This window comes from Rattus norvegicus, chromosome 5 (assembly GCF_021556685.1).
Source record: "Rattus norvegicus strain SHRSP/BbbUtx chromosome 5, alternate assembly SHRSP_T2T, whole genome shotgun sequence".
Taxonomy (NCBI): domain Eukaryota; kingdom Metazoa; phylum Chordata; class Mammalia; order Rodentia; family Muridae; genus Rattus; species Rattus norvegicus.
In genome coordinates, this window is record NC_141538.1 from 53,948,354 (window position 1) to 54,092,532 (window position 144,179).

Sequence of the window (144,179 nt, forward strand, 5' to 3'; positions counted from 1 at the left end):
TCCCTAAGGTCTGCCAGCCAGCTAGACTTGCCTAATGGCAAATTTAAGTACAATGAGAGATGTGGCCTCAGAAAACAAGATGGATAATAATTAAACTCTTGGCTCATCCTGTTATCTGAACTTGCACTGTCATTCACATGAACACACACACACACACACACACACACACGCACACACACACACACATCCAATATCTACATATGCATTCACAATAATATCCCATGTGCCCACACACATACACACAGGCCCCCATCCACACTCACATTTATATATACATCCACACAACCATGTCTATATGTATACATCCATATTCTGCCCCATGCATTTCCACACATACACACATGACCACTTCTAAACATGTAAAAACACACATGCAAGCACATATCTACACATGTCCACACACATACATGCCCATGTATGAACTTCCACACATGCACAAATACCTTTATCAATACACATGAATACATAAATGACTATGCATTCATAGTTTGCTATCATTCATATGGTTTGCTATCATTACCATATTGTTACCATAGCATATCAGTCTAAGTTCTTTCTGGTAACATTAGTTTGGGTGGGTATTGATGTTTGGTTTCCCCGATTTTTCATTAGATTTCATTAAATATTTCGAAGAGTTTTGTTGCTATTTAAAAAAAGTTTACATGCATGTGTGTTTCTCACTTCAGTGCCTGGTTCTTGCAGAGGTTAGAAGAGGGTATGAGCTGTTGCAGAACTAGAATTAGTTGCAGATGAATGTGAGATGACATGTAGAAGGTGGTAATTTAACCGGTGTCCTCTAGACAAGCTGCCTACCCTCTTAATTATTAAGCCGTCTTTCTAGCCTACTCTGAATGTATACATATCATACGGACGATTGTCTCTATATGAGCTGTCATGAGAGTTTGATAGTAGGATAAAGATTAACAGGAAAGGGTCTTGATATGGAAGTTTGGTGGTGGTAGGTCTTCAATGTTTTCTGTCTGATAAGGAAGAGGTACAGGTGAAGCTCCTAAGTCAAAGCCTTCTTATCTTCTGATGTCTCCAGTCTCGGTTGTGATAAAGATCAAACTTGAATCAGATCAAAAAACAGCAAAGGATTAATAAGTAACATCTCTCTGTATAACTGTGACATTGTGTCTTGATATAACTAAATTCTGATGATCCTGACCCAGTGAGTGGCTTGAACTACCAGGGAACTAAAACATTGAATGCATTCCTGAGAGGAGGTAGAACTGTGTGTTCTAGTAAGTAGATTCCTGGGGGTTGTTCTTTAGGAATACATCCTGCCATGCACACACCAAAGATATATGCATGCAAAATCTGAATAAATAGAAGATAACAAAATTATTAAAAGTAATATAATCAGAGTTTATTGTAAAATACTATGATCCACTGAAGCGAGAAAACCAGACTAATGAATGCACATTACAAAGAAATTTCGTGATTGCCTTATGTGTTGTAGTCTAGGTAACTAAACAATGACTATCTGTGTGTAGGTAATGGTGAGAATCCTGTAGCTACACAGTCTATTAGACTAGATTCCTCAATAGAATTGTGAAGGCTAGATTTTATTCCAACTTGACACAAGCTAGGATCGTCTGAGAAGGGAACCCCAACTGAGGAAATGCCACCATAATAACTGGCTGCAGGTTGTTTTCTTAATTCGTTCATTGTAGCTGGTGCTATCCCTAGGCTGTTGGCCCTGGATCTATAGGAAAGCAGGCTGAGCAAGTCATAAAGAGCAAGTCAGTAAGCAACACATCTCTATGGTCTCTGCATGAGCTTCTGCCTTCCGGTATCTTCTCTGTTTAAATTTCTGTTCTGCCTTCCATCAACCATGAATTATGATGTGGAATTATAAGAGAAATACACCCTTCATTTTCTTACTTGAAAAATAGTTTAACTCTCTGCAAACAGGTAAGGATTGGGTGTTATTGCAAGAATCAGCAGTAGCATGCAGTCTCTCAAGAAAAATCTAGCCATGGAAATCATATGGAGTAGAAATAGTCTCTTTGAAATAAAAATGCAACTCTTTAATACTATGATAGAATAAAACAGTGATAAATGAAGAAAATCCTCGTTGTTTAGAGTTCAGACTCATAGTTTTGTTATTAGGAGGAAATTCTCAGTGATAGACTTGGACTTGAATGAAAGAACACGGACACTGGCTTATGGACATGAACCATCGCAAACCAGCTTTATTACCTGTGTGTTAGTCAGATCCTCATTACTCTAACAAAGTCCTAGAGGTGTCCTTGGCATGTGGTTCTTTAGGTTTAGTCCAAGATCAAGTGACCTCATTGCTTTGGCCATCTGGAGAAAGTGGTAATCAAAACGGAACCCCATAGTAGAGTAAACTACCCACCTTATGAACAAGGACTGAGTAACAGTAAGAGAGGATAGGCTGGGATCCCACAAACTACTTCAGGGTCTCTCAAAGGCCACACCACCTTAAGATCTACCCCATCTTCCAGAAGGATCAACACAGGGACCAAGGCTTTTATAATTTATTTATTTATTTATTTATTTATTTATTTATTTATTTATATCCCAAATACTGCCTCCTTTCAGTCCTCTTTGCAGAGTTCTTTTCCCCTACCTACCATCCTCCCTTAATTCACCTCCAAGAGGGTAAACCCCCTTAATCATCCTCCCCGCCTCCCCTGAGCATCAAGTCTCTACAGGAATAGGCACATGCTCTCCCATTGAGACCAGACAAGGCAGTCCTCTGCTATATGTTTGCCTCCTCTGCTACATGTGTGTCAGCAGCCTCAGACCAGCCCATGTATGCTCTTTGGTTGGTGGCTCAGTCTCTGGGAGCTCCCCAGGATGCAGGTTAGTTGACACTCTTAGTCTTCCTATTCCTTCAGCTCCTTCAATTCTTCCTCTAACTCTTTCACAGGGGTTCTTACCTCCATCCAATGCCTCATTGTGGTTATCTGTATCAATCTCAGTCAGCTGTAGGGCAGACCCTCTCAGAGGACAGTCATGCTAGGATCATGTCTGCAGGTACAACATAGCATCAGTAATAGTGTCAAGGATTGGTGCCCGCCCATGGCATGAATCTCAAGTATCCAAAAACATACAGTGGAGAAAAGAAAGCATCTTCGAAAATGGTGCTGGTCTAATTGGCAATCTGCATGTAGAAGACTGCAAATCAATCCATATTTATCACCTTGTACAAATGGATCGAGGACCTCTACATAAAACTGGGTACACTAAGTGTAATGGAAGAGGAAGTGGGAACTAGACTTGAACGCATTGGCACAGGAGAAAATTTCCTGATTCAGACCAAGGCTTATTACTCATGAACCTATGAATAACACTTTCTCTTTTTATACTTGGGGAACTAATTTTCACAAAAATGTCTCCTGTGTTTGCATGTTTTCAGTTTTACTTCCATTTGGTTAAGAAAACGCACCCCTTCATCAGGTCCTCTGCATATATATTATAGCGTTTAGCTTAGTATATTTTGGGACTCCGGAATGTAAGAATGAGTGTCTGAGATTCTGGTGCCTGCTCTTGGGATGTTTTTCTTGGGTTGGGTTGCCTTGTCCAATTTTGATACAGTAGATTTTTTCTTTATCTTGTGATATTTTATGTTTTCATGCTAGGTTGCCATTTCTTAGAAGCCTGTTATTTTCTAAGGAGAGAAAGAAAGAGTGGATTTAGAGAAAAGAGACATAGAGAAAAACTGAGAGGAGCAAAAGAAAGGGAAACTATAATTGGGGTATATTGCATGAGAAAATAATCTATTCTTCAATGAGAGGGGTGAAATGAATAAAATCAAAAGGAAAAAATGCATACTGTAAAGTTCTGGCATGTACTTCGATAATCTCCAAACCATCACAGAAGTCAAACCCAGACAAGCCAAGCTCCATAACGCTCCTACTGTGTGACAGCCTGGAGAGTAAATGTGTAGGATGAATCTGAAGTCTGCTCCACAGATTCCAACGTAAACAAGACAGCATTTTTATAAAACCCTCCTTCTACTTTAAAGACCAATTTTAAGGAGGGTTCCCTCATTAGAACCTTCCCCACCCTCAGCTCATGTGAACCTTGTCCCCTAAGGTGTCATTCTGTTCCAACAGACGTTGTAGGGTCTCTGCGTCATGAGGGGACAACAGTGTTTTGATGCTCACCTCCTGTCATAGCCAGACAGACAATGGTATCATATCCATCAGGACTGTACACGGTCTGCACACACCCAGCTTTACCTCAAAACACATTAAAAGGTATGGATAAAGAATAGGACTGCAGTCATACAAAAGCAATTGTCAGACATAGAAACTGTACAGGAGGTCGAGTGAGCTGGCTCCGTAGGTAAGAGCCTTTGCCACACAAGCCTCAGATTCGACCTCTGGAACCCAAGGAAAGAGGACAGAACCTGCTCCTAAAAGTCTCTTCAGACCTCTGTGAATGGGCAACATTTTATTATAATAATAAAAATAAACAAAACATTTTTTGATGTTTTGAAAACATCAAAATTTGAATGCTTCAAATTTCGAATGCTACCCCTTTCCAGGCTATTGATACGTAATACCATCAGGGTCACCCAGTACCAGGCAGCAACCTACCAGCCGCAGCTCCTATCCGTCACAGGATGACAAGCATAGACGACCAGGACAACTCCGTGCATGGACCATAACCATCATCAGTGAGAGAGCATCTGTAAGGAATACTGCAGAAGGAACATTTTTTAAATAGAAATGCAAATATAAAGTTTATTCTCCAAGAATAGCAATAACATTTATAAAACTCTCACCAGAGTCATCAGGAAAACAATAACACACAAATTACTTATGCCATTTGAGAAAGGTGATATTACTATGACTACTATGAGTATTTTTAAAAAACTAAGAAAATATTATGCACACATTTATTCATAATAAATCAATAGTTTCCCACAATCTCTCAGAGCAAGCCTAACAAGAAATTCATATCTAAATAGCTCTCTATTGAAAAGATTGGGTTTTGTAGTTTATAAAAAGTTTCTGAAGAAAAATTTTAGGATAAGATGGAAATTTTATTCATTGGCAAATTCTGCTAAACTTTTAAGGAAGAAACAAAAATATCCACAACCATTCCAAGAAAATAAAAGCAGAAAGACATAGCAAAATAAGTTTGTGAGATTAGCATTATTCCTTTTTTTTTTAGATCCAATTGATAAGATATAGTTGTCCACTTAAACATACAAAGCCCGGTACCATCCATCCCTTAAGAACATTGATAACAACCTGTAAATACACAGAGCTGAATCTTAACATCACCTGCCATGGCTTCTCACCTTCTCCTCTCTCCTGTCTCCTCCTTTCTCTCTAGTAGTCTCCTCCTCTTCCTTCAAACTTCTCTCCCGCCCATCCTTCCTTCTCCTCCAATGACAGGCCTCCTTCTATCCTGCACCTGCAGAAAACTACTAACCAGTATCTCTTAAAACTTTGCATGACAAAAGTTTAAACTTTAGCAAATCAACCAACAATATATAGCAAGAATAATGTGTCATGGCTCACCATGCTATATATCAGGAATACAAAGCTGGTTTATTATTAAAAGCAGATTAAACACTAAGGATGTCGTTTATTCATAGAATATTTACCCAATCTTGTGCTAAGCCTTGTGCCTGATCCCCAGCACAACCCACGCGCACGCACACTCGCATGCACGCACGCACGCGCACACGCGCGCGCATTCCAGGAATTTTCTTTATTGGACCATTTCAGGTGGGGTGACCCTTGCTAAATCTGGAAGCACCCACATGAAAAGACGTGGGCACAGGAAGCTTCTGCTTTTTTGCCTGCTTGCCTTTGGTCTGCCTGGCAAATTCATCTACCCTGAGGCATTGCATTCCTGATAGTAGTATCTGCATTTTTAGGATTCCAATATAGGCTGAAGACCAGCAGCTCCCCAGAAATTGTCTGAGACTTCAGAACCAGATTGAGACGCTGAGACATTCAGCCTTGTGGACTGAACAACAGCAGATTCTTGGCTTTTCCCTCAGGAGACTTCCATTGTTGGACTAGCCATACCGCAGTGTGTGTGTGTGTGTGTGTGTGTGTGTGTGTGTGTGTGTGTGTGTGTTTCTTTAGAAAACCCTAATACATTGTTAGAACTAAAAAGTGAAAAGGTTGAAATTCTGTTATTTACCAAAATGTAGATGGAACTGGAGAGCATTCTTAGTGAGACAAAGAAAGCACAGAAAGACTACTCTCTTGTGTGCACACACGAGTTATCCTAAGAGTTATCCTTCTAGAAGATGGCCCTGGTGGTCACCTGAGAACAGCGAAGCAGAGGTCAAAGGGGGATGAGAAAGGTGGAGCACGGGATCCTAGGTTATGGTTAGAGAAATATGTCCTGGTGTGCTGTTTGTCTGTAAAGCAACAGACTGTAGCAGTGTCACTCTGTGTGTCTGAAGGTAAGAGCAAGGATTTTCAAATGTTTTTTCCCCACAAAGAAGTGATAAATATTTTTAAAAGATGGCATCTTTATTCTAAGTTGAACATTACACTATGTATAGCATACCTCATAAAATACAAATAATTTTATGTTTAAATGTTTTAAATAAAAAATCTTTTAATTAAAAAATCCTATAACAGTATGGTTAGCTACTATGGATTTTAAAAATATTCTTTAAAGATTTATTTTTATTCATATGTCTGATTGTCTTACCTGCACATATGTATATGCAAAACATATGTGTCTAGTACCTGCAGTGCCGGAAGAGAAGGTCAGATCGCCTGGAACTGGGGTTACAGATAATCGATTGTGAGCTACCATGTGAGTGCTGGGAACTGAACCCAGGTCCTCTGAAAGAGCAATAATTGCTTTTAAGCGTGGTATCATCTCTCCAGCCCTAGGTATTATTTTCTTAGACAAACATATTATTAACCCTAACTTTTGACCTAGATATTTGATATTTGTCAACTAATATCCATTGTTTGATTTTTTGCTCTTTCCAGGTTCTTTTTCAATGTAGAAAACATTATTTTTCATTGGCTCCCTCCATTTAATTTTTGTTAGATATCTTGACTGGCTTTAATTGATATTTTAGTTTAAACTTTTCTGGCTCTGATTGATATTTTTAAAGTGTTTTTACTGTTACTTAGTAATCCAATAATTAATTATATTTTATATAACTTATATATTAATATAAGACATATAATAAATCCAATTACTACCAAGTATCATATATATAATATATATATATATATATATATCTTTATTCCATTAGAGAAAATAAGCACTCGTGTTAGAGGCTAATTATTTCAAATTTGTGGGTCTATTCACTAAAACTAAATCTCCCACTGATTCAAAGACCTCAGGGAAATTCAGCAGAGACATAGCCTTCAGTACACAGGTGAAATAGCACAGAGCAATTTTATGAATGCACAGCAGAAGGATGAAAAATTAGAAGCAAATTAAAATAAATTTACAAAGAGGAAAATCAATACAACCATTTCTTAAAATGTGTGTGTGTGTGTGAGAGAGAGAGAGAGAGAGAGAGAGAGAGGGAGGGAGAGAGAGACTGTTGACAGTCACTCCTGAACAACAGCAAAAACAGTCTCCATATATAAGCCAATTATCTTAACCTGATGAAGGGTTAATTAACATCTTCCATAACAATAAAAGACTAAATGACTAAACGACTTCCTTTAAGATCAGCATCAAGGCATTATGCATCAAAAGAAAGAATTGATGCACGGGGTTTCATTAAAATTAATAACTTCTGCTCTTCAAAGGATGATTTTTTCAAAGAATGAAAACACAGATTGAGAAAAACATTGCTAACACACAAGCAATAAACGATACGTTGAATGAGCTCCCGATATTCAATTAAAGAAATGTATCAGGAAAAACACCTAACCCAACATTTCGCCATCAAGAAGTGTACTAATGACAAGGAAACGTACAAAGGGCCACTCATCACCACTGATCACTGGGGAGATGCAAATGGAAGCTGTAATGAGATGACACTTCAAACTATCAGGTCTGCAATTAAATCCGACCATAGTCAGCACAGCAAGGATATGAGACAGCAGTGCTCGCATAAACCCTGCTTAGAAATCTAATCTCAGGATGAATCATATATACATATATATACATATATATAATATTACATTATGTATTTGTTACACTTATGTGCATGTGTGTGCACACATGGGCATGTGAACACCAGAGATGGATGTCAGGCATCTTCTTCTTATCACTCTCCACCTTATTTTCCAGACAGGGTCTCTCACTGAACCTGAAGTTCATCAATATGGCAAGGGTAGCTGTCCAGTGAGTTCCAGAAATGTGCATGTCTCTGCCTCCCCAGCTGTAGGCTTGCAGGCACATGCCACCACTCCTGGTGTCCTATGCAGGTGATGGGGATGGGAGCTCAGGTCCTCATGTACTTGGAGCAAGCACTGAGACTTCTCCCTAGCTCCTGATAGACTCTTAGTGGGTTATGAATTGGTGTTGTTTAAAGAAACTGCTTGGCATTTGTTGCTGTTGTTGCTATTGTTGTTGTTGTTGTTGTTTTGGTTTGGGTGGGTTGGGTTGGCTTGGGTTATTTTTTGTGTTTTGTTGTGGTGTATTTCTCTTAGCGTTTTCAGGTTCAACTGTATATTTGGCAAACAATAAAACTGACAAATGTGTGTACAAACACAATGGAAATAGTCCACAAAATCGAACCAAGAGAGTAGAATTACTGTCATCCTAGGCTAATTGTGATGAGGTCTTGAAATAGCTTTGTCTCTGGGCTGTTGTCTGCTATCCAAATTGCTTTTAAAATTACCTAAAATTTATAATATTCTTATCCATGACCACGTTTGGCATTTGTTTTTAAAAAGTGCCGTGCACTAACTCTGTGACTTTGTGTTCATAAGAGAAATTAAAGACTTGCACTCAAATATTCATCTCTGTTGCCGTGGTAAAATACTCTGACAAAGCAACAGGAAGGAAAAATGATTGTTCCAGAGGAATCCTGTCCATCATGGTGGGGAAGACATGGCAGAAAAGGCACGCTGTTGGGAGTAGCAGGCTGTCCGGTCACACCGTGTCCACGCTCAAGTAGCGGGGCAAGCACAGGGCACACAGGCTGACTTTAGAACCTCAAGGACATCCCCAGCAACACGCTCTCTCCACTGCCTTCTAAAGGTTCCACAACCTTTCCAAATAGTATAACCAGCTAGTAACCAAGTGTTCAAACAGACGAGCCTACGTGGGACATTTCAAATACAAATGGAACAGACACTTTGTACTGTTATTGTCGTAGCATGAAATACTATTCAGCAATTCAAAAGCATGAACTACTGATATAGTATCCTGGATGGATCTCAAAATAATCATGAAGAGGGGAAGAAGCCAAAGAGATCAAATATAATTTGATTTTAGTCACATAAAATCTATAAGTATGTAAGATGTCGTTAGTGAAAAAATATAGCTAAGAGCTACCTAGGAAAACAAAGCAGGCTAAAGGGTTGCAGGATGGAATGCGAAGGGCCTTGGGCAACTTTGGGTGCCCATGTTTAGTGTCTTAATTGTGCTGGCATTTCTTAGGCAAATACATAAGCACAAATCTATAACTGTCCTGGTCTGCTTTCTGTTGTGATAAACACTATGACCAAATGCAGCTTGGAGAGAAAACGGTTTAAATAGGCTTATACCTTCCAGCGCACTGTGTAGAAGAGGGTCAGAAACTCAAGCATCAACACTGAGGAGGAACCTGGAGGTGGGGTTCCTCCTGCCTGAAGCAAAGCCATGGTGGAACACTGCTTCCTGACCTTCTCCCCTTGGCTGGCTTGCTTTTTGCTTTCCTGTAGAACCTAGAGCCACATGCCCAGGAGCGTTCACATCAATCCTTAAGCAAGAAAATCCCCTGTAGACTTATCTCCGTGCCAATCTGATGGAGGTCCCCTCAAGTGAGGTTCTCTCCTCCCAGATGACCCTAGCTTGTGCCAAGCTGGGGAGCAGGGAAGAAACAATACAGCGCAGTGATGTGTGTTTTATGCATCGTTCATACTGCATCAACAAAGCTCTTTTCAACACCTTGACTCTGGACTTGTTTTCTCCTTCTTTCGCTTCATCAGCTCCTCAAGGCAGTGGGTTTCACCAAATGAGTGGTGCTAGCTCCTGAGAAAGCATTCACAGGAAGGCAAAGCCAAATGATGCCCCCTTTGAACATCTCAGCACCTAATTCTCTATGCCACTCTCTTTCCTCTTAGATCTCCACTTCAGTAAAGACCCTACAAAGATTCTCTTAGCCCACTCACTGGGATAAGTATTCTGGAAGATGTCTGGTAGGTCACAAAATAAGTTTAGGCCAATGAAGACATTAGTAACTCAGTACAAATCACTCTGCATGAAATGATGTTTAAAAGCATCAAGGAGCCAGGTTTCTTAGGTCAAATCCCAGTTCTATTGCCTATTAGCTGTGTGACCTTAAACACGTCAGCCACGCAGAACCTCACTAGTTTAGTCTGAAAATAAACTAATTTATAAACCTGCTTTATAAATTAGTTATGAGAATGAAATGAGTTAATATCTATAAAGGACTTACAGCAGTGCCTTAGATGGGTTTTACTGCTGTGAACGGACATCATGACCAAGACATCTCTCATAAGGACATTTAATTGGGGCTGACTCACAAGTTCACAGGTTCAGTCCATTATAATAAAAGCAGAAGCATGGCAGGGTCCAGACAGGCATGGTGCAGGAGGAGCTGAGAGTTCTCCATCTTTATCTGAAGGTCACTAGGAGAAGACTCATTCCTTCGTGGTTAAGAGGAGGGTCTCATTGCGCACTTCCTCCGACAGGGCCACACCTCCTAATAGTGCTATTCCCTGGACCGAGCATATTTAAACCACCACAGGCAGTATTGGACACATAACCCAAACATACTTCTGTGAAACTTCAATCCTATTACCCAAGGACTATTTTTACAAAATGACAGTGAGCATCTGCTCCAAGAAAACTAATTCTTAACAATCTATCAGAGAACAGTTAAAAACACCTCTCTGGTTCATCTCATAACCCTTACCTCGATACCTGCCATCTTCTTTCTCTACATCCATGCTAAATAGAGTATTCAACAACCAACTAGAAACACATGGATAAGTAGCACTACTCTTCCTGACTGGGTCCTTCTGCCAGTGCTGTGATGTTCACAAACCTCTGGGACTCCTGATCTGGTGCTAGCTTTATGCTAGACACATGAGGACACTACTATAGACCCCAGTAGGAGCAAGTGCCTTTACCAATGCAGCTACAGAGCCCATAAGTAAGGCTTTAGCTCTCTTAAGGATGTGTAAACTCCGACTAAAGCACTGATTTAAAACATTCAGAGTTCATCGCTGAGGCTTTAAAAGGCAGAGGAGTTTGGAGATGCAGGGAAGGGAACCCAAACATTCCCTGAGTCTTATTTATTCTCATAGGGTCTAACCACTACCACCACCACCCTTGAAAAAGGAACTAATTGGAAGGATTAGATGATTTCTTCAAAACTCTACTAACCCAGTGTCCTACTTAGTTTTTGTTGCCATGACAAAACATCATGACCAAAATAAAATTGGGGAGGACAGGGTATGTTTCAGCTTATAGCTTATAGTTCATCATGAAAGGAAGACCAAGGAAATCAAGGCAGGGACTTGGAGACAGGAACTGAAGAAGCCATGGGATAACAAGGCACACTGGGTTTCTCTCCAGCCTTACATTCAGCTGCCAAGTTTATAAAGGCAGTGCCAAGGACCACTTGGCCAAGGGTGGTACCACTTTCAGTGGGTTGCACCCTCGCACATCCATCAAGAAAATGCCTCAGGCATTGGCCTACATGCCAATCTGATAGAGGTGTTTTCTCAGTTGAGGTTTTCTATTTCCAGACAACTCACCTTGTGTCAAGTTGAGAAAAGAAAAAAAGAAGAAAGCAAAACCCTAACCAACACACTCAGCATGACAATATGACACCAACACTACTACAAGGGTCATTAGGAGAGCCTCCAGACGCTCCGCTAGTGGTCCGTTATTACACATGGAGGCAGTAAGCTTGGTTTACATGAGTCAATGTCCATCTAGAGTCTGGGTCCACAGGGATATCTTCACTCAGCGTCCTCCACAGTCCTCTGTGAGCTTCTGGCATGACACTAAAAAGGGTCTGATGACATTTACAGCATGATCTCTGTTCATATAGTCTAGTCACCATGTTCAGAGGTAACTTCTCATTCTTAAAACTTTGATTAGGGGAAGTCCCACACCCGCGGATCCCGGCCCGCAGCAGCTCTCTGCTCCCAGACCCGGTGAGAGAGAGACCCAACCGCCTGGTCAGGTGGGCACTCCTGAGGCTGCAGAGCGGAAGAGACCACCAACACTGCTCACCCCTGCCCACATCCCTGGCCCAAGAGGAAACTGTATAAGGCCTCTGGGCTCCCGTGGGGGAGGGCCCAGGAGCGGCAGGACTTCTGCGCCTGAGACACCGCCGGAACCTGAAAGAAACAGACCGGATAAACAGTTCTCTGCACCCAAATCCCGTGGGAGGGAGAGCTAAACCTTCAGAGAGGCAGACAAGCCTGGGAAACCAGAAGAGACTGCTCCCTGCACACACATCTCGGACGCCAGAGGAAAAAGCCAAAGACCATCTGGAACCCTGGTGCACTGAAGCTCCCGGAAGGGGCGGCACAGGTCTTCCTGGTTGCTGCCGCTGCAGAGAGCCCCTGGGCAGCACCCCACGAGCGAACCTGAGCCTCGGGACCACAGGTAAGACCAAATTTTCTGCTGCAAGAAAGCTGCCTGGTGAACTCAAGACACAGGCCCACAGGAACAGCTGAAGACCTGTAGAGAGGAAAAACTACACGCCCGAAAGCAGAACACACTGTCCCCATAACTGACTGAAAGAGAGGAAAACAGGTCTACAGCACTCCTGACACACAGGCTTATAGGTCAGTCTAGCCACTGTCAGAAATAGCAGAACAAAGTAACACTAGAGATAATCTGATGGCGAGAGGCAAGCGCAGGAACCCAAGCAACAGAAACCAAGACTGCATGCCATCATCGGAGCCCAATTCTCCCACCAAAACAAACATGGAATATCCAAACACACCAGAAAAGCAAGATCTAGTTTCAAAATCATATTTGATCATGATGCTGGAGGACTTCAAGAAAGACATGAACACACTTAGGGAAACACAGGAAATCATTAATAAACAAGTAGAGGCCTACAGAGAGGAATGGCAAAAATCCCTGAAAGAATTCCAGGAAAACACAATCAAACAGATGAAGGAATTAAAAATGGAAATAGAAGCAATCAAGAAAGAACACATGGAAACAACCCTGGATATAGAAAACCAAAAGAAGAGACAAGGAGCTGTAGATACAAGCTTCACCAACAGAATACAAGAGATGGAAGAGAGAATCTCAGGAGCAGAAGATTCCATAGAAATCATTGACTCAACTGTCAAAGATAATGTAAAGCGGAAAAAGCTACTGGTCCAAAACATACAGGAAATCCAGGACTCAATGAGAAGATCAAACCTAAGGATAATAGGTATAGAAGAGAGTGAAGACTCCCAGCTCAAAGGACCAGTAAATATCTTCAACAAAATCATAGAAGAAAACTTCCCTAACCTAAAAAAAGAGATACCCATAGGCATACAAGAAGCCTACAGAACTCCAAATAGATTGGACCAGAAAAGAAACACCTCCCGTCACATAATTGTCAAAACACCAAACGCACAAAATAAAGAAAGAATATTAAAAGCAGTAAGGGAAAAAGGTCAAGTAACATATAAAGGGAGACCCATCAGTATCACACCAGACTTCTCGCCAGAAACTATGAAGGCCAGAAGATCCTGGACTGATGTCATACAGACCATAAGAGAACACAAATGCCAGCCCAGGTTACTGTATCCAGCAAAACTCTCAATTAACATTGATGGAGAAACCAAGATATTCCATGACAAAACCAAATTTACACAATATCTTTCTACAAATCCAGCACTACAAAGGATAATAAATGGTAAAGCCCAACATAAGGAGGCAAGCTATACCCTAGAAGAAGCAAGAAACTAATCGTCTTGGCAACAAAACAAAGAGAATGAAAGCACACAAACATAACCTCACATCCAAATATGAATATAAAGGGAAACAATAATCACTATTCCTTAATATCTCTCAATATCAATGGCCTCAACTCCCCAATAAAAAGACATAGATTAACAAACTGGATACGCAACGAGGACCCTGCATTCTGCTGCCTACAGGAAACACACCTCAGAGACAAAGACAGACACTACCTCAGAGTGAAAGGCTGGAAAACAACTTTCCAAGCAAATGGTCAGAAGAAGCAAGCTGGAGTAGCCATTCTAATATCAAATAAAATCAATTTCCAACTAAAAGTCATCAAAAAAGATAAGGAAGGACACTTCATATTCATCAAAGGAAAAATCCACCAAGATGAACTCTCAATCCTAAATATCTATGCCCCAAATACAAGGGCACCTACATACGTAAAAGAAACCTTACTAAAGCTCAAAACACACATTGCACCTCACACAATAATAGTGGGAGATTTCAACACCCCACTCTCATCAATGGACAGATCATGGAAACAGAAATTAAACAGTGATGTCGACAGACTAAGAGAAGTCATGAGCCAAATGGACTTAACGGATATTTATAGAACATTCTATCCTAAAGCAAAAGGATATACCTTCTTCTCAGCTCCTCATGGTACTTTCTCCAAAATTGACCATATAATTGGTCAAAAAACGGGACTCAACAGGTACAGAAAGATAGAAATAATCCCATGCGTGCTATCGGACCACCACGGCCTAAAACTGGTCTTCAATAACAATAAGGGAAGAATGCCCACATATACGTGGAAATTGAACAATGCTCTACTCAATGATAACCTGGTCAAGGAAGAAATAAAGAAAGAAATTAAAAACTTTTTAGAATTTAATGAAAATGAAGATACAACATACTCAAACTTATGGGACACAATGAAAGCTGTGCTAAGAGGAAAACTCATAGCGCTGAGTGCCTGCAGAAAGAAACAGGAAAGAGCATATGTCAGCAGCTTGACAGCACACCTAAAAGCTCTAGAACAAAAAGAAGAAAATACACCCAGGAGGAGTAGAAGGCAGGAAATAATCAAACTCAGAGCTGAAATCAACCAAGTAGAAACAAAAAGGACCATAGAAAGAATCAACAGAACCAAAAGTTGGTTCTTTGAGAAAATCAACAAGATAGATAAACCCTTAGCCAGACTAACGAGAGGACACAGAGAGTGCGTCCAAATTAACAAAATCAGAAATGAAAAGGGAGACATAACTACAGATTCAGAGGAAATTCAAAAAATCATCAGATCTTACTATAAAAACCTATATTCAACAAAATTTGAAAATCTTCAGGAAATGGACAATTTCCTAGACAGATACCAGGTATCAAAGTTAAATCAGGAACAGATAAACCAGTTAAACAACCCCATAACTCCTAAGGAAATAGAAGCAGTCGTTAAAGGTCTCCCAACCAAAAAGAGCCCAGGTCCAGATGGGTTTAGTGCAGAATTCTATCAAACCTTCATAGAAGACCTCATACCAATATTATCCAAACTATTCCACAAAATTGAAACAGATGGAGCCCTACCGAATTCCTTCTACGAATCTACAATTACTCTTATACCTAAACCACACAAAGACACAACAAAGAAAGAGAACTTCAGACCAATTTCCCTTATGAATATCGACGCAAAAATACTCAATAAAATTCTGGCAAACCGAATTCAAGAGCACATCAAAACAATCATCCACCATGATCAAGTAGGCTTCATCCCAGGCATGCAGGGATGGTTTAATATACGGAAAACCATCAACGTGATCCATTATATAAACAAACTGAAAGAACAGAACCACATGATCATTTCATTAGATGCTGAGAAAGCATTTGACAAAATTCAACACCCCTTCATGATAAAAGTCCTGGAAAGAATAGGAATTCAAGGCCCATACCTAAACATAGTAAAAGCCATATACAGCAAACCAGTTGCTAACATTAAACTAAATGGAGAGAAACTTGAAGCAATCCCACTAAAATCAGGGACTAGACAAGGCTGCCCACTCTCTCCCTACTTATTCAATATAGTTCTTGAAGTTCTAGCCAGAGCAATCAGACAACAAAAGGAGATCAAAGGGATACAGATCGGAAAAGAAGAGGTCAAAATATCACTATTTGCAGATGATATGATAGTATATTTAAGTGATCCCAAAAGTTCCACCAGAGAACTACTAAAGCTGATAAACAACTTCAGCAAAGTGGCTGGGTATAAAATTAACTCAAATAAATCAGTTGCCTTCCTCTATACAAAAGAGAAACAAGCCGAGAAAGAAATTAGGGAAACGACACCCTTCATAATAGACCCAAATAATATAAAGTACCTCGGTGTGACTTTAACCAAGCAAGTAAAAGATCTGTACAATAAGAACTTCAAGACACTGAAGAAAGAAATTGAAGAAGACCTCAGAAGATGGAAAGATCTCCCATGCTCATGGATTGGCAGGATTAATATAGTAAAAATGGCCATTTACCAAAAGCAATCTACAGATTCAATGCAATCCCCATCAAAATACCAATCCAATTCTTCAAAGAGTTAGACAGAACAATTTGCAAATTCATCTGGAATAACAAAAAGCCCAGGATAGCTAAAGCTATCCTCAACAATAAAAGGACTTCAGGGGGAATCACTATCCCTGAACTCAAGCAGTATTACAGAGCAATAGTGATAAAAACTGCATGGTATTGGTACAGAGACAGACAGATAGACCAATGGAATAGAATTGAAGACCCAGAAATGAACCCACACACCTATGGTCACTTGATTTTTGACAAAGGAGCCAAAACCATCCAATGGAAAAAAGATAGCATTTTCAGCAAATGGTGCTGGTTCAACTGGAGGGCAACATGTAGAAGAATGCAGATCGATCCATGCTTATCACCCTGTACAAAGCTTAAGTCGAAGTGGATCAAGGACCTCCACATCAAACCAGACACACTCAAACTAATAGAAGAAAAACTAGGGAAGCATCTGGAACACATGGGCACTGGAAAAAATTTCCTGAACAAAACACCAATGGCTTATGCTCTAAGATCAAGAATTGACAAATGGGATCTCATAAAACTGCAAAGCTTCTGTAAGGCAAAGGACACTGTGGTTAGGACAAAACGGCAACCAACAGATTGGGAAAAGATCTTTACCAACCCTACAACAGATAGAGGCCTTATATCCAAAATATACAAAGAACTCAAGAAGTTAGACCGCAGGGAAACAAATAACCCTATTAAAAAATGGGGTTCAGAGCTAAACAAAGAATTCACAGCTGAGGAATGCCGAATGGCTGAGAAACACCTAAAGAAATGTTCAACATCTTTAGTCATAAGGGAAATGCAAATCAAAACAACCCTGAGATTTCACCTCACACCAGTGCGATTGGCTAAGATCAAAAACTCAGGTGACAGCAGATGCTGGCGAGGTTGTGGAGAAAGAGGAACACTCCTCCATTGTTGGTGGGATTGCAGACTGGTAAAACCATTCTGGAAATCAGTCTGGAGGTTCCTCAGAAAATTGGACATTGAACTGCCTGAGGATCCAGCTATACCTCTCTTGGGCATATACCCAAAAGATGCCTCAACATATAAAAGAGACACGTGCTCCACTATGTTCATCGCAGCCTTATTTATAATAGCCAGAAAATGGAAAGAACCCAGATGCCCTTCAACAGAGGAATGGATACAGAAAATGTGGTACATCTACACAATGGAATACTACTCAGCTATCAAAAACAACGAGTTTATGAAATTCGTAGGCAAATGGTTGGAACTGGAAAATATCATCCTGAGTGAACTAACCCAATCACAGAAAGACATACATGGTATGCACTCATTGATAAGTGGCTATTAGCCCAAATGCTTGAATTACCCTAGATCCCTAGAACAAACGAAACTCAAGACGGATGATCAAAATGTGAATGCTTCACTCCTTCTTTAAATGAGGAAAAAGAATACCCTTGGCAGGGAAGGGAGAGGCAAAGATTAAAACAGTGACTGAAGGAACACCCATTCAGAGCCTGTCCCACATTTGGCCCATACATATACAGCCACCCAATTGGACTAGATGGATGAAGCAAAGAAGTGCAGACCGACAGGAGCCGGATGTAGATCGCTCCTGAGAGACACAGCCAGAATACAGCAAATACAGAGGCGAATGCCAGCAGCAAACCACTGAACTGAGAATAGGTCCCCTATTGAAGGAATCAGAGAAAGAACTGGAAGAGCTTGAAGGGGCTCGAGACCCCAAAAGTACAACAATGCCAAGCAACCAGAGCTTCCAGGGACTAAGCCACTACCTAAAGACTATACATGGACTGACCCTGGACTCTGACCCCATAGGTAGCAATGAATATCCTAGTAAGAGCACCAGTGGAAGGGGAAGCCCTGGGTCCTGCTAAGACTGAACCCCCAGTGAACTAGTCTATGGGGGGAGGGCGGCAATGGTGGGAGGGTTGGGAGGGGAACACCCATAAGGAAGGGGAGGGGGGAGGGGGATGTTTGCCCGGAAACCGGGAAAGGGAATAACACTCGAAATGTATATAAGAAATACTCAAGTTAATAAAAAAAAAATTAATATGCCAAGACCTAAAAAAAAAAAAAAAAAAAAAAAAACTTTGATTAGAAGGCATAATCCTAGTTTTGTAATATTGAAAACCCAAGGACTGAGGATTCAAACATGGTAAAGTTAATCCTAGTCCAAACCAACCCTTGGGATGGCTAGCTGGTGCTCCATCTCATTCTCCCCAGGAGAATTAGGGTTGACAAGAACTGTTCTGTGAGTGCTCTTGGAGTACTTTGACCCAGACTGCTGGCCAGTATATGCCATGTGCATATAAGGCTATAAGGACAGGAAGGGGCCATACAGCCTGTAAAGGAAAGTAACTGTGGTTCCAGAAGTTGCCATACGGTCTCTATGAGCTCTCTCAGATTTATGCCTGGATGATGAGATCACTCTCCATTGCTAAGCATAAGTGACTTTCTCTTCCTATCAAACAGCTTATGACTAAAACTCACAGGCCTTAGGGTTGATATATTTAGTTTACCCTATGGCCAGGAATGTATAGCTTGCTACTCATTGCATGCAGCAAATGTCTCGGCTTCACACCAAACCCTTCGTTTCTGGAGAGATGCCTCAGCTGTGAAGAACACAGACTGCTCTTACCGACAACCTGAGTCCAGTTTCCAATACCAATGTCAGGCCGATCCCAGCTCCTCCAGCTCCAATGGGAATGCAAATCCTCTGCCTCTGGTCTGTGGGCACCAGCACACCTTGACATATACTCCTACAGAGCCGCACATACATACACACAATTTTTTAAATGAAATATTTTTCTAAAAGGGAAACATCAATGCTTCCTGGGAAAGATTTATCTTAAAGAAAAAAGGAAAAGGAGATAAAAAGGTCAATTCAAAAGCAATAGCCAACAGAGAGTAGATACGGAATATTTTCATAAAGCAAGATACCTGACTGAAATAAAAGGCTTATACTAAAAAAAAAAAGAAAAGAAAAGAAAATACAAAATGTCAACCTCCCTGGTTTGTAGGGAAGTGAGTGGCAATATTTTTTTTATCCTAGTAATTGAGTGATCCTTTACAAGTAGAGAAGCAATTCTACATTGCTCCATAGCATGAAACCTCGCACAGTTAAGAGGGTCAATGCTCTTAGCAGCAGCAGTCGGAGCCCCTCTCCTCTCACCCGTACATCTCCAAACCAGTCTGTTAACTAGAGTGCGCATACACAGATCTCCCTAGCCATGGCAGACATGAGCAGCTGTCACAGACCACCACAGACAGAGAGGAGACAGCATGGTAGCTGATATCACATAACCCGTAAATGTGCATGAGATATCCCAGCATCCCTCAGAGCCAAGGGACTGTAGAAAGGGATCCTTTAAAGAGTCTTCAAAATTCTGTATTGCTGGTAGGTGCCAGAGGCAGACAGATGTGCCGTGTTGCAGTGATGACAACTCTCTTTCATCTCCCCATTTGTGGGGCCACACACCAAGGGCACTTCTTTCAAGGCTTGATAAGCCTGGACTCCTAAATGCTGGATCATATTAGCTTTTCTATTGTCCATAGTCGTAGTTTCTCTTTAGGGATTGACATGTCCTGTACTTTTTCTTCATCTTCAAAAGAATTTTTTTCTCCATTAGATCATGATACTAATATATATCAGCAAAAACCAATAAATTGGGTTTTATTAGTACCTTTGAAAAAGTTTCTAGCTAGGAGTAATGACTCCTGCCTGAAATCTATAATCTCAGCACTCAGGAAGCTGAGACGGGAGGATTGCTGTGAATTTGGGGTCCAGTTGGACTACTTAATGAGTTCCAGGTCAGCCTGGGTCACAAAGTGAGGCCGTGTCTCAAAAAACAAAAACTTAATTTAAAGGTATCATTTCCTGAAGAGACACATGTTTGTCATAGTACAGCAACATGACAAGAAAAAAAAAGTCTTGAATTAAACTGTAGAATTAAACTCAAATGCATTTTTCAGTATCATCGTAACAATCTGTTTGCATTGCAACTATAATTCATTCAGGCCAGCTCTGATTTGCAATGCTTAGTACAGAAGGGCACCAATGTGAAATCAGCATAGCGCTCTAACGGAGTGAAGCCTTTTGAAGGAATTCTTTTAGACACAACCATCCTCTGACCCGAGGAGACAGGAGTAATTAATCTGAGATCTGCCTCCATTCGTATATGTATGGAGGTAGGAGGACCCCCAAAAATAAACACAGTGAAAGAAGAACTAAGATCAAGACTGAGATGATCCATCCCCAGGGTAATGAGGAGGACAATAGAGGACACTGTCTCTCTTAGTTAGAGTTTCAATGCTGTGAAGGGACAACATGACCAAGGCAACTCTTACAAAGGAAACTATTTCTTTGGAGCTGCCTTACAGTTTCAGAGGTTCAGTCCATTATCATCATGGCAGGAAGCATGGCAGCATTCAGGCCAATATGGTGCCAGAGGAGAGTTTCACATCTTGATCTGAAGGTAGCCAAAAGAAGACTTCCCTTTGCAGGCAGCCATGAGGAGACTATCATCCTCACTGGGCAAAGCCTAAACATAGAAAACCTCAAAGGCCACCCACATGGTGACACACTTCCTCCAACAAGGCCACACCTCCTAATAGCCACACCCCATAGACCAAGCATTCAAACTTATGAGTCTATGGAGGCCAAACCTATTCAAACCACCAGCCTGTCGAAGTCAGGACCATAGGGCTGAAGAGGAAGAAACATGGCTTTCTTTCTGGGCTGACAAAATGCTCAACATAGCTAGAGCTATAGGGCAGCATGGAGAAACAGTGAGGTGTGATAGAATAAGAGAAAAGGGGTGAGGACCACAGTGGAGGCAACATTAATGCAGGCGGAGCATGGGAGTTGGGAATGGATGAAACCAGAGTATAAAGAACTCTGTATATCCTTATGAACCTTGGCAAACCATTGGAAGTGTTGAAAGTTTTAGAATAAGGCATTGGGATACTATAACTAATCTGAGGAGAGCTAACCTGGAAGGGCTGGATCAGGTAAAGTGTCTGCTAGCATGAAACTTGAGTTCAGAATTCAAGTAAAAGGTCCGTTGTGATCTGTAACTTCAGTGCTGTGGGGAAGCAGAAACAAACGGATCCCAGAAACTTACTGGCCAACCAGTCTAGCTCAAAGCAAGCTCCACAATCAAATGCATATGCATAGGTCAAGTATAACTTCATACACACACACACACACACACACACACACACACACACACACACCACTTAAAGAAAAGAATCTGGACACAATAATAGGAAACTTAAAGAGAAAATGGGACCAGGGGAACAATAAAGACTCAGCCAAGAACTGGGATTTGAATTTGAAATCTTGTCTTCTGATCTTCCTACTGACATTGTATCTTCCCACAAACACCACCAGAGACATGGATGGTTTGGAAGCTTTAGTGTCAGGGACTCTGGAAAGGAGAAGAGTACAGGACAAGGATCAAAGCCATTTCTGTGTATTTAAAGCCTTCAGTATAGTGACGGCTCCAACTGAGCTGCCTTGGGTGGTTAATCCATATTCTTGGAGATTAGGTACGCCCTGGACAGCCAATCCTAGGAAACTTAACAGCTTAATTTTCTGTCTTACCCTTACATTTCTCATTTGTTATTTTGAGGTGTTTTAGTGAAATTAATGCCATTTTGTTGGAGGTAGGGGTATTATTAGACAGCCTAGCCTCCTCTTCAGTCCTGAGTCTTGCCCCAGCACCCTGCATTCTGGGACTACAGACATGCATCGCATCACTGTGGCTAACTTAAATTTCTTGGCATTACTTTTTTTTAATTAGTTGGCTCACTTTCCTCACATAAATGACATAATCCCATTAATACTACTTATTTTCTCGAATATTTCCATATTTTCCTGCATGTCAGTCATGGTGGCATTACAATGAGCAGACAGGTTCTGAATGCCTTACCTGCCTACTCAAGGATTGTGGACTCCATATATTCTGTAGGATTCCACTATCCATTCCAACTTTCATTATTTTTTTAAATAATTATTTATTTTTAGTTTATCTTTATGAAGGGGTTTTTGCCTACATGTAAGTACCTGTACCGTGTGTGTGTATTTGTATCATGTACATGTGTATGTATTTGTATCACATGTTGATGGAATTCAGAAGAGGATGTCAGATTTCCCTCAAACTGGAATCCAAGTGGTTCTGAGCTGTCATGGATTTTCTGCAAGAGCAGAAATTGTCCTTAACTTCTGAGCCATCTCTCTTTCTCTCTATTGGATTTTCTTAGCACAGGAGATTGCATTCAGCAAACCCAGACAGGCTGTACAGAACACAGACCTGATTGCCTTTCTTTGTTCATACTTTAGAGGGAACTGTCCTTTACCCAGTAGGGCACCTAGCAGTAACTTTAATCTACCTAACCATCCTAATAGTATATTTTTCTGCTTCAATCATGACAAACAAAAAGTCTCCAGACATTGCAAAATGTCCATTGAGGGGCAAATTTGCCTGTAGCTGAGAACCACCAGTAAAGAGTATGGTCTACATCTATAGCCACAGGTTCTATGGTCTTCCTAACCACCTGGACAAGGACAAGGCACAAGGAACCCTATGCTCACAAATGATGCAGCTTGTTCTCCAAGTCCTGCAAAGGAAAACCTTGGAATAAAGAAGACATCCAGAGGAAAGACACTGTTTCAACGTCTTGGCCCCACACCAGGCCTTGGAGGCTTGGGGAATGGTGCCTTCATTAGAAAATAGTTAAAGATTTTCCTTCCTCTCCTCCTGGCTGGACTCCAGCACTCAAAGCTCTTCGTTTCACAGTAAGTGGAGGCAGCATTTCTCTTGAAGGAGGCACTGACTTCTATTACTGCTCTTGAAAGAAGGAGGAGGTGTCAGCTTCGAGATACTCTCCTCCATCAAATATCTTGTGGCAGACCAGCAGAGCCCAGTGTTCCTATTTACTTGGCTCCAAAGCCAAGGTGAAGTAGTGAGGATAAAGACAGCGTGTCCTGGAAAGTAACTGCAGGCTCCCCTCCTCCCCTGCATCTGAAGAGAAGTGTAAGGAAGGCAGAAGGGAAAAATGTCAATGCTTTGCTTCCTCAGAAACTCACTAAAAAACCAAAGCTCATGATGTTCCCTCATCGTTCAGACAGAAAAAAAATATTTTTTCTGCACTTCTAAAGTGAGTGCAATTCAGGAAGGCCAGCTTAAACAAACCAAATTCACCAGAGACAGACATGTGAACTAGACAGACATATTTATTCATATTCAGATCAAATAAGACATCAGGGCCTGGAGTATTTATACGATCAGCTCTCCATAGCGCCTCTTTCTCAACCTCAAATTTCCTAAGAGTCTTTAAATATAAATGTATTTGACAAGTTTTGATCAAGTGTCATCTACCTGACAAGTTCTATGCTAGCAGACAATATAGGGATGAGCTTTGCTGTCTTAAAATCTTCGATGAAATTGAATTAATAATTGTAAGCTTCCTTGCTGGCCTGTAAGTCAGAGGAAAGATGATGATGTGGCCTTGAAGCAGATGTACAGGGCAAAGAAAATGCTGATAGGCTGTTTTCAAACCTGCAACAGAAGAGGAGCTTGCTTGCTTTCAGTCAACAATGCTGCTCACCATTTAATAGGCCCTGACTTTGTCAGGTGCTTAAGAATGAAATCACAGTACCTCCCTTTAGCAACCCCTTCAGTGAAGTCTAAACATTTCCTGTCCTCTTCAGCTCAAAGTGATTAGAACAAACAACAACAACAACAACAACAACAACAACAACAACAACAAAACATGGAAAGGTCCTTTGTTGAAAAAGCTGGTGGTCAGACTATCTAGTTGTGTTATTTAATTCTGTTATTTAGGCCAATTCTCTGGGTCTAGCCAAGGTGTTAAGAGAAGGAAATGGGGCTGATTATTTCCTACTGAAAAACTACACTTCCCAGATTCCCTTGCAGTCTATATAAGTCCTTTCAGCCCAGTCCCTCTAAGGGGCTGCTTCCCATGTTCTTCTGTAGACATTTTGGCTATCCACACATATTGATGACAGAAGTACTATGTCACAGTGAATAAATACGGTCTTGCTGAGGGTCAGACCAAGATTCTCTTTCTGCCTTCTGACTCTCGGGAAATTTGAGCCTACTAGCAGCTCAAACCCACCACAGATATACTCTCGTCCGGGGTTGGAGGGCCAGGCAGATCCGCCATTGTCTCTTCGGCAGCCTTTTCTTTTTACTGTTTCTGCCCTTACCCTGTTACCTTACTGCCTCACCCTGACACAATCTGATCTTCTGGGTGTGAGGCCACACTATGGTCACCTTCTACTGAATACCCATGCAACATAGCAAAACACAAGGACAAGGTAATCCATTGAACCTAACTGAGAGGCTCCATAGTTGTCCTGGGAACTTGCTGGAGTTTCTTTCTGTCTTAAGACCCTCCAGTCCAAGGCACCAGATATTTTCCACTGGCACTGAGAACTACTTGATCAGCCGAAAAGCCTAAGAACCTTCCATAGGACTTGTGATTTAATTTTAACACTAGAATTATAATGGTAGTGGATGCCTCCTTGCTTTCTAGGCATGTCTGGTCATTTTGAGACTTTCTGAACATTTTGAGAATGTTCTAAGTGACAGGATATGGACCCCTGTTGTCGACTTTGTCCCTCATCTGCGCCAAAGTTTCAGAATTGAAACAAGCGACTCTCTTTCACCTTTCAATGCAAATCTGGCCTCAATACACCCTGGACAAATGGCTACTACTGGACCAAAATCAGAACCTTTGATTTTTAATATCTAAGCTGACTTAGATGATGCCCTAAAATGAAATGGCCAAATGGTCCAAGACCCCTTTCCCTATAAAATTCCCAGATCACTTAAATCTTTCTGAAGGATCTAATAAACAACAACACTCAGGGCCAGAATGTTCCCCATTTCTGCTGGGCCTCAAATCTATTCCTGACAGCATAGAACTCTTCACCTTATGCTTTTGCCCTGCTTGTGTTTCTGTATCTCCTAGCCTGGAAAATCCTGTTTGTATCTTTAACAGCTAAGAAGTCAATGTGTTTCATGTTGTCTGCTCTATCTGCTAGCACACACAAACTGGTTGTGGATATAGAGATTGCTGGGTTCAGCCTTACACAGATTCAAATGTCCTTCAGGTATTGAAAATACTGGAAAACTGTTTCATGTGTCCTACACTATTGAGAAGGCTGGCTCTGGTTTGGAATTTGGCCTATCTGCTCAGACCAAACTATGTTTCTTTAAAAGTTTCCTCCAAAGTTTCTCTCTTGGGTCAAGCTGGTCACCTGATTCTGTGACAGAGAGAACAAAAGGGAACAGCCCTGGAAGAGACTCTTGGAGCTTGAGAACATCTAAAAAATAAATCACTTCCCATAGATGGTACAAATGTCAGGATGTTTAGCTCTCTGAAGACTTCCCCTGTCTTTGGTTTTGTTTACTACCTTTAAGAATTTTCTTTTGTTGAAGCTTTCGTTTTCCATGTTTCAAGTTTTATAAGCTCATTGGTGTTTTTATAAAAACGTGTAAAATCTAAAACAAAACCTAGCTTAAAACTTGTAACCAAAAGGGTTAATATTCTTAAAATTTATACAAAGGCAGTCTTAATGTGCTACAGCATACTTGTATGTAACTTGGATGTTTTCCTCAATTCTTGTTTAAGTAAATAGATTTTCTTAATTAAAAAAAAAATAGTTGTTTGCGTGATGGTCTCACCTTGGGGTACCATGTGAGTTGCCACCATCTTGACAGCCATCTGACTTGAAGAAAGGGCATGCCATGTGATTTTGTCACCGTCTTGGTTTAGGTGACCCTGTGGTTCAAATCAACCTATGGCAGCAACCATAAAACAGTGGACCCACAAAACCCTCTGTTTCTCCTTGTATCTCCCTTTTATTACACTAAGGAGGTAACACCAGGCCTTCAGCATGGTTGGTTTTACTTTATTTTCCCTAATTGAGGAAGCAACAGCTTACATCCAAGATATTTTGGATTAGAATGGATTTTGTATGATGATTTTGTCCTGAGAATGAAAACAGCCAGATGAGGACACGTCATGAGCAAGGTCTTATGCAATACGCACTTGCCTAACACCTAAAAATTAGCTTATAACACTTACGGATTTATAAGATTAACACATAAACTCCTAAAGTGATAAAGGTCTATTAAAGCCAACAGAAATGACCTATGGGTGTACGTTTGATCACCTGTATCTTTGCTAAATTCTTAAGTTTTAGCTATTTGGTGAAATCAAGCCATATAAAAACACTGGTATTTCATAAAAGTATACTATAAAGGGATTAGGAATATGAGGTTCCCAGTCTCTGTACACTGTATTTAAGATTTAAAGTTTATTTTGATACTAAAGAATCTTTAATTCAAGAATTTTTTTTCTTTTTTCCTCCCCCCCAAGAATTTTTTAAGAATCAAATCAACAGGAATAAAATTACAAAATCTTAATCTTATAAAAATACCAATTTATTGTAAACCGTTAAAAAATAATTAAGATGTATAAGTTAATAGTCATCAATACAAATGCGATTCCTTTAAGAGAAAAGCTTTGACTGAGAAACCAATTTTTATCTCCCTTCATATAGTATTCTGTATATGTTCTCAAAATTAAGCCTAAAACAAGTAAAACAAATTTAAAGATAAAGTTTGTTTAATGAGATTAAATATTCAAAGTCAGTTACACGGAGTGGCTCTGAAAGCTTGAGAAACATGTGATACTTACGTTGTTCTTTCATGGAAGGAACCTCAGACTCAGGTTGTCCCCTTAGATGGAGGACCTTCCCCCCAGAGTAAGATGCAAAACAAGGGCTCATGGGTAGTAAGACCTGTCAGAGGTCTGCTGCTTCTGCCTCCAGCCGCATAGACTGACCACCTCTGACTGCATAGACCTGATCATTTCTTTCAGTACAGGCCTGAAAAATGACGATGACGATGACGATGACGATGACGATGATGATGATGATGATGATGATGACGACGACGACGACGACGACGACGACAACGACGACGATGATGACGACGATGATAATTATAACAACCTTATCCTCAGGTAAATTACTCTTGGTGTCTCACATGACAGGGGATGGATTCCCTTGCCCAGCTCAGGATCTCAGAGTCTGTATCCACGTCCTAAACATCTCAAATCACAGAGAGGCAAATAGCAATTACTCTACCCTCAGTGTCTCCCAAACTGACATATCAAGGATGTTGTGAACAGGAACCTTGTACGTAAGCCTGCCGCCCAGCTGCTGTAGGAGCTGCATGCTGGTTAAATTAGTCATGACCTTTACACTGGCAGTCAATTCTTCCTCTTAGCAAAAGTTAATTTCAGGGTCCACGGCATAACCATTCGTGTGGCCTGTTTAAAGGAGGCTGCCAGATACTCTGTCATTAAACTCATAGTTTGGGGAAGATACTCAGAATACCCATTTTGGACTGTTGGTTTTGTATCTGAAGAGTCAACTAACAATTCTAGTAAGTGATAACCCAAGCCTTCGGATTCTCCAGGAGGAATGACTTAAATGAGGGAGACTCCCTTTCACCTGGACTTACCTGAGGTGCTTTGAGAATGTAATCTAGTCTTTGCCCTGATAGAGAGTTCCAGAGCCAGCACACGTACCCTTACCTTGAAGCCTACAGGTAGACAGGCTTTAAAAGCGATACTTTGGGTGTTTTCTAAGAAATTCCCAAGGTCAGTTTTTGTTTAATCCCATTTAATTTGGTTATCTTGCATTACAAATTATGGCTCTAGGGATCAATCTATTTTTAAGTGGAATAATGTTAAGTAGTAACATGCTCATACTACATACTGTCAGTATGTAGTAGCCTAGAGATTTGCCCATTGACAAAAGGGCTAAAGAGCTGGCTTTAACATTCTTTGCTAATTCATCCCATTATGTAATGGTTGATATGGAAGTTATGACAGATTTGACATGACCGACTGCTTTCACTTTCATGTGTTGGCTGAGTCTGTGGAATGAGAATGTAGACATACTTTTAAAGGTCTGGTAACCAAAACATTCTGATTGTTCAGTGTAAACTTTGTGAAATGAATTCTTTATTATTGGCATGGCGATCCCTGGCTCAGGTAGTAACTTAGGGTGTTCTGTGGTGTTCTAGAGAGGTGGTGCCACTGTTGAGGAGAAAGCAAGGCAGTCACTGTCTCTGGGGATATTTTAGAATCGAAAATTAAAAAATAATTTCTCTCAAGGGACTACAACTTAGAATTAAATTGTGTCTTTTCATAGCCTGGCAATATAAAATATTCTTATTCCATACACATACAAAAATTTGATGTTAACAAAATGCATATTAAGTCATTTTTTAAATACTATATATTGTCATTTAAGGTAATAGCTCCAGTTTTCAAAGTTTCGCCTAATAAGCCAACCAAAACAATTTTTACGTGAGGTACTGTGGTTTAAATAATACCTGATTATTATTGATATTTAAAGCAAACAAACCAAGTTCATCATGTGTGAAAGCAGAAAATGTCAGATACTTTCTGTTCAAATTCATATCTTGGATGCTAAGTTTAAATGAGCGCTTTGGCAAAGCTTCTAGGTGTTTGTTCCTTAGGCAGGAGTCTGAAGTAAACAAGAAGCTTATTAGTTACTTTATCCCTCTATAGAGCTCTGGTACCTGAGCCAACCAGTTATACAATTGCCTTTAACTCATATTAATCTTTATGTAAAAGTTTTCCTCACGTAACTTTGTCTCTTAAATTTCCGCACAAAACTGGACAGTTCCCTCGTGACTTCTGTTCTGGGCCTTCACCAGCTGTGAAGCTTTATCAGAAACCTCTCCTGCGGCGCTGAGGCTCTCTTAACGGATGCTCCCTTCACAGCCCCACATCCAGCCTTGAAGCACATCAATGTCCCGAAATCCCCGAAGCAGTGGAGGGTAGGAGGACTCGGAACCCTCCTTTGCTTCAATTAATCTCTCTGTCTCATCAACTCAGATCAGTTTAACATCCTTCAGGTCCAGCTCGACTCCTCGACTGCTTCAGTACAGACTAGATCTGACTACCGCTGAGGACGGGACCTGAGCCCTCCTCCTCAACAACCACACCAACAAATTCCAACTGGTTTGAAATGGGGCCTAAAAAACAAAGGCACCAGATAATAATTTAACCACACTGCTCTTCCGATGCATGGGCTTCTGGTTCCTTCTGACTCTAGCTTCTCTCCTTGATCTCTTTCCCCTCCTTATTAATGGCATATTTTTGTTTGTACAGATTCTTTTTAATGTTTTACTTACTGAACTTCACGCTATATCCAAACAAAACGATCCATGCAAGCTCTGCCAAAAGCTCTCGCCTTACAACAGCTCCATTTCTTTTTGATATATCTGCAAAAAGGCTTTTTAGATGCTGAGGAGAACTGGCTAAAAGGGACCTCTATTGCTTTCACCCTAGACCAGACGCCATTCCTTACATTATCCTCTATTTTCTCCCTGTTCCCTTCCTTGGATGTTCTGTATCTCCCTGATACTTCTGTAAGCTCTTTTCAGTGAAGCATCTGGCCATGGGACTGAAAACTGTTACCCTAAAATTAACCCTATGTCCTCTTTCACTCACCTCTCTCCGTTCCTTTCTGTTTCCCAGCCTTCCCAGAAAAGTTAGACAAGTTTACACTCCCACCAGCAATGGAGGCATTTCTCCTTGCTCCACATCCTCGCCAGCATGTGCTGCCCCTTAAGTTTTTGATATTAGTTATTCTGATTGGTGTAAGGTGGAGTCTCAGAGTCATTTTGACTTGCGCTTCCCTGATGGCACTGGACATTTCTTTAAGCGCTTCTTGGATATTAGCGATTTCTCTGTTGAGATTTCTCTTTCTAGCTCTGGATCCCATTTTGAATTGAATTGGGTTCCTCCATTTGCTGGAGTCTAGTTTCTTGACCTCTTTATATATTTTGGATATTAGCCCTCTGTAGGAAAAAGGGTCAGAGAAGGTCGTTTCCCATTCTGTGGTCTTTCATTTTGTCCTGTTGACAGCGTCCCTTGCCTTACACAAGGTTTTCAGTTTAATAAGGTTGCATTTGTCAATTGTTCATCTTTAGTGCCTAAGCTATTGCTGTTCTGTTCAGGAAGTCATCTTCTGTACCAAGCCACTCAAGGCTAATCCCCAATTTCTCTTTTATTACATTTAGTGTGTCTGGTTTATATTGAGGTCTAAAGTCCACTTGGACTTTTGGTGCAGGGTGATAAATATGGGTCTATTCGTACTATTCCTACATGCAGGCATCCAGTTAGATCAACGCCATTTGTTCAAGATGTTTTCATTTTTCCATTGCATGGTTGTGACTTCTTTGTGAAAGATCAAGTGTTTATGAGTGTGTGGGTTTATTTCTGGGGCTTTGATTCAAACTTTGATCAACCTATCTGGTTTTTATTACAATACCATGTGGTTTTTATTACTATTGTTCTGTAGTATAGCTTGATATCAGGGATGGTGGTACCTCCAGAAGTTCTTTTGTTGTACAGGAATATTTTAGCTAGCCTGGACTTTTGTTGTTGTTATTGTTGTTGTTGTTTTTCCATATGAAGCTGAGAATTGTTCAATGTCTATAAATAATTGTGTTGGAATTTTGATGGGAATTGCACTGAGTCTGTAGACTTCTTTTGGTAAGATGGACATTTTTACTTTGTTAATCTTTCCGATCCATGAGCATAGGAGATTTTTTTCATCTTCTGAGATTTTCTTCCTCAGAGACTTGAATTTGTTTCTATACACCTCTTTCATTTGCTTGGTTAGAGGAATACCAAAATATTTTAAACTATTTGTGGCTATTATAAAGGATGTTGCTTCCTTAACTTCCTTCCCAATTGGTTTACTGTTTGTATAATGGAGGGTTACAGATTTTTTTTTAGTTACTTTTGTATCCACCCACTTTGCTGAAGGTATTTATCAATTGTAGAAGTTGTCTGGTAGAACTTCTTGGGTCAGTAATATATACTACCATAGCATCTGTGAATAGCAATACTTTGACTTCTTTCTTTCCAATTTGTACCCCCTTGATCTCCTTCAGTCGTCTTATTGCTCTAGCTAGAATTTCAAGTACTATGTTGAACAGAGAGGAAGCAAGTGGGTGGCCTTTCCTTGTCCCTGGTTTTAGTGGAATTGGTTAAAGTTTTTCTCCGTTTAATTTGATGTTGGATATTGGCTTGCTGTATGTTGCTTTTATTGTGTTTAGGTGTGCACCTTGTATCCCTGGTCTCTCCAACACTTTAAAAATGAAGGGGTGTTGGATTTCTTTTCAGTATCTAATGAGATGTTCATGTGATGTTTTTCTTTTAGTAGTTTATATGGTGGATTACATTGATGGATTTTCTTATACTGAACCATCCCTGCATCCCTGGAATGAAGCCTATTTGGTCATAGTGAATGTTTTTGATGTGTTCTTGGACTACATTTGCCAATATTTTATTGAGTATTTTTGCATCAACTGGTCCAAAATTCTTTGTTGAATTTTTATGTGGCTTAGGTATCAGGGTGACTGTGGCCTCATAAAATGAGTTTGGCAATGTTCCTTCTGTTTCTATTTTGGGGACTAGTTTGAGGAATAATGGGATTAGATCTTCTTTGAAATTCTGGTAGAATTCTGAGCTAAAGGCTTTTTTGGTTGGGATACTTTTAGTGACTGCTTCTATTTTCTTAGAGGTTGTAGGATGACTTAAATAGTTTACCTGATCTTGCTTTTAGGTTGTTAAGTGGTATCTATTTAGAAAACCATACATTTCATTTAGATTTTTCAATTTTGTGGAGTACAGGGTTTTGAAGTAAAACCTAAGTATTCTTTGAATTTCCTCAGTGTTTGTTTTTATGTCTCCCATTTCATTTCTGATTTTGTTAATTTGAGTACTGTCTTTCTGCCTATTACTTAGTTTGGCTAAGGGTTTGTCTATCTTGTTGATTTTGTCAAAGAACCAGTTCTTGTTTTTGATGATTTTTTGCATTCTTCTCTTTGTTTCTAATTTATTGGTCTTAGCCCTCAGTTTGCTAATTCCCTGCTATCTACTCTTCTTAGGTGTATTTGCTTCTTTTTTTCCCTAGAGCTTTCAGTGCAGTTTTAAATTGCTAATATGAGAATTCTCCAATCTTTCCTCTTAGCACTGCTTTCATTGTGTCCCATAAGTTTGGATATTTTCTGTTTTCATTTCCATAGAGTTCTAGAAAATCTTTAATATTTTTTTTATTTCCCTGATTATTGAGTAGTTACTCAGTTTCCATGAGTTTGTAGGCTTTCTGCTTTTACTGAAGTTCAGCTTTAATCTATGTCAGTCTGATAAGATACAAGGAGTTATTTCAACTTTCTTGTATCTGTTGAGACTTCCTTTGTGACCGTCTACATGGTCCTGTGATGTGCTGAGAAGAGGGTATATTCTTTTGTGTCTGGGGGAAAAGTTCTATAGATACCTGTTAAGTCTGTTTCATTTATAACCTCTGTTGGTATCATTATTTCTCCATTTAGTTTCTGTTTTGATGACCTGTCCATTGGTGAGAGTGAGTTGTTGAAGTCTCCCAGTACTTATATGTCATGTTCAACATGCAGGTTAAGCTTTAAAAGTGTCTTTCATCATGTCTTTTGATTAATTTTGGTTGAAAGCCTATTTCATTAGATATTATAATGGCTACTCCAGCTTATTTTGGGGATCTGTTTGCTTGAAAAAAATTTCCAGCCCTTAAATCTGAGGTAATATCTATCTTTGTTGCTGAAGTATGTTTCTTGTAGCAAAAAGATGGATCCTGTTTTTTAATGCATTTTGTTAGCCTGTATCTTTTTATTGGGGAGTTGAGTCCATTGATGTTGAGAGATACTAATGATCAATGATTGTTATATTGATGTTGGTGAAGGGATTGGGATGAGTGTGTGTGCTTCTCTCTCTCTCTCTCTCTCTCTCTCTCTCTCTCTCTCTCTCTCTGTGTGTGTGTATGTGTGTGTGTGTGTGTGTGTGTGTGTGTGTGTGTGTGTGTGTGTTTCTGATGTGGAATTATTTATTTCCTGTGTTTTCTTGGGTTGGAGTTTTCCTTTTAGTATTTTCTGTAGGGCTGGATTTGTGGATAGATAAGTGTTTAAACTTGGTTTCCTCCACCTATGGTGATTGAGAGTTTTGCTGGGTATAGAAACTTACTTTGGTATCTGTGGTTTCTTAGATGCTGTAAGGCATATGTCCAGGCCCTTCTAGCTTTTAGAGTTTCTGTTTAGAAGGTAGGTGTAATTCTAGTAGGTCTGCCTTTGTATATTACTTGGCCTTTTTCCCATGTTGTTTTTAATGTTCATTCTTTGTTTTGTAGATTTTTGTGTTTTGATTCTTATGTGTCAAGAGGACTTTCTTTTCTGGTAAAATCTAATTGGTGTTCTATATGCTTCTTATATGTTTATAGGCATCTCTTTCTTTAGGTTGGGGAAATTTTCTTCTATGATTCTGTTGAAAATATTTTCTGGGCCTTGGAGCTGGGATTCTCCAACTTCTATTCCTATTATTTTTAGGTTAGGTATTTTCATAATGTCCCAAATGTCCTGAATTTGTTTGTGTCAGAAATGTTTTAGATTTAACATTTTCTTTAACTGTTGAGTCAATTTATTTTAGTGTATCTTCTCCACCTGAGATTCTCTTGTATACTTGGTCAGGCTTGGATCTGTTGTTCCTGTTCTCCTCTCTAGGTTTTCCATCTCCATGTTTTCCTTAAACTGTGCTTTCTTTATTGCTTCTATTTTCATATTTACATCTTAGCAGTTTTATTCATTTCCTTCAACTATTTAATTGTAGTTTCCTGTGTTTCTATAAGGAATTTATTAGTTTACTCTTTAAAGGCCTCTACCTGTTTGATTATATTTTCCTGTATTTTTTAAGGGATTTATTCATTTTCTCTTTAACTGCATCTATCATCTTTATGAGATTGGATTTAAGGTCATTTAAGGGTCTTGTGTTTTGGTTGTGTTAGGCTACCTAAGGCTTGCTGTAGCAGGAAAGCTGTGCTTTGAAGGTGCCATGCTGCCCTGGCTCTTGTTGATTGTGTTCAAACCTGGCCTTTAGCCATCTGGTTGTCCCTAGATGCTCCTCGTATACCAGATAAGGGGAAGGTGGGCCGAACCTGGATGTTCCTGATGCATCGGGCCTCTGGTAGGTGGCCTTGGGTCGGACAATGGAACTCAGGCCACACTGTATATCTCCTAGAAACTGGGTATTCTTCAGGGGACAATCAGGCAGCAGACTGGGAGCAGGGGAAGGGTCTGCCCTGAATGTTCCTGGTGTAGCAGGCTTGGTGGAGGTTATTGGAGCAGTGACTGGAAAAAGTGAAGCTAACATGCAGCTCCAGAAATGAATATTTTACCCAAAAGAGTTTCAGTGTGAGGGTATCGCATATCTGCCTGCAGTAGTGAAATTAGAAAAGTTGGGGGTGGTTTTCACGAGTCACATAACAAGTCTCCATCTTGCTGCCTGTACATTCATTTATTGGTTATGGCGATAAACGGCTAATTACATACAACATTCTGCTGTAGCAGTATTCTTTTGTCCTTCACCAAGAATAATGGGGAAAATATACAAAACCAAACAGAAAAAGAAAAAATGTTTAAGTAAATAAAAATAAAACCTTTTCTCTTTTCAAAAAATATCAAATACTCAAATTTGTTCAAAGATATATTGAACTCCAGAAAGTCTTGTTGCATTGTCCTCTATCAAATTTCAAGGATCCAGTAAGTGCCATTTTGCTGCATTGAGAGGCAATGTGGAAAACTCTAATTCAAGATAGATAAAGCCTTGAAAGAGGCATTATTTGAAAATGCTGTGGGGTTTTTTCTATAAGGCATGACTCAAATTGTGTTGGAGAAATGGCTTAGTCAGTAGAGTACTAGGTGTCTAGGCCTGAAGACCTGACCTGAGTTCATATCTCAAGACCAACAGAAAAATGGCAGCTCTTGTCTGTAATCTCTGATATGGAGAGGCAAAACTAGTGGATTTCTGGAGCTTGCTAGCCAACCAATCTAGCCAAACTGATGGGCTCTGGGGTCAGTAAGAGAACAGCCTCAAAAAATAAGATGACGAATGATCAGGAAAGATACCTGACATCAGCTTCAAACCTCCACTTGCCCCACACAGGCCTAAGACAGACAGACAGACAGACAGACACACACACACACACACACACACACATTCCACAGTTCCCCACATCCATACAACCTCATATACACATACACAGAACCCACACATACACACATACATGCACCCACTATGCACATACACACACAGCCTCCTAACACATACATATATACCCTACACCACACACACACAAAAGCACACCACATTCAGACACATACTATATACTCATACCACATATACCACACACATACACAGAGCCCACACATACACACATGCATGTACCCTCTGTGCACATATGGTACATACACACACAGCCTCCTAACTCATACATATGTACCCTACACCACACACACACACACACACACACACACACACACACACAAACACACACACACACACACACACACACACACACCATATACATGCTATACATACCAAACACATATTGAAGCTATTTCTGGGATTCTAGCAGTTCATTTTCTTCTGCTGAGTAAGGAAAACACCCTCATGTTGAACAAGATGTAATTAAGCCCAAATGACTTGAAAAAAAAGTCATGCTGTGTATTCTGTAAAACCACCTACAACTATTAGCCTCACACCTAAACACTATGCTCTCTATTTCTAACTCACAAACTCCTCATAAGTAGGTCACTTGGAAAGGAAGAATATCCATCAGGTGGGGCCATGGATTGTGTCATGCTGTACATGAAGACATTTTTAGTGTTGGGTTGTCTCAACTCTTGTGGTGAGTACATTCCACATCTACATAGTATAGTCAGAGATGCTGCTGATTGACTTATAATGGATGCTGAAGACAGCTCCCTAAACAGTTATCCAACCCCAAATATATTGCCAAGTAGAGACGGAGAAGTCCTGCTGTCCTAGAGTTCTCCCTATTTTTCTACTTCAAGCCCTTCCTGCCTGATAATAAACTCATGTGGTTGTTTGTACAGTCCATAGAATTCAAGGTAGCCAGGTCAGACCCTTTCAAATAACAGGCAACTAAAATTGCCTATTCTTCCCACCGCCCCCCATGTCTAGTTCATCCTTTATTCATCGTGGATGGAAGCACAAGTTACATAGAATGGTGCCTTTGAGCCGTCAGCTCACACAAAGGAAGGAAAGAATGTTTCAATAATCATGCTGTCTGGGCAGCAGTCCATCCCAAGTTGAGTATTCTGCAAGGCATTCTCAGTGCCTTCCTCTGCCAGGCATCACAGAGTTGGGAAAAAAATCTCTCTGTGTGAAAGGAATCACGAAGAACTGGATGATGTAAATTGGCTGTCTGTTGGTAAAGAGAGAAGGGATGTCTGCCAGAGACGTAAGCCTGCGGCAGATGAGAAGGACATGATGAAAGGGTGGCTATGACAAATGATGGCACTGAGACATGTGATAGACCGCGGTGCTGCCGTGACATCTGGAGCAGTTGCAATCGTCTTCCAGAGTGGTTTACATTTTCTCCCACAAAACTTTAATCTATTCCTCACGCCCTTCTGTTGCTCATCATGCATCTATCCTTATGTTGGCTTATCTGCGTGCACGTGATTTGGATGAGAACAATGGCTTGCCTGGCACCTTCCTCTAGATAATAGAGCAAGTTTGTTTCAGTGCTGTTTCATCTAGCCAGACAAATGCTCTCATTGTAGAACATGGCTCTTGATGAGAAGAGGGACCTATCCAGCACTCAGCCAGCTCTCTACTGTTTCAGTCTGTAGACAAGATACACAGATGTTTCTAGCAGCTTTATCTCCAGGAAGTTGTGCTTCCTGACAATTTCCAAATAAACAACAGGCTTCTTTCTCTTCAGCACATTCTTCCTGCATGGTATGATTCATCCTGCTTCTTGTTGGTGTCTTCAGAGAGGGACAGGGTTGTACTGCTGCTGGGTCTATTTACTTGGGAAATCTGAGCATTGCAAGAGTGAGTTATTGAAAAGCAACCTGTGTAGCTCTGGCCATCCTTCCAGTACCAAGCCTCCTCACAACCAAATTATGAAATACATATTCATGGAAACTTACAGGTAACACTTACCTGTAATGTTTCTCTCCAGCATTATTCTCAGGACTAGCTGAATAACTGTGAGCAAAAGTTCACCTGTTTATATCCATCCTCCTAAATTCAGTCCATATTAATATCATAGAGTGAGGGGCTCAGTGGTACTGTTTGCCTTTTATTTTCCTAGGACTTGGGGGTTTGGATCTCATCTGTAGAACACTAATTTTGAGAAACAGCCAGGAGGGATGGATGTAGAGCAACCCTGGCGGAGTCCTGACAATGTAATTGACTCCTGGGGACGTTGGGTAAGTGTATTGATCTCTTTGTGAGATAGACATATCTTAAGCTTTTATATAGCTCTCCCGAGCTGAGTGAGCTTCAATATACATATCAAATATCTACCCCAAGGCCGGGAGCCTAGGACAAAGTCACTGAAACCTTGACCTTCCTCTTCACCCTGTTTGATTGCAGATGCTTTCTTTAAGAAGTTGAGTCTGTCTCTCGCTTTGTCCTTGCCCCTGCCTACCCTTTTCCCCCAAGTGTTTACATACCTGCTTTACTATAGACACAGGTAGTTGGCCAATAGCTAAATAATTAATAATAGAGTAAGGAAGTGAGCCCTAGAGTGGCTTACACAATCACAGGGTAACTGTCCACTTTGGCAGGATAAATGTGGTCTGTCTCTGAAGACAAGAGTCTCAGGCCCCTGTGACATACTGAAGGAGCTCATGGGAGTTCTAGGTTCTCCAACGAATGAACAGTGAACTTTCTTCCCTGAAAGAAAAATGCAGGTTTGAAATTCAGAAGATATCCAAATTTTACCTTGTATGGTCCAGCAAGGTACCTCCTTTGAGATCTGGGTTTTCTTGTAACATGGACTCAACACATAGAATTTAAGTATCTCCCTGTGCCAGGCACTGTTCTAGAGCCTGAAAACAAAGCAACAAATTTGGGAAAGTCCTTTCTCCTACAGCACTTCCAGTCTGTGGAGAATTGAGTCAATAGCAAGTAAGACAATGGTTCCAGAGAATTATAAAACCCTTTGAAGGCAGTAAACAAGGTATGTGATACAAAAGTATGCATTGATTTACATTCGTATAAATCAGTGTTTTGCTAGCATGGCTATCTCTGAGTAGGATGTATTTCCGTTGAAAATTGGATATAAGAAGACAGACTTTAAAAAACTTAGCAGAAGGTTTTCTACAGAGGGCATGGCCAATGTAAAGGCCCTGGTACAAGAGCAGAGTGAAGTCCTCAAGAAATAGAAAGATCAATATGGATAAAATCTAGAAAGCAGAGTGGGCAAAGTAAAGAGAAGTATAAAACGCCATCGGCCTGTGGGCTAATGTTAAGAACACTATTTGGAGCCAACATGGCTCAGTGGGTACGAGAACTGCTGTCACAGCTAGCAGGCAGGAGTCAAAGCCCTGGTACTTACATACCAGCTGGGCATGGTCACAGGGGCCTGTTACCCCAACACTAAGGGAAAGGGGAAGGCACACAAAGGAATTTGTTGGCCATGAAGTCAAGCTCAATAATGAGCTTCAGGATTAGTGAAAGACTCTGTCTAAAATAAGTTAAATATTCATTTGTGAAAGAAAATAGAAAGATAGAGCGATGTAGAAGACACCCAACATCCTCCTGAGCCCTCCACAAGTTCATATATGGGCTTATGCATCCACATATAACACATGCACACACATGCGCACTAAAATGAAATGAATCAAAATAATATAGTAAACCATGGCTTTGTTTTCTGGCCTGACATTGATTCAAAAGCTCAAATCTAACGTAGCTACAGTTGGAAACTCACACCCTCCACTTGGGCACTCACACTCTGAGCCCTGTCAGTCTGTCCCATGGTCCTTGTTTGTGGTGATTATGTGTCATTTTTATTACATCTTGTTTGCCCTGAGGCTTCTCTGAGGACAAGATTGTTCAGCCAGAGATAGCTGGCCCATTCTTTGCCTGCTTTCTAAAGAGCTTGGCTGTCACTCCCCAGTTCATTGTCACACCCCAAATTCATTGTAAGAAGAAAAGGAACAAAAGTGGGGATCAATCAATCAATTTACAGTACTGTGAGTCTCATAACACTGCTCGCTGAGGACAAGAGACAGACTACGTATGCCTATTCTGGGTGTTTTGTTATTTCTGCTTAGTAATTTGGGTGAGGGTTGAAAATATCTCTTGAAAGATGATAACTTCCCCATGTCCTGTCAGCTGATGAAGTTAAACCGTAGACATGAAAACACACAAATTGCCCTCTGTATCCAAAGCGCAACCTAGGCTACTAAGGAAGGACAGCAAAGCTCTGGGGATGGGAGATTCATTAAAGATGCAAAGCAGATGCAATAAATTGAGTGTGATTGTCTTTGGGGCATTTCGCTTATGGCCTCATATGTGTTGGAAAATAGCACTGCTAATGTTATCATTATTTTTAAGGTAGAAAATTATTTAAATTGTCTAATGAATGCACACCATGACACGGTCTGCATAAATCTGGATTTATTCCTGCGCTCAGACAGGCAATGGGGGCTTGGATGCAGCTTTATTCATTAGCAGCAGTAACAGTCCTCTTCCTCATCCCACTCTAAGACATGATGTCCTGAACTGCTTGATCATCTAGAGGTGTAAGTATACTTCCACATGCATTAGCTCAATTATTTCTATAATTGATGTGGGTGCCTATCCTCGGCCCTTCCCCCAGGGATGTCTTACCCCAAATCACATGACCTAAAAGAAATGGCATGCTAACTTGAACTGGGGTGTTCCACAACCAAATCTTCCCTCTACTCTTTTATTACAGCAGACCACTACTGGGGGTTTTTGTTAGAAGAAAGAGTCAGCATTTCAGCTGACTATCCTGCAGTTTCCAGGTGAAAGAGGAATATGTAGAAGAGGAAGATCCACGTAAAGAAAAGCTTTTGCTTATTCTTTTGTGTGTCAGCTGCTTCCTACTGACACCGGAGCCTGCCAAGGTCTCCCTGCTGCCTTCAGCATCCTCTTCAAAGGGCAGCAGGTTTCTTGGAGAGAAGGGAATCCCATAGCTGTCGTTCTCTCTCAGGCCCTTTGCATGGTGGTCTTTGCCACCTCTGTTTCCTCTCTGGGAATCCTTGGACCATATTTTCCTCTATTTCATAATCATTAACCTTATCGTTAATGTTTACTAAGTACCGGACAAAGCTTGATAGTAAACAGACTTTGAATTTGTTTTCTAGCTTGTATATTGTAGCTCCGACATCAATCTGAGTTAAAAGACTGCAAGTATTATAACCAATGGTGATGTTGAATTAAGGATGAAGTTCCAGCCCTGACTGCTTGAACAAGCAAGTCATGGCAAGTTCCAAGCATTCTAGTCACACCCAGTATAATCCAGAAGGCTAGATTCTCTTTGTTGTTTGAGATCAGTTTGGAGAAGCCAAGATTAATGCCAATCCTGGTTTCAGAGAGCAGACTGAAGAAGAGCAGGAAACTAAGTGACACCTGATTCCTGAAGGAACTTCATAACTTCTCTTTTTCGTGAGCACTGATTTCTAGTAGCCTTCTCTGCTCTCTGGCTGCTAAGGGGCTGCTGTTTCTCTAGCATTGCCCCTGCAGGAGGGAAGAGCTGATACTTAGTATATTCCTGTGATACTTGGACATGATGCCATGTAGAAAGAGGACAGAAAGCAAATGAACACACACAGACACACACATACACACACAGAGAGAGAGAGAGAGAGAGAGAGAGAGAGAGAGAGAGAGAGAGAGAGAGAGAGAGAGAAATTCCTCTATCTGGGCAGCCTTGTAAGGAAGAAGACTTCTACGTGCTATTCATTTATGACATAGCAAAAGTTGATCCTCAAGTAGTTCTATTTATCCCTCTTTGTTTGCAAATCATACTATTTTCTATTTTGAATAGGATTTAACTTCTAACTTTCAATTTACATTCCTTTATATAACTGCATGCACAAAATCAAGCTGACAGAAAGCCCAGTATGGACTGGGGAAGGGTTAGGAAGTCCCACCCAAGAGCAGCCACTGGTAACTGATGCCTGCTAAGGAGTGGGGAGTCAGCTTTCTTCAGGAATGTGGCCCCAGTATATGATCACATCCCACACATTAAGTGGAGTCAATGGGCTTTTAAGAACACATGGTGTAGGGAAGTTGGGAGGGGTAGAGAAGGCCTTTAAGGAGAGAAAGTGGGAGTTGAGATTTGATAAAAACACATTACATGCCTACCTTCCATAAGCACTGTAAAAGACATAAATGATTTTAAAAAAAAAAGGGACCACAGTGAAACTTTTGCTCATGTTTGCGAATATCTAAGATGGCGGATTTTAAAAGGCACTCTTGATGAACTCAGTTCAGCGCAATAACCATACAGTAAGACTGTGTTATGTTCTGAGACTGACTGTCTCACACTCTCTCTGTGCTCTGAGCAACACAAAGGCTAACAAAGATGAATAAGAAGTTCCCTGGGGAGATCGCACTCCACTGGAAGGTTAGACAGTAACTCCAGAAGCACAGTGTGCAGGATGGGGCAGTGGGCCTTGAAGCCCCTCAGAATACTTCCTCTTGCAATAGAGAGGCACTGTGGAAGACCTCACGGAAGAATCAAGTAGCCACGCTGTTCCATGCAGTCCCCGATGAAGCATGACAAATGACTGAAGGCAGGCTGGCGTGGAACCCTCTTCAGTAATGGTGCACACTAGAATCATCTCTGAGATATATTAAGCTATGGAATTTCTCAATTCATTCTACACTTGTAAAAACAAAATTGTTTCCACCCAGCACAGAGACTCTAATATATACTTTGCCAAAGATCACTGACTTGGGAGACAGCATAATAATGGCTGAGACAAATATGATGGAGACCTGGGATAGAATCGTGAAAGTAGGAAAGAAACTAAAGACATGAGAACTCTTAAGGAAGCCAGTCACTATACCCTACTCATTCACTCATTCTCTGGGTGGCAGAAACACAGTGATGAAAAAGATCTCCTTGTCTTTAAAGATTTCTATATTCTAAAATTGAGTATAGTACTCTATGGTATAATACACAGATATCACATGTATAATCACAGCACTCAAGGAGCCGACTCAGGAGAATCACAACTTTAAAGCCAACCTGGGGTACAAATTAAGTTGCAAGTCATCCTGAGATATTATAGCAAGACCATGTCCAAAAGAAAAAAGGAAGAAAGAAAGAATGAAGGGCTGGAGAGGTGGCAGTTAAGAGCACTGACTGCTCTTCTAGTAGACCTGGTTCAACTCCCAGCACCCATATGGCTGCTCATAACTGTAACTCCAATACTAGTGAATCTCTCTCTCTCTTTCAGCCTCAAGCACCAGACACACAGTGGTACGTAGCAGAGAGGAATATGAATCCTGAAGAGGCCACTTCCTATAGACAGGCAGGACTCCCAGTGGAAGGAAAAAACAGCAACCTACCCACAAAACTTTTGACCCAAAATATGCCCTACCTACAAGATGTGCAGGGACAACGATGGAGCAAAGACTGAGGAAATGGCCAGCCAATGATTGCTCCAAATTGAGACCCATCCCATGGGCAAGAACCAATCCCTGATCCCGTTAATGATTCTCTGTTATACTTGTAGACAAGAACCTAGCATAACTGTCCTCTGAGAGGCTCCACCCAGCAGCCAATGGAAGGAGATGCAGAGACTCACACCCAAATATTAGATGGTGCTCAGGGAGGGTTATGGAAGAGTTGGGAGAAAGATTAGGGACCCGAAGGAGACAGGGACTCCACAGGAAGACCAACTGAGTCAATAGGCCTGGACCCATGCGGGCTTCCAGAGACTGACTCACCAACCAAATAGTGAGCATGGGCTGGACCAAGGCCTGCTGCACATATATATGTCGAGGATGAGCAGCTTAGTCTTCATGCAAGTTCCCCAGCAATTGGAGTGGAGGCTATCCCTAAGCCTGTTGCCTTTCTATAACAGAGCCCTAAATGGACCACCTTGTCTGGCCTCAGTGGGAGAGGATGCACCTAGTTTGTGTTGATGCGGGGCTGTTAGTGGGGAGGGTGAAACTGAATAGGACTTTCCCTTCTTAAAAGAAAAAAGGGAGGGTGGATTGGGGGGTGGATTTGCATGAGGCCTTACTGGGGGGAGAGGGAACTGATGTTAGAATGTAAAGTAAAGAAAGAGAAAGAGAAAAAGAGAGGGAGAGAGAGGGAGAGAACATGGGCACATCCAAAAACCTGCAGACCAGACCTTAAAGAGTTTAGAGTTTAGAAACTACAGCAACTTGGTCTCATCTTCTAGTTCTGGTGGGAAAGAAAGAATGACAAAAGCCTGAGTTTAGGAGTGGTGTGGTTCTGGGGCCTCTCTCACCAACAACTCTTGTGGAGGTATCCCACACCTGTCACTGGGGTGTTTGTTTAGTGACCAGCATTGTCTAGACTTGTGGGGTATCTCTTTTGCTTATTTGGGATACCAGAAGTAGGTGTATGTATAAATTTCTTGTGGAAGGCACAACATATCTCAACTGCAAGCCATCGAGAAATCAAGCTGGAACTCATCCAGAACTGCTTTCATCACATTGGATGGTACCATTCACGCTGCTGGGGGTAGCAAAGGCATTAACAGTCTTACCCAGACGTGAGCTCTATTGACTGTAATACCGAACTGCCAGAGAAGATGGGCCCATTGGTGGAGAGTAGTATAACTATTACAGGGTAACACATCACTCCATGATTGTATTTGAGGTTCACTCCACAAGAGGGAATTCATGTCTAGTACTGTAAACCCAGCCAAAAACTTATAATTGAGGAAGTCACAGGCCCCAGTGGGAAACCTACTATTGCTCCTTAGATAAATTGACATAATAAAACTGCCTTCAAAATATCAATGTTTATGCCCACGGACAAAAGTGACACTCAGCTTTAATCAGAGAAGCCTCTCTTTGCAGTGAACAGAGGTGAATGCAGAGACCTGTGGCTGCACAAAACACTGAGAATAAATGAGAGTTGATGTCTCTGGCCTGAGCCAGACATTATACTACCCACTTAGAGCTTAGGGAACATTGAAGAATAGGAGGAGTAATGCTCAAAGACAGAAGAAAGGTAGAAGGAAGGGCTGTGAAACACTGTTCTCTAAGCCCAACACAACCACCGCAATCATGAACGCCAAGCAGCTGTGTCCACACAAGTCAGTCATGCTGTGGATGTGAATAAGAAGGGATTCATGGGGCCTTACCTTACCACTTACACTAAACCATTCTGGGAGGTATTGTATCCAGTTGTGTCCCACACAGTCTCTAATGGAGAGCTCCAAACCCATGGTTATGTGGATGGCCCATTGCAAAAATAAAACTAAAAGCCATGAATTTGAGAAAAGAACAGTGGCTAATGGGGTGGGAACAAAACAGTAGGGAGTGGGAAGAATAACCGGAGTGCATTCTATGGATATAGGAGATTGCTAAAGAGTAAAAATTACAACCCAGCTTTCCATCAGTGCATGAATGGATAGCAAAATATGTTCTGTATCCACAAGGGAATATTATTCAACTGTAAAGATAAGTGAAATTATGAAATTCCCAGGTTATAGGTGGCTCTAGAATTAATCACTCTTAGTAAGGTCAGTTCAGATCAAGAAAAACAAGTCCCACATGATTCCTCTCCTATGTGAAAGCTGTATTTAAAGCTTTGGGAGCATGTGTTTGCACTGGGAGACACATAGAAGCCAGAAAACTAGCAAATGGTCATCAAGGAGATTTCAAGGAAAGGGGGATGGAAAACAGGTAGTATGAAGAGAGAAAGAAGAAGGATGGACCATGGTGTGGGGGCAGGGAGTGGAGGATGGGGAGAGGTAACTGATACTAAAGACCTTTGAAAATGCCACATGGAGATCCACTACTGTAGAAGCTTCCTAAACATATGTGTTTTCACATATAAAAGGGGTTTAAGGTGAGTTACCCTGTAAGGAAAGTAAGGGAGATCGATACTTCTCCAAGATACCACAGAATATCAGATGAAATGCCTAGGCCCTTGTATGAGTTACCTATTTTGTTGGTCCCTGAGATCCCATATCCCCCGTCTAAACACTACAAGCTGTTGTCATTCTTGGACCATATACTTGGACCATGTTAGACAGAGAAATTAGGGTAATATTGACCTGGAAGCTTCATCCCTATTGGCTAGATTTCATAGTATTTAAAGGTTCTATTAAAATATCATGGAAGAAAACTATTCAATAATCTTACCCCGCTGTCAACCCTCCAAACTACAATGATGGCTGGCCTGCTAAGATGTGCAAGACTGAGACAAATGCTACGTGAGTAACTAACTATTTTCTGATTTACAGTCCACTCCATTAAATGGAACCCATGCCTGATACTGTAAGCTAGGACAAGCAATCTTTGAGTAGTTAGGTCATAAGCCTAGAGGGGGACCTAATACTATCATTCTACCAAATAGAGAGAATTAAATTGTCCCCTAAGTTCTTGTTTTTATGCCTATAGGTTAACGTATCTCTCATTCCTCTTCAGAGAAACTTTGTTTTCTTGCAATATTAGAGACTGTCAACTTGTCAATATGTAGAAAACAAAAGATGTGAGGTTCTCAGCTCTAAATATTATATGTAAGTCACGGCCCTCTTCTCAATGGCCAAGGGTCATCATAACAAAAGAAGAGACAGGGAAACTGTGAAAGCCAGCAGAAGCAGATGTCTCTAGTGACACGTTATTTGCTGGACAAATCAGTTGTTTGCACACATGAACTGACAGTGGCTGTGAATGCGTGAACAAGACCTTCACAATTTCGAGATCAGTGTGGATGGGGGAGGAACTGGTAAGGACCCACCCTAACTGAGAAACTAGTGGCAGCTGGCGGCTACTGGGGAAGGCACGCAGCCCCAGAACAACCTAGGCTTGAGTACATGGCCCTATAGCCATTCATATACAGGTAGCACTAAATAGACCACTTAAAAAATTAAAAAGAAAGATATGAAGTTAGACTAGAAAAACAATTCAGAGGAGGACCAATTGAAGAAGAAGGAATGGGAGGTAGATTTGATCAAGCAATGTTATGCACATGTATGAAATACTCATCTATTGGAAGAACAATCTATTAATAATTTTTTTAAAGTTCAGATACTAGATATATCAGACTGCATATATGTTTTACCATGGAATTTGTGCTTGAATACATAGAAAAAGAGTTTTAGAGCATATCAGAGATATGAAACTAAACAGTGGCTGGACAGATTTACAAGAGTCCCTTTGAGATTAAAAAGCACAGTGGTTTGGTTTGGTTTGATTTGGTTTCCTTTGGTTTTGTTTGGTTTCTTGAGGCCTCAGATACAGGTTGTTTCTTGAAGAACAAAGTCTGTTTGTTCTGACTGGCGTCTATACAAATTCTTTGTGGTTTCCCATGTCACTCATCCTCCAAAACAATGCATCCTTCCCAGGAAACCCATGCCAACAGCACCCTTCCTTCTACTCCACTTCTTAGAGCCTCCCTTCAGGAGCCAGCTCTCAGGCACCTTACTGGCACCTCTCTCTTTGAAAACTCCTGCCTTCCTTGTGGACTTCCTCATGTGGTTTCTCCACCCCCTCAATTTAGCAGCCTCTATTTCTTCCAAGCCCGGTGTCCATGATCACCAGCAGTGTTAACTTGCCTTACTTTTTCATTACTCCTGGAGCATCTCATGCCCTTACTGTGAAATGTGTTACTTTGTAACTGAACTGGGCTTCCCAAAGTTGGCTGAATGACGTATTTTGTTTGCTTTGTTGGTTGGCTGGTGGTTCGTTTATTTGTTTTTTCTTTTGTTTTGTTTTAATGAACATGCTTGTGCCTTACTTTTAAAGGCACTTAGTTCTGGAAGCTTCTAGGGCTTTAGAAGTTCCCTGGATGGCTTTGATTTGAAGCATGGCTTTCAAAGCATTCTGGGACTTATTTAATGGTTTTACATCTAATCCTTGTGTCCACAAATACACTTGATTTTTTGAGTCCAGATTGCATTGTGTCTTCTGTTTCTGTCTCCTCTCTACATCTTGCCTACCTGTTACAAAATAGATGCTCACCGACAGACAGTTCAAGAGATTGCTTGGCAGACTTTAAATGATAGTGGATAACACTCCCTCACACGGAAAGGAAGAAACCTGAAGTCTGTTCCTGGCTCTATAGCTAGTGAACCATGACCCTCCTTGTATGTCTGCTTCCTCATTTTCAAAATGAGAGTGATAAGGTTTCCAACGGTCTGCAATCTTAAAAGAATAGATTAGAAGCTTGAGTATTATTTTCAACATTTCAAAAAGCTAAATTCTATATTGCATATCAATTTTCATCTTATTACTGTATTTCATATCATTAATGGTTGGCAGTAGGTAGAAACAAAAAGGAATCTCAGTAGTGAAAGAGGTTAGGCCATTTCAATAAGATTCTATCGCTCTGCTTGCTCTGTGTTTATGATTCTGTTGTTTTAGGAAAGATCATAGTTAAAAATTTGGAGTTTGGCTAACCTGAGTTCAAATATTGTCTTCACAACCTGCTAACTGGTACACTGAGCAAAGCACACTAAGTCCCTCACATGGGAGATGGGAATATTTAAGATGTTCATTGCATAGATTTTTAATAAAGATGGATACATTGATACGTAGGAAGCTTTTGCCAGCCATATTACAGTTGTTCAGTCAGTGTTACCTGAGTAACAACGAGAGTGATGGAGAGAGAAATACACTGAGAACTAGTCCAAGAAGCAAGAAATGTTTCTCTCAGGATTCAGCCAGTCTGCAGACTGGGGACAGTTCACATCCGGCTCTTGTTTGGGGAATAGCCTTTCAGCTTCAGAACACACAGCATCTCTGCTGTCGGAGCGATGCAGCCTGCCGCAGAGTGTGGCTCTCTTCGGGGGAGCACAGACGCTCCCCAAGGCCAGCTTTCTCCACGTTTCTGTGCATCTGGATTATGCAGAAGCCTTGCTAACATAGATGCCAATTCCCAGGGCCAGCTGCCAGATATTCTGGCTGAGTAGTTCAGGAAACTACATTTCTGCATTTTTAAAAGTCCACAAATATCACTGCTCTCAGGGAATTAATCTAGAAGAAAAACCCAAAGCCCAATAGAGAGGCAGATGGTGAGGTGACCAGGACATTTACAGTGACTGTTGGGGTTAGTGTGTTAAGGAAAAGCATGTTCATGTGTGAGTGTTTGTGTGTGTGTGTGTGTGTGTGTGTGTGTGTGTGTGTGAAAGAGAAAAAGAGAGAGATAGTATGCATGTGTGTGTCAGAGAGTATGTGTGTGTGTGAGCCTGTGTGTGTGTGTGCGAGTGTGTATGTGAATGTGTCTGAGTATGTATGTGCATGTCTGTGAGAGTGTGCACATGAGAGTGTGTGAGAGTGTGTGTGTGAGCCTGTGTGTTGTGTGTGAGACAGAGAGAGTGTATGTGTGAAAGTGTGTGCATGTGTGTGTGTGCCTGTGTGTGTCTGAGTGTGTGTGAGAGTGTGCATGTGTGAGTGTGTGCATCTGTGTGTTAGAGAGTGTCTGTGTGTGTGAGCCTGTGTGTACATGTGTGTGTGAGAGTGTGTGCATGTGTGTCAGTGTGACTGAGTGTGTATGTGTGCGTGTGTTTGTGAGTGTTTGAGTGTGTGTGAGTGTGTACATGTATATGTGTGAGAGAGTGTGTGCATATGTGTATTAGAGAGTATGTTAAAGAGTGTGTGTCAGTGTGTGTGTGTGTGTGTGTGTGTGTGTCTGTGTCAGTATAAGAGACAAAGACAAAGAGAGAGATACAGAGATACAGACAAATGAGGTAGTTCAACCAGATTCAGATAGCAGGCAGTATGAGGAGGTCAGGATTGCTTGCTGGCTGTGTGTATGGCCAGACTGTGGAGATGAGTCAGGGAATGAGTGTGCCTGTATTTAGAGGAAGTCAGTGCTCCCTTCTTAGGTGTGAGATAACCAAAGCCCCTTGACTTTGTGGGATCCTGGGGATTAGGATAATCACACAAACAGCTTGTATACCCATCTGGAGAACCCAGAGATGAGAACTCAGCCACTGTGAGGCCCCAGCTTTGAATTCCTTACAGACCTTCATTGCTTCTGCACTAACATTTTTCTTCCATTACTATCAACCCAAGTAGAGTCACTAGCCCATTACTATAATGTTCAGGATAACGAGGGTGCTATTGATAATAGTGGCAGTGGCACTGTCCCAACACCTACCATAGTGGCATCTGGAAGAGGAATCTCATCCAGTTGGAGGCAGCCATTTTCAAAAACCATGCCCTGAAGTCTTTTCCCTTGTTTTCTCTGCTCTTGCCAAACTGCTGTTGATTCAAACTCTCCTCTGACAGTGGCATGCCACCATCATGAGCAAGACAAATACTTGATGCGTTGGCTGTTTCTGCTTTGTTGGGCATAGACCTCATTTGCCTTTCTAAAACCTATTTTTTTTCTGCAATTACTGTGGATGTGGGCAATGTGGAGAAAGAATAGCGCTTCCCACTAGATACTAGACATTAGAGTTTCTATATTCCTCATATCCACTTCTCCAAGCCACACTTGGGAAGGAAATGTCCCTGAATTGAAATAGAAAAGGAGTATTATGACTTCTTAACCTATTCTCAAACTGAGTCCTTATCTGAAATTGAATCCAACTTAAGAATCTTAAATGTCAACAAAGAAACTCAGGGATAAGTGTTACTAATTTTCCATCCAAAGTCCCATTTCCATTTGCAGCTACATTGGAATAAAGCTATTATCGGTTAATGTCCAGACGGACAGTGCTTTGCATTACATAAAAGTTGTGACTCACATGGCAAGGAGGGCATCTTCTCAAACCCTGCTTCCTCTCTGTCTTTCACATGCAACCCCTATTTTGCCCCTCTCTTGCTTGCTCATTTACCCAGGAGGCAGAGTTGCTAATCTATAGCCTATAGCCTGACTTCCATTGAATATAGCAACCCCACTGGAAAGTAATGGACTTCTATAAACACCATGTCTTACCCTTGTGCAGATGAGGAAGGGCTGGCTGTTAGGGGCTGTTCTGGGACTTGCCACTTCTTTCTCTCCCAAACTCAGGTATGGATCAAGACAAAAAGGACCTTCGCCATTAGGAAGAAGTATTTTTGTTCCCCTATGTCCTTAAGCCTAATACAATGTTCCAATTCAATAACCAAAGGCACCTTGAAAGAGGAAGAAAGGGTGGTAATGTTACAATTGGGAACCTGCTCTGATATTAACAAAACTGGTTAGTATTCCCCACTTGGCTACTGATCTTTGCAGATACAGTTTTCTCAGAAAGAGTGGTAAGTTTTAGGACTCAGACATCAATTTCTCTACCTTGAATCTTTATTAAAATTCTCTCCCCTTTTAAACATTTACAAAAAGTTACCTTGCAGCCCTTTCGGACACTGTCTGAGTAAAACTCATTCTACATTATAAGTAGTCTAAAATATTTTCCATCAGACAGGATTGCAGATATAAGAAGAAAATGGTCTATCTCCATTTAAGAACATTAACTACGACTGGATGCATCGGTAACCACCGTTCCTGGAACACTCTGTGATAAGGGGTAAGGATCCTGTACATTCCAAAGACTTCATCTAGGATGTCACTATCTTTGCCAACTTAGAAATGAGGTCTACCATTGAGAAGCATCCAATTGTTAAGGTCTCAGCGTCTTCTCTGCATCCTGTCCAACTCAAGAATCTCTCCAACCTTGTCCCGGGTTCACTGGGGATTACTACCACAGTAAGGATATGGGTAGGGTGTCACTAGGACTTGTGATTTTTCTCTTACATAAATAGCCTGAAGAAAACTAGCAAGATTTATATTGCTGACAAGTTATCTGGTAAGAAAACAGCTAGGTAAGACATTGATATATAATATTTCATGAATATCTGAAATACTTTATAAGGAAACGAAGATCTTAGTGGTTGATTGTAGAAATAAAAACAGAATAAAGCTAATTATCTTAGAATAAATTTAATTACCCTAAATTGAAGTTGTATCAGGTCATATTGAAAGTTGCTCATTATATATTCCAAGCAGAGTTCATACACTTTAGCGTCAAATGTTCTTTTCCACATGTGTGTGTGTCTATGCATGTGTGCACATGCATGTGTGTGCGTGTGCATGTATGTGTATGCTTCTGTTTCTTGTTTTCTAGGCTAACGGCTCCTTTCACATTGCCATGCTTTCAATGATTTGAACTTGGTAATTAAATCATTCATTCCTTCCTTTCTTGTGTCACCAGTGCAGATTCTACTCATTGTAGGTGGCATGGTGGATTTTGTCATCACTCTTGACTCTCCTTCTCCCATTAGAAACCCACATCGGAGCTAGTCTGGATAGATGGAGACCATTGTTCTCCGTATAGCTTGCTGTGTAAGCTTCAGATTCTTAACTTGTTGGCCACAATTACTTGAATTCAGAGTTGAGGAAGAATTTGGCAACAGTAAAGGATTCCTGAACTTGATCAGCCAAAAATTAATTCAGAATTAAGCGCACAGTAAATCCGGCATGTTTCATGCAGTGTTTGCCCAAGCTGTGTTCATTTCATGGCTTCATTATCTCCTTGACTGTGAACCCTAAACCTGCACACTAGGTACTGCCCATGCCTTCATATGACACCAAGCAAATGCACAGCCCTGAAGCACCTTGACTCAGATGTACGTTATAAATGCCAGCACTTTATTGTGCATGTAAATTGTTCTGCTCTAGTAGAGTCATAATGATCTAATGGCAGAAAACAATGATTTAATATTTTGTATTATCCTTCCTCAGAGTGTAAGTATCAAATCAGCATATCTGGGATTGTTGTTGGTGCTCGAATGTTTGATCTTCCTAAATGGCTATGTGAGTTCGCTGACTTGGGCTTCACATACCCCCCCAAAACACACACACACACACACACACACACACACACACACACACACACACACACACACACAACTCTTTAAGTTAATTTTAGCTTGGGATTAAGACAGAATTTCCAACAATTCTTTTTGAAGTGGCTCTAACTATACTTCTGTCATTCTGTGTTGCATATTTATATGGAGCCACAGTCTTGGCATTAATTATCATGAGACAAAACCCCAATCAGCTGAAAAATGTTGAAGCAGCTCTGTTTTACACTTGGAAATGTTCAGCCAAGTTCTAATTCTTTGTGTAAGAATCAAACCAACAAGAACATCCATCTCATTGTGTGCAAATCACTTTGGTCTCCAAAATAAAATTAAATGTAAATAAAAAATTGTTTTAAAATAAATTTGATTTATTATCAGTAAATATCTGATCTATGCCCCTGTTCAGTGGCATCTACAAATTTTTTGAACAAAAAAGACTGTTAGACAGAAAGGGAGAAAGAAAGAAAGAAAGAAAGAAAGAAAGAAAGAAAGAAAGAAAGAAAGAAAGAAAGGAGGGAGGGAGGGAGGGAGGGAGGGAGGGAGGGAGGAAGGAAGGAAGGAAGGAAGGAAGGAAGGAAGGAAGGAAGGAAGGAAGGAGAAGGAAGGGAGACATCGAGGAGCCTTGAGCTAGACAATTAATTCTGCCTTGTTTCTGGGAGTGATATTTCAGAGAGTAAGTGCACATACTGTGTATGTGGGAGGAGTGTTCAGTTTTAGGGGGTGTGGCTACCCAGGGCTAGGGAGACTGCTCATTCTTTGGTAAGGTGCTTGTCAAGCAGGCATGAGGATCTGAGTTTGAGCCCCACACATCAGATTTTCAGGCCAGGCTTGCTAATGCCTCCCTGAAATCCCAGAGCTAGGAAAGCAGAGAGAGGCGGATCCCTTGGGCTTGCTGGCCAGTCAGCCTATCCCACTGCATGAGCTGCAGCCCAAAGAGAAACCCTGTCTCTGAAGACAAAGTGAACAACGCCTGAGTCGTGAACCTGGCCTCCAGATGCATGCACCCCCACCAACACTTACATGCATGCATATATGTATATATGCAGGCACACAAAAGACCAGGTTATTGTATTGTCTCCTCTAAGGTATATATGCCCATAGTAAAATATTGTCTCTTCTAAGGTATATCCCCATAGTTGATTGAAATAAGGGATGTGAACTGTATGTCGCGTGTGTACATAGTGATCGTTTTAGCATTAAGAAATGGTTCTAGTTTATAAGCCATCCCCCTTTCTGCACACATGCTTGTGGACTAGCTTTCCTGTCACCTCAACAACAAAGTACACCTTGGCTTTTCTATAGAATACACCGCCCTCCCCCCCCCCCCCGTCCTCCTACCGATTTTGCTCATGTGGCTTGCTTTGTTTTCTTGCCTAGTAGCCCCTATCACCATAACCAAGAAGTCAGCCAGCTTCTCCTGCACTAATCCCTTCCTCCAGCTGGGTAGAGGGCCTGGGTGTGTGTATTCTGGTTCCCATGTGCCACCTGCTGGTCTCCTGTGTCACTACCTCCCAAGTGCCACCATAGTGCCATGTTGTGGCTAAAGAGAAAGAAGGAGGAGCCCTTCACAGAAAAGCACAAGTGGACCCCAGAGTCTCATTTGGAGGGTGGTCAACTCGTTCTCACTGTGCCTTAATGGTAGAAATGGAGAAAGCTGTCCCCCAAACGTGTAACCCATATGTAAAAATTCTTAGTCCTCAAAGCATCTCTAATCATGCCTCCCCTAATCCGTAGGCTGATGCCTAAAAAGGAGAAAGCAAGAACAAATTCTGTATTCCTATCACAGTTGAGGTTTGTGTCGAATGAACTGCCCAAGTAAGTTAAGGGCTGAAAGTCTTTCTGAACCTACGCTCATCTTTCCCAAACGAACTAGAGGAGAGGGAGGGGGAGGAAAGCTGAGAAAAACACACGTTCACCAAAATTATTACTTAATATAAGTTTAATTATCCCTATTTAAAATGCTGGGCTTTTTCCCCCCTGCCATTTAAATGAGCCTGTGTAGAATTTTATGGAGTGATAAACTAAACTAGAAAACTTATTGATTATACATTTATTTAAGAGTCAGATGAAGTCTCTAAGGTACAAGAGAGCTATCTAGTGATAGCAAAACTCAAGCCAATGACAACAGCTCAGCTCATAGCCACAGTCCGATGAGGTTGCTCAGAGAGCTCCTGAGTGTGACTGCTGACCTCTACCCCAACCAGGCTCCCGCACTCAGTTAGCATCCATGACTCCACACTGATTCCGTGCTTCCTCCTGTGTAGTCTTCATCTTCATCATTCCTAACCTCATTTCTGAATTTCTAGATGTGTGCTTGTCTTGTTTTGAGAAGTATTTCTTTCTTTCACACTGGTATATTTCAAACATTGTTTTATGTAAAATACCGTCTGTCCATGTCAAAGAGAAATAAATGAACGTTTCATTTCTTCCTCAAAAGCTGAAGGAACTACTCAGGGATACCATCTTCCCCAAACTTAACCCACACCAATTCCCTCTGCTGAGACCAATCCTACCTGAACCCACACCGATTCCCTCAGTAAGGTATAAAATCACAGCCCCCTTCCCCATACCCAGTTTTAAAATTCTAGATAAGACGTAATGATGTCAGCTTTTTTTTTCTTAGCACTATACTTCTGGGTTATTCCAAGGGCATTGGTAATTGGAAATTGGTATTCCCACAGCAACTTAGTTTCTCTGTATTTAAAGTGGTGACGCACGTCAGTATGTTGAGAGAATTGCATAACTGCAGTTGATAAACACTAAGAATGGATTACCTCTTTTGAGATGTGTGATATTTTATCCCCATGTCATTGACAAGGGCAAACGTACTCCACTGAGCTAAAGCACTTTAGCATCCATCCTTTCAGCATAAGTAAACACTGCGTGCCAACCAATAAGCATGGGGAGGAGCTCAGAGTTAAATAGGCACACAGTCCCTACCCTTCCCATTCCATAGGCTAGTCAGGACCAGTTGTGGTAATTAAAAAAATGGAATCTTTTATCTTGCACTAGCATTTTTTAAGAATCACTGCAACAAGGACCAGAAAGATAAGCTACATAATTCTGAAGATACTCAGTTGATTTATTTTTGAAAAGGGGGGGAGGGGTATCATGGCAATGACAATAGCTTTCTGCTCACCACTGGTCCAGTGAGTTCTACCCCAAGTGTGTGATTCTAACCTTAGTTTGAAAGAAGCCTACAGTCAATCAGGTGGGGTGTCCTAGAAGAAAGTGGAAAGTCTTCAATGGAGGTGGTCATGGGTTCTCCAGATAAAAACTATTTCAGAGGTAGTCTTTAGCTAAGGGGGAAAGGGAGCCACAGAATTCTGCTGCTCAAAGGAGGTCTGTAAGAAGACATACCCCAGCTAGGTGTGCACTAAATGGTACATACCTTTATATATCCCAGCACTGGGAAGGTAAGATATGCAAGTCTCTGTGAATTCAATGCCAGCTTGGTCTATATAGTGAGTCCCAAGTCACCTAGTGATACAAAGTGAGATCCTACCCCAAAAATGAGAGAGAGAGAGAGAGAGAGAGAGAGAGAAAGAGAAAGAGAGAGAGGGGGGAGAGAGGGAGGGAGGGAGGGGGAGAGAGAGAGAGAGAGAGAGAGAGAGAGAACTCAAGGTTCTGTTTGGTGCAGATCTATGTTCCTGTTCATCATAGGAAGGCTCAGTGTGAAGATTCCCTACCACAAATTCTCCAACCTTCCAGCTCCAAATTATAAGAGAGGACATAGAATCAACTGGCTATACATTCATAAGCTGATGTGAGTAAGTAGCTTTTAAATGTCTCAAAGTTAACCCGTATCCTAGCTTTAGTTGTTGATTTGACACAGCCTGGAGTCATCTGAAAGGAAAACCTTAATTGAAAACTTGACTACGTAGGATCAGCCTATGGAATGTCTATGAAGGATTGCCTCGATAATTAATTAACACAGAAAGGAACCATCTTCCTGTTGGCAGTATCATTACCTGGATCACTCGTCCTTGGTTGTATAAAAAGGCTAACTAAGTAGGAGCCAGTGAGGGAGCCGTTAAACTTTCTCTGTGGTTCCTGATAGATTCTTGCCTTGAATTCCTGCCCTGATGTCCTTCATTGGTTTGTGGCCTGGATGTATAAGCCAAATAGGACTGACCTCCTCACGAGAAATGTTTGGCGCAGAACTTGGTGCGTGGTGCATGCTTATCCAAAAAGAAAAAGGAGATCACGGCTTGGAGAGCATGAAAGTCATGCTCTCTGGTGTGTCTCCCAAGGCTGCCTCCAGATCCACATTTTCCAGAGCAACCTATTTCTGCCCGGACAGGTGACTTCCCCTGTTGCACACGAAAGAACTGATAGGTTCAGGAAATGAGCTCTGGTCACCGTCTGAGAGGTCCTTCCTCTGGTGTTGACTTTGTCAGGCCCCTGCTCCCCACCAGAACTTTGCTTCCAAGAGTGAAAATTCGTTTCTTAACCCTCAGTCGGTGGGCGGGGGTTGTGGAGAGAAGAAAGGTCATGAGTGGAAAGGCAATCGCTCTGGTCTCGGGGTTGACAGCTCCAGATCCCAAGGGGCTTCAACTGCTTTCAGATTTATAGCCCTATAAAGGCAGAAATCTGCCTCCTGGTTAAAGCCGGTGCTGTCTTGGGCCCAGGGGGCTCCTGGGTGAGGCTGTTTGTGAGCTTCTTTATGTCTCTAATGCCATGTTTCCTAAATCTGTGATATTAAAATGATGAGAAAGCCAGACGAGGGTGATTCATGCCCCGATGACACTGACAATGAAATTCACTGAAATCAAATTTCTCCTAAACCTGACAACAACATCGGACCAGTGCCTTCCTCGGCGGTGAGGCTGGATTTGTTTGCTTTCTACAACAATTTTTCTTTTTAATGTCATTATTTTTATTAGTTGGCCTAATGTTTTTATAATGTGCTTACAGTGCAGGCTCCAAATCCTGCAAGCTCTCTGGGGATGCGGTGGCCCACGCTTAGTAACCCCAGAGACTGAGGTTTTGCACAAACCCCAGACACCAAAAGAAAGCAGTCTCCACTCTCTCTCCTATCCAGTCCTGACCTGACAAGAAACCAATGATAAACAGATAGAAGCCTGAAATGGTTTCAGCCCCTTAGAGCAAAGCTCTGACATTAACTAATGGCCCCAACAAGCACCCCTATTTGCCCCATGACCATCTTCCAGTTATTAATAGATGCCTTTGGTTGCTTATCTCATTATTTCTGTCTGTTCTGGCTCCAACATCCACCATCTGCCCTAACATAATATCCCGTCCTTATTTATTTCATAAGTGTGAAACATGAATAAATGATACCCAACCTCCATTACGGAAGATTAAGCATTTATAAAAATAATGTAGACCTGATACATTTTCAAGTGAACAACATAAATCAGAGAATTATGATCTGGGCATATCCATTAAAAAAAAATTCCAGCAAAATTGTTACAAGCTTGTGTTTGTTTTGATGTATTTGTTTTGACTGATAAGACGAGGGATGCAGGTTGCCGACTTTGGGTGTACTACAAGGCAGACTACTGATGTTTCAAGTGTATCTATACTGTTTAATTTACTTTTATTATAATGGTTATGTTGAAAGAGAAATTTGATCGTTTTCAATTAATCAACTCCTCTAGCATACGTGATATGTGCTTTAGTTTGTATTTTAAATGTGACAAAAGAAAATAATCCTGCCGACGCGTTGCACCTACATTGGGCTGAGTTATGGATACTGTGTCTTTTATTAACGCACACTCAACACTACCACCTTTTTGGTTGGCTCATATTGAGGCTATCACCAACAAAAGTCCCCAGAGTTTCCTTTAGAATGACCCCACAGTGTGGTCACGTGCAGGCCGGAGGTGGAAGTCTTTCTTTACTGATCTTCACTATATCCTGAACCAGGACATTGGCGTTTTCAGCTAGGTTGGAGGCTAGTAAGCCCTGGCAATCCAGTTGTCTCTGTCTCCCACCCCCTCAGCAACATTGGGGGTCCAGGCTTGCACAATTACACCCCTCTCCCTCTTAGATTACCTCTAAGGCAGACTTTCATTTTCCCAAAGGGCAGGACCCAGAGTTTCTTTAATTACATTTTCTTCCTGCTGGTTTTGGATTTTTATTCTATTTTTCAAGACCTTTTAAAAATCTGTTTCTTTTATCTAGCCTATTAGCCATCTTGACCAACTTTGTGCCAACAGCAAGTTTGATCATCGGGTCTTTTATGTCTTGATCTAAGTCCTTAACAAAATTGCTCAAGGGGGCAGAGCCGGGGATACGGCCTTGTACTTTCCCGTTTTAGAGACAAATAAATGTTCTTACTTGTCGGTCAGTGTATGCATCGTATGTGACATTCCCCAAAAAGCAAGATCTGTCTGTGCTGAGCAAATCGATAACCACCAGCATGACCGGACTTAGTGACAGTAGCAATAAGCAGTGATCACAGTCCAACCTGTGCCAGTGTAACAGCACAGCAGGGCAAGGCAGCCACGGAGCATATGGCCACATCTACCTCTGTGTGAAGGATCCAGATGGAAATGGGAGGTGGGCTGGGGCAGACAGAAGCAGGGCTGAGGGAAGGGGCAGGCAGCACATAAATGAAAATCAAAGAGAGGAGAGTCTGGGGACAACGTTTCCAAACCAGTCTCTAGGCCGATGAGGTTAATATGCAAACAGCACATAGCAACTGCTGACAGCATGCATCCAAGACAACACAACTGCAGGACAAACCCTTCTGTTGCACACAGAGCTCTGGCCTTTGCTTTTTCATGTGCCTACTCAAACAACCCCTTCACAGCCCTTCGTCAGGGATGTGTGGGAATGTTGTTCTTCCTATGGTGCAACTGAGCAAGTGGCCTGCGTCACCCTAATCCTCCTTCACAGCTTCCCAGAGACTGCCACTCCTACATTTCTCTGCATTCAGGAATGACTGCTCACTGAGGTGAAAACAGGGGCACACTCGAGCATAGTGCTTTCTCTCAGGGGTGGGGGGTGGGGTGGGGTGGGGGGGTCTGGACTGAAGCACCGTGTAACTTTCTGTGTTGCAGTCTCACAGAGTAAAAAGATAGTATCACCATTTCAGTATTTTTGTAAGATTGAATGAAATAACACACAACAAAGAGATGAGACGAACTGCCAGTCGAATCAGAATTGAATCTCTAGAAGACACAGGCGAGGCCTACTTCAGTACTCCGATTTCCTTAGTCTGTGAACCCAGGTAGGATTCAGAGGACAGTTGTCAGTTCTCAGTGTTTGGTCATTATTCTTCTTTCCTGAAATTTGGGGACCCTTTGCAAGACTCCAACTGTGATGCATTCACCCAGAATTTGTTGACTACAAACCTCTACCAACCCTGGGTCTCAGATATACATGATGACTAAGGCATTTACATGCATGATGACCTTGCTTGATCTTGGTGTGATCGAGCACCCATTGCCACACCAAGAAACAACCCCAGACCCAGTAACCCAGTATTCAAATGTGAGCATACATACACACACACACACACACACACACACACACACACACACACACACACGCACGAACAGAGAGAGAGAGAGACAGAGAGAGACAGAGACAGACAGAGACAGACAGAGAGACAGAGAGAGAGATGGAGACAGTGACAGAGACAGAGGGACAGAAAGACAGAGAGAAGCAGAGATAACACAGCAGGAATAAGAGCCCACATATCAGATTCTTACAACATGCAATATACTCTAATGTTTTCTCCTCTTTTTAAAATTTTTAATTGACTTCACCAACCACTAATAGGATGTTGAATTGCAGTTTTAAAATTCCACTCCAGAGCCGGCCAACAGTGCCAAGTTCTATTACCACTGTTTATTAGACTGCCGTGGGAATGCCAAACAAGTAGCTCTAGGACCTGCCTTAAAAGCCTGAAGCTTCCAGGACAGCCAAATCTGCACAGGGTACGTCATGTTCCTAGCTGGGGACACAGCATGGGCAAGCACATGGAGAAATGAGAATGAGGGAGAACTATCCGACCTTTGAATGGATAGAACACCAGGGAACTTTGTGGAAATGGAGGAAGTATGAGGCTTTAGAAATAAATAGAGATTTTATTTATAAGTAGAAATTATAAAAGCAGTTGCCAAATATGATGGGAAAGAGTTTTATTGCCAAGTAGGAAATGAAAGATAAGATTTCAAGAAAAGAAGAAACTGGCTAAGTCTTCTTTATTTTAAATGTGTGTGTGCCTGCATGTATGCATGGGTGCATTGTGTGGACGTGTGTGTGTGTGTGTGTGTGATGTGTGTGCACACACTATACACACATACACACACACACACACACACACACACACACACACACACACACACACACTCATGCATATTGGAAGAGTGTATGTACCAAAGGTTCATGTCAGGTGATTTCCTCTCTCACTCTTATTTTTCAGACAGGGCCTCTTACTAAACATGGAGTTCACTGATTGGTTGCACTGGCTGTCCAGGAAGCTCCAGGAATCTTAGTCCCCAAGCACTGCCTCCGAGGGGTAGAGGTACAGATGTAAGCTACCACGGTCAGAGTTACGTGCTGCTTGAGATTCAAACTCAGGTTCTTATGCTTGCGTAGCCAGCACTTTATAGACTCAGCCACCTCTCCAGCCCTCGTAGGATATGCTTTCTTAAAGCAAAGTGACCATAAATACCCATACCTAGATTTAAAAATTAAAATTGTCTTGACTACAGCTAGATTATCAGTTGGCCATAAGTAGATCTCTGGGTTTGGGTGAGCACTGGTTAGGTAGATGTGTTTTCAGCTCTAAACAGCCAAAGGTGTTTTCAGCAGGGTCATGTCTACATCACTGACAGCAGGCCCTGCAGACCAGCAAATCCTAAGAAGAGTTTGGACATTAAGGGAGACAAGGAAAGTGGGTTAGACTTAAATCGGAAGATACTGAATAGGTAGAATGTGTAAGTCACCCAGTTGGAGCATCACCAACACACAGTACCACAGGAGGTCGATCTGAGAGAAGCCTTGAAGAAGGTAGCCCAGAGAAGCATCCAGTGTTACAAGCTTGTGAGTGGTGGTGGTAGTCTAGAACAAAGCAGGATCAATGAGGGCAAAAAGATGAGTCAATACAAGGACGGAGAATCAACATGAGACCAGAAATAAATGCAAGGAATGAGAGAGAGCTGTACGTCAGGGAGGACTGACTGTGAAGCCCTGCAATGAACAATCTTGACATAATTTGAGAGATTGCAAGATAATCCACTTAGCACAAAAGCACATCACTAATCCTAGACTGTCTTCCTGTGCACTGTGGCCAAAGATATACACCCAGGAATTACACAGCCACTCCCCTTTCCTGAAGACAGGAGAAATGACTGTCAGATTCCCACAGTCAGGCACAAGAACAAATATATAGGAAAGCATAATGAAGAATTTGTCCCTTTGGCCTCCAGAAACATCTCTCTCTCTCTCTCTCTCTCTCTCTCTCTCTCTCTCTCTCCCTCCCTCCCTCCCTCCCTCCCTCCCTCTCCTCTCTCTCTCTCTCCCTCCCTCTCTCTCTCTCTCCCTCTCCTCTCTCTCTCTCCCTCTCTCTCTCTCCTCCCTCTCCTCTTCTCTCTCTCCCTCTCCTCTCTCTCTCTCTCCCTCTCCTCTCTCTCTCCCTCCCTCCCTCCCTCTCCTCTCCTCTCTCTCTCTCTCTCTCTCTCTCTCTCTCTCTCTCTCTCTCTCTCTCTCTCTCTCTCCCTCTCCTCTCTCTCTCCCTCTCTCTCTCCTCCCTCTCCTCTCTCTCTCTCTCTCTCTCTCTCTCTCTCTCTCTCCCTCTCCTCTCTCTCTCCCTCTCCTCTCTCTCTCCCTCTCCTCTCTCTCTCCCTCCCTCTCTCTCTCTCTCCCCCTCCCTCCCTCTTCCCCTCTCTCTCTCTCTCTCTCTCTCTCTCTCTCTCTCTCTCTCTCTCTCTCTCTCTCTCTCTCTCTCCAGTCACAGGAGAACCTAGAGTAGGAGGGATCTAAGCATTGAATCACCTTTCTCTCGGGTTTGGAGAATCACATCCACAAAGGTAAATTTGTATCTCTGAAAAAGATACATCCAAGTCTTAATCGCTACTATCTGTGGAAAGAGCGTTAGAAGAGAGGTCTTTTAGACAAGTGATCAAAGGTAAGAGACTTAACTTGAATTTGGGGAAAAAACTTAAATCTATGACTGGTACCCTCACTAGAGAAAGAAGTGTGAAATCCAAGACGCACCCACCCGGAGACCCAGACTGACAGCATCCAGGAACAGATGGAGACAGAGATCAGCTGTGCAGCTGCAAGGCAAGTGCAGCAGGTGGCCAGGGCAGCTGCCAGCTGCTGGAGCAGACCATGGGGCAATTAACCTTCTGGGCTTCCAGGAGCCAACCCTACAGGCACTTAATCTTCAACTCCTTGCCCCCAGGATTGGAAGAGCAGAACTTTGGGTTGTTTAACGTTACCATTTTAAGGCAACTTTTGTACAGCAGTAGAAAATGGAAACAGTATCTCATTTTTCTAGGCCGCTTGGGTAAAGGAGGCCAATGACACTTCAGTGTGGTAATTGTTCTCTGGGTGTTTGCCGCTTCTCTCCAAGACGTTTTCCCTTGAAGAGGCATTGCTTCAATCTGGTCTTTGTTTTTCCTCATTTTATTTAATCACTCGGTAGCAGTACATTTTTCTTACCAGTTCAGATATCCTTCTGAGCTCAGGATAATACCTTAAGTTAGCAGGTCTTTACTGTGATCTACTGAATGCTAAAGGCACTTGCAAGTCCCAAACGTAACCAAGACCAGGAAACACATTTTTGTCAACATTTAGTAAGATGCTGGGAGCCTTCTTAGTGCTCCTTTGTCACACTTCACCAAAGAGCTCTAGTGAAGGTACAGTGTATATGATCAGGCTTAAATTTGACCTTACATGGATCATGACAGCTGCCACCCCAATTCTACATTCTTTGGAGAATTCTCCTGGAAAATGATCCTGACCTAAAGTCCTTCCCTGCCCAGAAAATTCCAGAGAAATGACTCTTATATTTCCAAAATAGCTTCTTAAGGAGAGGTTGGGCAGCCCTGCCAGTCATCCGCTGCAACCCCAGCACTCTAAAGGCTAACAGAGGCAGGAGGGCCTCAAGCTTGAGCTCCAGAGACCTTGCTTTAGATAAATAAGAGATCAATGATCAATACACTAAAGGTTTTGCCTGCACCTGTCATGACCTAAAGAAGCCAGAGTCTCTTCTACTGGCCTTAGATATAAACCTAACCCTACATACCTGACTCTGTAGTTTGACATTTAAGTAAAAAATGCTGTGTGTGGTGAAACAAAAAGCTCCCGCCTTTCCTGGTCATTGAAAAGAAAATGAATTGAATGGACTTAACCTGATGTCTGTATGGCCTTGAGCTAACCACTTGACCTCTTTTTGGTATTCAAGGGGGAGGGTGGCAAGGCATGTGTGAAGAAATTCATCACGATTGAAAGGGACTTTAAAGTCCTGTATAGATGATAAGCATTTCTGTGAGGCCCATGGGAACCTGACATAAAGCAAGGAGCTAGCTCCAAACTGAGAATTATAATCACGGAAGAATGTAAGCACCGTGGACTGTGAAAGAATTGCTCCTATTGCTCGCCCGATGAGAAGTTGTTAAAAATGTGGCTTCAGTTTTAAACCCCATGTGAGCCCAGATGCTCTCTGAGTGGCTACACTTCAGCAAACGCCTGCACATTTAAACAAAAGCAAAAAAGATCGAAGCAAGCTGGAACTGGAGAAGAAGCAGGTGCACAAAACAAATGCTGCAGGCATATGTGTGAGCACAAACAGTTCATTGTGCCACCTAAGTCATGTGATTGGCACTTACACACACATACACATATTACTGCAAAATAAAACCTCTTGAACCCACCTGTCTTCAACATTAGACTCATTAGGAAGAGAAACCCTTTATTAAACCACTAGTCTGTGTACAGGGAAGCCCCCAGGGGAAAGCAGACTTGTTTTCTATGCCTGGGTGAATGGACCCCTGGCTTTACAGTAGCCCAGGGCAGCCACTGATCCTTACAGTTACAAGTAAAAGGTAATGTTAATTCAGCCCTTTACAAAGTAACTCAAATTAAGCTATCAAGATGGGGTTGTAATGCGTTCTACGCGGATGAAAAGCTATCTTGACAGTAACAACAACAAAAATAAACAATTTTTTTTCCAATTTAAACAACTCCTAGCTTCAGTAATTACAGAAAAAAAAATGGCTTTGAAGATTGAAAACACATCCACACAAAAGCTTTAAGTCCAGACCGAAGTTAGTTTTTGTTTGCCTGTCTGAATAGCACTTGAGAGCTTCTGGCATTACACATGGGAATGGTGTTTTCTGGAATGGCGTCCTCTCCTCTGACATAGTTGAGATGCATGGGGAGGCAACAGTGAACAGAGCTCAGGGTCTCCTGTGAGCTAAGACACCAAAGTGGAAAGAAAGGCAAGGAACTCCTCATTCCCAAATACTTCCTTTCATTGAGAGGAAGTGTTCGTTCTTTACAGTCCTGTGCCTCTCTTGATGATAATTCTTATCCAACCAAATAACCATTTCTGGCCAAAGGCATATTTGGGATTGCCTGGGATAGAAGTGTATTCTGTATCAGTGTCAGCTATCAAGTTCTCACGGTTCATGGAGGAATCACAGCTGCCTTCACATCACTCGCTATCTCCACTCCTACACAATCACACAGACACTGCAAACATAGCATTAAGGTCTAGTGAACCCAGTTTACTGGCATATGTTTTGTATGTTAATCATAATGGCAGCCAATGGCTGCACCGCCATCCCAGTACTTGGAAAGCAGAGGCAGAAGGAGAGAGAACAGGACATCAAAATCACTTTGGTTACATTTTGAAGTCAAAGCCTGGGCTATCTGAGATCCTACCTATCTCAGATAGATAGATAGATAGATAGATAGATAGATAGATAGATAGATAGATAGATAGATAGATAATAGATAGATAGATACATAGATACATAGATCATAGATACATAGATACATAGATCATAGATACATAGATACATAGATGATAGATACATAGATACATAGATGATAGATAGACAGACAGACAGACAGACAGATAGAAGGTGACATATAGGCTATTGGGGGATAAAACTTATCATTGTGGATGCTGTGCAATACCAACCCACCAAGCAAGCATTGCATGACAGGAGTCACCAAGCGCTTTCTTACTGGGTTTGACACTTACATGGGACTGCTCCATAGGGAATACATACCTAATACATTAACCTAGTCAAGAAGCCTGTGGTTGGAAATGTCACAGGTCTGAGAGGAGAATCTACGTTTATTGGTTTGTTGAATGGACTTAGAACCAACCTGTTCTTTACATATTTGTGTGTGTATGCAATAACAGCACTGCACTAAGCCTTGGGTACAGAAGCTTTTGTGTAGTGGACAGAATTTAATACAGAAATTCAGAGCGGGTGGATATGTTGACACTATGTGACTGTGAAGTGCTCAGTCCTAAATAGGGAATGGCTATCACCCCCTCCTCGACCCAGGGAACATTGTTGAAGAAGATGGAGAAAGAATATAAGATTTGGAAGATAGGATGGCTGCTAAGAAATGCAGTCTCCTACCTATAGCCACTGAAATTCAGAACACACAGCAACTGTGGAGACCTGCACAAATCTACACAAATTGGGCCCTTCAACGTTATATCATTGATATGGGGAAGGCACATGAAGTCCTACTGTAGGGAGAGGAAGAAACCTATCAACTGATGTGGGTACAGTCACATCCTGGATACCTCAGTCCAATGGGAGTGATGAATCCTTCCCCCTGGAAAGACTTTGATGCACAGAAAAGCCTTCCTTAGGGGTTCCAGTGTAAACAACTGGCAAACGCGTACAAAAATTAGTTACTGCAGCATTCTCCTTCCAGCATTTGTAATCTGAGACAGCTGGTCTACAAGGACCTCTTACTGAGAGGAGCCAACGCTTCCCCTGTGCTGTCCATAATAATCACACTGAGGGTCTGGGTTGCTGTGGTCACTGTATAATTCCATCAGAATGTTCACGTCCAACCTGAGTCCTGCCTTTTTGTACCTGTCTGTGTGTCTGTCCTTTTCTCATTCCCTTACTGCTCCTCATCAAGGTTTCAGGACCAAGCTATGAGTGTTGAAGTACCCTACCATACCGGGGTTAGAGTCACTTTCCTCAGTGGTATAGCCATTAGTAACTTGACCATGGTGAATAGCTTCCTCTGTACGCTCATGCAAGAAACCCTCATTTTGGAAAGAGACATGATAACAAGATGATAACTAGTTAAAGCGAGGGAGTTTGCAGGGGTTGAGGTGGGATACGAGAGGGGAATGAAGGGAGGAATAGGATTATTGTACATTGTATAAATGTGTGAACTTGTCAAAAAGATGCTAAGTAAAAATAATTAAATATTCAAAATCCCTAAAATGCAGTCTCCAGGTATAGGGGCTCTGCCGTAAGCATTTGGCATCTTCATAACCTTCTTGGGTCCAAAACATTTTTAGTATTCTCTTCACTACTGAGAAAAAGACAAATGAGGCAAGTCTCTTGAATAAAATTGCCCTGTCACATCCTTTCTAACCCTTTTTAAAAATTAATTTTATTTACTTCCAACCATCCGCCCCGACACAGTACCTCACCCCATCCCCTCTTCCCCTTGCCTCCAAGAGGGTGCTCCCCAGCCCTACATCCCTCTTCCCTGGTGCCTCAAATCTCTCAAGAATTAAGTATTTCTCCCACTGAGACTGGACCAGGCAGACCTCTGCTACAGAGGGCCTCAGACCAGCGCGTGTATGCTGCCTGGTTGGTGGCTCAGTCTCTGGATTTCCCCAGGGGTCTGGTTTAGTTGAGACTGCTAGTCTTGCTATGGGGTCATCCTTCCCTTCAGCTTCTTCAACCCTTCAGGAGAAGGGTTATAGAAGTGAGATAGAAGCAAATAATTTTACCCAACCATCGGACTGAAGTCAGGGACCCCTAACTCCTCCATAGGGGTCTCTGACTTTAGTCCAATGGTTGGGTGAAATTATCTGCTTCTATCTCACTCAGCTGCTGGTAGCACCTCTGAGAGAAGAGCCATGCCAGGCTCCTGTCTGTAAGTGCACCACATCACAGCATCAGTAATAGTGTCAGGCCTTGGTTCCCCACCACCTCCTATGAGATGGATCCCAAGTCGGGCAGGTCACCAGATGGCCTTTCCTTCAGTCTCTTCTCCATTTTTGTCTCTGTAGTTCTTTTAGACAGGAACAATTCTAGGTCAGAAATTTTGACTGTAAGTCAAAACTGCCTTCCAACAGAAGGCAAGTTCCAGACTAGCCTCTGCCACATAGTTAACATAGGTGAAATGCAGCTTGTCTAAAGAGAAACAAGCTCTTAGCAAAAGACTTCGAGTGAGCCTGGGCTGCTATTTGCCAGTTCTAGACAAAAGCAGGCTTCTGGAGTCTGCCCACACTAGAAAACACAGAAAACATACATTACCTATGAAGAACACATTCAGCTTCACTGCTTTATCATTTAGGAAATGTTAATCACCAGGCAGTGCAAGGGCGAGCATGTGCTTTGGTGTTGAGTGTTTTTGAATGCACTTACATTTAGGAAAGAATCCGGTAAATGTAACACCATCATATGCCCACCGTGCTCTGATACATGAGGGTAACCATCATTCCTCCTCTGGAGGAAAAGTTGAAAATGTAGAAAAGGGAAACGAATGACAGGGAGAGCCATCTCTATCTGTATCACAAGCTCAAGGGTGCTCCAGTACAGTGAGTAGTCTACTACTCCTGTCAGACCTGCTGCAACAAACCTTTATCTGTAAGCTACCCCATTTACATAATCCAACAAACGAGGGACCAAAACATATATGTTTATACAATTTTAAAATATCTACATGTTAAACACAATGTCAGACATTTCATGTATAGTACTTAATTATATTTTTACCACTAGGCAGAAAGTGTAATATTTTATAGATAAGCAATTATGTAATTTGCTTTCAACAATTAAGAACTAGACCCACAATTCAAATCCTGTCTGACTGACATCAAAGATCTAAACTCTTATCATTTTATTACATTATCTTTTATAAGGGTTTTGTTAATTTTAATTACTCTAACACGTTCATTATGACAAATGTCAGTCAGATGAGCTGCGAGTTCTTTTTAAAAACCATTTTTATAACATGTTAATAGCAGTATTGAGAGCAAACTACTTATTAGGGCCAGTTCTTCAGAATTAGCATGGGTAATCAACAGGAGAGGCTGCTGGGAAGACACTAACAGAGCTGAAACCTAAATTTCTTGGAACCAGATTTGCTTTTCCTTTCTGATTTTTAAAATTCTTTGCATATATATACAATGAGATACTGGATTTGGAATCCATTCAATCATTGAATTGAAAACCAAATCCCCTTTGATGTGATGAAGAATCTATGAAGAACCTCAGAGAAGTATCCAGAAGGTAGTATCAGGATGCGTTCATAAAAAGCCCTTCATTCATTCACAGGTGAGGACAAGAGAGGCCAACACTCTGACTTTCCTACATATGACTCTTAAGTTGTTATATTGTAAAACATGACTTAGTCACAAAATGTGTGAATGTTCATGCTTTCTTTTACTGATTTATACAATTAGTGCTAAATCTTAAAAAGAAAAACTAGTAACGTGCTTTACATTGCTATTTTTGCTTTAAGAAAGCATGCATCTTCATGCCTAGTTCAAATCCTAGTCTCTAGGAGTTACGGAAGGTTACAGGTTGCTTTCTCTGCCAGTCTTGCTGTATGTGTGTGCACACATTTTAAAGTGTTTGTTAGGTACTCTTCTATTGCCTCAAAGTTTGAATCACTGGTGGCCAGCCTCCATTTTGAGTTAACAGAACGTCCTGGAGTGCGATTGCTCTAGGGTTGCATTTGAGCCCGTTGTTAAGCAGAAAGGTGGAGTTCTGTGATCACAGAGAAAGCAGGAAAGTAAGCAAGCTTGCTGTTCTCTTCGTTTTAAGTGGAGCCTCTTTCATTTCGCTGTTCATTCAGAATCCGTGGGGTTTTAGAGTGTATTTGCTACCTTGGGAAAGAGGGGCAATGGGTAAAAGGCACATTTTACTTACTATTCAATACCAGAGCAACAGGAGACAGCAGAGCCAAGCTCTGTATGCAGTTGTGCAGAATGGAGATCTTACTCTTCGGTTATTTTTTGCTCATGATTATCGAGTTTTATTATAGAGATAGAATTCTCATCCCCAAAGCCAAAACATATTAATATGTTTAATGCTTTAGAAAGACATATTCTTGTCCTCTGACTCACAACCTCTGCCTCTCTGCTCATTACCACCAGAAAGGGAGAAAGGTGGTGACAAGGAGGGTCTACTCCCTTGGTCACTGTACTAGCAAGGTGCTGTGGTGGTTTGAGTAGCAATGGCCCCCTTTAGGCTCAAATATTTGAATGGTTGGTCATTGTGTTACTTGAGAGAGATTAGGTGTGGCCTTGTTGGAGGATGGGTTTTGGGGTTTCAAAGGCCCAAGCCAGCTTCAGTGACCTTTCTTCTCCTGCTGCCTGCTGATCTGAATATAGATCAGCTTCTTTGTCTCCCTGCGTGCCAACATGCTCCCCCATGAGCATAACGAACTAACCTCTGACCTGTAATCAAGCTCCAATTAATTAAATGCTTGCTTTTCTAGGAGTTGTCATGTTCTTGGTGTCGAGTCACAATGATAGAACACTGACTAGGACTGACGTCTCAATTGCTCCTAGGGAAAGCCAGGGACAGAAGAAGTTGGGAATATGGGCTTTGGCCAGAACAGGTAGGCAGCCAATAATGCTTGAGGTTTGCTACAAGGATTTTCAGGGAACTGAGTCACGGAACTGGTCACAAACCCAAGAATCTTACAGCAGGTCTTCCACAGTTTAACAGGGCTCTCAGTCCCTCCCTGGAGTCAGTGAAGACGCTGGATCTGGCTTACTCGATCCTCTCATCCCATTACTCCTTAGCAGAGCCATGTTGTCTGCCTCCGTGTACACACACACACACACACACACACACACACACACACACACACACACTGATTTTCCCACTGCTTCTTAAGATTATAGGGCAATCTTAACTGAAATTACCATCTGGTTAATTCAAGTTTGAGACTTAAGGGCTTGAGGTAGTGTTTAGGGCCTGTGAGGGTTTGCTGTTATTGCTGTTATTGTTGTTGTTGTTGTTGTTGTTGTTGCTGCTGTTGTTGCTTATCAACTTGACACAAGATAGGGTCATCTAGGGAAAAGAACCTCAACTGAGAAAATTCATCAATCCGACTGCCTTGTCTGGAGGTCTACGGGGGCAATTTCCTGATGAATGATTGATATGGGAGATCCCATCTCACTGTCAGTGGTCCCAGCCCTGGGCAAGTAATCCTAAGAGGTTGCTGAATGGGAGCCTGTGAGCAGCACCCCTCCAGGGTGACTGTGTGTCCCTGACTCCAGGTTCCTACCCCTGAGTTCTTGCATTGGCTGGCTTCCCCCAATGACAGACTATAAAGTGTAAGGTGAAATAAATGCTTTGCTTCCCAAGTTGCCTTTGGTCATTGTGACGGCTACTTGCCTGTCAACCTGACTATATCTAGAATGAACTACAATCCTGAAATGGAGGACACACCTTTGAGAGATTTTCTACTTGGTTTGCATCCACTTCTAGGCTGGGCCTTTGAGGTAGGAAGACACAGACCTTTGATCTGGATCTTGAGGCTGGAAAACAAAGTCCTTTCATTCAAATCTGGAGATGGGAAGACACATGCCTTTAATCCAAATCTGAGGCAGGAAAATATACCTTTAATAGGAGCTATTCCTTCTGGAGGAAGTCTACATAAGGACATAGAAGAAGGAAGCTTTTGCTCTCTGTCTGCTTGCTCTCGACTTGCTAGCACAATGTTTACTTTTCTGGCTTTGGAGACATTTAGGGGTTCCAGTATATACAGACAAGCTGAGACATCCAGTCTTGTGGGACTGAGCAACTAGTAGATTCTTGGACTTTCCAGCCACAGCTTTCCACTATGGGATTAGTCATAAGTCATCCAATAAATCATATATATGAGAGAAAGAGAGGTGGGAAGAGAAATTCACTCCATAAGTCATGGTCTTTATCATATCAATAGAAAACCGGGACAGAGTCTCAAGTTGATACTCACTCATTTCCCTCTCATTGTTGTAATTAGAAAAGTCATGCAGAATGAGGGAGCTGAACAAGAACACAAATCACCCAAGCATCTCCTACCCAATATTTAGTCTTCTTGAGATGAGTTAGACTGAATAACGTGCCTTCATATCTCTCCCAAGTTCAGGACATACTGACTGACAGACATAGACTGTTGAAGATATAGAGTGATGGTAAAGAAGCCATTTGGCATAGAACATAGGACTCAATCTACTAATAACCATTATAGAAAAAGAGAAAACATGGCACATCATCCTTTCTTCATAACCCTCTACCCGTAGGTAGAAAAGTCAGGACAGAAAGTGAATGTCTCCCACGTCATTTATGTAGGGAAATCCTTCCAATATGACAAGAAAGGAAGGAGGAAGTGGCCTTATCCCTAGTCAATGGGACAGAAAGAGTGGAGCTCATTTCTTGTTTGCTTGTGTGTGTGTGTGTGTGTGTGTGTGTGTGTGTGTGTGTGTGTGTGTGTGTGTGTGAGAGAGAGAGAGAGAGAGAAACAGACAGACAGACAGAGGCAGATAGAGAGGAAGCATATATCTACTTCCTTTTGATGAATGCAAACATATTCTGTCATAGCTCACCATGAAACGCTACTGATCTTGACTCTGTGCATTAGTTATTCCTCACCCATAGGGAGGCGTAAGTGGGAAGGTGGGTTTCAGAGGGGGTCACCTCAGTGTACACCTCTCTGTGAAGAGAAAGATCTTTTCTCAGTTGTAACACGGCAGGGAGGACAAGAAATATTCCCTTCACACAAACTGCAGCTCATAACTCGGTAAAACTTGGTGGACTCCAGCAGATGAGAATAGCAGGATACTCTTAAAGCTCCAAGCCAACTAAATGCTCTGAGAGATGCAGAAGTCAATGCTTTACCCTGGAGTAGACCAGGACACCAGACCCTGATCAGACTTAGCAAGAGAGAGCTTTAAGAAAGAATAATACAGTAATCAAGTTCAAGTTCTGTGGTATGTATTGTAATCAGCGTTAGGTTAGAAGAAGCGAAAGACTGTTGCTGGATAAAATAATAAAAAGGAGATCTTTAGGGCAAGTGGAAGAAATGGGAAATTATATGAACAAAGACAGTTGCACAAGGAGCACAGTACATGGTAGATGAGGGGCAAAGAGAACTGTGCGGGAAAGGTGATGTCAGTGTTAAGTACTGAGGCAGAACACAGAGTTTAGACCAAGCCTGTTGTTTGAGTTCTCTTACACCTTGAGGAATCATTAAGACTGGATGCGATAAGCCTCCTGTCGATGTGGTCGATGTCCTAGCACAAGGATCTCTTCTGAGACAAGTAACCCTATCGACAAAATTGTGCTGGTATGGTCTCTAGGATTCAGAATTATTGAACCAAGTCATCTAATTTTACAAGGCTTCTTGTCATTCCTTCTCTTATAAAACACATCAGGGCTAGGGAACAAGTGTTGGTGAGGGAAGTGTCCGTGTACCAGTTGCTCATCGTCACTTGTATGTCTAGGGATGGAAAAATTGCAAAGCAGTGACCGTCCCCGACAGGAGAAAGCAGTTTAGAACTCTTGTTATCCTGTCGTCCCAGGGGAAGTCCCTACAGTGTGAAATACTCAGGGTCAGCTCAAGGACCAGCGTCCACATATTTTTTAGTAACATCTCCATATAATGCTGATCTTGCTGAAGCACAGTGACACCAGATGTCCTACAGTCATGTGTGAGCTTTTCTTCAACCTCAGCTTCACTTGAGAATGAAGCTGGCTGTCAAACACTTCCTTCATCAGTTTAACACTCTAACACTCTACTCCCTACTTCACAGACACACACACACAGACACACAGACACACAGACACACACACACACACACACACACACACACACACACACACCCAAAACAAACAAAAACCAGCCCAAAAAAAAAGTCTGAGTCCACTGATGCTCCCTGAATATTCCTGAGTATAGGTCCATCTACAGGACCATGGGTAACATTTCAGGGATATCCCTCACTCTCCCTTCCCCAACAACCACTACTAGGTAGGGAGTAGGACTTTATGAACTTCTCCCATTTGTAAAGGAATTTGCGCTGGCTTGATTTTGTACAAGTTTTGTGCACATAGTCCAAGCTTCTGAGCATTCCTATGTGCGACGAGGCTGTCACGCCCCTCAAACACTGTCTGACCATAGACATCTGCTCATCCTCTCTGTCTCCTGCCATCTTTCCTGCCCCTCATTTTTGGTGACCCTTGAGCTTTGCAGGAGGATCTTTGACATAAAAATCTCATTTAGACTGAGCTCTATACTGTCTCTTTGTCTCTGTATATCTCTGGATTAAGCTTTTTTTTTTCTTTTAAATCTCACTTAAGGTATAGTTTTTTTATATCATAAGAATCAACTGTTTTCAACATGGAATGTACAGGAGTTTAGTAAATTTATAGAATTGTACAGTCATTACCATAGCCCAAATTTACAACAGTTCCAGCATTCCAATAAGATGCCTCCTCATATCTGTTTTTACCTAAAATCGTAATGATAGTGTTAGTGTTGCCTGTAGGCTGAGTAGTTAAAAGTAAAGTGAAGACCCAAGTGGTGGCAGGGGAGTATATTTGTACATGAACACATTGAAGGAAAGTGAACTCGGGGAACATAAAGAAAGGTCAAAGGTTGTGAGTGGTTCACAGGTGTACCATGACGCTGGGACATGAGTTACTACATGACTGGCACAAAGTGTAGAAGCTTCTGTTTCCCAGCATGCCCTGTACTTAACACTATGTCTTGGGCTTTTATTTATCAGCAAATATTTGATTGGAATTGAACTAACTTGAAACAATGGAGTAGTTGGTGGAGAGAAAATACTTTATCATGGATGTTTGTCACTTAGCATCTTTTCCCAGCGGTCACAACCCTTGATGCTATCTTTCAGGTGACTAACCCATCCTTCCACAGGTTTCCTTATATGAATGATAATTCCAGGAGTCTGGGAAGCCATGAAATGGGAGCGTTTCTCCTTCCCACCTGTGCACACCTACAGACAAAGTCAGGAAGACTGGTTAGACTTCATCTGTGCCCCACCCCCGCCTGTTGTCCTGACCCCATCAGGTCCAACCTGCCACAGAATAGATACTGTGCTCCAGAAACACCCTGTCCCTGCTTTGCCACAAGCCAGTCATCCATCCTGTATGTGCACGTGTCTTTTAAATACTCAGAACTGGTTTCTGTGGCTCGTAACCAAGCACTCTCTTTCATGTACTATAAAAAGTACAGAAAGTCATTGATGGCTTCCACAAGGCAGTGTGGGGGAGGGGAGATCGCAAGGATAAAAAACATGTGACTATCAAGATTATTTCTAGCAGAAAAGGAAGAGAAGTCAAATTTGGGACTTAAGGTTTTTAAAGTCATCTGACAAGTCTTGGAACACACTATCGATGAAAATAAATAGTTTTATGATCTGGGGTGGAAGTTCAGCTACAGGTGAGCCACCCTACTTTGCTACAGCTAACTTGGTAATCGAAACGATTTCAGCTCATATAGAAATTTAAATGAGCACTGGATTCTGTTAAATGTGGAATGAAATTAAACATTAAATATTCAATTTTTTACATTTTTAAAAGTTAACCCCTTTGTAAATTTAACTAAAATTATATCAATGTTCTAAGAAAGTTTGATTGCTTTGAATATAAATATAACTTTGTGAATAAGTTTCTGGTTAGAGACAAACAAGAAATTTATCCTATAAGACTTATTCCTTTAAATGTCTTGTAACTATGAGAAGCTGTTTTGAGTCATTTCAATTTTTAACATAATCTTCCGATTGCTGTGATATGATATTATCTCAGAAACCATATATATGCTATCATAGCCTTTAAGTCATATGTTTTTCTTTTTTTAAATTTTGGCTTGGGATAAGGAAAAGAAAAACCAGTAAAATTAGACCCTCTGAGCTAAAGAATTCTGACATTATGTCCTAAATAACACTAAATTTTAAAATTCTTTAGAACTATAATACATGTCCAGATTTAGCCTGCAACCTTATTTGGTACTCTCTAAATACTGGCCAGTTTTATACCTTGTGTTTCTATGCAAAAGGGTCCTGGTCATTTGAACTTTCACCCAGATAGGCTAAGAAAATTGATTGCATGTTTCTTAAAAATATATCAATAGGGCAGACTATTTTAAGACCGAACATATGAGAATGAATAATTTTCACATCCGTTTTCACTTTGCTGAGAGAACAGCCACCACGGCTTGTCGAACAGTCAGTGTCACAGCTCAACCTCACTCACGTTCCGCCTGGGCAAGTGACTCAGTCTTTGCCAAACCCTGCTTCCTGCTGCACCAGAGCGCCTAGGCTGTATGAGTCGGCTATACTAGGAGCCGGGAGGCTTTAATGCAGTCTTACCCACCAAGGGTTCAAGAGTTCTTTTCTGTCCAGGGCTGAATTATTAAAATGGTCATTTTTCATAAGTCGTGGTTCATGAAATGACTGTGCACCAAAATAAGAAATAAACTAAATGGAAGAGTGGAGAACCCTTCAAGCAAAGAGCAGATTCATAAATGGCCCAGAGTAGCATCATAATGCTAAATGCCAACTTCGTGGCTCGATACGCAATTTACTGTGGTGAAAGGACGAGGCGGGAGACAGATGTCAGACAGAGTGGGGACGGAGTAAATGTGCTAATACATGAAAGTCATTTATGAATTTCCGTGCTGCTTGTCACCGAATAACCGTTCTAATCACTCGATAGATAGGAGTTCCATTACTGCTACTTCGAACTAATGCTTCCTCAAATTGCTTCTTGCCTTTCAGGTGGGAGAAGCTGGGTGTCTTTGTTGTGATTTGATTCAGGGCTCTGAGTGTGTGTGTGTCTAGTGTGTCTGATGTGGGGTTTTTTTAAGAAAGGAATTCTGCACCCACCTCCAAGGCCACCTGCCCTGCTAAAGCCGCCATGCACAACACAGTCTTCAGATAACAAGCAATGGAGTCATATCACACACTAATGCTAAGGTAATTCTCTTAGCATTTCAAAGACTGAGAACCTGAGCCAAGCACAGGAACAGATTAGGAGAATTTACTTGCTGGTGCCTCCCACTGCCCTCTCAGAATGGAAATGTGTCACCATAGTTCAGTTTCCTGAGGTCACAAAGATAAGACGGTATCTACTTTGATTTCAAACAGCATCGTTTATAGATGAAAGAAGTCCCCTCCATAAAATTAAACAGCTTTTCAAAAAGCCTCTCACCACACTGAGTAATAATTTATGCTTGGTGAACAGGAAAATATGCTGAATTTATGCATTTTGTTGTGTGTGGGGGCCGACGATCAAAAGGGCAAACTGATAAAGAAATAAAATTGAGGGAGGGTAACTTACTGGCATTTGCCAATCTAATATAAAAGGCTTTTATAACTCTTCCTCGTTTCAGGCAAAGAAAATTAATTTTGAAAGTGGCAAAACAGAAAATTCCTATTATTTTCAAAGCCCTGGTAGCTGACATTTTACCACATAGATAATTCTAGGAGCTGGCTTTCCCTTTGTCCTCTGAGATAAATGTTGCTCCGTTTTTGACCCCTAATCAAAAAATTATTCACAGTAGACAATCTCTGATGATGAAACAAGAGTCTGACTGGGTTTTACCCAGTCATATCTTACAAACACCAAAGAGCAGAACAGCCACCGTCTCCGTTCTGTTCTGGGTTTTTTGTTTGTTGTTCTTGTTGTTGTTGTTGTTTTTTTATCAACCAAGAAATATATAGTTTCTACTGTTACTATTTCTGAGTGAGGTTTTATTTTCTCATCCATTTTCAGGATGTAAGGCATGACACTCATCCAGTGCTCTCTCCCCGGGAGTTGCTGAAACTCCTTACATTTAAATAATCGTTCAGAGAACATCTGTAATTTTCTGCTTCGTGTGGCAAACAGGACATTAGGTACAGTGTGAAGTTTGGGAAATTAACTGGAATTAAAGCTCAGGAAAAATATGTCTTAGCTCATGAGACACGCTTTGGCTTTCTACCATATCAGAGAATGAAGTCTTTATCATAAATTAAAACAATCGCATGAAGATTTGGGAATCGTAAGGGTAGAAACAGTCTGAAGGTTAGACTTGACAACTTAAATGTATTTAAGCACGTCCCAAAAACTATAGTTGAAAAACCTTAGCAACACTGTTTATGGCTCAGTTATTTTTTAAAAAAAAAACTGTAATTTAACCATAAAATTGCTAAGTTTTGGAGGCAAGGCTTCTTTGAGCCTACTTTCCTAAATTTAAGTTTGAAAGACTCCAGGGAATGCTGTGCATTGAGAATTCTTGATGGTGATTAAGTTATACCTCAAATACAGAAAAACCTACATTGAGGCAAACATCTACAATCACAAAAATTCTGAGAAGCCAGGAAAACCCCACAGTGGAAGATTTTGCTTTTGTTTTTGTTTTCTAATTGGACCATATGGAAGAGAAGGACCCCACCCCCACCCCCACACTCCCCCCCCACCCCCACTCCCGTGTAGCATGACTCCTCTGGCCTGAGGATTCTTTGAATTTTCCTCTCCTTAAACCATATCTCCAATTACAATTGTAGTAGCCAATGGCTAGTGGAGGCTTTGTGGGGACCAGTCTATGTGTGTGTGTGTGTGTGTGTGTGTGTGTGAGAGAGAGAGAGAGAGAGAGAGAGAGAGAGAGAGAGAGAGAGAGAGAGAGAGAAGGAGAGAGAAATGGGAAACATCACAATGAAAATTCCCAGCCATAAAGAAGAAGGAAGTTTATGTTGTTTACAGAAAAATAGATAAAACTAGGGATGATCATATCAAGCAACTTAAGCCAGTCCCAGAAAGACAAACATATGTTTTCTCTCATTTGTGCTCCCTTAATTTCATATCATAACATGCAATCATGTATTTGTATGTATGTATGTATGTATGTATGTATGTATGTATGTATGTATGTATGTGTTAATTGAAAATGGAACTAAAATTGTCTAGGAAGTCAGACACGATTATGGTAGCAGTTGAGAAAAAGGAAGGTGGGGGAAACAGTCAAGGGTGTGGGGAATGTACTTAATATATAGTATACACCGGTAATAAAACTAAAATATGTATATAAAAGACCAGCCCCAGAAAGATTTGCTCTCAGGAGGAGATGTGCCCTCCGTGCATATGGAGGCTGTAGGCAGCAGTTAGATTCCATCACATGGTAATTTCAAGCCCAGAGGCAGCCTGGAATGCCAATGAAATAGTTCCAAAGTACCTCCCAATCAAGGTTTCCCACGTCCTCCGGAGACTCGGTTGTCACTACTGATTGGTAAGTTAAAAAGTCAAAGGAGTCTTTTCTATGCGTATAATCATTTCATGTACGATGGTAACCGAAGTACGAAATCTGCTCAAATACTTTCTTTCCTTGAGCTTGGTCCCTCGGGCGGGCGTCACAGAAATCCCCAATTCAGGAGCTCTCTTAGGTTGTACCTTGAATTCACTGTGAGGAATTGATGGAAAGATCTGGCCTGAGAGTCCGTGCTGGATTCTCGGTTACCCATCAATCTCGTCACTGACACTTGACTCTCCGCCCACTCCCACCATTTTCTTTACACACAGAGGAAGCGCTGCTGTACCAGAAATCCCGGGCTTTGGATCAAGCACGTTTGGATTTAAATTTCAGCAACTGGATCTAAACACATCGGAGTGCAAGATCCTTGAATAAATTATCCCTTTTGCAGAGCCCCTTTTCTCAGTTACAATGATGGCAACCGAATGCCAGCACTCACTCCTTGTCAGGCACATGGTACAGAGATGGAGGCGGTTGCTGTTACTGTCCTTACATTCCCAGAGATCCTGAGCAAAAGTAAAATGAGGTAATATCTGCTGAGAATCTGACCCATTAGTGAAAGCCCCACAAGCGTTAGTTCCTTTCCCTGAGGGAAGCATTAAAACCCACCTGAGTTACCATAGGTTTCAGGTGAAATTTAGGAACTAAATCCAGGGAGTTTTCCTGCATTGGCCTAATACCAAATACCCTGGCTGCACCGACCTCATTCAGGGAACCATTGGAATACTTTTCAGTCTTCCTCCCCATGGTGCTCCCAGTTTTGTCCAGTCTTCCCCCTTTGGCCTTCTTTTTCCTTATGCTGGGATTATTTTTTTTAATTATTCATTCCATTTGTTTACATCTCAAATGATTTTCCACTTCCCACTGGATATACCCCTCCACCAACCCCCATCCGACATCTGCCCTCCCCCCTCCCCTTTGCCTGTATGAGAGTGCTTACCCACCCACCCACACTCTTCTTCCACCCCACCCTACGCTGTGGCATCAATCCTCCTGGACCAAGGGCCTCCCCTCCCCTTGCTGTCAGGCAAGGCCATCCTCTGTTACATATATATCTGGAGCCATGGATCCCTCCAAGTACACTCCCTTGGTGGTCTAGACTCCAGTCTATGCTGTTCTTCCAATGGGGTTGCGATCCCCCTCCACTCCTCCAGTCCTTCTGCCAGCTCTCCAACTAGGTTCCCTGAGCTCCATCTGATGGCTGGCTCTAAGCATCCACATTGGCATTGGTCAGTTGCTGGCCTGACTTCCTCAGAATCTTCCACACTAGCTTCCTGTCAGCAAGTGCCTCTTGACCACGGCAACAGTGTCAGGTTTGGTGTCTGCAGACATGATGGCTCCCCCAGGTGGGGCAGTCCCTGGTTGGCCCTTCCTTCAGTCTCTGTTCCATTTTCTGTCCCTGTTCTTCCTTTGGACAGGAACATTTCTGGATTAAAAACTTTGAGATGGGTGAGTGGTCCCATCCCTCCACCAGAGGCCATGCCTATTTACTGGAGGTGATCTCAACAGGTTCTATACCCCCTTCTCTGCACATTTAGGCTAAAGTCATCCTGACTAGATCCTGTGAGCCTCATGTTTCCCTGGTGCCTGGGACCCTCTGGTGGCAAGCCCCAGTTCCTCATTCCCCCTGCTACATATTTTTGTTTGATTTCCTGACCCTTTAAATCTCTCTCACATCTCCTCCAGTTCTTGATACTGCCACCCTTTATTCCTTCCCCTCCTCCCTGGGCCCCCTTCCCCTCCACCTCCCACAATTGTCCTGTTCCCCCCTCAGTACAGGACTGAAGCATCCACACCCTGGTCTTCCTTCTATGCTTCATATGGTCTGTGGGTTGTTATATGGGCATTGTGAGCATTTGGGCTAATATTCACTTATCAGTGAGTATTAGCATGAGTACATATAGCATGAACATTCTTTTGTGCCTGGGTTACCTCATTCAGATGATATTTTCTAGTTCCTTCCATTTGCCTACGAATTTCATGAAGTCATTGTTTTTAATTGCTGAGTAGTACTCCATTCTGTAAATGTACCACATTTTTTGTATCCATTCCTCTGTTGAGGGACAGATGGGTTCGTTTCAGCTTCTGGCTATTATAAATAAGGCTGCTCATCTCGAACCCATGGGCACTGGAAAAAATTTCCTGAACAAAACACCAATGGCTTATGCTCTAAGATCAAGAATCGACAAATGGGATCTCATAAAACTGCAAAGCTTCTGTAAGGCAAAGGACACTGTGGTTAGGACAAAACGGCAACCAACAGATTGGGAAAAGATCTTTACCAATCCTACAACAGATAGAGGCTTTATATGCAAAATACACAAAGAACTCAAGAAGTTAGACCGCAGGGAGACAAATAACCCTATTAAAAAATGGGGTTCAGAACTAAACAAAGAATTCACAGCTGAGGAATGCTGAATGGCTGAGAAACACCTAAAGAAATGTTCAACATCTTTAGTCAGAAGGGAAATGCAAATCAAAACAACCCTGAGATTTCACCTCACACCAGTGAGAATGGCTAAGATCAAAAACTCAGGTGACAGCAAATGCTGGCGAGGATGTGGAGAAAGAGGAACACTCCTCCATTGTTGGTGGGGTTGCAGACTGGTACAACCATTCTGGAAATCAGTCTGGAGGTTCCTCAGAAAATTGGACATTGAACTGCCTGAGGATCCAGCTATACCTCTCTTGGGCATATACCCACAAGATGCCCCAACATATAAAAAAGACACGTGCTCCACTATATTCATAGCAGCCTTATTTATAATAGCCAGAAGCTGGAAGGAACCCAGACGCCCTTCAACAGAGGAATGGATACAGAAAATGGGGTACATCTACACAATGGAATGTTACTCGGCTATCAAAAACAATGCCTTTATGAAATTCATAGACAAATGGTTGGAACTGGAAAATATCATCCTGAGTGAGGTAACCCAATCACAGAAAAACACACATGGTATGCACTCATTGATAAGTGGCTATTAGCCCAAATGCTTGAATTACCCTAGATGCCTAGAACAAATGAAACTCAAGACGGATGATCAAAATGTGAATGCTTCACTCCTTCTTTAAAAGAGGAACAAGAATACCCTTGGCAGGGAAGAGAGAGGCAAAGATTAAAACAGAGACTGAAGGAACACCCATTCAGAACCTACCCCACATGTGGCCCATACATATACAGCCACCCAATTAGACAAGATGGATGCAGCAAAGAAGTGCAGGCCGACAGGTGCCGGATGTAGATCGGTCCTGAGAGACACAGCCAGAATACAGCAAATACAGAGGCGAATGCCAGCAGCAAACCACTGAACTGAGAATAGGACCCCCGTTGAAGGAATCAGAGAAAGAACTGGAAGAGCTTGAAGGGGCTCGAGACCCCATATGTACAACAATGCCAAGCAACCAGAGCTTCCAGGGACTAAGCCACTACCTAAAGACTATACATGGACTGACCCTGGACTCTGACCTCATAGGTAGCAATGAATATCCTAGTAAGAGCACCAGTGGAAGGGGAAGCCCTGAGTCCTGCTAAGACTGAACCCCCAGTGAACGTGATTGTTGGGGGGAGGGCGGCAGTGGCGGGAGGGTGGGGAGGGGAACACCTATAAAGAAGGGGAGGGGGAGGGACTAGGGGGATGTTTGCCCGGAAACCGGGAAAGGGAATAACATTCGAAATGTAAATAAGAAATACTCAAGTTAATAAAAAAAAAAAGTCATGAAGAGGAGGGGAAGAAAGAAGTTACAGGCAGGCTCTAGACTAGGGAAGCTGTGCTCACTTACCAAAGCTGAGGAAACAAGAGTGTTTGGCAAAGAGCAGTCTCAGCTTTTAAAGGCAGCCATTGGCTGACACACATTTCCTGGATCCCAGGAATGATTGCATCATGTGAATTATGCAGTGGTTGAGAATTGTGGTAGCACAAAGGTCTGTTGATGGAAGGCTATTAATAAGAGTCTAGAAAAATGGAGACTGATCCCCTCAGGGATTTTCATCAACATGGTTCAGGAATTCAAAACAACTAGGCACAGGATGCTATCACCTGACACCACTTCACAGCTGCCTTTCAGCTTTTGACCTTGACTCTGTTTTGATGAACTAGGACTACCTTCATATAGATGTGCCTGCTTTACATGGAACCAACTTAGGTGTTAGAAATTCCATAAATAGAATTTACATTCATAATAACTCATGCTGTCCATAGAAACTGTACAAAAGACATTCAGGATGTCATTCATTACATAGTGTGAATTATATCCTGGAAATCTTATGAGAAGGACACAATAATCATTGAAGGATTTCTCTCAAATAAATACTCCGTCAGCTCATTGTCCTAAAATAAATAAATAAATAAATAAATAAATAAATAAATAAATAAATAAGGCTGCTATGAATGTAGTGGAGCATGCGTCCTTGTTTTATGTTGGAGCATCTTTTGAGTATATGTCCAAGAGAGGTATAGTTGAGTCCTCGGGTAGCAATATGTTCAATTTTCTTAGGAACTGCCAGACTGATTTCCAAAGTGGTTTTACCAGCTTGCAGTCGCACCAGCAATGGAGGAGTGTTCCTCTTTCTCCACATTCTTGCCAGCATCTGTTGTCATCTGAGTTTTTGATCTTAGCCATTTTGACTGGTGTGAGGTGGAATCTCAGGGTCGATTTGATTTGCATTTCCCTGATGACTGAGGATGTTGAACATTTCTTTAAGTGCTTTCAGCCATTCGAGATTCCTTAGTTGAGAATTCTCTATTTAGTTCTGCACTCCACTTTTTAATAGGGTTATTTGGTTCTCTGGAGTCTACCCTCTTGAGTTTTTTGTATATTTTGGGTATTAGCCCTGTTGCTTCCAGCTCCTAGGCAGGCTCTCAAGCCCTCACTCACTCACTGGTGTTTGTTTGTTTGTTTGTTTCTTTGTTTTCCTTCCTCTATGCTTTTCTCTCATCTTCTTAGGAGGCTCCAGATTTATAGAAACAAAGAAAACACATTTGCATTTACATCTATTGTCTTCCTCAAATTGAGCACTTTTACAGTGCAGAAATGGGGAAGGAATGTTTTACCAGGAAGAATTAAAGCTATTATTCCACAAACGAGATAAGCAACCAAAACAAGAATGTGAATAATATCTTATCTCCCTAACTAGTTTTGTTGCCTGAATTTTCTAGACAATAAAGCTATATGGGAAACTGTCAGTGAAATATATTCTCCCTCCCTTGACTTAAGAAGAAGACAACTTAGAAAGCAACGCCTCCTTGGGAAATACTATAAGGCATAAATAAATAAGCACAAAATACATAAATATTCAGATTTCAAAAACACTAAAAATTGTAACAATAATGCTAATATAATGAGTGTAATTTGTCAAGAATATTCAGACCCTGAATGTAACACTGAGGAAAAATAAGTGTTTTCCTCTTTCCTCATGTCCAGAAGACCAAACCATGCATGACGTTTTACAACATGGCTGCTGATGTTTCCCTTCAGGGAACCATTAACCCCATCCTTCCATCTGATGCATACTCCTCATCGAAATCAGAAACCACTGAAAACCTAAAAAGGCCATTAGTGATATTGGATAGTTTATTAGATTATAAGATAATATTGAAATTGCTAGGGATCATTTATTTCCAGCAGTGAATTAAAGAGACTCAAACTAAACTGGGGATAGCTTGGGTAGCTAACAATTCTACTGGCCGAGTGTCAGCAAATGCCTGTTTTGAAAAATCAAGTCATTAACTCTTCAAAGACAACTAAACGCAAACCAGACCAACTCAATTGTATGGTAAGGTAAAGACATAGGCACAGAAAGCAATTATGTGTTTAGACTCGGAGATGGCAGGGAAATGTATATGAATAATATGCTAAAATAATGACCGTCATACTTGCAATTGGCTTAGAAGTAGAAGGGTTAGGAATGGTGAGAATGAATGTGTAAGGCTGAGAGACAGCAGTGTGCAGCAGGATTCTCCTGCTAAGGACATGCCTCACTATCTCAGTATGCTCTCTCTATAATGTTAATGCCAGTCATACAGCCTATGGCAATCTGTCCCTGGGAATGCACACTCCCCAAAATAACACTATAACACAATCACACACACACACACACACACACACACACACACACACACACAATAGCATCACTCCTGTCCCACAGTTAAAGGGAAGCCAACTTGCCAGCGACCCATTACAATAAACAAAAGAACTCCAATGTGTATTTCTATCATCTGTTTTAATGTGAGCTCATGATTGGGAAGAAGGCAGCTAAGTCAATTGAGATGGAACAACAGTAGTTCCCAATAGCTCTAACAATACAAATGTAAGCTAGCTGTGTGCAGAGCTTTGTGAGTGTGCCTGGTCTCCTTACTTGTATCTCCTCACTAAACATAGTATTTTAAGGCTTAAACTGTGGCAACAGTCAGTAGTCTGGTAAGTACATCTTTTGAAAGGACTCATCTCCTTTCTGAATTTCTGTGATTATTCAAAAATTGAGCCCTCTCCCCCACCCCAAATCCCCACCCCTGGAATCCTTGTTCTCATCAAACAGATGAGATCTCTAAGGACATTCTGATATTTCACCTGGCTAAACTCTGGGGACATTATCAAATGCTTGGTACAGTAAGATAATATTTCACCAGAAGCTGAAAAAATAGGAATATGTAAGCTGGCAGGGGGTTAGAATCATATTCAGGTTAAATACTAAATTCTTAGAAATTTAAATATTTTAAGTCAACATAAATGATTTCAAACACAATATCGAAATCAAGCCTTTCCTGCCTCCTGGCCTGATTGATGGGAACTTTACATTCAAATTGCTTGTTCTGTCCCAAATATGGATAATATATAATTCACAGTTGAAATCAGTTCCCTTGAGTTTCTTGAGATTGGATAAGTGTCTAAAAAGATCAGCAAATAGTCCTTAAAGTGAGGCAGAAATCTATAAACTATTCCATGCCTTGTCAATAGTACGAGGAAGACAGGATGAGATAGCAAACCAAGCAACCTTTGTATGACCTTTCCCTCCCCCAGCACCAGAAAAGCAATGAGTGCACTATTCCTTAGGCTGTGGTTAAAGAATGGAGGAAATATGAATTGTGAGTTCCTGTTCTCCCACATATTTAAAGTAACCGCAACCCCTTCTGTTCAAAATTGCTTTATATTTGATACCCTGAGGTCCAAGAAAATATTTTTGCGTTCAAGAAATCAGAAATAATTCACACAATCTCTACACTCAGCAACACAACCAATCAGGGGAAGTATGACCCACGGGAGATGAGACAGACAGACTGGGAGAACATGAAGATATATTTCAAAGTGGAAGGTAGACTGGACAACAGAAAATGAGGAACTGACCCTAAGTAGAGATTACTCTCATTTTTCAAAAAGTCTATAATTTTCTGACTGTTACTGATATTACCTACAAGACAAAAAAGAAATGAGAGAAATAGAGGGGGGAGGAAGGGAAGATAGGAGAAAAGAAGGGAGAAAGGAAGGAAGGAAAAAGGGGGGAGGAAAGAAGGAAAGAAGAAGGGGGAGGAAGGAGGGAAGAAAGGAGGGAGGAAGGCAGAGAGGGAAGGAGGGAAGTAAGGAAGAAGGAAGGAACAAAGGAAGAAAGGAAGGAAGGAGGGAGGGAAAGGAGGGAGAGGAGGGAGGGAGAGGAGGGGGAGGAGGGAGAGGAGGGGGAGGAGGGAGGAGGGGATAAAGTAGTTGAGTCTCCTTGGCCTAGCTAATGACTCTGCAGCTCAGCAGCAGGGCCTTCAGCAAAAAGCAAAGGAGCAAATCCACAGCCTCAGTCTAATTGAATGTGGATGATGCCTGCGCATCACCATGGAGACCACAGGGAAGCTCTCTCCAGTAAAGGTCAAAGACTACAAGAAAAGGCATGGCATTATGATAGATTCCTCTAATCCAACTAGATTAACCCCCAACGCGGTGAGACTCATGTTGGTTTTTAAAACAATATCTCAAAGTAGAGGCCAGATACCACCTACTTCAGAGTTACCTAATCACCAACTCACCCAAAACCCTTGGGTGTGAATCTCTGGAGAAAGGACTAGGCAGACTGCATTTTGGAGCTCTTCTGGTGTTCTTCCTTTGATTATAAAGCTTGTGAATTACTGTTATAACAAATAAAGAAGGAAAAGGAAGAGTAAATATAGTCATAAATATATAGCATAGTCATAAAAAGTGTTGGCAGCGAAAGGTAGTAATGGCAATTGTTTTTTAAGGACTGGGGCTCAAGGTAGAAGAGAGATCTTTCCAAATCAACTCTGTATAGGCTTAATTTCATGAAATGAAGCATATCAAGGAGGACTATCAATAAAGATCCTTAATGAAGATGCAGTCTTCCCCAGTGCAGCTGCTGTCTGGTTGCTGTCTTAGAATTGGTACAACTTTATTGTCTTGATCCATTTTGTTCATTTGACAAACACAAGCAATACAGTACTTTGGGTTTTAAAAAAAGGGTTTATTTAGTTCATGTACATGGAGATTCAAAACAATGGTGCTGGCATCATCACAGCTTGGGATATTGGAGAGAAAGCTCAAAGGTGAGACAAGAAACAAAAGAGATTTGGAAAGGTGCCAGGCCCACTTTTAACTGTCTTCTCTGGTGGGAACTCCTCTCCTTTGTAATACCAGCATTAATGCCATCCCAGGTTCAGATGCCATAGCCAGATTACTTTCTGCTAGGTCCCGTCTTTTAAAGGTTCTACCACCCTGACATTAGGACCACACTTCTGACATGGGACACTTCATGGTACAGCCTCAGACAGTATCCAGCCACAGTACTCAGCATGCTGCTACTTGCTTCTTGGAATATTAGCAATTCCTGTTGACTAACCTAAGATTCTCACAAGCAGAAAAAAATAGCTGAAGTTCCTTCATATTCCTCAAAGCCCCTTGTTCAGTAAAATTCCAATGTATTGCTTCCTATAGCATATAATTCTTCCCCCTTTCCAAGAAAACCCTGAAATTTAGTCAAATAAAGTGTTTGTTTGCTGTTTGTTTTTAACTCCGAGGGTAAGCCATAATGTGTGAGATGTAAAGGCCTTGAGAAAGAGTGCGGGAAGGACAAGATGGAGAGCTCAAGACCAGGGATATCTCGTCCATTTTCACATCATTTCAGAGCCAAAGAAGTCTGCACGAGAGAACTCCAGGACCAAATAGACTGTATCGAAAGTTGGAGGAGACAAATAGACATCTTCTGCCAAAGCAACAGTTCTAAGAATACCATGAGCTTCTGTGGAGTCATTAGAAAGTGTTCCGCTCAACCACTCAAGACACGAAAGACCCAGTGATGGGATATGTGATGCCAAGTATAAAGTAAGAACTAACGAATCTCTATGAAAGTTAAGTCAGTAACTGAACTGCAACTTTTTTTTTTAAATCAAATAGACGCAATACATTCTAGAGTTACACTCTTTTGATGCTGACGTGCTAAAGAATAAAGAAGCAAAACTGTCTTTGCTTTCCGTAGTTAACTGTGGTTTACTTTGTTTTCTGTAGTTAACTATTATGTTTCTCTGAAGGGGAAAACTGGTGTGTGCACTAAAACACTGGAATGTATAATAATCCTGGATCTGAACCAAGGTATTCCGGATGCTGTTTGTATCCCCTTTTCTGAAAGCAGACTCAGTACCAAGGGCGTGGTGTATACTCATAGCCAACACGGAAGTTTCACGTAGCGACATGAGTGAGAACTCCCAGGACACCTCACATTTGTTGAGTTTGATCCAGAGTTAGTTTTGGTTATTAAAGGTTCAGAAAGCTTTGCTTGTTGGTAAAATTTGCATAAGCCCCACATTTGGTTACAGATTTCAGTATAAGGCTGCATCAAGAGATTTGGGATTATATCACCCTGATCTTCAGAGTCCCAGGCCAGCCATATCTATACAGTGAGACCTTGACAAAAAGGGACAGCAGTATAAAAGGGGATAGCTAAGAACACTGGCTGCTCTTACAGAGGACTGGGGTTTGGTTCCCAGCACCCACATGGCAACTCACGACCATCTGTAATGCCAGTGCCTAGGGATTCAACGCCCTTTTCCAGCCTCCCTGGGCACTACACACATGCAGTGGATATACACACATACAAAAACTTATACACAAAAAGTAAAATATAAATCTTAAAAGCAAAGCAAAACATTATCTTCCCTCTGTTTTATTTCTGTGTCACATGACCCATGCCTGCAAACCATGCGGAAACAAACCGGTTGAAAAGTTTGTAAGTCTTTTTTGAACCATATCCTACAAAACGACGAGGCCAGGAAATCCACATGACCTAGATTACAGCCTACAAACTTCCGCAAAGAATATTGACTGACTTAGGGTTTATTTTTTTTTGGGGGGGGGGGACCTGAGAATTCTATGAGAAGCTTGTCATTCATTGATACATACATCGTTCAAGATGTTCACCCTTCAAATCCAGAGCCAGGTTCTGTGTGATATAATAGCCTACATTTGGTTTCTTCAGGTAATTAAAAAAATAACAAAAACAAAAACAAAAAACAGAAAATCAAACAGGGCTCTGGTTCCAGGAATTGACTTTCTACAGCTGTACCCTGCACAATACACAGTAGTGATATGCAGAAGGGCAGACATACTTCATGTACTAGCTCATGCAAGGCCCTGAGATGACAGGACAGGGCAGGACAGGACAGGACAGGACAGGGACCTGCTCTATATCAGTTCTCTTGCCTGCAAAGGCATTGAGTGCCATGATGTCAAGACAAGTCCTCTATTACTAAGTTTCTCAGTTTTTCCTTTCCAACAAAACAAAAATTCAAGTCCTTAGCAGTAAGTCTGATATATGTGTAATTGAAGGGATGGATATATTTTGAAGCAGCAAAGAACCAGTCCAATCTATAATTGGCCGAAGAGATAAACATAAAGCCTAGAAAATTCAGCTATCCTTTTTAGTAAATGAGCTATGAAAAGGATTGGGATCATATTTCAGAGGTGCCAGACACCAGTAGGTTCTCGATAAATGCTTGTTGAATAAATGGCCCTACACTGGGCAGATACTTGGCCGTGAAAACCTGTGCCAAGGATATTGTTAAAAATTCATTGGTTCTGTCACTCTAATTCAGTGACTCATCCTCTGTCCTTCCCACCCACATAAAGAGGCTAGAAATTTCCCGAGGCTAAGCTGGAAAACATGCATTTTGCAATTTTTAACGTTTAAAGGGCATCCCAAGTGAGGAGTCTCTTGAATACCAAGTCAGTCCCTGGGCTCAGACTCCAGTGCTGCTTTGCTCTCTCAGTCACCGAAGGGAGACAGAAGGACATCATCCTAGGTAAATATACTCTTAATTGAAGACAATATTAAAGTGCCTAAGGTGATAAAAACATGTACAGTGTATATTTTAAAGTCCTATATGAATAAATTAATTCACCATTCCACTGCCAAAGTCTGATTATTTTTTAATTTATACAAATAGGTGCAATTAAAGTGACATCACAATGCAATTAAAATGACACAATAATTAAAATGGCATCACAATGCAATTAAAATGACACAATAATTAAAAGGTGGGGCAAAGATTTATAAATCTGTAAATGAATCCCCTTGATTTTCTTTTGGTTCCATTGGTGCCATTTCTGATGTATTCATTGAAAAAAATTATTTTAGGGTCACAAGGGCCACCCATCAATCCATACACCCTAGCACATCAGGCATCATTTACACTCAGAGGGTAGGTCTCATTCTGAATACAGAATCAGAACTGGCCAAACAGAGCTCCAGACAAAGATGTCACTCAAAGAAGATGACGCTCAAGGGCCTTCTGTTCAAAGCAGTGAACAGTACTTTTCTTTTTTATTGATTTATTTTTTTCCATTTTTTAAAAAATTGGGTATTTCTTATTTACATCTCACATATTATTCCCTTTACCGGTTTCCTGTCCATCAGCCCACTAACCCCTCCCCCTCTCCTTCTAGAAAGCTGTTCCCCTCCCCATCCACCCCCCTTACCGCCCTCTCAACAATCCCCTACACTGGGGGTCCATCCTTGGAAGGACCAAGAGCTTCCCCTTCAACTGGTGTCCAAACAAGGCTATTCACTGCTTCACATGAAGTTGGAGTGATGGGTCAGTCCATCTATAGTCTTTGGGTAGTGGTTTAGTCCCTGGTTGGTTGGCATAGTCTTATGCGATTGCAAGCCCCTTCAGCTCTTTCAGTCCTTTCTCTAATTCCTCCAATGGGGATCTCATTCTCAGTTCATTGGTTTGCTGCTAGCATTCACCTCTGTTTTTGACATGTTCTGGTTGTATCTCTCAGAAGAGGTCTATATTCGGTTCCTGTCAGCATGCACTTCTTAGCTTCATCCATCTTATCTAGTTTTGGTGGCTGTATATATATGGACCACATGTGGGACAGGCTCTGAATGGGCGTTCCTTCACTCTCTGCTCTAAACTTTGCCTACCTATCACCTCCTATGGATATTTTTGTTCTCCTTTTTAACAAGGAGTGAAGCATCTGCATTTTGGTCATCTTTCTTGAGTTACATATGATCGGTGCATTGCATCTTTGGTAATTCAAGCATTTGGGCTAATATCCACTTATCAATGAGTGCATACCATGTGTGTTTTTCTGTGATTAGGTTACCTCACTCAGGATGATATTTTCTAGATTCATCCATTTACCTATGAATTTCATGAAATCATTATTTTTGATAGCTGATTAGTACTCCATTTTGTAGATGTACCACATAGTCTGTATCCATTCCTCTGTTGAAGAGCATCTGGGTTCTTTCCAGCCTCTGGCTATTATAAATAAGGCTGCTATGAACACAGTGGAGTATGTGTCTTTGTTGTATGTTGGAGCATCTTTTGGGTATATGCCCTGAGGAGGTATAGCTGGGTCCTCGGGTACTGGAATATCCAATTTTCTGAGGAACCTCCAGACTGATTTCCAGAGTGGTTATACCAGTTTGCAATCCCACCAAAAATGGAGGAGTGTTCCTCTTTCTCCACATCCTCGCCAGCATCTGCTGTCACCTGAGTTTTTGATCTTATCCATTCTGACTGGTGTGAGGTAGAATCTCAGGGTTGTTTTCATTTGCATTTCCCTGATGACTAGAGATACTGAGCTTTCTTTAGGTACTTGTCAGTCATTCAATATTCCTCAGCTGCAAATTCTTTGTTTAGCTCTGTACCTCATTTTTAATAGGGTTATTTGGCTTTCTGAAGTCTAACTTCGTGAGTTCTTTGTATATTTTGAATATTAGCCCTCTATCAGTTGTAGGATTGGTAAAGATCTTTTCCCAATCCGTTGGTTGCTGTTTTGTCCTAACAACAGTGTCCCTTGCCTTACAGAAGCTTTGCAGTTTTATGAGGTCCCATTTGTCAATTCTTGATCTTAGAGCATAAGCCATTGGTGTTTTGTTCAGGAAATTTTCCCCAGTGCCCATGTGTTCAAGACTCTTTTCCACTTTTTCTTCTATTAGTTTGAATGTATCTGGTTTGATGTGGAGGTCCTTGATCCACTTGGACTTAAGCTTTGTACAGGGTGATAAGAATGGATCGATCTGCATTCTTCTACATGCTGACCTCCAGTTGAACCAGCACCATTTGTTGAAAATGCTATCTTTGTTCCATTGGATGGTTTTGGCTCCTTTGTCAGAAATCAAGTGATCATAGGTGTGTGGGTTCATTTCTGGGTCTTCAATTCTGTTCCACTGATCTATCTGCCTGTCCCTGTACCAATACCATGCAGTTTTTATCACTACTGTTTTGTAATACTGCTTGAGTTCAGGGATAGTGATTCCCCAGAAGTTCTTTTATTGTTGAATATAGTTTTAGCTATCCTGGGATTTTTGTTATTCCAGATGAATTTGCAAATTGTTCTTTCTAACTCTATGAAGAATTGAGTTGGAATTTTGATGGGGATTGCATTGAATCTGTAGATCACTTTTGGTAAAATGGCCATTTTTACTATATTAATCCTGCCAATCCATGAGCCTGGGAGATCTTTCCATATTCTGAGATCTTCTTCAATTTCTTTCTTCAGAGATGTGAAGTTCTTATCATACAGATCTTTTACTTGCTTGGTTAAAGTCACACCAATTTTAAATTATTTGAGACTATTATGAAGGGTGTCATTTCCCTAATTTCTTTCTCAGCCTGTTTATCCTTTGAATAGAGGAAGGATGCTGATTTGTTTAAGTTAATTTTATACCCAGCCACTTTGCTGAAGTTATTTATCAGGCTTAATAATTCTCGGGTGGAACTTTTGGGATCACTTAAATATACTATCACATCATCGACATAAATAATGATAGTGATAAATAGTGATAAATTGACCTCTTCCTTTCCAATTTGTATCCCTTTGACCTCCATTTGTAGTCTGATTGCTCTGGCTACGAATGTGAGAACTATATTGAATAGGTAGGGAGGGAGTGTGCAGCCTTGTCTAGTCCCTGATTTTAGTGGGATTGCTTCAAGTTTCTCTTCATTTAGTTCAATGTTAGCTACTGGTTTGCTGTATATGGCTTTTACTATGTTCAGGTATGGGCCTTGAATTCCTATTCTTTCCAGGACTTTTATCATGAAGGGGTGTTGAATTTTGTCAAATGCTTTCTCAGCATCTAATGAAATGATCATGTGGTTTTATCTTTCAGTTTGTTTATATAGTGAATTATGTTGATGGTTTTCCATATATTAAACCATCCCTGCATACCTGGGATGAAACCTACTTGATCATGATGGATGCTCATTTTGATGTGTTCTTGGATTCGGTTTGAAAGAATTTTATTGAGTATTTTTGTGTCAATATTCATAGGGGAAATTGGTCTGAAGTTCTCTTTCTTTGTTGGGTCTTTGTGTGGTTTAGGTATAAGAGTAATTGTGGCTTTATTAGAAGGAATTTCATAGTGCCCCAGCTGTTTCAATTTTGTGGAATAGTTTGGACAGTATTGGTACGTGGTCTTCTCTGAAGGTCTGATTGAATTCTGCACTAAATTCCTCTGGTCCTGGGCTCCTTTTGGTTGGGAGACTTTTAGTAAATGCTTCTATTTCTTTAGGAGGTATGGGGTTGTTTAGATGATTTATTTGTTCCTGATTTAACTTTGGTACCTGGTATTTGTCTAGAAAATTGTCCATTTCCTCCAGATGTTCAAGTTCTGTTGAGTATAGTCTTATATAGTAGGATCTGATGATTTTTCGAATTTCCTCTGATTCTGTAGTTATGTCTCCCTTTTCATTTCTGATTTTGTTAATTTGGACACACTCTCTCTGCCCTCTGGTTAGTCTGGCTAAGGGTTTATGGATCTTGTTGATTTTCTCAAAGAACCAGCTTTTGTTTTTGTTGTTTCTTTGTAGAGTCCTTTTTGTTTCTACTTGGTTGCTTTCAGCCCTGAATTAGATTATTTCCTGCTTTCTACTCCTCTTGTTTGTATTTGCTTCTTTTTGTTCTAGAGCTTTTAGGTGTGCTGTCAAGCTGGTGACATATGCTCTCTCCTGTTTCTTTCTGCAGGCACTCAAAGCTCTGAGTTTTCCTCTTAGCATAGCTTTCATTGTGTCCCATAAGTTTGGGTATGTAGTACCTTCATTTTCATTAAATTCTAAGAAGTCTTTCATTTCTTTCTTTACTTCTTCCTTGATCAAGATATCATCAAGTAGAGCATGGTTCAACTTCCATGTATATGTGGGCATTATTGTTGTTGCAGACCAGCTTTAGCCCGTGGTGGTCTGATAGGACGCATGGGATTATTTCTATCTTTCTATATCTGTTAAGGCCTGTTTTGTGTCTGATTACATGGTCAGTTTTGGAGGAAGTACCATGAGGTGGTGAGAAGAAGGTATATCCTTTTGTTTTAGGATAGAATTTTCTATAAATATCTGTTAAATCCATTTGGTTCATGACTTCTCTTAGTCTGTCTATGTCTCTGTTTAATTTGTTTCCATGATCTGTCCATTGATGAGAATGGAGAGTTGAAATCTCCTACTATTATTGTATGAGGTGCAATGTGTGCTTTGAGCTTTAATGAGGTTTCTTTTATGTATGTAGGTGCCCTTGTATTTGGAGCATAGATATTTAGGATTGAGAGTTCATCTTGGTGGATTTTTCCTTTGATGAATATGAAGTGTCCTTCCTTATCTTTTTGGATGACTTTTGGTTGAAAATCGATTTCATTCAAAATTAGAATGGTTACTCCAGCTTGATTCTTCAGACCATTTGCTAGCCTTTCACTCTGAGGTAGTGTCTGTCTTTGTCTCTGAGGTGTGTTTCCTGTAGGCAGCAGAATGCAGGGTCCTCATTGCGTTTCCAGTTTCTTAATCTGTGTCTTTTTATTTGGGAATTGAGTCCGTTGATGTTGAGAGATATTAAGGAACAGTGATTGTTGCTTCCTGTTATATTCATGTTTGGATGTGAGATTATGTTTGTGCTTGTCTTCTCTTTGTTTTCTTGCAAAGCAATTAGTTTCTTGGTTTTTCTAGGCTGTAGCTTGCCTCCTTGTGTTGGGCTTTACCATTTATTATCCTTTGTAGCGCTGGATTTGTAGAAAGATATTGTGTAAATTTGGTTTTGTCATTGAATATCTTGGTTTCACCATCAACATTAATTGAGAGTTTTGCTGGATACAGTAACCTGGGCTGGCATCTGTGTTCTCTTAGTGTCTGTATGACATCTGTGCAGGATCTTCTGGCTTTCATAGTCTTTGGTGAGAAGTCCGGTGTGATTCTGGTAGGTCTGCCTTTATATGTTACTTGACCTTTTTCCCTTACTGCTTTTAATATTCTTTCTTTGTTTTGTGCATTTGTTGTTTCCACTATTATGTGACGGGAGGAGTTTCTTTTCTGATCCAATCTATTTGGAGTTCTGTAGGCTTCTTGTATGTTTATGGGCATTTCTTTCTTTAGGTTAGGGAAGTTTTCTTATATGATTTTGTTGAAGATATTTACTGGTCCTTTGAGTTGGGAGTCTTTACTCTCTTCTATGTTTATTATCCTTATGTTTGATCTTCTCATTGTGTCCTGGATTTCCTGGATGTTTTGGGCTAGGAGCTTTTTCTGTTTTATCTTATCTTTGACAGTTGTGTTGATGTTTTCTATGGTATCTTCTCTTCCTGAGATTCGCTCTGCTATCTTTTATATCTTATTGGTGATGCTTGCATCTATTCCTCCTGATCTCTACCCTAGGTTTTCTATCTCCAAGATTGTCTTTCTTTGTGCTTTCTATATTGTCTCTACATTTTTAACTCCTGGATGGTTTTGCTCATTTCCTTCTCCTGTTTGGATGTGTTTTCCTGTAATTCTTTTAGGGAGTTTTGTGTTTCCTTTTTAAGGGCTTCTACTCATTTACTTGCATCGTCCTATATATCCTTAAGGGAGTTATTGATGACCTTTAAAAGTCCTCCATCATCACGATAAAATGTGATTTTAAATCTACATCTTGCTTTTCCAGTGTGTTTGGGTATCCAGTGTTTGGTTTGGTGGGAGAACTGGGCTCTGATGGTGCCAAGTAGTCTTGGTTTCTGTTGCTTTGGTTCCTGTGCTTGCCTCTTGCCATCATGTTGTCTCTGGTATTAGCTTGTCTTGCTGTTTCTGATGGTGGTTTGACTCTCCTGTATGCCTGTTTATCAGCATTCCTTTAGACCTGTTTTCCTGTTTTATTTCAGCCAGTTATGGGAACAGAGTGTTTTGCTCTCAGGTGTGTAGTCACTCCTGGCAGCTGGCTTTCAGCTCTTGGCAAGGGTAGCAACCAGAAGGGTCCTGCCCCTACTACTCCTAGGTCCCTGTGTGCAGTGGCCACAGATGGCACTAGGTGATTTCTTCTTGAGTCAGGAATGTGGGCAGAGAGTTGTCTCATCTGGTTTCTCAGGAGTGTCTGCACCTCCAAGGGTCTAGCTCCCCCCTCCCATGGGATTTGGGTTCAGGGAGTTATTTAACTGGTTCAATTCAGATTTGGCACAGACTTGGACCACAGGGCTCCTGCAGCTGACTGCCAAACAGTGCTTTCAAAATTCTGCTTTTTCCAATATATTTTTATAATATATTTATATATTTCTCTTACTAGAGCTATGATGTTTATTACAATTATCTCTGTATAGAAGAAGACATTCTGTTAATAGAAACTGATCAGATACATTGATCATCTTTAATAAACTTAAAAACAAGAAGAAAATAAAAAGAAACACACATACACAAAGGTGACATCTTTGCTGAAAGGCTCTCCTAAAAAAGAGTAAAGCATCCTTTACAGGGAAGAACGTGGCACAACACAAGCAGCAGCCAGCCAGTGGTATTTGAGAGATTCCAGTCTAAAGAACTAGATTTGATTCATTATGTTGCATATAAAAAACAATGATGGAGCACATCTAGGCTTAGTATATAAGTTAGTATGTGGTCCTAGTCCTCTGGGAATCCATAGTTAGAGGGAGACAAAAGGTGTGTAAAAAGCTATTCAATGGGATAAGTGTCACAAGGCCCAAACAAGTTTCAAAAAATGATTAGTGATGATTAGTGATTTTTCTCTTCAAGAAGGGAGAAAATATGGACCTGTCTCCATTGGCAAGTGACTCTCACTCCCTGGGGGCTTCACTGCAGCCTCAGTGACTGGAAACAAATGCATTTTGTAGCTAAAGCTCAGAGCTACTAAGCATCCACACCTATGCTTATGCAAAGAATTGTCAGGACTTTCAAGTGTCAGTTGTTGTGCTGGGCATATATAAAGTAAAAACTGTCTAGAGCTATCTTTGCATAAGCTCAGCTCTGGGCAGGGAGACTAAGGCAGGAGGATAATGAATTTGAGGATAGCCTGGGCTATAAAGTGAGAGTTATTCAAAAGAGAAACGAAAACAGAACTATTGATAGTGATCAGAACTAAGAGACTGACACAGGTTCTATATAAGCAAAAAGAACAAGTCCTGTTCTCTTTAGGCTTATCCAAAGCATTGGTTATTTTTCCAGGAATGCAGCTAAGGTGGAAAACATATTTCATATTGTTCAGAACTTTACATTTTTACAAAAAATAAAATCCTTACATTTTATAGACTTTGTGCAGGAAAGCTTCTGGTATTGCTGCTGCTTCTGTTGCTGCTGCTGGGTCTGCTTCTCCTCCTTCTTCTCCTCCTCTTCTCTTCTTGTTCTCTTATCTTACATTTTTCCTTTACTTTTCATTGAAAATGTTTCTTATACAATATATCTTTAATATAGTTTCCCTTTCCCTAACTCCTTCCAGATCCTCCCCACCTATCCAACACCACATTCTTCTTTCTCCCTTGCTTTGGTAAACAAACAGGCAAATTAGAACAAAACAAAACCCAGAATTACAAAATAAAATAAAGAAATAAAAGAAAAGTAGCAATAAACACACACACACACACACACACACACACACACACACACACACACACACAGTAAACCCCATAAAAACATGAAATTGGAAACTATAATATACAAGCAAAGGATCAGTAAGATTAAAAAAATACCTACGAAATTACCAAGTTCATTTACTGCTGTTTATGAGGCTTGCCCTCAAGTGTGGTTTATATACTCAGTCAGACTCCACTGGAGAAAACTAACTGTTCCTCTGCAAGCCAATGTCAACTGGCGATGGCTTTTTGGTTAGGGAAGGGAGCTTGTGTCCACTTTTCTATCTCAGTGCTGGGACCCTGTCTGGGCTAGGATCTAGTCTGGCTTGTGCAGGCTGCCTCAGTCTGTGAGTTCATATATGTGGGAGTCTTACTATGTCTGGAAGACACTATTTCCTTGCTTTCATCCAAACTTTCTGCGTGGGTTCCTGAGCCCTAGGGGTTGGGGGGGGGGGTTGATAAAAGCATCCCACTTAGTATTGCGTGTTCCAAAATCTTACACTCTCTACGCATTGCTAAGTCATGGCTCTTGTGTTAATCCCCATTTACCGCAAAAGGAATCTTCTCTGATGAGGGCTGAGTGAGGCACTGACCTATAGGCATAGCAAAATGTCATTAGGAGTCACTTTACTGCTATGTTCCTGTAACAGAACAATACTATTCGGTTTTCCCCTAGGCCCTAGGGTTATCTGGTCTCGGGTTCTTAGCCACCAAAGCAGTGTCAGGAACTGGTTCCATCTCATGGAGGGGGCCTTAAATTCAAACAGAGAAGTAGCTGGTTATTCCTACAGCTTTATGCTACTAGTGCACTACCGTGTCATGAAGGCAAGTAGATCTCAGGGTTGCAACTGGTTTGATGTTTACCTTTTTCTTCTGAAAGAATGCAGGGTACCTTCCAGTACCACAAATACTAGGCAGTAGGAGTAAAGGCTCTAGTTAGGCTCCAGCTCAACTTTTCCGTGTTCAATGAGATATCTAATTGTTGTTTTTACAATAGGGCCTGCCCACATTTGTGGGGGAGTAATCAATAGCTTTGTCGGCAGCCTGGGTTATTTGAGGGTTTCCAAGAAGTCCCTTTAGACAACAACTTCATTAGAGTAACTCAACCCTGGCACTGGAAATTTTACTTAGTGGCAAAAGATGTCTAGTTAGGGCATTGTTTCTCCATTATTTGGTGACTCCATTTAGATTTCTTAGCGCACACACACACACACACACACACACACACACACACACACACACACACGCCCAGTATTAATATGTTAACAGTACTACAGTAGTATGCTTGTATATGATCCCTCAAATGGTTCCTAGATGTACCTCCTCATAGTCCCTCTTTTATCCTCTTCTTCCCTCCCCCCTCTTCATTTAATCTTCCCACTCCAGCCTTTCTCAGCTTTCCACAACTATATATTTGATTTCCCCTTCATTGGAATATCCTTCCCTCCATGCTGTTGCCTTACTCTATGTCTAACCTCTGTAGTTACACTGATTGTAGTATGCCTGGCAAAGGTTTAAAAACTAGCATCCACATAAAGGAGAATACACACAGTCTTTTGGTTTTTTAGTGGCGTGGGGCCTGGGTTACATCATTGTGGTACTTTGAATAAGAATGGCTTCCGTGGGCTCATATATTGGGATGCTTAGTCACCAGGGACTGGAGCTCTTTGAAAGGATCAGAAGGTATGGCTGTGGATAGTGTGTCACTGGGGTGGGCTTTGAAGTTTCAAAAACCATGACAGGCCCCATCTCTCCCTCTTTCCATGCTGCCTTCAGATAAGGATACAGAATTCTTAGCTACTTCTTCAGAGCTATATCTGCCTATGTGCTGCCATGCTCTCCGCCATGATCATAATGGACAAAACCTCAGAAAGATCCCAATTAAATGTTTTCTTTTATAAGAGTTGCCTTGGTCATAGTATTTCTTCACAGCAATAGAGCAATGACTAAGGTACTCACTAAATACAGTTTCTTTCCATGCCCATCCATTTAACTGTAAGTTTCATAATTTCATTTTTAATGGTTGAGTAATATTTTATTATGTAAATGTACTACCTTTTCATTCATGGAGATGGGCATCTAGGATGTTTCCAATTTGGGGCTATTAGAGTAGAACAAAAATGAGAATAAATGAGAATAAATAAATGATAAGTATCTCTGTAGTGCAGTAGAGAGTCTCCGGGTACATATCTAAGAGTGGTATAGCTGGATCTCTAAACAGACCTGTTCCCAGATTCCTGGAGAACTGCCATTCCGATCTCCATGGTGGCTTTACAAGTTTGCATGCCCACCAGCAATGACCAAATTTTCTCCTTTCTCCACATCCTCACCATCATGAGCTGTCATTTCTTTTATTGATTCTACATATTCTGACTAGTGTAAGATAAAATATCAAAGGAGTTTTTCCTTGCATTTCCCTGATAATTGAGGATGTTGAATATTTCTTTAAGTGTTTTGCAGACATCTGTGTTTCTTTTGATAACGGTGTTAACTCTGTACCCCATTTTTAATTGGGTTATTTAAGGAAGTGTCTATCAACGGACAGGAGTGTACAGGACACCAAATAAACAGGACCAGAAAAAAGTATCCAATTATATATAATAATCAAAACTCTAAATTGACAAAACAAAGAGAGATTATTAAAAGCTTCAAGGGGAAAAGACCAGGTAACACATACAGGCAAGCCCATTAGAATAACACCTGATTTCTCAGTGAAGATTCTAAGGGCTACAAGGTCCTGGATAGATGTTCTACAAACTATAAAAGACCACAAATGCCAACACAGACTACAATACTCAGCAAAACTATAGTTATAATACAAAGAGAAAGAAAGCTGATGATAACATTAAATTTAACCACTATTCATCTACAAATACAGCTTTACAGAGGCACAAGAAGGAAAACTTCAGTCTGAAGAAGTTAACCATCCAAGAAAACACAAGAAATAAATAATTCCTGACCAGTAAATCAAAAATAGGAGGAACCCACACAAAACAATAAAAGAACAGTAATCAATAATCACTGATCATTGATAACTCTCAATATTATTGGCTTAATTCTCCAATAAAAAGACACAAACCAATAGATTGAAGTAGAAAACAAATCCATCTTTCTGCTGTATCAAAGAAACACACATTACCATTAAGGGTACACAGCACCTCAGGTTAAAAGAATAGAGGAAATATTCCAAGCAAATGGATCCAAGAAGCACACAGGTATAGCCATTTTCAGATATGCCAAAACACACTTCAAACCAAGCCAATTCTGAAGAGATAGGGAAGTACACAACATGCTCATCAAAGGAAAATCCACCAGGAGGAAATTTCAATTATAAGCATTTATGTGTCAAGAGAACAATTCTTTGGTGCATGTTCTCTTGCATAAATATAAGAACATATCTACAAAATTCAATTTTCAATTTCAGTGCCCTGAAATGGTAGTGAGACCAGAAATCAACTTCTAATTTACAGAAGGCCCATACCTAATTTAAAAGAATTTTAAATAGTAACATAAATCATTTATATTTTAATTTTTACACTAAAATAATGATAAATATTTTTCAATTATTTACACTTTTCCTATTGGTAATGGTTACATTCCATCTATACCTGACTCTAATTCGGTATACTAATCATCTAATTTGTCCAACACCGCATCTGTATTGCTTTTTCCATTATTAGAGCTTTATGAACAACCTTAATTACAGGTAAAATCATTTCCCCTCATTATTATTATTATTATTATATTATTATTATTATAAGTAGTAGTAGTAGTAGTAGTAGTAGTAGTAGTAGTAGTAGTAGTAGTAGTAGTAGTAGTAGTGGTATTCAAAATTGGCCCAAGTGTCTTGCCCCTTTATTCTTGGGAATTTCCAATTCAGATTGTCACATTCTCTGGAAAATCAAGGTCATATTTTTTGCCTTGGTATGCTGAATGAATGAATGAGGGGAGAATTTATAACACCAAGTGTATTTAATCTAGAAGTGCAGTCCTTCATTTACTTGATTTCTCCTCCAACTTTAATAAGCTATTTTCAGCTAGATATGCGCGCTGTACAGCTTTGACTCCAGCAACTTGGGAGGCAGAGAAGGCAAAGGCAGGCAGATCTATGTGAGTTCAAGACCAGCCTAGTTGTGCAATTAGTTCTAGGCTGACAAGAAGTACACAGTGAGATCCTGTCTCATTGTCTCTTTACAAAAATTTCACTCAACTTTTGCTGGATTTATGGTTTCAAAGTACATTTCTCATCTTTTGTTACTGGGAAAAACAATTCTCAATGTTATGATATTGATGAATCAAGCAGTATAACCTTAATTGATAAGCTCTGGCTTGTCAAAGCTTATGAATTATAATATATAGTTTACAATGACATATGCCAATCAACCATTTTCTGTCATTGTTGTGCTTAGACTTCTAGCACAGTACCTACTACTAACAAAGGTAGAAGATGTCTTTGACTTGTTCTTACCCATAATCCTTCTCTTTTACGTATGACGTTTATTTCACATTTCTATTGTTTATTCTGCATATGTTAAAGAAATATTTAATACGCATCCTATTTGAAAATAACCTACATATACTATTCACATACTTACTCCAATTTTGCTACCAAAACTATATTAGCCTTAAAATTGCTCTAAAGCTCCCAATTTACATGTTGGAGACCTACAAGTCCTAAATTGACCTGGCTTCATGAAAAATGTTTTTTAACCATAATATAATAATGATTTTAATTCTTAACTTTTTTTATGTTGTACATCCTAGAATACATTTTCTATCTTTTAATTTTAGCCTATCAATTTTAGGTGACTCTCCTTTAGTTATTTCATAATTGGAATTTTTAAAAAATGTTTTAAATTTTAAAAATTCTCACCCAATATTGCATCTAACAAGGTTTACCTGAACCTGTTATAATACAATATGTCCTCATATTGATAACTCATGACTTTGGAATTTCTGTTAAACAAGTTTTTAACAAAGTTCCTTTTTTATTCTTTTCAACTCATATTTCATTCTTCAAATTATTTTAAGCTGTGGTTATCTTTAATAATTGAAATTATCTTAAAATATATTAAACTTAGATTTATGTATGTTTGACTTAACAAATTAAAAAAATCAATATTTCTTTACTCTTCCCACAATTACCAATATTTAAGCTGTATTTTCCTTCACTCTTACATGACATTTTTGCCCATTATTTAAATTCCGCCTTAATTTTTAAGCCATGCCCTCAATTTATCTTTATTGGTCCTATTGGTTGATATAGTTTATGTATATTCATATTTTACAAAATACTTGGGTCACCATTACTTCTCATTCAGGTTTAATTTTCTTCTTAATGAGGCATACATCGCAAGTTGTTGTGGGAGGCTCTGTGGATGGGAGACTCTGTCTTGAGATATTTTACTTAAGGATATGAGCACTTTGGCTGCATGTATGTCTATACACCTCTTCCCACAGAGAACAGAATAAGGCATTGGATCCCCTGGTATTGGTGTTATAGACAGTTATGAGCTGCTATGTGGATACTGATACCCAGATCTGAATCCTCACAAAGAGCTTTTGGTGGTCTTAACCACTAACCTATCTCCCCAGCCCTCCATCTTAATTTTGAAAAGTGTCTCTATTGTGCCCTCACTCTTGAGTGATGGTTAAGCCTAGTAATTCTGCGTTATATACATTTTCTTTCAGCATTTTATGTTATCAGACTTGCTTCTGGTTTCAGCTGTTCACATTGAATGTAGCTCTCTAATGGTGTCTTTGTTGTTGTTGGGTTTTTGTTGTTGTTGTTGTAAAAATCTTATTTTCTCTGTTGTTGAAGGTTTTGCTACAGTGTCTGCTTGCAGTTATCTATGCTGTGTTTCTCCTATCTTGTATTCATGTGCCTCCAAATAGTGCCCTTGCAGTGATATAAAAAATTCTCCTCAGCTCTAAGCATTGCTTCATTACTTTCTCTTTTTCCAGAACTCTTGTTAGATTTGTGTTGGATCTTTTTCTTATAGCCTTATATTTCTAAGGTTCTCTCTGAAGGTTCCTATTTGAAATTTCTTATCTCAGTCACATAGCTAACTCTACCTGATCAGTATTCAACTTTCAACTTCTCAGACTTTGTCCTTTGTAAATTGTATTCGGTGTTTCATTTAGTGCTGCCAAAAATCTTAGGGGCATAGAGGTAACTCATGATATAATCTATATGAATACAAATCTCTATGTATACTAAACCCCATGAGTTCTGAGAAGGCAATTCTCTCTTCCACCACTAGCCTATGTTTTATAATTTATTAGCCGACACAGCTATACCAGCAAGCAACTCAAACTAAATTGCAGTAAGCATTCTTCTAAGTCATACAGTGCACCTCCCATTCTGGAACCATAGTAGAGATTTCAAAGACTATAGTTGACTCATTTATATGTATGAGCATTTTACCTACATGTACATATGTATGTGTATCACATATAAGTCCTGTGCCCACAGAAGCTGGAAGAAGGCACTGGGAGCAGAACTTATGGAACTGAAGTTACAGATGGTTCTGTGCTTCCAAGTAGGTGATTGGAACTGATCCAGGCCCTGTACAAGAAGAGAAACCACCTAGACATCTCTCCAGCCGCAGAATGTTCACTTATGAAGGATTTATTTTGTGGCTTATTAATATGTGTGCATATAAGTTTACATACGCAGGAGATTGAGGAGAAAGCTGAATCACCTACAGCTGGAGTTACAGGAGGTTAGTTATGAACAGATGTGGGTGTCTGAATTTAGCTCAGGTCCTTCAAAACATCTCTAAATGCTCTTAACAACTGAGCCATCTTTCCAGCTCCCAGTTTTTGTGTTTTTAAATGTTCTTATTTTATCATTACCATTGAGACTTTCTATTATCTGGAGCTTTCGGGGGCTTAATCTGTTTATCGTACCAGGTGACGCTCATGAAATATTATTTCCTCTTCTGTTTTGCAGTCTAGTATTGTGAATGTATCTTCAGAAAGATCTATCTATGGAAACATTCTGCTACAGATGTAAAAGCATACTCTTCCATAGTAGTTTTTAAGATTGTTTCAGTTTAATACGTAAAGGATATCATCAGCTCACAAAAATGTTTCTCGATTGTTTTGGCTAAAGGTAGCCCAATCCATGTAGATATTACAATATCAAACTTTGGGCTCCAGGTTCTTTGAGATTTTTATTTTATTTTTTCTTCACAGGCAGAAAATCTTCTTTATCACTGCCATCTGTTGGTATATAGAATATCTTTAAATTTGTTTTTTCAGCTTTCTGGCTGTGACCAGAACTGAACTGAACCAATCCCACAGCTCCCTGCACCCAAATCCCCTGGGGGAAAGAGCTGAACTCCCAGAAATACGGACAATCCTGAGACCTCAGGGGACAACTACTTGCTGCCCACATTCCTCCCACACAAGAGGAAATGACTACTGCCATCTGTTTCCTCTGGGCACAGGGTCTTAGGAGCAGTGATGGGCAGAACCTTTCCAATTCTGCCTGTGCCAAGAGCTGAAAGCCACTCACCAGGAGAGCCTACACACCTGAGAGCAGAGGTAAGAACAACTCTTCTGTGCCAAGCAACCTGCCTGGAGGCTTCAGGTCACACAAATAGGAGCCGCTCTCTGTTCACAGATCTGGCTGAAAAACACCAGGTCTACAGGAGTGCTGAAACATAGGCCTACAAGAGAGTCAAGCCACTGTCAGAAACAGCAAGACAAGCTAACACCAGAGACAACCTGATGGCCAGAGGCAAGCAAAGGAAACTAAGCAACAGAAACCAAGACTACTTGGCATCATCAGAGCCCAGTTCTCCCACCAAAGCAAATGCTAGATATCCAAACACACACAGAAAAGCAAGACGTGGATGTAAAAAATCACATTTTATGATGATGATGGAGGATTTTAAGAAGGACATAAATAACTCCCTTAGAGAAATACGGGACAACGCAAGTAAACAGGTAGAAGCCCTTAAAGAGGAAACACAAAAATCCCTTAAAGAATTAGAGGAAAACACAACTAAACAGGTAAAGGAACTGAACAAAACCATCCAGGATTTAAAAATGGGAATAGAAACAATAAAGAAAGCACAAAGGGAGACAACCCTGGAGATAGAAAAGCTAAGAAAGAGATCAGGAGTTATAGATGCAAGAATACAAAAGCTAGAGGAGAGAATCTCAGAGACAGAAGATACCATAGAAAACATTGACACAGCTGCCAAACATAATGTAAAATGCAAAAAGTTTCTAACCCAAAACATCCAGGAAATTCAGGACACAGTGAGAGGATCAAACCTAAAGATAATACGTATAGAAGAGAGTGAAGACTCCCAACTTAAAGGGTCAGTAAATATCTGAAAGGAAAGTACCCTAACCTCAAGGAAGAGATGCCCATAAACATACAAGAAGCCTTCAGAACTCCAAACAGATTAGACTAGAAGAGAAATCCTCCTGTCACATAACAATCAAAACACCAAATGCACAAAACAAAAAAAGAATATAAAAAGCAGTAAGGGAAAAAAGTCAAGTAACATATAAAGGCAGACATGAGAATTATACCAGACTTCTGGCCACAGATGATGAAAGCCAGAAGATCCTGGGCAGATGTGATACAGACCCTAAGAACACAAATGCCAGCCCAGGCTACAATAGCAAGCAAAACTCTCAGTTAACATAAATGGAGTAACCAAGATATTTCATTACAAAACCAAATATACACAATATCCTACAAATCCAGCCCAGCAAAAAATAATAGATGGAAAACTCCAACACAGGGAGGGAAGCTACACCCTAGAAATAGCAAGAAAGTAATCTCCTTGCAAGGAAACAAAAAGAAAAGAGACACACAAACATAACTCCACTCTAACAACAAAAATAACAGGAAAAAAGAATCACTATTCCTTAATATCTCTTAATATCAATGGATTCAATTTCCCAATAAAAAGACATAGATTAAAAGACTGGATACACCTGAGGATCCCGGCACGCAGCAGCTCTCTGCTCCCAGACCCCGTGGGAAAGAGACCTCACCGCCTGGTCAGGTGGGCACTCCTGAGGCTGCAGAGCAGAAGAGACCACCAAAACTGCCCACCCCTGCCCACATCCCTGGCCCAAGAGGAAACTGTATAAGGCCTCTGGGCTCCCGTGGGGGAGGGCCCAGGAGCGGCAGGACCCCTGCCTGAGACACCGCCAGAACCTGAAGGAAACAGACCGGATAAACAGTTCTCTGCACCCAAATCCCGTAGGAGGGAGAGCTAAACCTTCAGAGAGGCAGACAAGCCTGGGAAACCAGAAGAGACTGCTCCCTGCACACACATCTTGGACGCCAGAGGAAAACACCAAAGGCCATCTGGAACCCTGGTGCACTGAAGCTCCCGGAACGGACAGCACAGGTCTTCCTGGTTGCTGCCGCCGCAGAGAGCCCGTGGGCAGCACCCCGTGAGCAAACTTGAGCCTCGGGACCACAGGTAAGACCAACTTGTCTGCTGCAAGTGACCTGCCTGGTGAACTCAAGACACAGGCCCACAGAAACAGCTGAAGACCTGTACAGAGGAAAAACTACACGCACGAAAGCAGAACACTCTGTCCCCATAACTGGCTGAAAGAAAACAGTAAAACAGGTCTATAGCACTCCTGACACACAGGCTTATAGGGACAGTCTAGCCACTGTCAGAAATAGCAGAACAAAGTAACACTAGAGATAATCTGGTGGCGAGAGGCAAGCACAGGAACCCAAGCAACAGAAACCAAGACTACATGGCATCATCGGAGCCCAATTCTCCCACCAAAACAAACATGGAATGTCCAAACACACCAGAAAAGCAAGATCTAGTTTCAAAATCATATTTGATCATGATGCTGGAGGACTTCAAGAAAGACGTGAAGAACTCCCTTAGAGAAACACAGGAAAACATTAATAAACAAGTAGAAGCCTACAGAGAGGAATCGCAAAAATGCCTGAAAGAATTCCAGGAAAACATAAATAAACAAGTAGAAGCCCATAAAGAGGAGACACAAAAATCCCTGAAAGAATATCAGGAAATCATAAATAAACAAGTAGAAGCCCATAGAGAGGAGTCACAAAAATCCCTGAAAGAATTCCAGGAAAACACAATCAAACAGTTGAAGGAATTAAAAATGGAAATAGAAGCAATCAAGAAAGAACACATGGAAACAACCCTGGATATAGAAAACCAAAAAAGAGACAAGGAGCTGTAGATACAAGCTTCACAAACAGAATACAAGAGATGGAAGAGAGAATCTCAGGAGCAGAAGATTCCATAGAAATCATTGACTCAACTGTCAAAGATAATGTAAAGCAGAAAAAGCTACTGGTCCAAAACATACAGGAAATCCAGGACTCAATGAGAAGATCAAACCTAAGGATAATAGGTATAGAAGAGAGTGAAGACTCCCAGGTCAAAGGACCAGTAAATATCTTCAACAAAATCATAGAAGAAAACTTCCCTAACCTAAAAAAAGAGATACCCATAGGCATACAAGAAGCCTACAGAACTCCAAATAGATTGGACCAGAAAAGAAACACCTCCCGTCACATAATAGTCAAAACACCAAACGCACAAAATAAAGAAAGAATATTAAAAGCAGTAAGGGAAAAAGGTCAAGCAACATATAAAGGCAGACCTATCAGAATCACACCAGACTTCTCGCCAGAACTATGAAAGCCAGAAGATCCTGGACTGATGTCATACAGACCCTAAGAGAACACAAATGCCAGCCCAGGTTACTGTATCCTGCAAAACTCTCAATTAATATAGATGGAGAAACCAAGATATTCCATGACAAAACCAAATTTACACAATATCTTTATACAAATCCAGCACTACAAAGGATAATAAAGGGTAAAGCCCAACATAAGGAGGCAAGCTATACCCTAGAAGAAGCAAGAAACTAATCGTCTTGGCAACAAAACAAAGAGAATGAAAGCACACAAACATAACCTCACATCCAAATATGAATATAACGGGAAGCAATAATCACTATTCCTTAATATCTCTCAACATCAATGGCCTCAACTCCCCAATAAAAAGACATAGATTAACAAACTGGATACGCAACGAGGACCCTGCATTCTCCTGCCTACAGGAAACACACGTCAGAGACAAAGACAGACATTACCTCAGAGTGAAAGGCTGGAAAACAATTTTCCAAGCAAATGGTCAGAAGAAGCAAGCTGTAGTAGCCATTCTAATATCAAATAAAATCAATTTTCAACTAAAAGTCATCAAAAAAGATAAGGAAGGACACTTCATATTCATCAAAGGAAAAATCCACCAAGATGAACTCTCAATCCTAAATATCTATGCCCCAAATACAAGGGCACTTACATATGTAAAAGAAACCTTACTAAAGCTCAAAACACACATTGCACCTCACACAATAATAGTGGGAGATTTCAACACCCCACTCTCATCAATGGACAGATCATGGAAACAGAAATTAAACAGAGATGTAGACAGACTAAGAGAAGTCATGAGCCAAATGGACTTAACGGATATTTATAGAACATTCTATCCTAAAGCAAAAGGATATACCTTCTTCTCAGCTCCTCATGGTACTTTCTCCAAAATTGACCATATAATTGGTCAAAAAACGGGCCTCAACAGGTACAGAAAGACAGAAATAATACCATGCATGCTATCGGACCACCACGGCCTAAAACTGGTCTTCAATAACAATCAAGGAAGAATGCCCACATACACTTGGAAATTGAACAATGCTCTACTCAATGATAACCTGGTCAAGGAAGAAATAAAGAAAGAACTTAAAAACTTATTAGAATTTAATGAAAATGAAGGTACAACATACCCAAACTTATGGGACACAATGAAAGCTGTGCTAAGAGGAAAACTCATAGCGCTGAGTGCCTGCAGAAAGAAACAGGAGAGAGCATAAATCAGCAGCTTGACAGCACACCTAAAAGCTCTAGAACAAAAAGAAGCAAATACACCCAGGAGGAGTAGAAGGCAGGAAATAATCAAACTCAGAGCTGAAATCAACCAAGTAGAAACAAAAAGGACCATAGAAAGAATCAACAGAACCAAAAGTTGGTTCTTTGAGAAAATCAACAAGATAGATAAACCCTCAGCCAGACTAACGAGAGGACACAGAGAGTGTGTCCAAATTAACAAAATCAGAAATGAGAAGGGAGACATAACAACAGATTCAGAGGAAATTCCAAAAATCATCAGATCTTACTATGAAAACCTATATTCAACAAAACTTGAAATTCTTCAGGAAATGGACAATTTCCTAGACAGATACCAGGTACCGAAGTTAAATCAGGAACAGATAAACCAGTTAAACAACCCCATAACTCCTAAGGAAATAGAAGCAGTCATTAAAGGTCTCCCAACCAAAAAGAGCCCAGGTCCAGACGGGTTTAGTGCAGAATTCTATCAAACCTTCATAGAAGACCTCATACCAATATTATCCAAACTATTCCACAAAATTGAAACAGATGGATCACTACCGAATACCTTCTACGAAGCCACAATTACTCTTATACCTAAACCACACAAAGACACAACAAAGAAAGAGAACTTCAGACCAATTTCCCTTATGAATATCGACGCAAAAATACTCAACAAAATTCTGGCAAACCGAATCGAAGAGCACATCAAAACAATCATCCACCATGATCAAGTACGCTTCATCCCAGGCATGCAGGGATGGTTTAATATACGGAAAACGATCAACGTGATCCATTATATAAACAAACTGAAAGAACAAAACCACATGATCATTTCATTAGATGCTGAGAAAGCATTTGACAAAATTCAACACCACTTCATGATAAAAGTCCTGGAAAGAATAGGAATTCAAGGCCCATACCTGAACATAGTAAAAGCCATATACAGCAAACCAGTTGCTAACATTAAACTAAATGGAGAGAAACTTGAAGCAATCCCACTAAAATCAGGGACTAGACAAGGCTGCCCACTCTCTCCCTACTTATTGAATATAGTTCTTGAAGTTCTAACCAGAGCAATCAGACAACAAAAGAGGGTCAAGGGGATACAGATCGGAAAAGAAGAAGTCAAAATATCACTATTTGCAGATGATATGATAGTATATTTAAGGGATCCCAAAAGTTCCACCAGAGAACTACTAAAGCTGATAAACAACTTCAGCAAAGTGGCTGGGTATAAAATTAACTCAAATAAATCAGTTGCCTTCCGATATACAAAAGAGAAACGAGCCGAGAAAGAAATTAGGGAAACGACACCCTTCATAATAGACCCAAATAATATAAAGTACCTCGGTATGACTTTAACAAAGCAAGTAAAAGATCTGTACAATAAGAACTTCAAGACACTGAAGAAGGAAATTGAAGAAGACCTCAGAAGATGGAAAGATCTCCCATGCTCATGGATTGGCAGGATTAATATAGTAAAAATGGCCATTTTACCAAAAGCAATCTACAGATTCAATGCAATCCCCATCACAATACCAATCCAATTCTTCAAAGAGTTAGACAGAACAATTTGCAAATTCATCTGGAATAACAAAAAACCCAGGATAGCTAAAGCTATCCTCAACAATAAAAGGACTTCAGGGGGAATCACTATCCCTGAACTCAAGCAGTATTACAGAGCAATAGTGATAAAAACTGCATGGTATTGGTACAGAGACAGACAGATAGACCAATGGAACAGAATTGAAGACCCAGAAATGAACGCACACACCTATGGTCACTTGAATTTTGATAAAGGAGCCAAAACCATCAAATGGAAAAAAGATAGCATTTTCAGCAAATGGTGCTGGTTCAAGTGGAGGTCAACATGTAGAAGAATGCAGATCGATCCATGCTTATCAACCTGTACAAAGCTTAAGTCCAAGTGGATCAAGGACCTCCACATCAAACCAGATACACTCAAACTAATAGAAGAAAAACTAGGGAAGCATCTGGAACACATGGGCACTGGAAAAAATTTCCTGAACAAAACACCAATTGCTTATGCTCTAAGATCAAGAATCGACAAATAGGATCTCATAAAACTGCAAAGCTTCTGTAAGGCAAAGGACACTGTGGTTAGGACAAAACGGCAACCAACAGATTGGGAAAAGATCTTTACCAATCCTACAACAGATAGAGGCCTTATATCCAAAATATACAAAGAACTCAAGAAGTTAGACCGCAGGGAAACAAATAACCCTATTAAAAAATGGGGTTCAGGATCGGAAAAGAAGAGGTCAAAATATCACTATTTGCAGATGACATGATAGTATATTTAAGTGATCGCAAAAGTTCCACCAGAGAACTACTAAAGCTGATAAACAACTTCAGCAAAGTGGCTGGGTATAAAATTAACTCAAATAAATCAGTTGCCTTCCTCTATACAAAAGAGAAACAAGCCGAGAAAGAAATTAGGGAAACGACACCCTTCATAATAGACCCAAATAATATGAAGTACCTCGGTGTGACTTTAACCAAGCAAGTAAAAGATCTGTACAATAAGAACTTCAAGACACTGAGGAAAGAAATTGAAGAAGACCTCAGAAGATGGAAAGATCTCCCATGCTCATGGATTGGCAGGATTAATATAGTAAAAATGGCCATTTTACCAAAAGCAGTCTACAGATTCAATGCCATCCCCATCAAAATACCAATCCAATTCTTCAAAGAGTTAGACAGAACAATTTGCAAATTCATCTGGAATAACAAAAAACCCAGGATAGCTAAAGCTATCCTCAACAATAAAAGGACGTCAGGGGGAATCACTATCCCTGAACTCAAGCAGTATTACAGAACAATAGTGATAAAAACTGCATGGTATTGGTACAGAGACAGACAGATAAACCAATGGAATAGAATTGAAGACCCAGAAATGAACGCACACACCTATGGTCACTTGATTTTTGACAAAGGAGCCAAAACTATCCAATGGAAAAAAGATAGCATTTTCAGCAAATGGTGCTAGTTCAACTGGAGGGCAACATGTAGAAGAATGCAGATCGATCCATCCTTATCACCCTGTACAAAGCTTAAGTCCAAGTGGATCAAGGACCTCCACATCAAACCAGACACACTCAAACTAATAGAAGAAAAACTAGGGAAGCATCTTGAACACAGGGGCACTGGAAAAAATTTCCTGAACAAAACACCAATGGCTTACGCTCTAAGATCAAGAATTGACAAATGGGATCTCATAAAACTGCAGAGCTTCTGTAAGGCAAAGGACACTGTGGTTAGGACAAAACGGCAACCAACAGATTGGGAAAAGATCTTTACCAATCCTACAACAGATAGAGGCCTTATATCCAAAATATACAAAGAACTCAAGAAGTTAGACCGCAGGGAAACAAATAACCCTATTAAAAAATGGGGTTCAGAGCTAAACAAAGAATTCACAGCTGAGGAATGCCGAATGGCTGAGAAACACCTAAAGAAATGTTCAACATCTTTAGTCAGAAGGGAAATGCAAATCAAAACAACCCCGAGATTTCACCTCACACCAGTGAGAATGGCTAAGATCAAAAACTCAGGGGACAACAGATGCTGGCGAGGATGTGGAGAAAGAGGAACACTCCTCCATTGTTGGTGGGATTGCAGACTGGTACAACCATTCTGGAAATCAGTCTGGAGGTTCCTCAGAAAATTGGACATTGAACTGCCTGAGGATCCAGCTATACCTCTTGGGCATATACCCAAAAGATTCCTCAACATACAAAAGACACACGTGCTCCACTATGTTCATCGCAGCCTTATTTATAATAGCCAGAAACTGGAAAGAACCCAGATGCCCTTCAACAGAGGAATGGATTCAGAAAATGTGGTACATCTACACAATGGAATATTACTCAGCTATCAAAAACAATAAGTTTATGAAATTCGTAGGCAAATGGTTGGAACTGGAAAATATCATCCTGAGTGAGCTAACCCATTCACAGAAAGACATACATGGTATGCACTCATTGATAAGTGGCTATTAGCCCAAATGCTTGAATTACCCTAGATCCCTAGAACAAACGAAACTCAAGATGGATGATCAAAATGTGAATGCTTCACTCCTTCTTTAAATGAGGAAAAAGAATACCCTTGGCAGGGAAGGGAGAGGCAAAGATTAAAACAGAGACTGAAGGAACACCCATTCAGAGCCTGCCCCACATATGACCCATACATATACAGCCACCCAATTAGAGAAGATGGACGAAGCAAAGAAGTGCAGACCGACAGGAGCCGGATGTAGATCGCTCCTGAGAGACACAGCCAGAATACAGCAAATACAGAGGCGAATGCCAGCAGCAAACCACTGAACTGAGAATAGGCCCCCGTTGAAGGAATCAGAGAAAGAACTGGAAGAGCTTGAAGGGGCTCGAGACCCCAAAAATACAACAATGTCAAGCAACCAGAGCTTCCAGGGACTAAGCCACTACCTAAAGACTATACATGGACTGACCCTGGACTCTGACCCCATAGGTAGCAATGAATATCCTAGTAAGAGCACCAGTGGAAGGGGAAGCCCTGGGTCCTGCTAAGACTGAACCCCCAGTGAACTAGACTATGGGGGGAGGGCGGCAATGGGGGGAGGGTTGGGAGGGGAACACCCATAAGGAAATGGAGGGGGGAGTGGGATGTTTGCCCGGAAACCGGGAAAGGGAATAACACTTGAAATGTATATAAGAAATACTCACCCACACCCGCGGATCCCGGCCCGCAGCAGCTCTCTGCTCCCAGACCCGGTGAGAGAGAGACCCAACCGCCTGGTCAGGTGGGCACTCCTGAGGCTGCAGAGCGGAAGAGACCACCAACACTGCTCACCCCTGCCCACATCCCTGGCCCAAGAGGAAACTGTATAAGGCCTCTGGGCTCCCGTGGGGGAGGTCCCAGGAGCGGCAGGACTTCTGTGCCTGAGACACTGCCGGAACCTGAAAGAAACAGACCGGATAAACAGTTCTCTGCACCCAAATCCCGTGGGAGGGAGAGCTAAACCTTCAGAGAGGCAGACAAGCCTGGGAAACCAGAAGAGACTGCTCCCTGCACACACATCTCGGACACCAGAGGAAAAAGCCAAAGACCATCTGGAACCCTGGTGCACTGAAGCTCCCGGAAGGGGCGGCACAGGTCTCCCTGGTTGCTGCCGCTGCAGAGAGCCCCTGGACAGCACCCCACGAGCAAACCTGAGCCTCGGGACCACAGGTAAGACAAAATTTTCTGCTGCAAGAAAGCTGCCTGGTGACCTTGGGACACGGAAGCAGAATTTCTCTAGGAGGCACGGTCTGTGTTTACCGGAAGTCCCACACCCGCGGATCCCGGCCCGCAGCAGCTCTCTGCTCCTAGACCCGGTGAGAGAGAGACCCAACCGCCTGGTCAGGTGGGCACTCCTGAGGCTGCAGAGCGGAAGAGACCACCAACACTGCTCACCCCTGCCCACATCCCTGGCCCAAGAGGAAACTGTATAAGGCCTCTGGGCTCCCGTGGGGGAGGTCCCAGGAGCGGCAGGACTTCTGCGCCTGAGACACCGCCGGAACCTGAAAGAAACAGACAGGATAAACAGTTCTCTGCACCCAAATCCCGTGGGAGGGAGAGCTAAACCTTCAGAGAGGCAGACAAGCCTGGGAAACCAGAAGAGACTGCTCCCTGCACACACATCTCGGACGCCAGAGGAAAAAGCCAAAGACCATCTGGAACCCTGGTGCACTGAAGCTCCCGGAAGGGGCGGCACAGGTCTCCCTGGTTGCTGCCGCTGCAGAGAGCCCCTGGGCAGCACCCCACGAGCGAACCTGAGCCTCGGGACCACAGGTAAGACCAAATTTTCTGCTGCAAGAAAGCTGCCTGGTGAACTCAAGACACAGGCCCACAAGAACAGCTGAAGACCTGTAGAGAGGAAAAACTACACGCCGGAAAGCAGAACACACTGTCCCCATAACTGACTGAAAGAGAGGAAAACAGGTCTACAGCACTCCTGACACACAGGCTTATAGGTCAGTCTAGCCACTGTCAGAAATAGCAGAACAAAGTAACACTAGAGATAATCTGATGGCGAGAGGCAAGCGCAGGAACCCAAGCAACAGAAACCAAGACTGCATGCCATCATCGGAGCCCAATTCTCCCGCCAAAACAAACATGGAATATCCAAACACACCAGAAAAGCAAGATCTAGTTTCAAAATCATATTTGATCATGATGCTGGAGGACTTCAAGAAAGACATGAACACACTTAGGGAAACACAGGAAATCATTAATAAACAAGTAGAGGCCTACAGAGAGGAATGGCAAAAATCCCTGAAAGAATTCCAGGAAAACACAATCAAACAGATGAAGGAATTAAAAATGGAAATAGAAGCAATCAAGAAAGAACACATGGAAACAACCCTGGATATAGAAAACCAAAAGAAGAGACAAGGAGCTGTAGATACAAGCTTCACCAACAGAATACAAGAGATGGAAGAGAGAATCTCAGGAGCAGAAGATTCCATAGAAATCATTGACTCAACTGTCAAAGATAATGTAAAGCAGAAAAAGCTACTGGTCCAAAACATACAGGAAATCCAGGACGCAATGAGAAGATCAAACCTAAGGATAATAGGTATAGAAGAGAGTGAAGACTCCCAGCTCAAAGGACCAGTAAATATCTTCAACAAAATCATAGAAGAAAACTTCCCTAACCTAAAAAAAGAGATACCCATAGGCATACAAGAAGCCTACAGAACTCCAAATAGATTGGACCAGAAAAGAAACACCTCCCGTCACATAATTGTCAAAACACCAAACGCACAAAATAAAGAAAGAATATTAAAAGCAGTAAGGGAAAAAGGTCAAGTAACATATAAAGGGAGACCTATCAGAATCACACCAGACTTCTCGCCAGAAACTATGAAGGCCAGAAGATCCTGGACTGATGTCATACAGACCCTAAGAGAACACAAATGCCAGCCCAGGTTACTGTATCCAGCAAAACTCTCAATTAACATTGATGGAGAAACCAAGATATTCCATGACAAAACCAAATTTACACAATATCTTTCTACAAATCCAGCACTACAAAGGATAATAAATGGTAAAGCCCAACATAAGGAGGCAAGCTATACCCTAGAAGAAGCAAGAAACTAATCGTCTTGGCAACAAAACAAAGAGAATGAAAGCACACAAACATAACCTCACATCCAAATATGAATATAAAGGGAAACAATAATCACTATTCCTTAATATCTCTCAATATCAATGGCCTCAACTCCCCAATAAAAAGACATAGATTAACAAACTGGATACGCAACGAGGACCCTGCATTCTGCTGCCTACAGGAAACACACCTCAGAGACAAAGACAGACACTACCTCAGAGTGAAAGGCTGGAAAACAACTTTCCAAGCAAATGGTCAGAAGAAGCAAGCTGGAGTAGCCATTCTAATATCAAATAAAATCAATTTCCAACTAAAAGTCATCAAAAAAGATAAGGAAGGACACTTCATATTCATCAAAGGAAAAATCCACCAAGATGAACTCTCAATCCTAAATATCTATGCCCCAAATACAAGGGCACCTACATACGTAAAAGAAACCTTACTAAAGCTCAAAACACACATTGCACCTCACACAATAATAGTGGGAGATTTCAACACCCCACTCTCATCAATGGACAGATCATGGAAACAGAAATTAAACAGTGATGTCGACAGACTAAGAGAAGTCATGAGCCAAATGGACTTAACGGATATTTATAGAACATTCTATCCTAAAGCAAAAGGATATACCTTCTTCTCAGCTCCTCATGGTACTTTCTCCAAAATTGACCATATAATTGGTCAAAAAACGGGCCTCAACAGGTACAGAAAGATAGAAATAATCCCATGCGTCCTATCGGACCACCACGGCCTAAAACTGGTCTTCAATAACAATAAGGGAAGAATGCCCACATATACGTGGAAATTGAACAATGCTCTACTCAATGATAACCTGGTCAAGGAAGAAATAAAGAAAGAAATTAAAAACTTTTTAGAATTTAATGAAAATGAAGATACAACATACTCAAACTTATGGGACACAATGAAAGCTGTGCTAAGAGGAAAACTCATAGCGCTGAGTGCCTGCAGAAAGAAACAGGAAAGAGCATATGTCAGCAGCTTGACAGCACACCTAAAAGCTCTAGAACAAAAAGAAGCAAATACACCCAGGAGGAGTAGAAGGCAGGAAATAATCAAACTCAGAGCTGAAATCAACCAAGTAGAAACAAAAAGGACCATAGAAAGAATCAACAGGACCAAAAGTTGGTTCTTTGAGAAAATCAACAAGATAGATAAACCCTTAGCCAGACTAACGAGAGGACACAGAGAGTGCGTCCAAATTAACAAAATCAGAAATGAAAAGGGAGACATAACTACAGATTCAGAGGAAATTCAAAAAATCATCAGATCTTACTATAAAAACCTATATTCAACAAAATTTGAAAATCTTCAGGAAATGGACTATTTCCTAGACAGATACCAGGTATCAAAGTTAAATCAGGAACAGATAAACCAGTTAAACAACCCCATAACTCCTAAGGAAATAGAAGCAGTCATTAAAGGTCTCCCAACCAAAAAGAGCCCAGGTCCAGATGGGTTTAGTGCAGAATTCTATCAAACCTTCATAGAAGACCTCATACCAATATTATCCAAACTATTCCACAAAATTGAAACAGATGGAGCCCTACCGAATTCCTTCTACGAATCTACAATTACTCTTATACCTAAACCACACAAAGACACAACAAAGAAAGAGAACTTCAGACCAATTTCCCTTATGAATATCGACGCAAAAATACTCAATAAAATTCTGGCAAACCGAATTCAAGAGCACATCAAAACAATCATCCACCATGATCAAGTAGGCTTCATCACAGGCATGCAGGGATGGTTTAATATACGGAAAACCATCAACGTGATCCAGTATATAAACAAACTGAAAGAACAGAACCACATGATCATTTCATTAGATGCTGAGAAAGCATTTGACAAAATTCAACACCCCTTCATGATAAAAGTCCTGGAAAGAATAGGAATTCAAGGCCCATACCTAAACATAGTAAAAGCCATATACAGCAAACCAGTTGCTAACATTAAACTAAATGGAGAGAAACTTGAAGCAATCCCACTAAAATCAGGGACTAGACAAGGCTGCCCACTCTCTCCCTACTTATTCAATATAGTTCTTGAAGTTCTAGCCAGAGCAATCAGACAACAAAAGGAGATCAAAGGGATACAGATCGGAAAAGAAGAGGTCAAAATATCACTATTTGCAGATGATATGATAGTATATTTAAGTGATCCCAAAAGTTCCACCAGAGAACTACTAAAGCTGATAAACAACTTCAGCAAAGTGGCTGGGTATAAAATTAACTCAAATAAATCAGTTGCCTTCCTCTATACAAAAGAGAAACAAGCCGAGAAAGAAATTAGGGAAACGACACCCTTCATAATAGACCCAAATAATATAAAGTACCTCGGTGTGACTTTAACCAAGCAAGTAAAAGATCTGTACATTAAGAACTTCAAGACACTGAAGAAAGAAATTGAAGAAGACCTCAGAAGATGGAAAGATCTCCCATGCTCATGGATTGGCAGGATTAATATAGTAAAAATGGCCATTTTACCAAAAGCAATCTACAGATTCAATGCAATCCCCATCAAAATACCAATCCAATTCTTCAAAGAGTTAGACAGAACAATTTGCAAATTCATCTGGAATAACAAAAAACCCAGGATAGCTAAAGCTATACTCAACAATAAAAGGACTTCAGGGGGAATCACTATCCCTGAACTCAAGCAGTATTACAGAGCAATAGTGATAAAAACTGCATGGTATTGGTACAGAGACAGACAGATAGACCAATGGAATAGAATTGAAGACCCAGAAATGAACCCACACACCTATGGTCACTTGATTTTTGATAAAGGAGCCAAAACCATCCAATGGAAAAAAGATAGCATTTTCAGCAAATGGTGCTGGTTCAACTGGAGGGCAACATGTAGAAGAATGCAGATCGATCCATGTTTATCACCCTGTACAAAGCTTAAGTCGAAGTAGATCAAGGACCTCCACATCAAACCAGACACACTCAAACTAATAGAAGAAAAACTAGGGAAGCATCTGGAACACATGGGCACTGGAAAAAATTTCCTGAACAAAACACCAATGGCTTATGCTCTAAGATCAAGAATTGACAAATGGGATCTCATAAAACTGCAAAGCTTCTGTAAGGCAAAGGACACTGTGGTTAGGACAAAACGGCAACCAACAGATTGGGAAAAGATCTTTACCAACCCTACAACACATAGAGGCCTTATATCCAAAATATACAAAGAACTCAAGAAGTTAGACCGCAGGGAAACAAATAACCCTATTAAAAAATGGGGTTCAGAGCTAAACAAAGAATTCACAGCTGAGGAATGCCAAATGGCTGAGAAACACCTAAAGAAATGTTCAACATCTTTAGTCATAAGGGAAATGCAAATCAAAACAACCCTGAGATTTCACCTCACACCAGTGCGATTTGCTAAGATCAAAAACTCAGGTGACAGCAGATGCTGGCGAGGATGTGGAGAAAGAGGAACACTCCTCCATTGTTGGTGGGATTGCAGACTGGTAAAACCATTCTGGAAATCAGTCTGGAGGTTCCTCAGAAAATTGGACATTGAACTGCCTGAGGATCCAGCTATACCTCTCTTGGGCATATACCCAAAAGATGCCTCAACATATAAAAGAGACACGTGCTCCACTATGTTCATCGCAGCCTTATTTATAATAGCCAGAAAATGGAAAGAACCCAGATGCCCTTCAACAGAGGAATGGATACAGAAAATGTGGTACATCTACACAATGGAATACTACTCAGCTATCAAAAACAACGAGTTTATGAAATTCGTAGGCAAATGGTTGGAACTGGAAAATATCATCCTGAGTGAGCTAACCCAATCACAGAAAGACATACATGGTATGCACTCATTGATAAGTGGCTATTAGCCCAAATGCTTGAATTACCCTAGATCCCTAGAACAAACGAAACTCAAGACGGATGATCAAAATGTGAATGCTTCACTCCTTCTTTAAATGAGGAAAAAGAATACCCTTGGCAGGGAAGGGAGAGGCAAAGATTAAAACAGAGACTGAAGGAACACCCATTCAGAGCCTGTCCCACATTTGGCCCATACATATACAGCCACCCAATTGGACTAGATGGATGAAGCAAAGAAGTGCACACCGACAGGAGCCGGATGTAGATCGCTCCTGAGAGACACAGCCAGAATACAGCAAATACAGAGGCGAATGCCAGCAGCAAACCACTGAACTGAGAATGGTCCCCTATTGAAGGAATCAGAGAAAGAACTGGAAGAGCTTGAAGGGGCTCGAGACCCCAAAAGTACAACAATGCCAAGCAACCAGAGCTTCCAGGGACTAAGCCACTACCTAAAGACTATACATGGACTGAATCTGGACTCTGACCCCATAGGTAGCAATGAATATCCTAGTAAGAGCACCAGTGGAAGGGGAAGCCCTGGGTCCTGCTAAGACTGAACCCCCAGTGAACTAGTCTATGGGGGGAGGGCGGCAATGGTGGGAGGGTTGGGAGGGGAACACCCATAAGGAAGGGGAGGGGGGAGGGGGATGTTTGCCCGGAAACCGGGAAAGGGAATAACACTCGAAATGTATATAAGAAATACTCAAGTTAATAAAAAAAAAAAAAAAAAAAAAAAAAAATCTAAAAAAAAAAAAAAAAGAAATACTCAAGTTAATAAAAAAAAATGGGGTTCAGAGCTAAACAAAGAATTCACAGCTGAGGAATGCCGAATGGCTGAGAAACACCTAAAGAAATGTTCAACATCTTTAGTCAGAAGGGAAATGCAAATCAAAACAACCCTGAGATTTCACCTCACACCAGTGAGAATGGCTAAGATCAAAAACTCAGGGGACAGCAAATGCTGGCGAGGATGTGGAGAAAGAGGAACACTCCTCCATTGTTGGTGGGGTTGCAGACTGGTACAACCATTCTGGAAATCAGTCTGGAGGTTCCTCAGAAAATTGGACATTGAACTGCCTGAGGATCCAGCTATACCTCTCTTGGGCATATACCCACAAGATGCCCCAACATATAAAAAAGACACGTGCTCCACTATATTCATAGCAGCCTTATTTATAATAGCCAGAAGCTGGAAGGAACCCAGACGCCCTTCAACAGAGGAATGGATACAGAAAATGGGGTACATCTACACAATGGAATGTTACTCGGCTATCAAAAACAATGCCTTTATGAAATTCATAGACAAATGGTTGGAACTGGAAAATATCATCCTGAGTGAGGTAACCCAATCACAGAAAAACACACATGGTATGCACTCATTGATAAGTGGCTATTAGCCCAAATGTTTGAATTACCCTAGATGCCTAGAACAAATGAAACTCAAGACGGATGATCAAAATGTGAATGATTCACTCCTTCTTTAAAAGGGGAACAAGAATACCCTTGGCAGGGAAGAGAGAGGCAAAGATTAAAACAGAGACAGAAGGAACACCCATTCAGAGCCTGCCCCACATGTGGCCCATACATATACAGCCACCCAATTAGACAAGATGGATGAAGCAAAGAAGTGCAGACCGACAGGAGCCGGATGTAGATCGCTCCTGAGAGACACAGCCAGAATACAGCAAATACAGAGGCGAATGCCAGCAGCAAACCACTGAACTGAGAATAGGACCCCCGTTGAAGGAATCAGAGAAAGAACTGGAAGAGCTTGAAGGGGCTCGAGACCCCATATGTACAACAATGCCAAACAACCAGAGCTTCCAGGGACTAAGCCACTACCTAAAGACTATACATGGACTGACCCTGGACTCTGACCTCATAGGTAGCAATGAATATCCTAGTAAGATCACCAGTGGAAGGGGAAGCCCTGGGTCCTTCTAAGACTGAACCCCCAGTGAACTAGACTGGTGGGGGGAGGGCGGCAATGGGGGGAGGGTTCGGAGGGGAACACCCATAAGGAAGGGGAGGGGGGAGGGGGATGTTTGCCCAGATACCGGGAAAGGGAATAACACTCGAAATGTATATAAGAAATACTCAAGTTAATAAAAAAAAATAAACAGAAAAGCCAATACAATTTCATGGCTTTCCTCATAAATGTGAAGTTTCGTGGATTACAAAAATTTAATTTTCAGATACTTATGGGAACACCCAAGCTGAGTTGCTTTGAAACGGCAACATTTCGGGATTGGGCTGTTAAAGCCAGGTATCATTTTCTTCTAAACAGGGCATTTTAGAATAAAACTGTATCTGTCAGAAATAAAAAAAAAAAAGACTGGATACAGAAAGAAGACCCAGCATTTTGCTGCATTCAGGAAACATACCTCAGAGACAAAGATAGACCTCAGAGTAAAAGGCTAGAAAAAAATTTCCCAAGCAAATGGTCAAACAAAACAAGCTGGAGTAGCCATTCTAATATTGAATAAAAAGGAATTTCAACCAAAACTTATCAAAAAATACAAGGAAGGACACTTCATATTCATCAAAGGAAAAATCCACCAAGATGAACTCTCAATCCTAAATATCTATGCCCCAAATACAAGGGCACCTACCTTCATAAAAGAAGCCTTACTAAAGATCAAATCAGACATTGCTCCTCAAACAATAATAGTAGGAGATTTCAACACCCCACTCTCATCAATGAACAGATCATGGTAACAGAAATTAGACAGAAATTTAGAGAAACTACCAGAAGTTATGAACCAAATGGACTTAACATATATTTATAGAACAATTCATCCTAAAACAAAAGAATATACCTTCTTCTCAGCACCTCATGGTATAGGCCTCAACAGATACAAGAAGATTGAAATAATCCCATGTATCCTATCAGATCACCATGGACTGAGGCTAGTCTTCAATAACAACAATAAGGAAAGAATGACCACATATACACGGAAGTTGACAACAAAGACTTTTTAGAATTTAATGAAAATGAAGGCACAACATACCCAAACTTATGGGGCACAATGAAAGCTGTGCTAAGAGGAAAACTCATAGCTCTGAGTGCCTGCAAAAAGAAACGGGAGAGCATATATCAGCAGCTTGACACACCTAAAGCTCTAAAACAAAAGAAGCGAATACACCCAGGAGGAGTAGAAGGCAGGAAAAATTCAAACTCAGGGCTGAAATCAACCAAGTAAAAACAAAAGGGACTATACAAAGAATCAACAAAAGCAGGAGCTGGTTCTTTGAGAAAATCAAAAAGATAGATAAACCCTTAGCCAGACTAACCAGAGGGCACAGAGATTGTATCCAAATTAACAAAATCAGAAATGAAAAGGGAGGCATAACAACAGAATCTGAAGAAATTAAAAAAAAAAAAACCATCAGATCCTACTACAAAGGCCTATACTCAACAAAACCGAAAAATCTGAAGGAAATGGACAATTTTCTAAACAAATATCAGGTACCAAAGTTAAGTCAGGATCAGATAAACAATCTAAACAGTAATGTAACTCCTAAAGAAATAGAGGCAGTTATTAAAAATCTCCCAACCAAAAAAGTGCCGAGGAACAGATGGGTTTAGTGCAGAATTCTGTCAGACCTTCTTAGACCTCATACCAATACTCTCTAAACTATTCAACAAAATAGAAACAGACAGAGCACTACCCAATTACACTTATACCTAAACCACACAAAGACCCAGCAATGAAAGAGAACTTCATACCAATTTCCCTTATGAACATCAACACTAAAATAATCAATAAAATTCTTACAAACCGAATCCAAGAACACATCAAAACAATCATCCATCATGATCAAGTAGGCTTCACCGTAAAGATGCAAGGATGGTTCAATATCTGGAAAACCATCAACATAATTCACTATATAGACAAACTCAAAGAAAAAAGTACATGAACATTTCATTATAGGCTGAGAAAGCATTTGACAAACCTCAACACCCCTTCATGATAAAGGTCCTGGAAACATCATGAATTCAAGGCCCTACCTAAACATAGTAAAAGCAATATAAAGCAAACCAGTAGCTAACATTAAACTGAATGGAGAGAAGCATTCCACTAATCACACTTGAAGAAATCACATTAATATTAGGGACTAAACAAGACTGATCACTCTCTCCCTGCTTATTCAAAATAGTACTCAAAGTCCTAGCCAGAGCAATTAGATAAGGAAAGGAGGTCAAAGGGATACAAATTGGAAAGGAAGACATCAAAATATCACTATTTCCAGTTGATATGATAGTATACTTATGTGACCCCAAAAGTTCCACCAGAGAACTGCTAAGCCTGATAAACAACTTCAGCAAAGTGGCTGGGTATAAAATTAACTCAAATGAGTTAGCCTTCCTCTTCTCAAGGAAAAAACGGGCTGAGAAAGAAAAGAGGGAAGTGACACTCTTCATAATAATCCCAAATAGTATAAAATACCTCAGTGTGACTCTAACCAAGCAAGTTAGAAAGATCCTGTATGACAAGAACTCCAAGTCTCTGAAGAAAGAAATTGAAGATAATCTCAGAGGAAGGAAAGACCTCCCATGCTCATGAATTGGCAGAATTAATATAGTAAAAATTGCCCTTTTTCCAAAAGCAAACTAAAGATTCAATGGAATCCCCATCAAAATTCCAATCCAATTCTTCATAGAGTTAGAAAGAACAATTTGCAAATACATTTGGAATAACAAAAATCTCAGTATAGCTAAAACTATCCTCAACAATAAAAGAACTTCTGGGGGAATCACCATCCGTGACCTCAAGCAGTATTACAGAGCAATAGTCATAAAAACTGTATGGTATTGGTACAGAGACAGGCAGATAGACCAGTGGAATAGAATTGAAGACCCAGAAATGAACCCACACACTTATGGTCACTTGAATTTTGGAGCTAAAACCATCCAATGGAAGAAAGATAGCATTTTCAGCAAATGGTGCTAGTTCAACTGGAGGTCAACATGTAGAAGAATGCAGATCGATCCATGCTTATCACCCTGTACAAAGCTTAAGTCCAAGTGGATTAAGGACCTCCACATCAAACCAGATACATTCAAACTAACAGAAGAAAATGTGGGGAAGAGTCTCAAACACATGGGCACTGGAGAAAATTTCCTGAACAAAACACCAATGGCTTATGCTCTAAGATCAAGAATCGACAAATGGGATCTCATAAAACTGCAAAGCTTCTGTAAGGCAAAGGACACTGTGGTTAGGACAAAACGGCAACCAACAGATTTGGAAAAGATCTTTACCCATCCTACAACTGACAGAGGGTTAATATCAAAAATATACAAAGAACTCAAGAATTAGAATCCAGAGAGCCAAATAACCCTATTAAAAATGAGGTACAGAGCTAAAAACAAAGAATTCACAGCTGAGGAATATTGAATGGCTGAGAAGCACCTAAAGAAATGTTTAACATCCTTAGTCATCAGGGAAATGCAAATCAAAACAACACTGAGATTCTACCTCACACCAGTCAGAATGGCCAAGATAAAAAACTCAGGTGACAGCAGATGCTGGCGAGGATGTGGAGAAAGAGGAACACTCCTCCATTGTTGGTGGGATTGCAGACTGGTACAACCATTCTGGAAATCAGTCTGGAGGTTCCTCAGAAAATTGGACATTGAACTGCCTGAGGATCCAGCTATACCTCTCTTGGGCATATACCCAAAAGATGCCCCAACATACAACAAAGACACGTGCTCCACTATGTTCATAGCAGACTTATTTATAATAGCCTGATGCTAGGAGGAACCCAGATGCCCTTCAACAGAGGAATGGATACAGAAAATATGGTACATCTACACAATGGAATATTACTCAGCTATCAAAAACAATGACTTTATGAAATTCATAGACAAATGGATGGAACTAGAAAATATCATCCCAAGTGAGATAACCCAGTCACAGAAAAACACCCTTGGTGTGCACGCATTGATAAGTGGCTATTAGCCCAAATGCTCGAATTACCCAAGATACAATCCACAGACCACTTGAAGCTCAAGAAGAAGGATGACCATAGTGTAGATGCTTCAGTCCTTCTTAAAAGGGGGAACAAAAATATTCACAGGAGGGGATATGGAGGTGTAGTTTGGAGCAGTGACTGAAGGAACGGCCATGCAGAGCCTGCCCCACATTGGTATACAGCCCATATATATACAGCCACCAAACCTAGATAAGATTGATGAAGGTAAGAAGTGCATGCTCACAGGAACCGGATATAGATCTCTCCTGAAAGGCACAGCCAGAGTATGTCAAATAACGCTAGCAGCAAACCATTGAACTGAGAATGGGATCCCCATTGGAGCAATTAGAAAAAGGACTGAAAGAGCTTGAATGAGCTTGACACCCCATAAGAACAACAATGCCAACCAACCAGAGCTCCGAGGGACTAAACCACTACCCAAAGAGTGACCCATGGCTCCAACTTCATTTGTAGCAGAGGATGGCCTTGTTGGGACACCAGTGGAAGGAGAAGCCCTTGGTCCTGCCAAGGCTGGACCCCTCAGTATGTCTGGGGGGGCTAGAAGTGGGGGTGGAAGGGAAGGAGAACACCCAGATAGAAGAAGGGGAGGAGGATGGGATAGGGGGCTATGTCAAGGAAACCAGGAAAGGGAATAACATTTGAAATGTAAATAAAAAATAACCAATTAAAGGAAAAAATTGTTTTTTCATCAAATGTATAAGTTTTTAAACCCAAGCTTTATAGGAGAGTTTTCTTTCAAACTCTCTGCCAGTGGCGGACCAGCCTGCAAGTCCTCTTCGTAGGCATTAGAGCCTCATGTCCCAACCTCCAGGGAAGGCTGAGCAGCAGCTAAGCTTCGCACTTCTTTGATTTAATGTTCCCTTTTTTTTTTTTACCTCTGGGACCTAAATGTTTTCATTTCTATAAACAAAGCTAATCATTTCTGAGACATTTTATTGCATGTTGCATAGCTTACAGAGAAAGTTTTAGAAGGATTTTCAGATTGTTTTCTTTGCAGGATCGCTGATAACAGAACTCAATTTTATTGTTTGTGTACAACTCCCTTTAACACTAAAAATATAATTTTAGACTACTGTGCAATTATAGTAAATTTAATAGAAATAAGCACACACACACACACACACACACACACACACACACACACACACACACCACTCTTGTAGGAACACAACTCAATCAGTAGCAGCAGGTGCTATGTCCCACTAAAGTGTAACTACTAGCCAAGTGTGTTTTGCGCTATACACATCAACTCTCACAGAAATAATGGAGAACATCATAAATCCAACAAGGAGGTTAAATGTAAATTAATAAGAGTGTCTTGGTAGCTTTTAGGAACTGGAGTATAAAATATTGAGAAATGAATCTGGAGAAATGTCTTAGTCTCATGTTCTAAAGGTTTGTAAGTCCCTCTGAGAAATGTGTTCTCAATCTTCAGAAAACTATGGGAATGAGTATATCAAAGTGGGGAGGTTAAGTGAAGAAGCATGTGCAATTCCATGTGTGATTTCGGGGGAGAATGCAGGCATTCGTGGTACTACTGTGGTATTTGTGAAGGCTCCAGTCACAAGCAGAAAATTTCTGCAGAAGTGTGAGTGCCCTAACATTTATGGCTGTAAGATCTTATACAGCCTCAAGGATGTGAAGATATTCTTGAGTGGAATACTCATCCCCTTCTTTGAGTTATCGTTCCTCAGTGAGCATTTCTGACTCAGCCATTTTAATGTTGCGTAAGGGAAAATCTTCCTGCAAATTTATTTATTTTCTATGCATACACCACACTCCTGGCAATAGGATCTCCTAAGTTTGCCATTCATGCTTTCTTTAGGGTCCTTTTTACCCCTTCATTATGGTTTACGTGTGGAGTATCCCGCACCAGCTTGTGCATTCAGACACATGGTCCTCATCTGGTGCTGCTGCTTCGGGAGGTAATGGAATCTTTACGAGGTAGAGTTTGCCTCAAGGAGGTGGATCACTGAGGGGTCCTGGACTTACAGGCTATAGCTTCTGGCCTAATTTCTTACTCTGCTGCCTGCTCTGCCAAGATATGAACAAGCAGCTTCATACTCCTGCAGCCACAGCCTCCAATCACTTCTGACTCTATGCCTTCTCCTTCTCATTGGAGACTTTACTCTAAGTGAGTGAGCCAAAAATTCTTTCCCTAATTTACTTGTTATGAATTATTTGATGATAGCAATGAGAAAAATGTTTAATATATCCTTGGTGTTATTCCGTTCATAGTTAATGACTTGTTTTATGCATACACATGTGAGCAGCTATGTGTGTGCATGTGTGTGTACGTGTGTGTGTGTGTGTGTGTGTGTGTGTGTGTGTGTGTGTTCTAAGCACAAACCACCATATCTATCCCTTTCTATGTGAATTCTGATAAAGTCAGGTCTTCGTGCTTTCAAGATGAGCACTTTAATTACTGTTACCTCCATAGCATCTAACAGCTGATAACTCTTTATGGTAAGCATTTTCTATCTATTTCTTCAGTAACTCGGGCTCTGACTCTGACCTAAGTCTGACATGAGGACTTAAGATAACTTAAGGATAACTGCTTGGGATCACAGGATGATTCCAGAGTTCCCAGCTGCATGAATGACTCTCATGCTATATAAATATCTATCCTGGGAATGCTACACTAAAGTAACCCTTCTCTTAGGGAAATTCTGATGTGCAGTTACAGATTGTGTGTTTTCCTGGCTATAAACCTAATCACTGCACATGTGTTGACATTTCCCTGATCATAAAACCTACAAAACACTGATTTAACTGGATAAAGAGCAAAAGCACTTTAATTCAAAGCAAGACTAATCTCCTGTGGAATTAAGAGATAATTTTCAGAATTATAGTTCATAGTTGTTTGAAATGGGTTATAATTATTCTACTATGGAAATCCGTTTTAGTTATGAGGTGAATACAGAGGTCAGGAAAGGGAAAGCGTGGAGGCTTTGCCGAAGGAATATGTTTTTTGAAATAGGCACAAGATATCACTTAATTAGTATTATGCTCATATTATACTGAGATAAATATTGCTCACAGAAAGTCAGCCTCAGTTTGCTAGCTGAATTAAAAAAACAACATTACTCAAAGTGGCATGCCAGTCATTCATTCAATCCATTTCATCTCGAGGATTGGCCATTTGAGGATGGAAGGCCAGAAAGGGCAGCAGTGACTTGACACTGGTAGATAGCTTTGCTTTTAAGAGTTGGCTGTAATTTTATGGTCCTAAGCTTTCACAGGGACTGCTGTGTATTCTTCATCCCTAAAATAGAGTCAACATGGTCCGGCATGGTGGCCCAGGCCTTTGATCACGACATCCCAAAAGCACAGGCAGAGGCAGAGGCAGAGGCAGAGGCAGAGGCAGAGGCAGAGGCAGAGGCAGAGGCAGAGGCAGAGGCAGAGGCAGAGGCAGAGGCAGAGGCAGAGGCAGAGGCAGAGAGGCAGAGGCAGAGGCAGAGGCAGAGGCAGAGGCAGAGGCAGAGGCAGAGGCAGAGGCAGAGGCAGAGGCAGAGGCAGAGGCAGAGGCAGAGGCAGAGGCAGAGGCAGGTAGATCTCTGCAAGTTTGAGGCCAGCCCAGTCTGCAAAGTGAGCCCAGGACAACCAGGACTATTACAAACCTGTCTGGAAAAACAAACAAAACAACAAAACAAAAACAGAGTCAACATCTAAAACTACTGATATAGAGTCTTTAATTAATTGATGTATTTTAAAGAACATACTTATCAACACTCATCTACTACAAAAATAACGAAGGTATTCCCATCTTTAAGATATTTTTGACAATACTGACATTTATGTGAATTTTTTTAGGCTTGACATTATTCTGTGTGAGCAAAATGACTAAAAAATGAGGCCAAGCCTGAGACAGAACCACAGCTAATTACTCAGAAGACTGGGCACTCCTGCACGTCTGTGTCAAGCCAAAACACCGGCTTCTTCCAGTCTTCTTGGCATGTAAATGTGGTCTGAAAACTAAAATTACTCTGGAGTCTATCTTTTAAATCTTAGTTGCCTCTGTGCTTTGACGTGTCTGTGATGTTTCCTTGCAGATCTTAGCCATTGGTTTTTTCCAGGAGCCCATACAAAGAACCCATTTTGTTTGTCTGTCTCAAGAATTTCTGACATCTTTCTCCCATGATATTTACCTTTTTCTGGACAATCCAAAGTCAGAAAGAAAAAAAACTGTATGCCTTCCTTTACATATGAATCTCAAACTAAAATGTATATGTATATAGACTATAATGTGTGTGTGTGTGTGTGTGTGTGTGTGTGTGTGTGTGTGTGTGCAAACAGCTGTAAGTGTGGATACAATGTAGTATTTAGAAAGAAGACCAAGAAAGGGTACTAGTGGGTCATGAGGAAAGATGGAAAGCATTAGAAGAGTACTCGTGAGTCATGACAAACGAGATAAAGCTAACTTTTTTTTAATACTTTCAACTCTGACAGGGTTTTTTTTTCCTTTCTTTTGTGGCGAACAAATGAAAAAAATTAAATAGGTAAGTGAATGCAGTGGTTAGTTTTATATCAACTTAACACAAGTGAGAGAGTAGGGAACTTCTATTGATCTTCCATAAGATCAGGTTGTAGGCAAGCCTGTAGGCCATTTTCTTTTTTCTTTTTTTATTTTTATTAACTTGAGTATTTCTTATATACATTTCGAGTGTTATTCCCTTTCACGGTTTCCGGGCAAACTTCCCCCTAATCCCTCTCCCTCCACTTTTTAATGGGTGTTCCCCTCCCCATCCTCCCCCCATTGCCGCCCTCCCCCCAACAGTCTAGTTCACTGGGGGTTCAGTCTTAGCAGGACCCAGGGCTTCCCCTTCCACTGGTGCTCTTACTAGGATATTCATTGCTACCTATGGGGTCAGAGTCGAGGGTCAGTCCATGTATAGTCTTTGGGTAGTGGCTTAGTCCCTGGAAGCTCTGGTTGCTTGGCATTGTTGTACATATGGAGTCTCGAGCCCCTTCAAGCTCTTCCAGTTCTTTCTCTGATTCCTTCAACAGGGGTCCGATTCTCAGTTCAGTGGTTTGCTGCTGGCATTCGCCTCTGTATTTGCTGTATTCTGGCTGTGTCTCTCAGGAGCGATCTACATCCGGCTCCTGTCGGCCTGCACTTCTTTGCTTCATCCATCTTGTCTAATTGGGTGGCTGTATATGTATGGGCCACATGTGGGGCAGGCTCTGAATGGGTGTTCCTTCTGTCTCTGTTTTAATCTTTGCCTCTCTATTCCCTGCCAAGGGTATTCTTGTTCCCCTTTTAAAGAAGGAGTGAAGCATTCACATTTTGATCATCCATTTTGAGTTTCATTTGTTCTAGGGATCTAGGGTAATTCAAACATTTGGGCTAATAGCCACTTATCAATGAGTGCATACCATGTGTGTTTTTCTGTGATTGGGTTAGCTCACTCAGGATGATATTTTCCAGTTCCAACCATTTGCCTACGAATTTCATAAAGTCGTTGTTTTTGATAGCTGAGTAATATTCCATTGTGTAGATGTACCACATTTTCTGTATCCATTCCTCTGTTGAAGGGCATCTGGGTTCTTTCCAGCTTCTGACTATTATAAATAAGGCTGCGATGAACATAGTGGAGCACGTGTCTTTTTTATATGTTGGGGCATCTTTTGGGTATATGCCCAAGAGAGGTATAGCTGGATCCTCAGGCAGTTCAATGTCCAATTTTCTGAAGAACCTCCAGACTGATTTCCAGAATGGTTGTACCAGTCTGCAATCCCACCAACAATGGAGGAGTGTTCCTCTTTCTCCACATCCTCGCCAGCATCTGCTGTTACCTGAGTTTTTGATCTTAGCCATTCTCACTGGTGTGAGGTGAAATCTCAGGGTTGTTTTGATTTGCATTTCCCTTATGACTAAAGATGTTGAACATTTCTTTAGGTGTTTCTCAGCCATTCGGCATTCCTCAGCTGTGAATTCTTTGTTTAGCTCTGAACCCCATTTTTAATAGGGTTATTTGTCTCCCTGCGGTCTAACTTCTTGAGTTCTTTGTATATTTTGGATATAAGGCCTCTATCTGTTGTAGGATTGGTAAAGATCTTTTCCCAATCTGTTGGTTGCCGTTTTGTCCTAACCACAGTGTCCTTTGCCTTACAGAAGCTTTGCAGTTTTATGAGATCCCATTTGTCGATTCTTGATCTTAGAGCATAAGCAATTGGTGTTTTGTTCAGGAAATTTTTTCCAGTGCTCATGTGTTCCAGATGCTTCCCTAGTTTGTCTTCTATTAGTTTGAGTGTATCTGGTTTGATGTGGAGGTCCTTGATCCACTTGGACTTAAGCTTTGTACAGGGTGATAAGCATGGATCGATCTGCATTCTTCTACATGTTGACCTCCAGTTGGACCAGCACCATTTGCTGAAAATGCTATCTTTTTTCCATTTGATGGTTTGGGCTCCTTTGTCAAAAACCAAGTGACCATAGGTGTGTGGGTTCATTTCTGGGTCTTCAATTCTGTTCCATTGGTCTATCTGTCTGTCTCTGTACCAATACCATGCAGTTTTTATCACTATTGCTCTGTAATACTGCTTGAATTCAGGGATACTGATTCCCCCTGAAGTCCATTTATTGTTGAGGATAGTTTTAGCTATCCTGGGTTTTTTGTTATTCCAGATGAATTTGCAAATTGTTCTGTCTAACTGTTTGAAGAATTGGATTGGTTTTTTGATGGGGATTGCATTGAATCTGTAGATCGCTTTTGGTAAAATGGCCATTTTTACTATATTAATCCTGCCAATCCATGAGCATGGGAGATCTTTCCATCTTCTGAGGTCTTCCTCAATTTCTTTCTTCAGATTCTTGAAGTTCTTATTGTACAAATCTTTTACTTGCTTGGTTAAAGTCACACCGAGGTACTTTATATTATTTGGGTATATTATGAAGGGTGTCGTTTCCCTAATTTCTTTCTCGGCTTGTTTCTCTTTTGTGTAGAGGAAGGCTACTGATTTATTTGAGTTAATTTTATACCCAGCCACTTTGCTGAAGTTGTTTGTCAGCTTTAGTAGTTCTCTGGTGGAACTTTTGGGATCACTTAAATATACTATCATATCGTCTGCAAATAGTGATATTTTGACTTCTTCCTTTCCAAACTGTATCCCCTTGACCTCCTTTTGTTGTCTGATTGCTCTGGCTAGAACTTCAAGAACTATTTTGAATAAGTAGGGAGAGAGTGGGCAGCTTTGTCTAGTCCCTGATTTTAGTGGGATTGCTTCAAGTTTCTCTCCATTTAGTTTAATGTTAGCAACTGGTTTGCTGTATATGGCATTTACTATGTTTAGGTATGGGCCTTGAATTCCTATTCTTTCCAGGACTTTTATCATGAAGGGGTGTTGAATTTTGTCAAATGCTTTCTCAGCATCTAATGAAATGATCATGTGGTTTTGTTCTTTCAGTTTGTTTATATAATGGATCACGTTGATGGTTTTCCATATATTAAACCATCCCTGCATGCCTGGGATGAAGCCTACTTGATCATGGTGGATGATTGTTTTGATGTGCTCTTGGATTCGGTTTGCCAGAATTTTATTGGGTATTTTTGCATTAATATTCATAAGGGAAATTGGTCTGAATTACTCTTTTTTGGGGGGTCTTTGTGTGATTTTGGTATGAGAGTAATTGTGGCTTCATAGAAGGAATTCGGTAGTGCTCCGTCTGTTTCAATTTTGTGGAATAGTTTGGATAATATTGGTATGAGGTCTTCTATGAAGGTCTGATAGAATTCTGCACTAAACCCGTCTGGACCTGGGCTCTTTTTGGTTGGGAGACCTTTAATGACTGCTTCTATTTCCTTAGGAGTTATGGGGTTGTTTAACTGGTTTATCTGTTCCTGATTTAACTTCGGTACTGGTATCTGTCTAGGAAATTGTCCATTTCCTGCAGATTTTCAAGTTCTGTTGAATATAGGCTTTTATAGAAAGATCTGATGATTTTTTGAATTTCCTCTGAATCTGTAGTTATGTCTCCCTTTTCATTTCTGATTTTGTTAATTTGGACACACTCTCTGTGTCCTCTCGTTAGTCTGGCTAAGGGTTTATCTATCTTGTTGATTTTCTCAAAGAACCAACTTTTGGTTCTGTTGATTCTTTCTATGGTCCTTTTTGTTTCTACTTGGTTGATTTCCGCTCTGAGTTTGATTATTTCCTGCCTTCTACTCCTCCTCGGTGTATTTGCTTCTTTTTGTTCTAGAGCTTTTAGGTGTGCTGTCAAGCTGCTGACATATGCTCTTTCCTGTTTCTTTCTGCAAGCACTCAGCGCTATGAGTTTTCCTCTTAGCACAGCTTTCATTGTGTCCCATAAGTTTGGGTATGTTGTACCTTCATTTTCATTAAATTCTAAAAAGTTTTTAATTTCTTTCTTTACTTCTTCCTTGACCAGGTTATCATTGAGTAGAGCATTGTTCAATTTCCACGTATATGTGGGCATTCTTCCCTTATTGTTGAAGACCAGTATTAGGCCGTGGTGGTCCAATAGCACGCATGGTATTATTTCTATCTTTCTGTACCTGTTGAGGCCCGTTTTTTGACCAATTATATGGAGAAAGTACCATGAGGAGCTGAGAAGAAGGTATATCCTTTTGCTTTAGGATAGAATGTTCTATAAATATCTGTTAAGTTCATTTGGCTCATGACTTCTCTTAGTCTGTCTACGTCCCTGTTCAATTTCTGTTTCCATGATCTGTCCATTGATGAGAGTGGGGTGTTGAAATCTCCCACTATTATTGTGTGAGGTGCAATATGTGTTTTGCGCTTTAGTAAGGTTTCTTTTACATATGTAGGTGCCCTTGATATTTAGGATTGAGAGTTCATCTTGGTGGATTTTTCCTTTGATGAATATGAAGTGTCCTTCCTTATCTTTTTTGATGACTTTTAGTTGGAAATTGATTTTATTTGATATTAGAATGGCTACTCCAGCTTGCTTCCTCCGACCATTTGCTTGGAAAGTTGTTTTCCAGGCTTTCACTCTGAGGTAGTGTCTGTCTTTGGCTCTGAGGTGTGTTTCCTGTAGGCAGCAGAATGCAGGGTCCTCGTTGCGTATCCAGTTTGTTAATCTATGTCTTTTTATTAGGGAGTTGAGGCCATTGATGTTGAGGGATATTAAGGAATAGTGATTATTGCTTCCTGTTATATTCATATTTGGATATGAATTTTTTGTGTGTGCTTTTCTTCTCTTTGTTTTGTTGCCAAGACAATTAGTTTCTTGCTTCTTCTAGGGTATAGCTTGCCTCCTTATGTTGGGCTTTACCATTTATTATCCTTTGTAGTGCTGGATTTGTAGAAAGATATTGTGTAAATTTGGTTTTGTCATGGAATATCTTGGTTTCTCCATCTATGTTAATTGAGAGTTTTGCAGGATACAGTAACCTGGGCTGGCATTTGTGTTCTCTTAGGGTCTGTATGACATCTGTTCCAGGATCTTCTGGCTTTCATAGTTTCTGGCGAAAAGTCTGGTGTAATTCTGATAGGTCTTCCTTTTTATGTTACTTGACCTTTTTCCCTTACTGCTTTTAATATTCTTTCTTTATTTTGTGCCTTTGGTGTTTTGACTATTATGTGACGGGAGGTGTTTCTTTTCTGGTCCAATCTATTTGGAGTTCTGTAGGCTTCTTGTATGCCTATGGGTATCTCTTTTTTTAGGTTAGGGAAGTTATCTTCTATCATTTTGTTGAAGATATTTACTGGTCCTTTGAGCTGGGAGTCTTCACTCTCTTCTATACCTATTATCCTTAGGTTTGATCTTCTCATTGAGTCCTGGATTTCCTGTATGTTTTGGACCAGTAGCTTTTTCTGCTTTACATTATCTTTGACAGTTGAGTCGATGATTTCTATGGAATCTTCTGCTCCTGAGATTCTCTCTTCCATCTCTTGTAATCTGTTTGTGAAGCTTGTATCTACAGCTCCTTGTCTCTTCCTTTGGTTTTCTATATCCCGGGTTGTTTCCATGTGTTCTTTCTTGATTGCTTCTAGTTCCATTTTTAATTCCTTCAACTGTTTGATTGTGTTTTCCTGGAATTCTTTCAGGGATTTTTGTGATTCCTCTCTGTAGGCTTCTACTTGTTCTCTAAGAGAGTTCTTCACGTCTTTCTTGAAGTCCTCCAGCATCATGATCAGATATGATTTTGAAACTAGATCTTGCTTTTCTGGTGTGTTTGGATATTCCGTGTTTGCTTTGGTGGGAGAATTGGGCTCTGATGATGCCATGTAGTCTTGGTTTCTGTTGCTTGGGTTCCCGCGCTTGCCTCTCCCCATCAGATTATCTCTAGTGTTACTTTGTTCTGCTATTTCTGACAGTGGCCAGACTGTCCTATAAGCCTGTGTGTCGGGAGTGCTGTAGACCTGTTTTCCTGTTTTCTTTCAGCCAGTTATGGGGACAGAGTGTTCTGCTTTCGTGCGTGTAGTTTTTCCTATCTACAGGTCTTCAGCTGTTCCTGTGGACCTGTGTCTTGAGTTCACCAGGCAGGTTGCTTGCAGCAGAAAAGTTGGTCTTACCTGTGGTTCTGAGGCTCAAGTTTGCTCGTGGGGTGTTGCTTACGAGCTCTCTGCAGAGGCAGCAACCAGGAAGATCTGCGCCACCCTTTCCAGGAGCCTCCGTGCACCAGGGTTCCAGATGGCGTTTGGTGTTTTCCTCTGGCGTCAGAGATGTGTGCAGAGTGCAGTCTCTTCTGGTTTCCCAGGCGTGTCTGCCTCTCTGAAGGTTTAGCTCTCCCTCCCACGGGATTTGGGTGCAGAGAACTGTTTATCCGGTCAGTCCCTTCAGGTTCTGGCGGTGTCTCAGACGCAGTGGTCCTGCTGCTCCTGGGCCCTCCTCTACAGGAACCTAGAGGCCGTATACAGTTTCCTCTTGGGCCAGGGATGTGAGCAGGAGTGGGCAGTGTTGGTGGTCTCTTCCGCTCTGCAGCCTCAGGAGTACCCACCTGACCAGGCGGTGAGGTCTCTCTCCCACGGGGTTTGGGAGCAGAGAGATGCTGCGGGCAGGAATCCGCTGGTTTGGGACTCCCGGTAACCTGGCCATTTTCTTAATTAGTTATTGATGTGAGAGGGCCCAGATCACTGAGTATGTGGTGCCCAGGCGTTTATGCATGGGATCACCCCTGGACTTGTGGTTCTACGTTCTATAAGAAAGTAGGTTGATGGGGTTGGGGATTTAGCTCAGTGGTAGAGTGCTTGCCTAGCATGCGCAAGGCACTGGGTTCGGTCCCCAGCTCTGGAAAAAAAAAAAGAAAGAAAAAAAAGAAAGAAAGTAGGTTGATTAAGCCACGAGGAACGAGCCAATAAGTCACACCTCTCTATGGCCTCTGCATTAGCTCCTGCCTTAAGCTTCCTGCCTGCTTTGAGTTCCTGTCTTGGCTTCCCCCAATGGACAGACTCAGGATTTACAAGCCAAATAATCCCTTTCCTTCTCAAGTTGCTTTTGGTTATAGTGTTTCATCACACCAGAATAACCTGACTAGGACAGACATTTTTAACAACGTCCTGTGTGGATATTATGTCCAATACCCCAGGAAAACCTATAAGCAAAAATTATAGTCAATGTCAAGGCCAATACATATGGTTTGAGTAACTTAAAAATGACTTGGTCCATTGTTGAAAGGTATTTTTCGTCAGAAGTAAGGGACTGACATCCTAAGCTAAAATAACATTGCCAGTATTATGATGTAAGATTGGTCAACGAGAGCTACCACAGTAGCACCATATGCCAGACAGCCTAGAAGAGATTTACTTCCTCATGTTACTAGATACTATAAGTACAATATCAGGGCACTCCTGGGATAGGTTTACTCTGGAGCTGGGACGAAGAAAACTAGGCTCCTGGAGTATTGAGAACTCGTGGCATTCATTGCCTTATGCTATCTGACCCTTACTTTTGGCTTCGTCTTTACATAGAGTTCTCCTGTAAGTAGACAAAAATCTCCTATTTATAAAAGTCTAAGTCATATCAGATTAAAGACACCCAGATCTACTGTGACTTTATCCTAGCTTGACTAATAAGAATTATAATGACCCTGTTTACAAGTAAGCTCCTAGTTTGGTGAACTGGAAGGTAGGACTTGAGCATATGTTGTTGATTTGATTTGGTTTGCTTGTTTTTGTTTTGTTTTAACATGTGATGTTTTAAAGGAGCAAAATTGAACACATAGTGGGTTGGTAGGATAACGTCAGTCCCCAGAGAAGTTGTTCTCCAGGCCTCTGGGGACAGCTTGTGAGATTCCCACCATAAAAAGAGAACAATGGATGAGAAGGACTTTGAGATTCCTAGATTCCTAGAAACCAATTGTTTAATTACTGTGACACTAGTAAAAAAAAGCTTTTGTAACATAGATAGTAAAAAGGACAAAGAGTCTTCCCAACCAGATTCACAGGTAGCATTTCTGCAAAGTCATGAAAATTAAAAGGAAGCTCTTGGAGACAAAATTGCCACCAAAATGAGATGACCCAGGAGAAAAAAACCATGTTAACAAAGTCCTAAGATATTTGAAGGGATTGGTGGATCAACGGGACTCAAGCTTTGTCTGGTTCTTTATAACCAAATTCACTTAGTGCATTAAAAAAATAGAATAAGAAACACACTTGACAAAGGAGCCTCTATACCTTAATTTTTGGAAAGGGGGAATAAAACCTCAAAAGAAATGTATATGCCTTTATTTAGAAGAGGGTGAAAGCGAGAGACAAAACTCTGCCTAGGAAGGTCATGGTCTGACACTATTTGAAGGATCTCAGGAAAACTATTCCATTGCTATGAGCTGCACTGCTCTTACTTGAAATATCCTGGAACCTTCTTCAAAACTGACCATGTAATCAGCCACAAAACAGGCCTCAACAGATATAGGAAGATAGACATAATCCCAGATATCAGATCACCACGCACTAAGACTGGTCTTCAATAACAAAAATAATGACAGAAAGCCCACATATGCATGGAAGTTGAACAATGCTCTACTCAATGACAACTTGGTCAAGGAAGAAATAAAGAAAGAAATTAAAGACTTCTTAGAATTGAATGAAAATGAAGATACAACATTCCCAAACTTATGTGACACAATGAAAGCGGTACTAAGAGGAAAACTCATAGCTCTGAGTGCCTGCAAAAAGAAACAGGAGAGAGCATATGTCAGCAGCTTGACAGGACACCTTAAAGCACTAAAACAAAAAGAAAGAAAGAAATCCAAGAGGAGTAGAAAGCAGGAAATAATCAAACTCAGAGCTGAATTCAACCAAGTAGAAACAAAAAACACTATACAAAGAATCAACAAAAGCAAAAGCTTTCTTTGAGAAAATCAACAAGATAGACAAACTCTTAGCCAGACTAACCAGAGGTCACAGAGAGTGTATCCAAATTAACAAAATCAGAAATGAAAAGGGAGACAGAACAACAGAATCTGAAGAAATTAAAAAAATCATCAGATCCTACTACAAAAGCCTATATTCAACAGAACTGAAAAATATGGAGGAAATGGACAATTTTCTAGACAGGTACCAGGTACCAAAGTTAAATCAGGAACAAATAAATCATCTGAACAGTCCCATTATTCCTAAAGAAATAGAAGCAGTCATTAAAGGTCTCCCAACCAAAAACAGCCTAGGTCCAGACGGGTTCAGTGCAGAATTCTATCAGACCTTCATAGAAGACCTCATACCAATATTATCCAAACTATTCCACAAAATTGAAACAGACAGAGCACTACCGAATTCCTTCTATGAAGCCACAATTACTCTTATACCAAAATCACACAAAGACCCCCCAAAAAAGAGTACTTCAAACCAATTTCCCTTATGAATATCGACGCAAAAATACTCAATAAAATTCTGGCAAACCGAATCCAAGAGCACATCAAAACAATCATCCACCATGATCAAGTAGGCTTCATCCTAGGCATGCAGGGATGGTTTAATATACGGAAAACCATCAACGTGATCCATTATATAAACAAACTGAAAGAACAAAACCACATGATCATTTCATTAGATGCTGAGAAAGCATTTGACAAAATTCAACACCCCTTCATGATAAAAGTACTGGAAAGAATAGGAATTCAAGACCCATATCTAAACATAGCAAAAGCCATATACAGCAAACCAGTAGCTAACATCAAACTAAATGGAGAGAAACTTGAAGCAATCCCACTAAAATCAGGGACTAGAGAAGGCTGCCAACTCTCTCCCTACTTATTCAATATAGTACTCGAAGTCCTAGCCAGAGCAATCAGACAGCAAAAGGCGGTCAAAGGTATACAAATTGGAAGGGAAGAAATCAAAACATCACTACTTGCAGATGATATGATAGTGTACTTAAGCGACCCCAAAAGTTCCACCAGGGAACTACTTAACCTGATAAACAACTTCAGCAAAGTGTCAGGTATAAAATTAACTCACACAAATCAGTAGCCTTACTCTACTCAAAGGATAAACAGGCTGAGAAAGAAATTAAGGAAATGAAACACTTCACAATAGTCCGAAATAACATAAACTATCTTGGTGTGACTTTAACCAAGCAAGTGAAAGATCTATATGACAAGAACTTCAAATCTCTGAAGAAAGAAATTAAGGAAGATCTCAGAAGATAGAAAGATCTTCCATGCTCATAGACTGGCAGGACTAATATAGTAAAGATGGCCATTTTTCCAAAAGCAATCTAGAGATTCAATGCATTCCCCATCAAAATTCCTGCTCAGTTCTTTATAGAAATAGAAAGAGCAATTTGCAAATTCATTTGGAATAACAAAAAACGCAGAATAGCAAAAACTATACTCAACAATAAAAGAACTTCTGGGGGAATCACCATCCCTGACTTCAAGGAGTATTACAGAGCAATAGTGATAAAAACTGTATGGTATTGGTACAGAGACAGACAGATAGATCAGTGGAACAAATTGAAGGCCCAGAAATGAACCCACACAGCTATAGTCACTTGATCTTTGACAAAGGAGCTAAAACCATCCAGTGAAAGAAAGATAGCATTTTCAACAAATGGTGCTGGTTCAACTGGAGGTCAGCATGTAGAAGAATGCAGATCGATCCATTCTTATCACCCTGTACAAAGCTTAAGTCCAAGTGGATCAAGGACCTCCGCATCAAACCAGATACACTCAAACTAATAGAAGAAAATGTGGGGAAGGGTCTCAAACACATGGGCACTGGGGAAATTTCCTGAACAACACCAATGGCTTATGTTCTAAGATCAAGAATTGACAAACGGGACCTCATAAAACTGCAAAGTTTTTGTAAAGCAAAAGACACTGTCATTAGGACAAAACAGCAACCAACAGATTGGGAAAAGATCTCTACCAATCCTACAACTAATAGAAGACTAATATCAAAAATATACAAAGAACTCAAGAAGTTAGACTCCAGAGGGCCAAATAACCCTATTTAAAAATGGGCTACAGAGCTAAACAAAACATTCTCAGCTGAGGATTATCGAATGGCCAAAAAGCAACTAAAGAAATGTTCAACATTCTTAGTCATCAGGGAACTGCAAATTAGAACAACCCTGAGATTCCACCTCACACCAGTCAGAATGGCTAAGATAAAAAAAACTCAGTGACAGCAGATGCTGGCAAGGATGTAGAGAAAGAGGAACACTCCTCCATTGTTGGTGGGATTGCAAACTGGTACAACCACTCAGGAAATCAGTCTGGAGGGTCCTCAGAAAATTAGACATTGAACTGCCTGAGGACCCAGCTATACCTCTCTTGGGCATATACACAAAAGATCTTCCAACATACAACAAAGACACATGCTGCACTATGTTAATAGCAGCCTTATTAATAATAGCCAGAAGCTGGAAAGAACCCAGATCCCCTTCAACAGATGAATGGATTCACAAAATACGGTACATCTACACAATGGAGTACTACTCAGCTATCAAAAACAATGATTTCAAGAAATTCATAGGCAAATGGAATGAACTAGAAAATATCATTCTGAGTGAGGTTACTCAATCACAGAAAAACACACTTGGTATGCACTCCTGGAAGAAGGATGATCAAAATGCAGATGCTCCCACTCCTTCTTAAAAGGGGGGAAAATATTAATAGGTGGGGATATGGAAGCAAAGTTTAGAGCAGTGACTCAAGGAATGGCCATTCAGAGCCTGCCCCCACAAGTGGCCTATACATATACAGCCACCAAAACTAGATAAGATGGATGAAGCAAAGAAGTGCAGGCTGACAGGAACCGGATGTAGATCTCTCCTGAGAGACACAGCCAGAATATGGCAAATGCATAGGCGAATGCCAGCAGCAAACCACTGAACTGAGAACAGGACTTCCTTGGGGGAATTAGAGGAAGGATTGAAAGAGTTGAAGGAGCTTGCAACCCCATAAGAACAACAATGCCAACCAACCAGAGCTTCCAGGGACTAAACCACTATCGAAAGACTGTACATGGACTGACCCAGGGCTCCAACTGCATATGTAGCAGAGAATAGCCTTGTTGGGGCACCAGTGGAAGGGGAAGCCCTTGGTCTTGCCCAGGTTGGACCCCCAGTGCAGGGGAATATGGGGGAGGGCAGTAAGGGGGATGTATAGGGGGAATACCCATATGGGGGAGGGGAAGGGGAAGGAAGGGGAGCTTATGGACAGGAAACCGGGAAGGGGACTAATCTTTGAAACGTAAGTAAAGACATATATAATAAAGAATTAAATTAAAAAATCCTTTGTAGGGTAATTTAATGGATTAAAAGAGATAGTGGTTGTGAAAGGACCAATCAGCTCTAAGAGAGGGTTCCATACATTCCTGAGAACAATGACCAAATCTTCTCTTTTTAAACTGTAGAATCCAGCATACAGTAAATATTCTGCAATTAGTTATTGGCCCTTTAAGTGTATTAATAAAGCATCCTGAAATCTGACCTCTCTGTGCCACCCACCAAGATCC